This window comes from Pseudopodoces humilis, chromosome 3, assembly GCF_049639895.1.
Source record: "Pseudopodoces humilis isolate 2021_Gansu_Grassland_sample_001 chromosome 3, ASM4963989v1, whole genome shotgun sequence".
Taxonomy (NCBI): Eukaryota; Metazoa; Chordata; class Aves; order Passeriformes; family Paridae; genus Pseudopodoces; species Pseudopodoces humilis.
The window spans coordinates 58,971,915-59,096,097 of record NC_142202.1 but is presented as its reverse complement, the minus strand read 5'-3'; the positions used below and the strand labels follow the sequence as shown (position 1 = coordinate 59,096,097).

Genomic DNA, 124,183 nt, shown 5'->3' with positions numbered 1-124,183 from the left:
GGTCCATTTTTCCCTGCTGAAGAATTAGTTAATAACAGGTGTTAAAAGTAATCACTGAACTGCACAAGAGTTGTGCAGGTTCAACCAATACAGCCCTTCTCCAGAGTTCCAAATTCCCTTTGCTGTTGTTTGTGGTGAGCAAAACACAAGTCAGTTGGGAATAATCTGACCAAAACAAACAAGGTGTTAACAGGACTTGTTAATTCATATTTCAAAAGAAAAATTAGAAATTTAAGCTATTTTAAGCTGACAGAAAAGGAAGGGAGAGGGGAGGGTAAGGTGCTGTGTTTCACAGCACTGGCAGAACAAATGAATGAAGAATTGTTATACTGAAATGCAAGCCATCAAGTAGTCCAGCCTGTGGGAATCACCAAATGGCTTTCAGCTGCCTGGGTACGGCCCATGCAAAGCTGCCTTTTTACACTGAGCAATATTTTAATGGTAGAAAAAAGGCTGAGGTGGCTGAACTGGCCTGGGCAAGGGGTAGGAGAAAGCAAGGCAGGTTGAAGCAGAGCCCTCCATCCCTCATATTCTGCTGTCTCCAGGCACCTGTGCAGCCCTGACCTGAAGCCAGACCACTGGTCTCAGGCTGTGCAGATATCACTTGCTCCCTGCAATTTCCACCAAAGAAAGCAGAAATGGCCAATGTAATTGCCTGCAATTACTCCTTTGCTTGTCCTGTGGTGAATCTGCAGGATTAAAGGTGATGTTCTGGTCCTGGGTTGCTTCATAGACTTTAAATATAATTTTCAAACTCTGTAGAATGACATTTTCTTCCTCCCTGAGTGGACCATGTTGCACTGCTGGTCATGTTGATTTCTGCTGAATTGTCACAGTGAGAAATAAAAATCACTCTCACTATTATTATGGGCTGATAAAAAAATGATCAGCCCATAATATTAGAAAAGCCAGATGCACCAGAATGTCTTGCATCACCAAATAGGGTCATCTTCCTTCTGTACTCACATGCTGAAATAGCCATCACTTTGGTGTCCTGTCTGTGGGAAAGGGATGCAGTGCAGTAACCACTGGGGAGACAGAGCTGAAGCTTAGCCCATGTAACCTTTGACAAATATTATAGGGGTTTTATTTATATTTTATTAACCTTTAATTTCTCTGAGGTAATGTAACAACCTTCCTAAATGATAACTTATTTTTCATAAGGAATGAAATGCAGCACATGGAAAGGCAGGCAGTTTTTCCAAAAGTAGACCATCATACCATAAATCAACCCACATTTAAAATATTTTTCAGCTACAGGATGAAAAATTACATTTATAAAAGCAGGCAGACACTGGTTTACCATGTCTGTAGTCCTGTGAGTAGGTAAAGATGATGGGAGTGTTACACCTGGAAAAAGTTTTGGCTCCATTCTCATCCCCTAGCTCATTTGGAAAGATTGGTGTAACTAGGGTGCTAATTTTCAGTCAGTGATATCTAAATAACTACCTCCTGTGCTTTAAGCATGAGTGCTTCCACTGACTCATGGATACAATGGTTGTTCAGTGTCTTGGCCATGTAACTTGTGAGGGTATTACACACAGCAGAAAATCTGGATAATGTATCAAATGTACACATTTTAGTGTGCTGGGTCATTTCCTAGAATCCAGCACAACATTTCTTAGGTTATTGTATTATCTTGCTGTATCTAAGCCCACTCACATGTTACCGGTTACTATATGTAACAGTAAATGCAAATACTGAGAAGATAAAGGAGCCTGTATAAATATTTGCAAAGTTTTCTGAAAGGAATTCCAGGAGTTTCTAATTGATTTATAAAGAATATGACAGGAAGGCAGCAGAGTACACTGAAAATAGTAGTCTGAATATTGCAACTGCAATGACTTTATTTTCATAGTGTTTTTTAGTCAAATAATAAAGCATAAATTATAGACCTACAGGCAGAGCTGAAATAATCCATGTAGAAGGTGTCATTGCACAAATCCTTAGGTCCTGAGAAAGTAAAAATATCAACTATTGGAGAAAGGTGGTCAAGAACAACAAAAAGCCAACCAATGGACCACTAGCAGCAAAAAAACCAAACCAAAACTATACAAACCAGCTCATATTTAACACTGAGAAAATCAAGCTAAAGGTGAACAAGAATAAAATTGAAAAGCTATCTAAGAAAATTACTTCTTTCACAGGGCTGGTGCTTTTGGTGATCTAAGGAAATGGGTGAAAGATGGTATAATTAGAGTTAAGAGAGAGAAATCCAACAGGAAGTTGAGGTGCTACACACAACTGCATCACAGGAGGTGCAGGGTTCGTAGGAGGGAGCCCCAAGGTACTCTCATGATTTCATGGAGCTGGCTGTGATGTGGGCCATAGCACAACACCAGAGAAATGTCAGTGTTGACCATGGAGCAGACCAGAAACTTGTTGGGAGAGTGGATTTCTGGAAATGTTGGATGGATGGAAGCACTCATGGACATATTTCCCAACATTTTGGACAGGATGGCTCCACACCTGTACGTGCATGTAGCAGAGGGACAAAGCCCATACTTTGCATTTCTAGGCCCTGGAATTTTAACAAAGTCAAACAAATACTACACAAGCTGTGAGATCCAGAGCCTGGATGAAGTCATAATCTGGCAACTCAAGGTATTCAACAAAGTATTGCAACACAGTCCTGATGAAGAAAACCAAATATAAAAATTACTTACACATTGAAGAAAAAGATCAGTTGGGGAAAGTTTTCTAGGGAAAAAGATGTCCTTCAGTACACAATCCCATACTTGAGTCTTTTTTCTCCATCCTGAATTTCGGTGGAAATGGGTAATTAAAAATAAAAGGGAAAACATCCCTCCTTTATTACAGGAAAAACTGGAATGTTTTTGGTTTATATACAGCTGAAAAGATTCACAGCTGTCTTTTGAGAAACTCCACATCCTTTTTAATGTCAGTGTTAGCTGTAATGTTTCATCAATGCTCTGTTGCTGCTTCAGCCATGAAGGCTGACGCACAACTGATCTGGAAGGAATATAATTTGATTAGGTTCTCTAAACAGAAAAAGAAATTACTGTAATGTATTACTGCTATAGCTGTATATGCCCTTTTGTCAGAAATTTCTTGGAACAGTTGCTTTCATTTACCTAATTTTCACTAAAGCTGATTAAAATGTTGAAGGGTTTTCTTGTTAAAAATATTGTAGCTGAAAAATGAATGCTATTAAGCACTAATTTACCTGAACTTATCTGACTTCTTTGGCATATTTTAGTTTTGAATATAAAATTAATGCCTGCAAACCAAGATTTTTAATTTGAATCTTGAAGAATTAATTTTGAAACTTTATGCTAAGTATTTGTTAAGTGCTCTGCCTTAATACTTACACATTAAGTATTAAGGTGTAAAATAAATATCAGCACAGAGCTTTCAAAAGTAAACCCATCTGCTTCTTGAGGTTTTCAGATGGTGTGTTTGCAACTCAAGGATTTAACTTAATTTTTTTTTTTACACCCCTGTCTTAATATAAGGTGCTGCTGACGCTTTTTTGTTAAAGCTGCTTTTGCCTGTGGACTCCGCAAGAGGGTAGGAAATCCTTCCTCAATGTTTAGGCTATGACAGAAAAGATTAAAAGAATAAAAGAGAGTTTAACTATCGTGACCACAAGCAGGCACCGCAGAAATACCTGTGAGTTCCTGAGCTGCAAATCATTTGAGGCTAAAAATAGAACATTTTTTTGAATAAAAATCACTGTTTTTGAAGAGAACTCTGAATGTTGCTGTTGGAGGCAGTGCAAGAGGGAGGCTGAGTGCAGATTTCCTGGGTGGGATAGTCTTAACCACATCTAGTTCTCCTGCATGTTCACACTGGGATGGACCAAAATGGAAAAGGACCATGGAAGCTCTCAGACTGGGGGCCTTGTCTGGATGTGGAAGCTTGAACTTCCTCCTGAAACCAGAATTGTCCTTCCTCTGAGGGCAATGTCAACTCCTGCTGGAATCGAGACATCCTAACCCTTCTGGCTGATTTCCTGAGGAATAAGAACACTGTCTGGATTTGATATAGACCAGAATTTGTGCTAAATCAGTCCACTGTGTAGTGTGGAAAAATAGGTTAGTGAATGATAATGTTTTTCAGGAAAAAAAACCCAACTCCTCAAAAAAGCCCACCAAAACAAAACAAAAAAACCAACGAAGACACTTCCATTCTCCTGTGTACCAGCAGGTGTGGTCTGCAGAAAAAGCAGAAAAAAAAAGAAATCCCTTTTATTCTTATGCGCTAGGTTTTGTACCAAGCTGTGGGGTATTTTTTAGCAGCAAGTTTAGCATCAGCATCAAGCTTAACAGCAGGGAGAACAGCATGGCATGCCACAAAGTCACTCAGGAGCCAAATTACACCATCTGACAGATCTGCAAGAGCCCTTGGCCAGAAGAACTACTAAAGACCCACTGACAAGTTGCAAGTCATTTAGCAAAACTAAAGTTGATACTCATTTAACATCCAGGGCACACATTGAACACACGGAAGGACATGACACACTGAAACCTCACAGACAGGTCAATATTGTTCCATGAAGATGTGCTGTCTAAGACAAAAGTTGTCACTGTAGGAGATGTAATGCACTGGTTTGACTCTAAATTATTTATGCTGTATGTTAATGAAGTAATTTAATCATTACTTAAATGTTTCCAATTGCACTGTGTGTCACCAGCTAGACATTTAATACTTAGAAGACCCTTCAGAAATATTTAAATATGTATTTTGAGATGTAGACACCTAACATTAATGCAGCACATTCTTGTGCACCTAACAGAAGGGATTTAAACTCTGCAAAATGGCTGAGTACTGCTATTCTACTGAGTGGAAAATACTGCTGGCAGCGAACATTGTGAAGACACTTAAAAAGGATCTGTAGTTGTCTGAGACTAGTGTTACAGATAATTTTTTATGATCCATCATTTGACTCATGGTCTCACTGCTAGGAGGATATCAGGGACCATAAATAATTTGTTAACTTTCAATAAAATCCCATCATGGACTAGTTTTAACACAAAGACAAATCTGGCATGCAAATTTCTCTGAAGAAGCCAGGTTGAGCTGCATGCAGACAATAACTGTCTGCAACACCATCTCTGCTGCAGGGAGCTCAGCTCTCCCTGCCATTGCTGACACACTACAGGCCCTGTGTATCACACCCCAAACACTGTGTATTTCACATGTCTCAGCTCCAAAAGGAGAACCAGAAAGTTCTTGGTGACATCCCAGATGTCACCATGGCAGAGATGTCACCGTGTCACTAAGGTGTTGCGTGAAAGGTGTTGTATGCAAAGGTTGCCCTCTGCTTCCCTAGAGAGCTGGTCCCCAGGAACACACTGCAGGAGCAAAACCAGATTAAGATGAGGTTAGGAAAACCTGAGTCAACAGCACAGGCTCTGAAAGTCAGAGCTAGGCTGGAGATCCAGCTTTCCAGAACTGAGTCACTGGCTGCAATCAACCTGCTGCTCAGTTTTCTTGCTCTCCCTAAGCATCACTCCAGCTGCCCTTGTGTTTAATCCAGGGGACTCCCTAGGCATGCATGGAGCAACGGTGTGGGACACCATATTATCCACCTTGAAGGTGCCTAAAGATTTTATTGCATCCGACTATGCTCTGTTCCCTGGTCCGGCTGTTCAGCTAGTGACAACTGTGCACAAAGAATGTACTTGTGTCAACTTAGACTATGGGGTTTATGTTTCTATTGGGAGAGGTGAGAGCCTTTCACACCACTTCAGACAAGTCTATGACCTTTCAGATCCTTGCTGTCTTAAGTGTTACAGGGTTGGCATGAAACTGGAATTCTCCATATCCAAAATAGCAGGTGTTCATGTTATCACAGATCCATTAAAAAATTTGTTTTTAGCAAACAAAACAAGCAGCCATCTCTGGCATGGCATGCTAGTGCAGATGTGATAAGCCAACAAGTGGATAAGTGTGGATGGCTTTTTGGTAGTCACTCTTTAATAAGGGTGGAGTATACACTGTATGGGTAGTGCAAAAGGTAAGTCAGAGGTACAGTTCACAATAAAAACACTGCAGTGCCTGCATTCAGTAAAGACAACTCAGTTACGCTTATTTTAAACATGTAACTGATGTGAATGCTGGCAGTGCCTCTTTCTGACTTCAGAGGGAGCTCAGCATGGCAAGGAGCTAAATTAGAGGTTCCAGTTTGATGTGAAGGTGCAGTGATTGTCAGTAAGCATATTTTATAACATCTGGAGCCTGACATTTAAACAAAGACCAGACACAAAGAGAGATGAGTACAAGCCATGCTCTGATTCCTGAGTACTCCTTCCCAAATATGAAGCACAAGGAGGACAAGGGGTGAAATCCTGATTCTATTGTTTTCAGGGGAAAAGATCAGCTTCAAGCCAAAATTACACTCCCATTCTATTTGCTTGGGAATAGCAGGAGACTATACATCTGCTAATGCCTCCTTCACAAAGGGTGTCAAATTTCTCACTGTATGAGCCTGGGATACATTTAGTTTTGGGTTATTAAGAGTGAACCCTAAGAAAGACTACCTGCATAAGATTAGGCGCAATACTGAGTTTATGTGCTGTATGTAAATAATTTCTGAAATTAAAAGAATTTTGCAGGACTGACTCATAAAATTCCTATTGCACTCATACTGAAACATGAATATTCAGGAGTCCACTGTTTCTTCTTCATTTCTAGAGCTACTGTCACTAGTGGAATCTATTACTCTGACAGATCTTCAGACAAAATTTTTACTGTATGAAAACATGGATTAAATATTTTGCTTTTCAAGATACATTTAAATGATTTCTGAAACCATGGATACAGAAATTCATAGATAAATGGATTTCAGAAAGAATTTAGATACCCAAGCCAGTTTAGAGAATCAAATAGAGGTAAAGGAATGGAAAAATTAAAAAATGGATCAGTTAGGACTGCAAAAAAACACAGAAAACAACATATTAAGAAACTCAGCATAAAAAGACTCAAAGTCTTAACAGCTTTCCTGTCTTTATACTTAGAAAGCTCATGTTTTGTTTTGTTTTTGTTGTTTGTTTTTTTTTTTGAGAGCCTGTGTGCCTGGCTCGACTCTGATGTGTGCATTTGGGGGACTGTAAAAGTTTTAACAAAAATCCCTGTCATAATTCAAGCAGGACCAAATAAACTGACTGTCAATAAAAAAGCCCCCCCACCCCCTGGTTTGTTGAACACAATTGGGCACAAGCCTGAGCATTTAATCAGCATCTCATAGCCCTCAATCCCAGAAGCAAAAGCTTCTGAGAAAACACACTGAAAGCAAAGGCAGCAGGCACTGACCAGCACACAGCCATGATTTGTTTTATGGCTGCTACAGTCATGGTGCTGCAGTAATGCAGAGGGTGGCAGATTGCACAAAACCCATCCATGGCAATGGAACAAAGATGGAAAATGGAAGCTAAACTGAGCATCAAGTCAAAACTGTAATGAACCTTGCAGAATATAATCCCAAAAACCCAGCACTTCTCTACAGACCTTACCATGCTGTAGGGCATAATAGCAAAGCCCAGCAGAAAATCTGTTACAGCCATGGATAAGATGAGGAAGTTGGTTGGAGAATGGAGCTGCTTGAAATACAAGATGGAAATTATTATGGCCAGATTCCCAAAGACAGTAAGAATGAAGATTGCTGTTATGAATAAATACATTACCCCTCCTGTTTTTGCTGACCTAAAGTTCTCAAGACAGGATCTGTTTTCAAACCCAGAGCAATCAAATCCTTTGAGATATTTGGAGAAAGAATAATCAATCCTTTATTAGATTTTTCTTTTGGAAGTGTAGTTCCATCAGCAGATTTAATTTTCAATTAAATTAGTTCAATTCAGTTAATTAATTCAATTAAGTTTCCAAAATATTCCAAATCCTAATATGAGAATAAAAGGTAAAGTAAGTCAAGAGCATGAACTCCATAACTAAATGAAATACAGTAATTCAGAGGCAAATTTTCTCTTGGTTTAAATAGGGACCAACAACAATCAATTATTCTTCTGAAATGGTACATGGAATTTAGTAACTGGAAGCTATTTTAAAATTAATTACAAATAATATATAAAACAAAGCAGTTGAAAGTTGAAAGAGTTAAGTTGAAAACTTAATTAACTCTCAGATTAACTAAATTATATTAAAATATACATTTTATTTTGTATATGGAGCATTTTGTAAAATACGGTTCTTGTATTTTGTATATGTCATAATAATAGTAAATTTAAAGTGATAGAAGAAAAACATGCATAGACAAAGAAACCCCTCAAGTCACTTCAGTCCATAAATATTATATAGAATTTATAAGTCCCTTAGAATAGCAGTATTTTTTCTATGGGAGAAATGTTATGTGAGCTGGTATACCTCAGCTTTCTTGAAGGTTTCAGTTAATGAACTACTCACCCAGACGCTCATCTTAAGAGTCACAAATCAGTTTCCAAACACCCACTTACCAAATTATTTATGCTGCTAAACTCACCAGCTGTGCATCACAAAGTACCAGCAATGAACACATCTGATGGAAATCAGTTGTAAAATTGGCATGATAAGCAAGATTCTTTTCTTTCCCTACATATAAACCTGTTTCCTATCATTATAATTCCACTGACTAAAAGGATATTGAGGTTTACCTCCCGTAATAGATTGTGGTCCAGCTGCAGTAGTTATAAATGAATACACTAGTGAATAGTTTCAAGGGGAAAAGATTCCTTTCATTTTTTTGGGGAGAACCAGACCCATTTCTTCTACCTCTTTTCCTGAAAATTTGTTTTGGACAAAGAGCAAATTTAGAAACAGAAGCAGAAGAAAAAGCAGAAAAGCAGAAACTGCTCTTCTTCACAGCAGTTTAACCCACTTAAAACAAACATGGGAAGCAGCTCAGACCACTGTTCTTTTTTTTCAATTGGTATCACCTATCACCTGGAATGAAGAAAATACTGAAATTGTGCATCAAAAGATTAAAAACAGATATGGGCAGCCAGCTTTATGGGCTAGTCTTCCCTGTATCTCTTAATAATACCATACATGAACTCTTTAAGTAGATATTTTTTGGTCTTGTTATTGTCCTGCAAAACTGCAATGTGGGTAACAGGCAGATCCCCTCTGTAACCTGGCTTGAATTAATGAAAGATGGGGATTTATTTTTCTTTTATGACATTATACTTAATTCCCAGTAGATTTTGAGATAAATACATGTGTGCAATGTAGGGGTTTACACCAATAAGTGATAGAGAAAGCCAAGTGTCGGTATTCCCAACACCATTATGTTTGTTTGCTCTATTACTCTGTTTACCTTCATGTATAGGGGAAGTCTTTTGGTGACTTAAGGCAGACAAAAAATGTTCCTCATTATTTTCTTGTTGGGCTTAAATGTTGATTGAAGAGAGTTATTTGATTATTTATTACTAACTGCTTTTATTCCACTGGGCCAGCTTCACCAAAGCAACAACAGCAAAAGACAAACTCAGGTTTTCTCAAATAATTGTTTTCCCCTGTTGGTAACTGAGGAAGTCCAAAGGATATGGGACGCACTCTTTTTTCAGTGATCCCTCTCTAACTGACAGATGGCTTTTAGTCTGTACCCTATGAACAGCCAGTGTTTAAGGAAATTGACTTTTCCTATACCTATGGGAAATCAGAAGTCAAGACATCTAGGAGCAGGCTGTGGAGTTCCCACTGTCTAAGTTACTTGTGGATCCAGTCTCTTAAGAAGTAAATTTGTTTTACAAAGGCTGTTGTGTAATCGTTTCATAGAAAAAATTTCAATTACCCATGCAGCTAGCTGGATTTAAAGTGTCAGCATGAAGGTGAAAAGATCCTATTAAAAAGCCTACAAAGTAGGAAATCAAATGTATCTGGTTATGCAAGACCATGTAACATTGTGCAAGACTCAGTAACTATTATAGGAATTGAATTTCACAGAATCACAGAATTTTTGAGGTTGAAAGGGTGCATTCTGCCCCATCATCCATCTCATTAATGAAGATGTTGAACAGGATTGGCCCTAGTGTTAACCCTTAGGGTACATCACTTCTTACTGGTCTTCAACTAAATTTCATACCAGTGATCTGCACCCTCTGGGCCTGGCCAGTTTCCAGTCCACCTCACTGTCTTCTCATCCAGCCCATACTTCATCACCTTCTTGTGAAACTCTTACCCTTGTCAGTGTTGAAAGCCCTCCAGAAGACTAGGTAGATAATAGCAACTCTTCTTCCTTTGTCTTCCAGACTAGTCATGTCACCAAAGAAATTAATAAAATTTAGTCCATGTCTAGTGAAAACAAATTAGTCAAAAAGTGCTTACAGGTAGACATATTCTTTTTCAGCATTAAGTCTTTAAGTGCAGTGTGTGAAAGTAGCAACCAAGACAATGAAGATGATCAGAAAATCTGCTGAAGGAGAGGAATTTAGTAGAACAGTGACTTCATCCAGTATTTTCTCCCTTGTCGAATGCATATTAACGCATTGTAGAGGTCAGAGAGTGCACAGTGTGCATTGCCTAGATGAGTTAACGAGATGAGTTAATGATTTAAGAAAACCCATATGCCTTGTAATATTTACACATTTTGACATCTCAGTTTTCCTGTTTGAACACAGCAATAATGGACTTTTTTATCTAGGAGTTTAAAATACTCCATTTTGGAACGACTCTTTCCTTTGTAAGGTTTCCAGAAGGGTCCTACTTGGGCAGCTGGTGCTCCTTCTCTTTTCCAATCCTCCTGCCTCTGGTATCTGAGAGACCATGAGATTTGGACACAGGTGGCACCACCAAAATGTGAGGCACTAAGGCAGGATACAGGCAGCAGGTCAGGACTCCGAAGGTTGCTGTCAGTTTTGTATAAAGTGTGGGAAGAAGGTGACATTGCAAACGGTCCTCACTGGTGACAAAAGGGACAGACACAAGTCTATTGGTGAAACAGAGCTTTTCATCATGCTGGAGATATTGCTTTGCACAAGTAATCAGGTAAGTTAAAACATCTGAAATCACCCACAGGAGAATAATTTGTTCTGCAAAAGGTAGCCATCTGGGAAGTGTTTAACAAGGTTACTAATTAAATGTGTTGATTAGGAATTTGACAAATACCCTTTGCACTTAATTTGCATTATGACACTTTGAGATTGCAGTAAAGTATATTCTGCTCCACTAGCCCTAACTCATAATCTGATTGGACAAGAGCATGAGGGACTTTTCTTATGCTTTCCTAATTTATCCATGTCTTGGGTTCAAAGAGAGTCCCTGTGGCCTCATTAACACATCTCATTTGCACATCACCCTCACTGGCTGGGAAATAGCTTTATGCTGTCTGTGATTAGAGCTGAGAGGAAGTAACCTGGGACCTCACTACTGTCACTGTGCTAGAGAAGGCCCTCTGTAAATAGAAGGCAAGGAGGCTTTTTGGGAAGGTGCCACCTTTAGGTAACAGGACACCAGAGGAAAAAGTTATTTCTGAAACTTTCTGAGTTGGGCCATGCACAAAGCTGGTTTATATTTTAGTTTATTAAGAACAAGGAAGACAGCCTTCTAGGTGTAGGTGAAGGTCACCAGCAATCTGTATGTGGAAACTCCTTCTTCTGCAGAGAATAAATATTGATGACTCCTTGGCTAGACTGGCTTGCCCAGAGAGTTTTTCATCTGTGCACTGAAAATTTCTTTTACTATTTCCACTTACACTAAATAGATTATGGTGGTCTTATGCAGCCACAATGCTTGGATGCCCCCTCCACTGGTTTTGGCTGGGTTTTGTTTTTTCTTTATAGTAGTTTGTGTGGTGTGGTGTTTTGGACTTGTGATGAAAACAATGTTGATAACATACACACAATCCCCATTTAAGTTAAGATTGAGCAGTGCTTGCACAGTATTTTAAAGGCCTTCTCTTTGAGTAGCCTGGGGGTGCACAGCAGTTTGGGAGGGGACATCTGACCCCAGCTGACCAGAGAGATGCTCCACACCATATGATGTGCTCAGCAATAAAAACCTAGGGGAAGAAGGAGGAACTGGGGTGTTGGGAGTTGCAGTGTTTTTTCCTTAAGTAACCATTATGCTTGGTGGAGCCCTGCTTTCCTTGAAATGTCTGAAGATCAGATTTGCAGATGGGAAGTGGTGATTAATTCCTTGATTTGCTTTATTTGCATGTATGGCTTTTGTTCTACCTAATAGAGTGTCTTTTTCTGTATTTTTTCTTACTTCAGGATCGTGTCTCTGGTTTCCAAGGGTTTATAGGAATTAGTTTTGCAGTAGGGTCCAGGCACTGTCTGCAGGGACATGCTCTATTTGAACTACAGTCTGTCCTGCAAGCAAGTTGGGATCCTACTCATTCACAAACTCCTCCTGCAACCAGGAAACAATGCCTGAGAGATGCCACAATTTATGAAAAGAAAATTACCAGCTGTGAATTCTGGTAGAGCTGGAATTGTCTGGAAACACAGTAGTATTTCCAGATTTTCAGGGAGATAAGAATAAAGGAAAAGAAAAAACTTCATTGACTTCCTGAAGGGACTACATTAATATGTGCTGATCTTACTAAATATACTTCAAAATGCCTTAGATGGATACTATTTGTCATAGAAGATCTATCTCTCATTCAATCTAAAATATGATCAGACAAAAGGAGGTTATCACTTGGCAGCACTTCTGAAATTGTCACTTCAATTGAAATCAAACCGTCCAAGTGATCACACATTTTTATTTCAGAAAGCAACACTGGGAGTGAGAATTTTTACTACAGCAGGGCCAGACTCACTGGAGATGAAGGAAGAAAATAATTACCCATTATTTATCAGAAAGAGATTTTGAAAAATTTTACCTTGCTTTATTTTTGTAAGTGTTAAAGTAGTCATATTGATATTAGCAAGGATCCACAGTAGAAGTGCCAATGTGGTGTATGTTTCATTGTTATTTTTTATGTCATTTTTAGGAGGGCAAATTTTACAAGATGGCAATGGAACAGTAAAATACACAATTTCAGATCCTGATACTTTGCCCTGCTGAAATGTATCGTCATTCAAATTTTAAGCTTTTCAGCACAGAGTGTTTCAGTGCTCTACAAAGCACAGGAAACAAAGACAAGATACAGATATGATGCACTTTTACAAGGAACATGAAGGGAGGACAGACTGCTGAGTATCACTCTTACTTTAGTACAGTCATCAATTTCTCTCCATGGTCTCTCCTCAGATACTGATCATTTCCTGCCCATGCCCAGTACTGTTCCTTCATAATCCAGCTGAGTTCAACCACAAGATTTCTTCAGAATTATCCATGTGCTTTTCTTGAAAGCTCTTACAGCATTTCCAGGAGACAAAATAACAATATGTCAAAGCTAAGAAAAAAGTTCTCTAAGATGGAAAGCAGCAAATGTTTTACATCTGAACACCCATTAGATAGACATAATTTTCTGGCATTGTAAGGTGCAATGCAGCTTTTCTGCAATTGTTTTTCACTTCATACTTCATATTTTTTCTTGTCTTTGATCTTGTTAAACATGCTTTTGATCTCATTAAGTAGCAAAGCTTTTAAGTGACAAACCATAAGTGACATGTACTAGTTGAAATCGAAACAGAAAGAGCAGCACAGCCTTTCTCTGCCCCCCTTCCCTCTGTGGAGTGCACTGGTATGGCTGGTTATTGGCCTGTTTTGAGGTCTGCACACATATGAAAAGGGAAGGACAAAACTTAGAGAGCTTTGGGTTATTAGCCAAAGATGCCAAGAAATCCAAAGGAAAAGATTTTTCTGCTCTTTCTAGAGGAGAACACAAAGGAACACCAATATTGTAATACAAACACACCTTATTCAAGAAATTAATCTGTTGTGTCAGAATATTTTTTTAATTATGAAGATCAGGGATATAAACTGCTGTAAGTTTTTTAAATGGAAGTCTTGCTCTTCTGTGCATTGCAAATAAATAGATACAATCAAAACACAACATGCAAAACCCAGTCTGGAATGAAAGAATACATAAAGCGCAACGGTTGCTTAACAGCTTGAACTACATTTGGTAAATAGACAAACAAATAGGTGTTTCCTTCCTTCACAGCTCTTACATCTGGGAGTTCAGCCTCCAGGCAAAAGTTCAAAGCCATGAATCCAACCATTTAAAGCACGTTAATCTGAAAACAAATGAGTCCTGGAAGAGTCCTGTTGAAAAACTTTTCCAAACAGAATAATTTTCAATGCCCTGCGAAACCACATGTAAAAAAATGCATAAACAATTGGGTTAAATGTAGAATTTAGATAGCCAAACCAAACCAAAGCATCAATGAGAACAGGAGGTATCACGTAATTCATAAACGGATTGGTAGCTGTAAAGAAGAAGAATGGAGTCCAGCAGATGAGAAACACTCCCATTATTATGCCTAAAGTCTTAGCAGCTTTCCTTTCTCTGCAGAATGAAATGTGCTGCTTCATTTCAAATTGCATTTTTTTTCTGCTAATTGCATCGATGGATCTTGCCTGCTTCTTGGCTACAGAGTATATTTTCCTATAGATGTACAGCATAACAAATCCAGGGATGTAAAAAGACACTACAGAGGCCACAATACCTGAAGTTTCACTAAAAATGAGAAAGCATCCTCCTGCACAGTGGACATGATCATAAATCTTTTCTGCCCCTCTCAAGTTTAAGTCTAGAAAGATCATCCCAAAGGCAAAAGCAGCAGGGACCATCCAGCTTATACACACCATGACCACAATGACAAAAGTATTTATCTTTGATTTGTATCTTAAAGGGTCACACACGGCATAGTAGCGGTCGATGGATATGAAGGAAAGATGGAAGATAGAAGCTGTGCTCAGCATAATGTCCGTGCTTGTGTGGATCTTGCAGAAGAATTCCCCAAAATACCAACAGTGCTCAACAGAGCGCACCATACTGCAGGGCATGATGAAGAATCCTAGCAGGAAGTCTACGGTGGCCATTGAAAGGATCAGGAAATTTGTAGGCGTGTGGAGCTGCTTGAAATGTGATATTGAGATGATAACTGTCAAATTTCCGACCACTGTGGCCAGAATAATGCAAGCCATGAAGATGTACATGGAAATACGGATACTGTTTGACCAGCTGCTCCTTATGCAAGAGCCATTTACGGATTCACAGCCCAGTTGCATCCTTACTGGGGTCTCAAATCCACGTAGGTATGCAGCACAGGTACTGGTTTTTCTAGTTCTGAGGAACATTTACGACTGATTTTCCATTTTCTAGATGGGAAGAGCTGCAGAGAGGAAAATAAAAGAGCATTGTAAACACCTTAATTTGGCTGGATGTGTAGGATGTGTAGCAAATTCACATTTAAGCAGGATGAAAGTATTTTGTAATCACATTTAGCAGAATGACACTTTTATCATCTGACTTCCCTGGAAATGAGAACCTCCTTTGATGAAATAAACTCCATAATGGGGTGCACTCGCACCGGGACAGCAGTGACCCTGAGAGGCCTGCACTGGGCGGTGCCTTTTCCAGTGGGCAGATGAGAAGCCCTTTTCAATATTTCCTGTTTCCGTTTTCAGTCCTAGTCTTCTTCATCAATATTGGCCAAAGTCCTGCATCTCCACTTTGCTCTTGAAAATCAGTAATTTTAAATTCTGAAGCTCCCTCAACTTCTTTTTGAACGCATAAGTCTAAAACCTACAAGTCTAAAGCGAAGGCCACAGCTGAGGAGTCCATGTTTGACCTCCCCTCCAGCCCTGTCCTGTTAGTGATGACTGGACAGATCAAGTTTTACTGGAAAATCCTTGCAGGCTCTAGCTGTAAATAGAGATGCAAGGGAGAGATCTAAGAGAATAAAAAAAATGTTTTTGCCCTTTTACTGACAAAATAAAATGGAATAATATGACTAATCTGAACCATTATCTGCTGTACAAGCAAATGGGTTTTTATTCTGTTGAGCTCTATTTTTTTCAGTGCTAGTAGTTTCACATTACTGTGAGAATTGATTATATTAATCTGTTTTTTAGCTAAGGCACAAACATGGAGAGAAACATTTTCAGAACACAGGTTTAGTTTGCATCTAAGGACAAAAATATCCTTGTCCTCGTGTGTAGGCAGTAGCATGTCCCTTTTGCAAGTCACTCTTTTTATGAAAACTTTTAAGGAAAGTACTTAAGCACTTGGCAAGCAATATTTTTGAAAAATCTGTTTTTCTTTTAAACAACAGAAAGATAGTGTTATTGTGAACAATAGATATCATTAGCATATGTTGTTCAGTAGCACTATCATTATGGTATAAAATGGCTGTCAGAAAAATACTGACATGGCAATTCAGCCAGTACTGCTTTAAACCACCTGATTTGGGATTTAGTTGCCTCTGGTTATTCTGGATAGAACACAAAAAAAAAATATATTCTTTCCCATACTAAACCAAATGTTACTACAAGCACACTGGAAGCTGAATGAACATAAACAAAAATCTACAGCTAGCAAAACCTTGACAGCTACAACTAGCAAACAGCCTGTGATATACAGGGGGATTTTGCAAGTAGGGCTGGGCAGTGGCACCCAAATGCCAGCACTTCAAACCAAAGGTTCACCCAAAGGCACTGTCAGGAGTGGGGGACATATGGAGTCTATTTATGTACTGTTTGGGGTGCTTTTCACTTCCCCTTTTTTCTGCCTACTAATATTTAACACCATCTCTAGTATTTTTCACCTCATTTCAATTATCACTTCGTATACCTTTTCCTTCCATTTTTGTCAGCCTCTTCATATTTCTTTTCCTGCCTGTCATTCCTTCTTTCAGCACATTTGCACCCAAGGCAGAAAAAGCACAGCAAGATGAATATTTATTAACTCAAATTTTCAATTTTCAATTTTCATGGTAGAAAGAATTAAACATCAATTTAACTGTTTCTACTAGGCATCATTATAAAGGTTTTAAACCCATTAAGAATGTAAATATGTCAGATTTTTTGAACTTCATTTGTTCTGTATAAAAATATAAATAAATTAAACAATTGTGGTAAAACAGTCTATGAAACCAATCAAAAGGGATTAACATGCTATCTTTAGTTTTCCTTAATATTTTAAAGATTAATAATTTCTCTGTTGTTTTCTGATAGATAAACTGTTTAGCCTAAAGAAATATGATCTGCCCTGAAAACAGGTTTTCTTAAAAAAAAAAAAAACAGGGAATTTTTTTATTTTTTATTTTTTAATAAAAATAAGTAGAAACCCAAACCAAAGGATGAAGAAAACTGAGATCAAGTGTGTGGTTTTGCATTACATTGAAATTAAATAAATCAAAGCAAATGTGAAAACTGTTCAAGTGAGCTGAACTCTGAAGAAGTTTTCAAGAAGAAAGCAGAATGATTTCCTTCCATGTATAGTTACAAATGTTAAAATGTAATAAAATGAAAATATTAAGAAGCATACTCTTAAAAAACCTCTTCTCTTACCTTTGTCACTTCATGCTGGGTAGAAGTCTGCTCTTGGCACTCATTTGTTTTCTGCTGGTTGAATGACACTTCTTCCTTTTAAAGACCATCTCAAAAGGCTGCTGATTCTCTTCAGCACCGTTACAGCTCTGGGCAACACAAATTTTGAGAGAACATATTTTTAATCCACAGCTGGAGGAGCCTCCAGAAACCCCTGTGTATTACTGGGGAATGCTGGTGTGCTGAACTGATTCTGGGCTGCTTGACTCAATAGCAGCTGTTGATGTGAATAGTAGCTTGGACTGTTTATTTTGTCACACTTGTAGAGAACAAAATCATGGCTTGTGCTTGTTTAATGGGCCTTATTTATAGGTGAATTGAATTGATTTGAAGTAAATTCACTTGTTTGATTAAATGTTGCAGTCATATTGTGAGCGGCCCAGTATTATCTAAGGAAAGAACAAAAGACACTATGTAGTCTACCTCCTGTAAGCTTTTAAAATACAGCAAAATACATAAGTATAGCTTGGTTACAGCAGCATGTAAGATTTCCTTGAAAAGGTGTAATGTAGACAGAGTGACACATTGTGTATTTACCAGCCTAGTTATGATTACTGAGCAAACAGATTTAATCTAGAAGATCACCAGTTAACAGCTATTTGCAAGATACAACTGTTGAAAAAGTGTTTTAAATAAACACCTATTACTGGCTGTACCAGAGTCATGGATGAGGAGCATCAATTTTTTGCTCCACAAAGGACCATGCAGCCTTTTAAAATGGTGATACTGCTGAATGTAAAAGAGCATTATTGTGATGACCATCAGCTAAAGCCCAGCTAAGATGGGTGCCTCAAAGGCATATGTGACAAATTGGGTTAAGATAATACTTCTTGCAAAGGATGACCTGGGTTAGCCAATTTACTATGTTATGTGCACAAAAATCAAAATGGGTGCATACAACTCTGTTCTTTAATTTTTTTTTGGTGGCTGCTCTCACAGACAGACTGGGGTTTTGCACAACAACTTCTCTTTGCTATAGTAAGACAGTTTGACAACTAAAAAAAGTGCAGAAACAATGATCAGGCTGAGAGAGAAACCACTGGAGAGTGTCAAGAGGATGTGAGGATGTGTTGAGGAGAGGAGTCAGGTCTGATTCTTCAGAGCTGGGGAAAAGTGAAAAAGACATATTAGGTCCCAAATACTGGTCTGTGAAAGAGGCGTTCACCCTTCTGAGATGCTGTGTGCTTCCTCGGAGCCAGGCACTTCTCTGTGAGGAGTGAAGGTTTAGAGCTTGGTAATTACTGTCTTGACACATATACATTTTATAGGAAGGTAAAATTTAGGGGAACAAACCCATGTTGCATTACTCTGTACAACTCGTTGTTACAAAGAAGTCTGGCAGGCAGCTCATTTTGGGCACTCAGTCCAAGGCCACCCAGGCATGCACACAGTGCTCTCCCACCACGCTCCATCCTCTCTCCCTTGACTAACACAGGGCCAAAACTCAAGGGCATTTTCTGGAATGGCAGCTCTGCTTCAAGTGTTTGTTCCAGAGGCACCTCCCTGGCAGCAACTTGCAAACCTCTGGGGGAACCCCTGGGGCTGGGAAGCCTTCCCCTGCCCTGAGCAGGTCTGCCCTGCTGCAGAGGGACAGGCAGCAACCAGCCACGGAGTGGGGGCTTTGCTTTGCCTCCTCTTGTGCCCAGGCTGTGCATCTGGTCAGGGAGTGCTTCCCTCCATCTCCTGGCTTGCAATAAAATTTTGCTGCAAGACCCACACACACCGGAACAGAGTGAGCCACAGGTCTAGGGGGAGATGTAAGCATGGGAATGATGGTATTTAACAGTGTGTTGGCTGAAAGTAAAGCAGGAGGTTTTGATAGATGAAGATAATTAAATAATTAAGCAGGCCAAATTGTCAACTAATTTAGAGTGAGAAAGAACACTGTGGTAGCAAGTTTTCACTCTGTTGGTGCAGATGCTTCAAACAGGCATTTTCTTGTGCCTTCATGCTGATGTGGATCATGAGAATATTCTCAGACTCTCTACTTAAAATATCAAAGAGAAACATGTTTTTCTGAGAACTCAAAGCACTCATAAACTGTCAGTGTTTAGAAGTCTTTTGAATCTGTAGTATATTAAAGCAGTTATACGTCAAAATTTAAAGTAAAAATGTTTCTACAAAATTGTTGCCATGGGTTTTTTTCTAAAAAAAAAAATAGATTTCTGCAGTAAGTAGTTTTCAGGGTTTTGGAAAACCAAGAAAGAGAGACATCACAATGTCTAGGATACTGTGGGTCATCTACTCTCCTTGTTTGTTTGTCTTTAATACATAAAGTAATTTAAATGGAAAACAGCACAGGAGGGAATGGAAATAGCACTTTTTTCAGACATCAAACCTATTTGAAAAATGTGTTGAAAAGTTCTCCTGTCCTTCTTACACAAAACTGTGGAAGGGACACTGGAAGTGGGAAAGAACAGAAAAACACTTGAGAATGAGAACTTTTACTGTGAGAAAAAAGTCAGGAAAGCACTGATTTCTACTGTGGTACATTTAGCTTACTTTTCTGTGGGTACTGTTTGGTCAATCAGCAGAAAGTTTCTCTTTTTCCAACAGTTCACTTTAAAAACCATTTCTCTGTTAGGGGAACCATGGATTTATAAATGCTGGAGGCTGTAAGGTGACCTTATGGCTGAAGACAAGTTTTGAAAGTGTGTAACTCCACTCATCTTTTATGCAGTTCTCAGGAGAAAAAAAAAAAAAGAAAAAGAGCACAATATTAAAAAAAAAAAAATCTTCCTAAGTTTCCATTCATATGTTTGAAATCTAGGGGGAAATGTCCAAGTTCCCAACAAGCTATTAGTACAAAATAATGATTTGTTTATAGGGGTTAAACAAGAAGGTCTGGCAACTACCAATCTGAATGCTACTTCTGCAAACCTGATACAATTCCACTGAAGACTGTCTGAAATTAGCCCAGATTTGTACCAGAGGAATTTGGAGAATAGATGAGATGACTGAGCTGTAGGCCTTTTCCCATGGTTTCTATTCTTAGTTTTGAGTGAAAGACATCTCTTTTCATTGCCAAGTAAAGCCAGCTGTTTATACAGAGTAATGAAATGTTTGTGCTCTTTCTGCAAGTATAATCCTTAGGATAAGGACTATAAATCCAAACTCCAATGAACATGCAAATCTCTGAAATATACAGAGGGGTAAGAGATTCCAAGAAAATAATGTTTTAATAGCAAAGCAAAACACATCCACCCAAAGCCAAGAAATTATCTCAGCAAGGGGTGAGGGATTCTACAATATTTGGTAGGCTCGGTAAGCAATGCCATAACAGAGTCCATTGCCTTCACTCTGCAGCAAAAGCTTCTCTCAGGGCTCCCGAGGGCAGCAGCAGCCCCTTGCCTCTCGCTCCAGCAGGGCAAGTGAATCCTTGCAGCCACAGCACAGAGCAGAGGCACAGTGGGGCAGGTCCCTTGTGCCTTGCCAGTGCTTCTCAGCACCCATCAATCCAACAGGAGCAAACTGTGCTTACTGATTCTAACTGCTTTGTTGATATTTGCTGGCCTCTGAACAACACCTCCAAAAAGAAAGCAAACACAGAGGAGGGAGGTGCTGAAGAGTGAAAAGATCCCATTCTGCATCCTTATGGCCCTCTAATAACTTCACAGAAAGGAAAGAACCTTACTCTGAGTTCACAGCTGTCTGTGAAAAGAGCTTTGCCCCCTTAACTATGTTTCTCTTTCAGCCATTGGGAATGAATGGCTTTTTAAATCATACTTTAAATCATACTTACTGCTGTTGATGCTATTGCTGTTTACTACAGAAAGAACAGTGCAGAACAACAGCTATTATCTTCAGTGCTAACCATCAGAGATTCATCTTTGTAAGAAAATTATATCCCAGACTAGCATATTAGCAGCTCACCATATTCCGGACTGCATGTCTCGGGGATGATACGGCACAGGAGTCACTTCCTCATCACCAGCCGGCGCAGGCTGCAGATACAGCGTAGCACTGACTCATTCCACACCAATTCTCCCAACTAAGTGGCTGTATGCTTTGTCTGACTGGTCCACAGCCTGCTGGGAAAATCTCATCAACTGGGTGACATAAATCTTAAATATCCAGAAAAGATAAACATGCAATAAATCTATTCTGACACAAGCCACTAGCATATGCAAAGATGAATCAACTTGATAAAGCCAGGTTTCTTTCATGAAAAGAAGTATGCAAAGTGAAGGAAGTATTTGTTATGGTCAAGGAACAGACAGAGCTAAAAGCACCGAACTGTTTTGAAGATTGCCCAATATTTCACTTCCTCCTTTCAGTTTTGTTTAATGTTGACAAACCTTAACACTTTCAGTTATCTTTAAAAATTTGATTTGCCTATCTCAGGCTGGATATTTTCCAAAAACTCTAAGCACAATACTTTGACAGTATCTGACAAGAAGACTGATTAAAAGCTATTGCTTCCTTCTAATGAAAAATTTTGCTAGCTGTTTATTTATGATGCTCAGGTATTTATATGATATGCTTTGGAGCAGGGACTTAAGAGCTGTTGCTTTCTTATTAATATACTTTTACCATGCCAGAGAACTATACCTGCAGCTCAATGACAGCATCTCTCATCTTCAAACAATAGTTTGAGTATTGCTGTGGAATTCAAGAAGGATCATCCTTCCAGGAAAACGTAACCCCAGAGAAAAGCTGAAAAAAGTGGGTCAGAGAAAACTGACCCACTTCGGGTCAGTTTGTGTGTGCCAATTGGTGGGCTGCATAGGTGGAGAGCCAGGCCTTTCAGCTCCTGCTCCCCAGAGGTTTCTCTGAGCCTGCAGTGGGACCTATGAGGTTCAGGCCACAACTTCTCCCCTGGGTTTTGGGGTTGGGATAAGCTTAGGACTTAGGAAAGTATGGCACAGGCAAAGTGGAAGAAAGGACATAAGGCTGAACTCAGAAGCACAGCTCATGGTGAAATGAAAGTCTTGAAATATCACATTGTGGTCTAGAAGTGTGACTACTCTACTGGAAACCACTGAGAGCTAAAATTGCTAATAAAGGCTTATATGTCAATAAATTATGTCCTCTAGCTTGCCTTCTCACAGACTGTTCCCTGTTCCTATGACAAATGCTGGATTTGACTACAGTAGACATATGCTATTTTCCCAGAACTATTGAATCTGACTGTTTCTAGTAGTCCACTTGCAAGCCCAATAGGCTGCAGATGCCAGTGCTAATGCACTGTGGGCTATTTTCAAGGGGGCAACCTGCCCTCTTTTGCTTCTGCAGTCATTTCTTGCTGCAGGAAGCAGCGATGCTGTGTGTGAACATCAGTGGTATCACGGCACTGCAGAAACAGCAACACAACTAGTGCAGAAATTACCAGTGCCAGAGGCTGTACCCGTTCTTGCTGACCCTCTTCTCAGGAAGCCATGCCCGGGCAGCCCATTTTTTTTTCCACCAGAAAAGCTTTATTTATCTTGCCAGTAGGTGCTGTATATCAATTGCTTATCAGGTCACTGAAGAAGAGGTAAGGGTGCACTGAAGTTGACTTGAACTTGATTTATGAATTGTTATTGGGTTCTCACTGACTAGGTAGCTCCTGCCAATACCCATAACACTGAGAGGAAACAGATGGCAACAGGAGGTTCAGATGTTTAAATGTTCCCCTACCAGCTTGCATAACTTTTTGTTCATGCACGTGAGGACTGGGGAAGAGAAAGCATCTCTCTTTTCTCCTCTCTCCCTTTTTTACCCCCTGTAGTCAATTTTGTTCTTGTCTGCAATTGTTATCAATTCTCTCTTCCATTTGCAAATGTTTGTAAGTCATCAAGATCTAATGATGAGCCTTGGCCAGACAGGAATACAGGTCACATCCTTGGTGACAGAACGGACAACGATCTATAAGAAAAGGCTCAGCAGGAAACAACTGGCAGTGTAATAATCCCTTGGCAAAATACAGGAGTGGTTACATTAAGTCTTACACAATCCTTAAGTACAAGAGGTTTCTGTTTTTGATTAGTCTAATGCTGAATTTGGAAGAATTCCTCCAAACAGAGGTTAATGTTAACATGAATAAACAACTAAAAGGCCTAATGTAACATTAAAGACAGTCTCATAAACTCTTCAACAAACAAATGTTTAAGCCTGTTGCTAGGTAATGATGATTGATTAAACTTAAGCTTTTATGTATACGCAATCTTCATACATACAGCCATTTGATACTCCTAAGATACAGCTAATTGACACTAGTTATAAAAAGACCACATATATTTTTTTACTCACACCTGCCAAAAGCTTTCTGTCTTTCAGTAGCTACCAGGAAGTACCTCATTATCTATTGATGGCCATGTTTTCAGAGCTTGCTCTTCCCTCCTGTATCTCAGTGTCAGATATACTCGATTTCTTCTTAGGCAAGAATAATTCTTCTCTTTTAAAAAAGTGTTCCCATGAATTAATTACAATGTGTTTTCACCATTTGTTTATGGTAGTGACTGCAGCCAACTTGGCATAAGAACATCTCTGAGAAAATTGGAGAAGGCAACCACATAATGAGAAGGGGATGGGAAAAAAATAAAGGCTTGTACATATTTTTGATCAATTTTTGTACACTTTGTCAGCTGGGTGACAAAGTACTGAGAATTTCAAGGATCAGTGCACCTAACCTTTGTCAGGATGCGAGCTATTTCGGTCACTATCTCTGAACTCGTCAGGTCAGAGTTAAGGACTTCCAACCACAACTAAACGCAGTCAGGTTGTGTGAGACTCTCCCTGCTTTGTATACCCCTTCCTAATCTTGCATCCCAACACTATCACAGCTCCCAGACTATGAGGCCATCATTTAAATTTAACAGTAGAATCAGCAAATGAAGATGAATAGACAAAGTTAAAATCATGCAGTTACAATGCATTTCCTACATTGTACATATTTGTAGTAGAAATTCCCTGCTGTCATGAGAATATCTGAACAGAAAATGGATTATTTCCCTTGAAACTTTGTAGTAATGAGTTACAAGAAATATTTTAATACTTTCACAGCTGTTAATTATTTTTTTCCAGACTGAAAGAGAAAATAACATAGTGCTATCAGTATGCAAAGTTTGTTTCACCAATCAGCTGTGTCTGATTCACAGGTAGACTACACTTAGTAATGCTGTCAGGCTCATCTGTGGCTTCAGTCAGAGGTACTGTTTGTCTACAGTATTAAAAGTTAATTTTTAGAAGGTGTACTATAATTACTTCTCTTTTGGGGCTCTATGACATCTCATGGTCCATCGCAAGCCACAGAGAAGCATTCCTGTATTAGCTGTGGTAAATATTTTCATAACTGCTGCTCTCTTTATTAACCTACACAAGTTATTTCTCTTTTTCAACTTTGTTGCCCTGATGGTGGACAGTGGCATTGCAAACACTGGATGAAGTGGGGTTATAATTCAATTGTTGGTTAATTAGAAATTCTGCAGTTCAAATTCAGGTCATTGTCATTCTCTCTGTCACTCACTACACCTGCACAGATTCATTGTACCTAGGAATGGTGTCCCATACTGTCAGTAATTCACCCATAACATGAGTTTTTCATAAACATTTAGCTTTGAATTACTTGGTCTAAAAGTCGCATGGCCTCTTCTTGTACCTCATTTAATGAATAGTTTGAGGTCATGATGACTTAAATATATGTGCAAGGACATGGCTGAAGAGTCCTCTCTTTAAAACTCCAGGTTATTAAGATTTTGTTTCTCTATTTTTTCCCAAGGCCTCCCTATATTAATTCAACATGTAAAATAAAGTATTCAGTAAAATAAGATACATTCGATTTTACTCAATGCTTCCCCAAAATTGTTACCAGTTTTACGTAAGTTAGCTGCAAAGTTTGGATCATATTTGTTTAAATGGAATATTTCTCTAACTTCATCTGAAGTCTTGCAACAATAAAACCCATTATGAATTTGTTTTTTCTTTCTGTGTAGTTAGAAACACTGTGGACAGGTGGGTCTTGTTTGCTTTGGCCAGCATCAAGTTGTAAGGAAGAAATATTGATATATGAAGAGCATGCTTTTCCAGCTCAGAGAGGAATAGGTCTCATTATGATACCATCTGTAGCAGCTTTTGGGGTGGAGTCATTGATGTGAATTACTTATAAATTAATTTGACATTTCTACTCTGGCACATCTGTCCTGGAGTCAGTTAATACTGCTGCTGTTAAAGACAAATGCCATTTGTTGCATCAGGCATTCATTACCTCTCTGCTTCTCTATTCTGAATGTTTCTGTAATTTGCATCATTTGAAATTTCCTTTTATTAACTGAACTTTGTCTATTCACTTGTGAGCACCAGTCACTCAGGTGAAGATCTGGTTGGTTTCTCCAACCCCTTCAGGGAATCCTCTCCCAAAAGTGGGGTTCATGGTTCTTGTGTATTGAAATGATGGAGCTATTCTGCAACAGTCCATGCAACTTCATCCTCTGCTTGTCCAGAATCTTTCTTTGACATCAGAAATGGGAAAGGGCTTAATAAACTCCTCAGTAGTTTGTTGTATGAAACCTTTGGAACCCTCTTAGGGAAAGAAAAGTTGTGCAGCACATCTCAAAAACTGCAGGTCAGCTGTTCTTCAGTGTAATTTTAGTGTAATTTTCAAAGAATCCTGGACTTGTGCACTGCTAATGGATGAGATACGAGAGTCCTTTCCTGATATCTTATATTTAACTAGCAATATTAATTGTATCCTACCTGTGTCCAGCTCTGACAACTCGAGACAGTCAGCTCTGCACGTACCTGGGAAGTACCCAGAACTTCAGAAATGACAGCAAGCAATGTGTGAGAGATTTTTGTGTTCTGTTGTGAGGTGCTGAACAAGGAACCAACAAGCACAACTTAGAATCCCTGTCTGTTCCAAGAAACTGCTCACAAGTGGTACAGTTCTCCCACTGAGTGCAAGTTCAGCTTTTTTATTTCCAGGATGAAAAAAACTCACAGAAGGAGCCCCTGAAGTTGCACACTGAGAAGCTGCAGCACGGGGGGAAATCAGGAATCATGTGATTCCAACAACTTCTGGATAACATACATAGGTGTGCACGATGCAAGCCACAGAGTGTTTCTTACATGCCACATTTATCACAGCTCAGTGCTAACCTTGGTGCAGGCTGTAAGAATGGCAGTAGATGCAAAATACTATGGGATAAGCGTGGGGGTAGGGACCACTCCACGGCATATTTGATGCAAACAAAGCTCTTTTTGCTCCATATCAAGACAGACAGACATGAGGCCCAGGGCTGCTAAATTGGATACATCATTGCTAGAAATCCAAAATAAGGCCCATTTTTCACACTACAGGGTGAAATGTGTTTCAGGTGCTAAAAGACTGCCTATTTCATATATCCTAACAGTTTTGAAGAAATTACTCATGTAACCAGAAGGTATTGGAGTACTGTGTTTATATTGTAAGTTGGATGTGAAGTGCACTGGACCCAACACCCATCTGCCATGTACAAAGAGGTACAAGACCAGAGGAACTGCAGAACTGGATGTGCTTTATGACCTTAGCCAGACCCAACACCTGGGTGGGCTGTGGAGGACCACCTTCTCTCTCCATGATTGCACCTAAGATAATTTTAAATCTGATTTTCTCTTTATTGCAAAGTACCTTGGTCAGAATGGCGCCAAGGCTCATTGAGTGTTAAGTAGGCCCTGTTGATTGGGCTGTAAGGCTGAAAAATGCAGAAACCTAATGATTATACATTAGTCTGAAAAACAGGAAGGGGCAATATGGACAGAAAGGCTTTCTTGGAGCAAATTTATTCTCCAGTAAAATGACAAACCCCATTTCATAGATTTTGGTATGTTTTCTTTCTACTGTAATCTTAGTAATCTGTATGCTATCTTGGGGAAACAAAATTTCTGATTAAAAGTTTCATGTGACAGATCATGCATACTAAAAAATGATTGCACTGGCTCAAGCACTGTTAAAAAGGCATGCAGAGCAGAGTGAACACACCATTTTCTCCCAGATAAGCCCAACTGCCACAGCTGCTGAGCAGAAATGCAGTATTGCAGAACAGGAATCATACAGGGTAACTGCTGCAGTTCAGGAGGAAATTCCCCTCCTGCCTCTGGTTAGTGTGTAACTCCTAAGGAGATACTTTATGGGGAAATACGCAGAGGATGTGGCTGGTCCTTCTCATAAAGTCTTCCAAAAAGTGTCGCTGTTAGGAGCGGTTTCGATGTGCCGTGCTTGCTGTTCAAACGCCCGTCACGTAGCACCTGGTAGGAAAGAGAAACAACAGCACAAACAGTCAACTAACAGAGCAGCAACATTGCATAGTACAGAAAGAATAGACCTTAGATGTTGAATATTTTGATGCAACATTTTTAAAAACAGTCACATGTTTGTGAAAGAAAAGAGAATTCTCTCTGGCTCTGCCATAGCCTCCCATTATATTCTTCCCACATTTCCTTGGACCCAGAAGTCCTTAAACCTTCCTCTGTCTTCGGAAAAAAGCATCATTTTCTCCACCTTATAAGAAGGTGAGACTGAGAGTAACTAATTTGTTAGGTTCTCTTTAGTTACTCATACAAGGCAGCTAAGGTTATATACATATCTAGGACATATTTGAAACATTTTTTGATTTGTAGAACCCAAAACAATTTTCAGATGGAAATAGAGAATTTCAAGCTACTGGCTATATGTCGCTTATCTTGGATGCTTTTTACATATCACTTTGAAATCACTGTTCACCAGCTGTGAACACCTACAACAAATTTTTTTGCCTCTATGGCAAAACATAAGCATGTATTTGCTAAGAAAATGGAATCTATTGTTTTAAAATTAGGCCATGATCATATTTTTAGCATACCAATAAATTCTTTGATGTGCCTATTTTTAAAGAAGTCTCATTCAAAAACATGTATGAAGGGTGAACAATGTTTTTCAATTTCCTTTTTTAAAAAATCACCCTTTGTTTCCCCTAAAAATTTCAGGTCTTCCTCACTGTCTTCATTGTCTCTTGTAAGCTCTTAAATGCTTCTTCCAAATCAATTAGGATTTCATCTAGCCTATTGCATAAAACTAACCAAAGGTTTATGAATGAAAACATCTTTTGGCAAAAAAAAACCCAAAAAAACCAGATTAACTGCCAAATAAAAAAAATGAACCCCACAAACCCCTCAAAAATCACTTTTAACATTCTTAACTGTATAGAATCTCTACTCTTACACATGATACTCCTAATTGATTTTTCTTGTTTGGATAATTTCTCAGAGTATTTTATTTCTTTTTCTCCTAAAATGCCCATCATGAGAAACATGTAGAAAACAGCTCCTTGAAAGCTGCGGTTTATTCATTTGTGATCTGAAGTGGGAAGGCAGATTTGCTAAAGAAAGCACTGAAGAGATTTTCAGCTCCAGGACTGTATGTTCTCATCAGTAAGGATTGATTCAATCCACCTGTTTCAGTTTGTCTCCTTGGGTTACAGTCTGTAGGACCAAAGAAAGCGGTTCTTGGATGGGACCTTGCTGCCAGATCAGTTTTCAGCTCCATAGCATGAAAAACCTTGCAACAAACAGCTCCAGGGTGTCCCATTACCTGGAACTCCCCGGGGGCCAGCTGCACCCCGCTGTACAGCACTTCTGGGAAGACGTAGCTGGTGCCAAATGTGCCGCTGAGGGAGAACATCTCAAACTTGGTCTGAGCTGTCTCCATGGGCTGCCCACATGTGCTCAGGTTTGTGCTGGGGCACTTTAGCAGACTGCAGATCTGTGGGGAGGAGACACAAAGGCAAAACATCACTAAACTTTCAGCAATCATAAGCTGGATTTGATAGCAAGTTCCCAGGATGCAGTAATGGACAAATGTTTTTAGGTGGTTGGCATGTGGCCACACACTCACCTCTAAAAATGCAATTACCTGCCAATGGTACTTTATGACAGAACCGTGAAGCCCATCAAATGCACCCAGGACATAAACTTCATCTTTCCTCTTGTTTGACATCTGGTAAACCAGATGACAGCAAAGGTCTCCTTGGCAAACAGTGTAATTTCCATCCTTGTGCTTGAGTTCACTGAAAGTGAATATATCCTTCCGGACAGCTCCAGAGAAAGTGTCATTTTCTCCAGGAAATTTCTTGATGCTGGTGGCATACAAACTCCAGTTGATGGCAGGAGGGTAGGTGGGGGAAAGACGGGGGTGTGCACTCATCTCTGCTAGCAGGAGCTGTCCCTCCTCCGTGACACTGTCATAGTGGTAGGCAGCAGGTCCTTCGGGCGTGAACAGCCCGCTGCCTGCCAAGGACACCACCAGCCCTCTGTTAGCCAGCACCACACAGCACGGCTTGGCAGGGGCGCCAGTCACCCCCACACCACACTGGCACTGTTTTTCAGTGATACTCTTTTCATTCAGTATGTTACTGAGAGTTTTGGAATCATTTTAAAGCACAGAACAGCTAAAATACCCATCCTAGTGTTAAAATGTTGGTTCATTTAAAAATAAATCATAGCTCTCAGAGTGGGATATTTGACAAAGGAGACAATCATGGGGGAAGTTTTGTTTCACTGAAGGAAATACAGGGCTGTGGCCTAAACTCATCCCAGTCCATTCAGGGCAGGAAAAATGTTTTTTAGTAGTTTTCACTTCACTTCAAGGGAGGGCAACAGGTGCAGTTACACCTTTTTCTCAGTTACTAGAGGAAAAAAAAGGCAGCAAATATATAGTCAAAGAAAAGCAAAACATAGTATCTCTAAATCTTCAGCAGCCACAAAAAAAAAGAGAACGTTTTATTCAGTACACAAGAGGAATCTTCCTTTCGGTTTTACACTATTAGGTTCTGATTAAAAGGTTTTTTCCCTCCGTTAACTGTTCATTGAATTTTAAACAGAAAATGCTGCCTCTAGATAAGAGACTGAAAATTTAAGTGAAACTTTGTGTGCTTTTTGAAAAAAAAATTCACTTTTAAGTTATCAAAACTTAATGTCATGGGCTTTCTATTTTTACCCTTTTTAGAACATTCAATATTTTCTTACCTCAAGTTGTTTGCTACATTCAGTACCAAATCATAAATATCTTTACTCCAATTAAAACACTGCTTTTCAGAGACTTCACTATGTCTAAAACAGTTCTGCCTGCTTCTGAATCTGGGAACAATTTCCCTGTTCCTGAATGCAACTCACCTGTCATTGCCATGCTGGTGTTGTGAGTATTTGCTGAAAGTAAATTAACACGCATGCCCATAGCCCAAGCAGAGTGAAACTCAATTGCAGTCAGAAAGGGCAGGACATTCATCCAAGCTGTTGGGAAGAGCACGGTGTCCACCTGCATCTTGCTCACCAGAACCACGGCAGGCTCATAGAAAAGGATGTCAAAGCAAGTGAAAATGCCAAACTTCCCAAAAGGAGTCTCAAAGATGACAGCTTCTGGCTCTTTTGGGTAATTAAACTGAGTTTCACCTCTAAACAGATTGTACTGCAGGTAAAGAAAATGGCATATTAGAAACTGAAAATAAGGCAAGGTTATGAACAGCTTTTAAATCTGAGATAGGCTTTAATGCAAAAGTGGGAGTTGAGCTACCTGAGCTGGCTGGCATGGCTGGTTTGTATCCATCCAGCTGGCCCTCCCCCCCAAAAATGGGGTGGCTGTTCCCCATCTACCCTCCTGAAAGCAATGCCCAGTATTGAGCATTATATTTAGCAGTATTAGCTGCTAAAATCCAAGACCAAGGGCCAAGATGTTCCGTGCAAATGCACTGTCTACATTGGCTATGAATGTACCAAGGAAAAGCTAATGTTCATTGAGTATGGAAGATTCTGTCACTGATTCTTTGCCATTTACTGTCATAAACTTAGCCCTCAAGTGTTTGGCAGCTGGCATGCACTCTGCAGCTACAGTGCTCCTGGGAATAATTTGCCTGACTGGTCAAGAAATTGCTTGGTTTTCTTTCTGGCCATAAGATCATCAAATCATCCTGGATTAGTTGTCACTTTATAATAATGTAAAATTCTTGTATAAACCATCTGAAATTGGTGCCAGAGGGCTGAAAAATATATTGATAATAAATTAGAGGTTGATGCTGAAGCACGTCCTTACCTTATGGTAACGAGCCACCAGCTTCCCCTGTGTGTCAAACACGACATCCGTATTGTACTGGTAGCGACCGTCCCTGGGGCAGTCGGGATCACTGGAGTCACACGGCTTCTTGTCCCCAATATTTGCAACCACATAGATGGAGTTATTTCTGGCCATGCAGCTGAGTCGTTCCTGCACTGGTGCTGGACCAAATCTAAAGTATTTTAGGGAAGGAGGAAAAAAAAATTTTTAGAAGTTTAAGTGCCCATGTAGAAGTAATGTGTTCAGTACTCCATTAACTGCACATCCCCAGATGCTGGAAAAGTAATAGATCAAATCATAGTTTCTGTTCATTTTCTTCCCTGTTCATAGTATCATTTTAAACTACCAGTCTCTTTTATCTTTAAAATATGGTCTCCCTGTGTTCTTCTTTCCTGTACCCTTTACAATATTATCTTCTGTGTGGATAGAATTCCCAGCCAACATGCATACAAAGATGTGGAGAGCTTCACAAAGCAAGGGCAAGAATAAATCAGTACACAGGTACAAATCTTAAATAGCTTAAAAGCAAATTATCAAGCGGCTCTAAGCCCTGATTCAGAAGACAATTATAGCCTTTTTTTAAAAATCATTATCTGTAAGCCTTTAGTAAAAAGCGGGCCAAGCATTTACAGAGCTGAGGACTCCTGAAATCTAGCTTCATAAGGCCTCAGAAGAGAGTATAAAAGCTTAGCTAAGACATGAACTTGGTCTTTTTGGTGTCCCCAGCTGACACACATTGAGGCCACCTCTGTGTGTAACACAGCAGACTGAAAGTGGCTTTATTTCCAAAAGATATTTCTTTCAGATCTGGATTAGTATTTTGTACAACTGGGTTTAGAAATCAATCAGCCACCTGAACTGAGGACTGAATCAGTTTGTCTGATCTATGCATCTAACATGATAATAAATTAGATTCTACTTAGAGAAGGTTTTCACCAATGATCTGAATTGATAAAGTTGTGCATATTTTTAAAATAATTATTTTGCCTAAAACATCCTCATTTTTGTCCCTTTTCAAGTAAAGCTGTCTCAGTGCTTTTTAGCTGACATATTCCCATTACCATTTAATTAAGACCTCTTTTTGATGCATCTCAATTCTACGGTACTTGTGATTTTATATAGATTAAAGAATTAGCAGTTCTTAGTCATTTAGAGAGCTGCTCAAGACTTCATGAGATACAGGTTGAAATCACCTAAAACCACAGAAGGAATCACCTTGAGGGGTCAGTGCAGGGAATCCAATTCACCACTGGATCTGGGATATCCTCCAGGTAGGGGTAGATGGATTCTCTTGTCAATCGCCAGCCATAGATGCCATCTTCAGGAGTCACGATGATGTGGGCACCCTGTCACAACAGGCTCCGTTTAAAGGTCACCCACCAACAGACAACCAGGAGGGCCAGCAGGAGCAGAAAACACTGATGGAGGACCCTGACGGTACCCCTTGTACCTGCTGGGCAGCTTCCTTGATGGCCCCTTCCAGGACATCCATGTTTTTATTCATCAGGGCCAAAGCACTGTCGGGAGAAACGGGCTCCTCGGTGGGACCTGGCAGGATGACGGCGTGCTCATAGACAGCTGCCATGAAGGTGTCAGAGGCAAGGGCCTGAAGGGCTGCGAGTGCAAACACCACTGCGGGCAGGAGAGCCTGGGAAGGGAGCATGGCTGCAGCCTCCCAGCTCCTGGATTAACATGAGGAATATAAATCAGAGAGAAAGAGGAGGAGTGAAGACTAATACATTTACTTTGGAAGTAAACTTCTGTTAAGTAATCTCAGAAGCTACAGTGTATTTCTGCCAAAAAGTCAAAGAAGCTTTTCTAGGAATTTGATCTTGTTTCCAATATTAAATGTTTTAAACAAAAGTAGAACAAAAGGCTAAGAGAGCTTGTCAGAAGCCATGTTAATCTACAGGGGGTCCACTGGAAGGAGCACTTGCACATTTCATTCGCACATCCCTCTCCAGGCTTTTAAATCCATCTCGGGGCAAGCCTAGACTCCCATTTAGGATACACTACTCCATACCTCCGTACTGCACAAGGCTTCCATCAGTAAAACTTCAGCCAGTGCTGAAGGCAGACCACCTGTGTGGGGTTCAGCCCTCCTGCTTCAGAGTGCAGATAATTCAGTGATGTTTATGAGACGTGTGGTCCCACCACACCTCCTGCTTTTGGCTAATGACTTATTATAGTTCAAGTGGGTGCCTTGAGAGTGTCCTCCCCACTGGGCTCACACTGCAGTATAAACTGTCCCTTTGCTGACCTCTCTGCCTAGAGCTAAAAGACTAGCTTTTTTTGTGAGAAAGAATTCAAAACCACAATTTTTTCTTTATTATGGTCCTTCCAAAAGGAAGTTTTTGTACAATAAGCAACTTGAAACTTCTTATGGAAAGCGGCATTTTTTACTCATGGAAATAAATTTTTAACATAGTATTTTCTACAGTTTCAGATGAACCCTAGAAAGGACCTGTGGTATATCAGTGAGGGTAAAAGAATGTAACCTGACTCGTCACTTACCACTTAGCAAGAAATCAAAAACATCCTTCTTTCTCCTCACAAAATCTTCCTCTTCACTATGTAGTGTCACCCAAAAGAATGATTCTTCTCCATCAGCACCAAGGCCTCCTCAGGAGAAGCCAACACTTTGTCTAGCCTATGATTCTAAAACACCATTGTGCTTACAGATGGTTGCAACATCTGTGTCCAGGGCACAGGTCTCCAGAGCAGCCAGCACAAAAAGCACAGCAGAGGCACAAGTTTTAGGAAGCCCCATGTCTGGAGCCTGGAAGTCACCCAAGAGGAAGTCACAGGAAGGCAAAGGCAGGGGACTTTAAAAAGGAAATCTTGTACAAAAGCCGGGAATTCCCCAGGGTGGCTGAAAGCTGACACCCAGTAATCACCCTATCCGGAAAGACTCAGTATCAAAGGCAAGAGAGCTGCCAGCATTGTGCAATTCTGCCTCACAGCAACAGCAGGGAAGTCACTGAGAAGTCACCACTGTGCTGCAGCTGAAGAAACATGTTATCTACCAGATATACAAAAAAATCAGGCATAGTATTGTTGTAGTAGCACCGTTCAAGGTAAGCCTGGGTCCCAGAAGGAAATTAACTTTGGGAAATCTCAGCAGAGACCAACATGGACACATTCCTGCCCAGACTCAAGGGCATGAGGTGCAGGCATGGCTGGAGGAGGCAGGTGGCCAGGCCCCAGCATAGGGAGTACATGTGCCACCCCAGCTCAGCACAGCTCAGAGTCGCAGGGACTTTGGGGCTGCTGCATATCCTGCTGGGGGAGCTCCCAGGCAGGCTGGTTGTCTGAGCAAAACCATCAGCACACCCACCACTCAATAACCAAGCTCTGAAGATCTCTGGTCCCCAAAGGTCTCTGTAGGAAGACCGTGGTGAATAGGACACACAATTTCTTGATTTTGCCTACTGCAATGTGCTTTCCTATATCCACAGGTCACTCCAGCAGAAATCTTGAAGCTAAAGCTGCATGTGCACAAAAATCTTGTATCTAGCACCCGTTTCTTACCTTCTTTGGTTCTGACTCAGCAGTCAGGTAACAAAAGGGTTTTTTCTGCACTGCCCTCGAAGAAGTGTTTACTGTTATCAGTGGTTACACACAGCCTTGTCTTTATACAGAGTGAGTTGGTATGTGGGCAAGGGGTGGATTTGCATAGGATTACTTTCTGTATGCTTGACTCACTTCTCACAATAACACATTTCACAATGGTAAGTGTTACACAATCTCTGTAGCGAAAAGAATTCAGTGTCATTATGGCTTCTGCCAGTCTTCTGTAGGAAAATACTCAACATCCAAATATACCTCAAGCACACCACAATGGCCTTGAACCAAATCCTGAATTCAAGATACTCACCATATTTAGGGCTGGGATTCTACACTACCTGCACACACATTCCATTATCCAGAGGACTGGCATCAGCAGTGAACAAACTTGAAGAAGCCACCTCTTAGCTTTGAGACTTGCCACACACTCCTGCTGAATCCTTTCTGCAAGATGAGACCTTCTCAGGTGCCATAACTTCCCTTAAATCCAGATCCTTTCCTTGGGAGAGGGTTGTAGTATCACCCACCAGCTTGCCTGGGGACAAGTACAGTGTCTGCACTGAGTTTGTACCCATGGGAAGAGGACTACGCTGGATAATCTCTTGCTGGACTGAGATCAGTCCGTGGTGGTCACACAGTAACTGACTCAAACAGCGAACAAGGTTTTAAGACAATGTGGCTTTAGCAGCAATAATGTTGAGCTTCCATGACTCAGAGCACATTGTCTGGGGCTTTTGATAAACATGTCATTATGTGAGACATGTCACTGTTATGTCTCATGTGAATATCTATTTACATTTGGAAACAAAAAAAGTCATATGGCGCACAGCAGCCATAATCAGGTAATCAGTGCTGGAGTTTGGAGAGTATTTGCACTCCCAGTGTCTCACCAGCTCCAGAACAGAAGTACAGGGGAGTGAGGATTGAGGACCTTAAGAGCATCATGGTAAAAAACTTTGATGAGTAAAAAAATGGCTAGAAGACAGAAAGGTAGGTGGAAGTGTTGATCTACGTGAGGGTAGGGTCAACAGAGAGGCCTGGACAGACTCGACCGGTGGACTAAGGGCAATTGCAGGAGGTTCAAGAAGGTGAGCTGCTGGGTCCTGCACTTGGGGCACAGCAACCCTAGGCAGTGCTACAGGCTGGGGAAGGAGTGGCTCGAGAGCTGTTTGGCAGAAATGGACTTGGGAGTGCTGGCTGACAGCTTGCTCAGTCTGAGCCAGCTGTGTGCCCAGGTAGTCAAGAAGGTCAATGGCATCTGGCCTGTATCAAGAACAGTGTGGCCAGCAGGACTAGGGAAGTGATCATCCACTGTACTCAGCACTGGTGAGGCTTGAGTTCTGTGCTCCATTCTGGAACTATCAATTTAATAAGGGCATTGAGGTGCTGGAGCCTGTCCAGAGAAGGGCAACAAGAGTCCTGAAAGGTCTAGAAAACATGGATTATGAGGAACAGCTGAGGGAGCTGGATTTGTTTAGTCTGGAGAACAGGAAGCTCACGAGAGACCTCATCACTCTCTACAGCTCCCTGAAAGGAGTTTGCAGTGAGGTGAAGGCTGGTCTCTCCTGCTGTGCCTGCAGTGAGAGGACTAGAGGTAATGGCCTTAAACTGGGACAGAGGAGATTCAGATTAGATATTAGAAATTTTTTTTTTTCACTGTTCAGGTGGTCAGGCATTGGAACAGGTTGTGCAGGGAGGTGGTGGAGTCTCAGAGATGTTTAAGAGGGGTCTGGATCTGGCACAGCATGATGGTTTAGCAGCTACAGTGGCAATGCCAAGTTTACAGCTGGACTGGATGCCCTCAGAGGTCTCTTCCAACCCTGAAGATTCTATGATTCTATGGTGAAACCAGGAACAGTAGCAGTGTGGGGAAAAGGAAGGAGAAATTACACAAACAGAGGTCTCTGACCACTCTTAAGGACACAGACATGGAACATGCACATGTTTATGCACTGATGTGTTGAAAGAAAGTCACTAAGGTCCGGCAGCACCAACAAAACACATGTCACTGGGGAGAAGAGAAAGCAAAAATGTGATCAGTTCCATCTCACCAGGACTAGGTGGTCTGAAATAGAATTCTAAATCCCCAAATTCCTACAGGAAATTCATCTGCAGGGCAGCACCACCCAGCATTAATAAGAAGGAGCAAAGGGCAAGGCTTATTTCACATACATTGGTGTTACATGACTAGAAAGAAACAGAGAAGATGGGAGGGAGGAGCTGCTATGAGATACCAGGTCACTCAGTGACTTGTTGCAGTAAAAATTATGTCACTGAATAGCATCCAGTGCAGTCAGGAGGTGTCATCAAATTGTTTTTCAGAACTGACAACCAGAATAATTTGAGGTTTCTATTCCAAGTTTTGTTTCAACAGAGGTTTCATATAAAGAATGATTCAAATCATGTTCTGACCAAAAAGTGGTGGCATGTTTTCTTTCAGGAGGGGCTTTTTGACTGGAGTCCTTGTTCAGCTTCCATGATGCACTGTGTTCCCATTTCCTAGATGATATGCACCAATGGCATAAAGGATATAAAACCAAAGTAACACAGATAAGGAAAAAAAAGGTCTAATTGTGGTAAAAGAGCAGACTGGCATTGGTCAGGCACAAGCCGTATTCCAGAGACAAAGAAAAATTGAACATGTGTATAGACCTGCCACAAATCACATCTTTCACTGCTTTATTTATGGTCCCATAATAACCTGCAATAGAAAAATATGCAATGCTGTATTAATAAGAATGTATACTCTGGACTACAGTTCAGGTTTTATGAGCTTCAGAAAAATAAAGATCCAGCAAAAAGAGAAAGCTGCTGTTTTGCACTAATAAAATATCAGTAATCTTATGACATAGAAAAACATTCTTCTCAATAAATGGTAATAATATTGCCACATTATTATTAAACCAAACAGATTGATGAGTTTTTGCAACTGAAAATGAGAAACATAGTTGGAATTGTTGTAGATGACGCTGTATCTCATTTGGACATAAGAATAACAGTGTAGAGCTTCATTTATGGAAATATCATGGGGAGGCATGTTGGCTGTGGGTCTTGTTTCAGATGATCCCTTTAATACAACCATCCAAAAAAGCATCACAGTAATGACTGGTTTTGTTGGTTTTTTCTTACTTATCAAGCGTCCATCATTCAAGACCTGATTGAGAAACATGAAACAAGGAGTTTAATAGAGTACCCATATGAACACACTAAGAGCTCAGGATAATGTGATAAAACAGGAAGAAGGTACGTCAGACCATATCTCTCACTGAAACGAGATTTCATTAAAATGCATTTAATAGGTCTGATTAATAATTGTTAATCACAATAAGCAGGCTCAATTTGGCTGCATTAAGACAGTTTATTCCATTGCTATCCTGTAGAGGCCTAGCAGGACACAGCTCCAAGGTGTCTTAAACACTTCTTTATTCTAGTATCTTTGTTGCCCGATCCGAAGAAAACACAAACAACCGAAGTCGTTTATGCGGTGCTTTATTGAGGGCCCGGGAGCCTGTGGACTAGCGTCCAAAGACAGAGCCCCCTTTCACAGAAAAATCACAGGGTTTTTATATGTTTTCTACACGATTTCTTCATCATCATAATTTCTTAATTCTCTTTCACTACCTGGTACGATTATCTCTCTGACATTTAAATTTTGCCAAAAGTACATTCCTAGATTATCTCCTAGTTACACTGCTTACATTGCAATATCTGCCGTATAGTTCATCTGCAGGTTACATGTGGCCTACCAAGCCTTAGCATAACTACTACTAATGTCAAACTAATGCTAACTAATACAGTTTATTGAACCAAATGGCAACAATTCTCCCCCCTTTTGAGCATTCTTCAATCTTCTGCAAGAATGCTCAACTCTTAGTTATCGTTGGTTCTTTCAAATGCTGGATTATCCTGCCCAACGACATCTTCATACTTCGGAGGAGGTCGGCGTCTTTCATTGAGGCGTATCTCATTGGTTCTTGTCAAGGCTTTTATCACTCTTCTGGTGCGTCTTGTTTCTTTTTCGATGACTCCTAGAACACACTTATAGGCTAACCAAACGATTAATAACAAAACTGCAAATAACAGAATGTACTGTACTATTGACGAAACCTATCCAGAAACCTGAAGTCCTAAGGACTCAAATATAGCTCCGATCCAATTATGTTGTGCTTCTTTTTCAATTTCTCTTGTTTTGGATTCAATCGTTTCCAATTGAGAAATATCTTTTTCTACTTCAATGGTCACATTTGGAATATGGATGCAGCAATGGTCAATTTTCGTTTTTAGATATTGACACACACCACGCTCTTTTAACAATAGCATATCTAGTGCCATCCTGTTCTGTAAAGTCATTCGGGATGTGGCTTGTAATTGCAAATTCATGTCTTTAAATCCTTTAATTGTTTGATTCATCCGCTCCACTTGACCACTCGATTGAGGTCGCCAAGGGGTGTGTAAGTCCCAAGATATGTCTAACATCCTGGCCACCTCTTGTACTATTCCTGCTGTAAAGTGTGGGCCTCTATCTGATGACAGTCCTAACGGTACCTCAAATCTTGGAATAATTTCCTTCAACAGTGTTTTGACCACTTCCTTTGCCTGATTGGTGCGACAAGGAAAGGCCTCAGGTCATCCTGAAAAAGTGCATACATACACTAAAAGATACTTAAAGTTCTGTGCTTTCGGTAATTCTGAAAAATCTACTTGCCAGTAATCTCCTGGTTCTGGTCTCACTTGTAATTTCTCTAACTGAATCTGTTTCTTAACTATTGGGTTATTCTTCAAACAAGTTGAACACATGGCATTCACCCGTTTTGCCAATGTTAACATCTGGTTAGAAATTACTTCTCTTTTTAGAAATGTTACCAATGCCTCTGCTCCCCAATGGCATTTATTATGTTCCGTCTCTAAGATGGCTTTCATAATTCAGGTGGGAACTACAATTTGTCCCATGATTGTTACATACCATCCAGTTGCATTCTTTTGCGCTTTCAGCAGCGATGCTAGTTTTTCATCATCCGGGGAATACTTCGGTTCCTGAATTAAATGTGGAGTTACAGGACTCACCTTAGTGGGTATCAGGGCCATTTGGGTCCACACTTCTCTGGCCGCTTCTCGTGCTGTGACATCAGCTAATTTGTTTCCTCGATATATTTTTCCTTCCTCCTTCTGGTGACCTCTCACATGCATTATTGCAACCTTTTCAGGTTGGTGTACTGCATCTAGCAAGGCTAGAATTTCAGTTCTATATTTGATAGTAGTTCCTTGGGAGTTCAATAACCCTCGTTCTTTCCACAAGGCGCCATGAATGTGCACAACCCCAAAAGCATATTTAGAATCAGTCCATATATTCACTTTCTTTCCAGAACTTAACATTAGGGCTCTAGTGAGTCCAATGATCTCAGCTCGCTGAGCTGATGTTCCAGGAGCCAAAGCTTTTGCTTCCACTACAGTGGTAACTGTTACCACTGCATATCCCGCATACCTGGTACCGTGTTCTACAAAGCTGGACCTGTCGGTGAACAGTTCCCAATCCGGATCTTCCATTGGAACATCTTTCAAATCCATTCGGCTGGCATACACTTGTTCAATCACCTCCATGCAGTCATGTGCTAATTCTCCTTCTTCTTGCCCACTGCGGAGAAATTCTGCTGGGTTAACATGATTAGTCATTTTTAGATCTACATCATCCTGTTCTCTCAGAATTGCTTGGTATTGCAGCATTCTGCTGGATGAAAGCCAGTGACCCCCCTTTTGTTCCAAGACTGCCAGTACCATGTGAGGCACAAATACCTCTTTTTTTCCTTCCCAAAGTCAATTTCCTGGCTTCCTGGATGAGGATCACTGTGGCCGTAACTGCCCGCAAGCATGACAGCCAACCAGCACTTACTGTATCCAGTCGCTTCGAGAAATACCCTACCAGGCATTTCTATGAACCAAGTCTCTGAGCTAGCACTCCCAGTGCAAATTTCTGTCTCTCATTCACATACAACTGAAAGTCCTTGTTTAAATCTGGAAGGCCTAATGCCGGAGCTTCTTTTAACGCTTGTTTCAAGTCTTCAAAGGCCTTTTTCCTCTGTCGATTCCAGCTCAACTGCGGTTCTTTCAATGCTTCATATAATGGTTTAGCTAGAAGTCCAAAATTTAGAATCCACAGCCTGCACCACCCTACCATTCCCAGAAAGGACCTTAGTTCTTGATGGTTCCTGGGAAGGGGAATAGCACAAATAGCTTCCACTCGATTGACTCCCAACCGTCTCTGGCCTTGGGTGATTTCACATCCCAAATATATTACACTTTCTTTTATCAGCTGTGCTTTTTCTTTTGACACTCGGTAGCCAGCTTGGCCCAGCATATTCAACAGAGCAATAGTCAATTTCAGACACATTCCTTTTTCTGCTGTCGCTAAAAAGATATCATCCACATACTGGAGAATGACATAAGAGGAAGGTAACTCTCTTACCTCAGCAGTCTTCCATTCTTCCAATTCCTTTGCCAGTTGATTTCCAAATATTGTAGGGCTGTTTTTGAATCTTTGCGGCAGTCGAGACCAGGTGAGCTGTCTCTTTCTTCCAGTATCAGGACTCTCCCATTCAAAGGCAAAATATTTCCTGCTTTCCAATGCCAGAGGGATGCAGAAGAAAGCATCTTTCAAATCAATAACAGAGAACCATTTAAATGTTTCTGACACAGATGTTAATAAAGTATACGGATTGGCAACCACTGGGTGAATGTCTTTAGTAATGTTATTAATTGCCCTCAAATCCTGCACTAGCCGATACTTACCATTGGGTTTTCTAACTGGAAAAATAGGAGTGTTAAAGTCTGATTCACATTCTTGCAAAATTCCTTGTGCTAAAAGCTGAGTTATCAAAGGAGCGACACCCTGTTTAGCTTCTAACTTGATTGGGTATTGTTTTATTCTCACTGGCTGAGCTCCTTCTTTTAATTCTACTACCACTGGCTGAGCAGCTTTTGATTTTCCTGGATTCCCAGTCTCCCATACCCAAGGTACTACAGCTTGATCTACTTCAATAGGAATAGGAGAGGGATCAATTTCTTTTATTACAAACAATTTAGCAATTTCTTCTCTCGGAACTTCTAATTTCACTCTCTCATTCTCGAATATGATTCTGACATTTAATGATGACAACAAATCTCTGCCAAGCAATGGCTTGGGGCAATTAGGCATGTACGAAAACTGATGATCTAATTCTTTTCCTCCAAATCTCAAATTTAATGGTTGTAAAAAAAAAAAGGGCCTTTCTTCTAATTGTCCCGTTGCCCCCACTACCTGTATGGTAGTATCGCTGATAGGTCTTAACCTTTTGTTTAAAACTGAATGCGTTGCCCCCGTATCCACGATAAACTCTTGTTCTTTCTCATCAATATCAATCCTGACCCTCAAGTCCTGTTCTAGTCAGCTTTGATTCTGATAATTTCTCAATACAAATGCTTGGGCGCTACCTACTGGATTCACGGGGTAACCTGTTGGTCCATTTACTGGCATTCTTCCCAGTCCAGCTTTCACTGGGCACTCATTCTTCCAGTGTCCTAACTGACGACAGAACGCGCATTGATTGGGAGCAATCCCTCCTTGCTGGGGACTAGGAGGGGCCATTCCCCGTCCTCCAAATTTAACATTCTGGAATCTTGCCCTGCCACGTCCAGAACCATGACCGCGCCCAAAACCACCTCTGCCTCCCCCCCCTTTCACTGGCTTGCTGCATTATAGCTAGTATGTTCGCCTGCTGTTTCTTGGCCGTTTCTTTTTCTCTGTTATTATAAACTTTCCAAGCCACCTCTAGCATTTTATCCAGATCACGAGTATCTTGTCCTTCTAATTTCTGCAGTTTTTTGGGTTTTTTTTTCTTTTTTTTTTTTTTTTTTTTGCGGATATCTTCCTGTGTCTGACCCAAAAAGTTTAAAGCAAGCTGCAATTTTCCTGTTTCACTGTCGATCTCCAAATCAGTGAAGCGTCTAGCAGTTTCTTTAAGTCTTTCTAAAAACGCCGAGGGAGATTCATTTTTATCCTGCTTGACAGAATACAGTTTTGACCAATTTATCGTCTTAGGCATCTCAGTCCTAATTCCCTCTACTAACAACTCCTGGTACACCTTGATAGATTCCATTTCTCCGACCCTGTTTGGATCCCACCCCGGATCATCGCTCGGAACTAAGTCATTTACTGTTTTTACTGTACAACGCAGCCTAATTACCTCTCGAGCACGCTCTTTCATTGCCTGTAACACCATCTCCTTTTCGGTAAAATCCATCAAAGTGTCTAACAAAACCTGCATGTCATTTCAATCTGGATTCTGGGTTTTAATTATCATTTTGACCACCTGGGCCACCCTCTCCGGATTCTCTCGGTAACAGCCTGCTGACTGCTTCCAAATCACCAGATCTCCTGGGGAGAAAGGCACTTTCACAAGCACTTTCTCTCCTTGGGGTCCCATAGCTTCCCTTAAAGGGGCAATAAGCTGGGATTCCCCGTAATTTTTACGTCCCTGTCTAGTTCGTGCCGCAAGCGGAGTATTTCGCCGATTCTGGGGAGTAACAGGGGAAGGGGTTTTAGGTCGGATAACAACTTTCTTAACATTCCCCGGTACTGCCGTTAAATTTGCTACCTTTTCCTCCTCATCCTCATCCTCAGTGCTGGTTTCTGGTAACGGTGGATACAAAGAGGAATGGGGTGAGACAGAGGGAAGAGGCGAAACAGCAGGAGGGGTTGAGACAGCAGGAGGGGGGGGGGGGGTGAAGCAGGAAGCGCACCGGGTAACACCATAAAAGACAAATCCTCCTCTGGTCGAGAGGTTAAGGCTAAGCACTGAACACATTTAGATCCTTCTTTACAACCCCCGCACTTAAATTCTTTTATCTTTAATACCATTATTCCACACTCAGTCTGCCATTCCTTTTTATGGTGCAGTAAATGAGACAAGTCTAAATACTGTATTTCATCCCATTTTTCATTTTCCTCCAGATAGCGCATTAACGAATTTATGGTGTCAAAATCCACAGTACCATTCTCTGGCCATGACGGTCCTTCTCGCTTATATTTGGGCTACCAATGATTACAATAGTCAATCATTTTATCCTTACTCATCTCCTGGAAAAACCCTTCACTTTTCCACCTCTTCAGTAAACATCCCAGCGGGGTATTTTCTGGGATACCTTTATTAGACTGAACCATAAACTTAAGTGCCTTGAATGGCATTTTGAACTTTACTCACAGCCGTACAAAAACTCGGTAACCAATAGCAGCAACCAATATATAACAATATATGAAACAATAAAAACCACTATCAATTTTGACAGTCCAACAAAATCAATCATACCACACACTCACACAACAATCACTTCAATATTGAGGTAGTTTCATTTTTAGCAGCAACAACTTACAAACACCTAAACAATAATTCAACTAGCAATTATATTAATACAATAAGCAGCAATATACAAAACCACAATCCAGAATTAAGCAAACTACATACAACAAACAAAAAGGACTAAATACCAGATAAATACCAGATAAATACCAGACCAATCCAACTTGCCGCTTCTCGACGCCGCGAGGGGCAAGTGCCGGACCTGCGCAGCTTTCGCCGCGTCTGACAGCCGGCGCCTAGGCTTCCCAGACCAACCAGACGTCTTAGCCCAACCCTGCGAGGATTGCCGCCTCGTCTTATGAGCAGGCACCCAAACCAGAAAAAAAATAAAGCACCTTCGGGCTTACCTTTTGCAGTCGTCCGTCAGGTGCGGGGGTCGGGCACGAACCGATGACTCCCCGAGAATCACTCGGTGCCGGCGTGGAGTGGATCAGAACGCGAACCGCCCCAGGCACCTTCGGAGTCCTGCCGCGGTCGCCAGAAAACTGTTGCCCGATCCGAAGAAAACACAAACAACCAAAGTCGTTTATGCGGTGCTTTATTGAGGGCCCGGGAGCCTGTGGACTAGCGTCCAAAGACAGAGCCCCATTTCACAGAAAAATCACAGGGTTTTTATATGTTTTCTACACGATTTCTTCATCATCATAATTTCTTAATTCTCTTTCACTACCTGGTACGATTATCTCTCTGACATTTAAATTTTGCCAAAAGTACATTCCTAGATTATCTCTTAGTTACACTGCTTACATTGCAATATCTGCCGTATAGTTCATCTGCAGGTTACATGTGGCCTACCAAGCCTTAGCATAACTACTACTAATGTCAAACTAATGCTAACTAATACAGTTTATTGAACCAAATGGCAACATCTTGATATTCCTTAGTTCCTGTACTATGTGTTAGTATGTGCAGCTTACTTCAGAGTTTCTTTAGACCAAAGAAATTGCATTAGCATCTCACTATACTTAGATGTCATGCACCCAACATGCCAGCAACAGAACTTCCTTTGAGTTTCTCCCAGTGTATCTCTCAGTCACTTCTGTTTAGCTGGGCATCAATTCCCAACAGCTTTCCATCAGAAAATACAAATCTGGAGAGAATTTTTCCACTGAAATAAGGCATGTAATAAGACCTCATTGCCTGACTCTTGCTAGCCTGATGCAAAAGAGCAGGCTATTTCACCAGCTGCAGGAGCATCCCTGATCCTCTGCACACCTTTCTGTCCCCACAAACCTGCTGTGGATTGAGAGGCCTTCTCTTTTAATCTTCAACTCATTCCAAATTCATCTGTTGCTATGACATTTCCCAGTTTTTGACTTTCTAGTATTTGCAGTATTCCCATTTGAAAAAGGCTGTCTGAGCAGTAGGAGGCAGAACAGGCTGTCTGCTTCCAGCTACAAGAGACTGTCACTGTAGAGCTGGTTCAGAAAAGACAGACCTGTGGATGAATGCAGATACCACAGAGCTCTCTCAGAGGGTACAGCTGACTCAGAGTTTCAATCATTAGGAACTTTGATTTTTATCTGGTCATGTTCATCCCTAAGTACTTCTCTACACATCTACTTACATCACTTTATCCAGCATGTTCATTCAGGAACCTTAAATACACTTTCTAGGGTATTTAAGAATAAAAGACTTTTAAAGGCTGCAGTAGAGATGTTGGTGATACTTGGACTAATGAACCTTTGAAGCCTTCCTCCCTCTCTGCCTCACTTTTTTACCAAATGAAATATAGGTTGAGGCACATTAAGCACATCAGACATCAGTGTCCAGGAGGAAGTAGCAAATGCTCCCTTGTTGAGCAGTAATGAGGACATCGGCCAGAAAGGTGACTGCCCTGCCAGCGAGGAGCAGAAATATTTACCAGTGCAATGCTAGGGGAATGCCCCACAGAATTCAAGTCTCACTGCCGGGACAAGGTGCAAGTTATCCCTGTTTGCCTCTGAACCAGCAGGCACGGCGCCCTATTTCCTGCGGAGCTGGGAGCTCGCCCAGGACCAAGGAACTGACACCAGTTAAACAAACGAATCCACAGCCCCAAGTGAAGAAAACTGCAGTGGTGCGGGCTGCACTTGGCTCTGGACAGTGTAAGGGAAAACTTATCTAGAGGTCCGCCTACTTTCCACTCCTCTCCCCTCCCAATCTACTCTTCCCAACCCTGTGCTGCTCCCGGCCCCATCTCTGCTATTGTCTGATGGTGGGGGATACCTGAGGACTTACTTTGGGAAGCAGGATGCAATTTGGTGCTAAATCAGCTTAGCTGTACAGGGAGTCTGTGATCAGACTGTGGTCCGGCTTCTCTTCTTGTGCTTAGCGAGAGCGTGAGGAAGGCACTGCACATTCCAAGGGTTAAACTCGCCTGGAGCAGGCTGTGTGAGAGGTCACTCCGGCAGCCACGCAATCACTGCTGAGCACCGAGTACACGTGAACAGGAGTCAGGAAGTCAGAGGGCGCTCACTTCTGGCAGCAGCACATAGTTATGTCACTTATGCCGTAATAGGACACCTTTTCCTAGGGCGCAGATATAAAGATACGGCACTTTTCCTTCCAAACAGAAGAATGTTTTCCATTACTTCTACTCTATGAATTGCATAGGGTTTCAGTTTGATACTTTCATAGACTACAATCTTATTTTTAAAACACTCCCTTTGTTAAAAAAAAAATAAAAAAGGTATTTTGCCTCTTTTCAAGTCTTTTTTTAAAATGATGTTGGTCCGATTAAATGTAAACAATGTTTGTGCTTCAAAACAAACAACAGAATTATGCACAGATAGAAATCCTAGCTGGGATTTGCCTAAGGAGTGCAGCCTGCAGGGCCCACATCTGCACAAGTGCCAGCATGTCCCACCTACTCCAGCTGTTCACTCCCCTTACCCAACACCTGCCCAACAGTCCCGACTCTCCCGCTCACTGGTTGGAGCAACCATTCCATGGGTAGACAGACATGCTCCTGAGAAATGGCTTGCTTTGAGCATTTGGGATACAAACAGTTATCAACAATTCTGTCCTAGGGAGATTTTCCACATCCTAAAAATGTAGTCAGAAGATTAAAGTAGACTCCTCCCTCATGAAGTGCCTATCATAGTCTGGTAACACATTACAGTGTGCTGAGCTGAATAACTGGTTTTTGAAGGTACAGGTTTTCAAGGCTTGCTTTCCTTTTCAGTGGAAATTAGAATCTTCAAAGGTTCTGGTCATCTCTTGTTTACAGAAGTGCCTGTTCAGAAATGGGGTGGCAACAGGGTTGTGGAAATGGCTGCTAATACTCCACCAAAATTTTCCAATAATTGAAAAGTGCTTTTCATTGGGGCACAACCCACTGAATCCTACACCATTAAAGTCAGAGGAATTTATTTTTTATTGTTCCCAGTGTTAAGGCCAAGCCTCTGCCAACCAAATCTATCATATAGAAATGAAAAACAGTCCAGCAGAGTATTGACTTTTGCTGCAAAATCAAGTCAATAAATGAAAGTGCAGTGACTATGCTGTTAGATAAAGCAACTTGAGAAATAGAATGCCACTTTAATTGTGAATATTAGAATTATTTACCATTATTTGTGATTAATTGACATTACAGAAACAAGGAGATGAAAGGTTGAAGGATCTGCAGTGAAATCATGGTGAAGCTTAATCTGTGCGTGGAGGATCCTTTTCGTACCACCTCCCAAAGAGTGTTACACTCAAAACTGCCTGTGATGTAGCATTCTGACTTATCAGACGTCCATCAGTTAGCACCTGTTTATGAAAAAGGAAAATAAGCAGGAGCATCATTAAAGCACTACTCTCGTATGGCAAACACAAAATAATATATTCACTAATGCTGATCTAGTGGAGAGAGCTCCAGTCTCAACTGGAGCTAGCCGGAAGTCTGAGAAAAACTACATTTCTATCTTAAAAGAGATCTTGTTCTAGAGGATTTGGGGAAACGGCAAAATAAATTGGCAAGGTAGACTTACTGTATGAATACAACCAGGAAAATCAAGGCAGAAATAAAGCTGCCTTGAACTCAAGGCAGAGGATAGAGGACACTGATAATAACTAAGTTGCTTTTTGACCACAGATGTCGGACAAATCACAAGGGTGTCCCATTACCTGGAACTCCCCGGGGGCCAGCTGCACCCCGCTGTACAGCACTTCTGGGAAGACGTAGCTGGTGCCAAACGTGCCGCTGAGGGAGAACATCTCAAACTTGGTCTGAGCCATCTCCACAGGCTGCCCACATGTGCTCAGGTTTGTGCTGGGGCACTTTAGCAGACTGCAGATCTGTGGGGAGGATGAGATAACAATGTGTTTAGCAAGACCATAACAGTGCTAGGAAAGCCTTGTGTCATCAAGGCTATTGCGTGTCAGTGCAGGTGAGAGTAACAGGATCTTTTTCATAATTCTTGGGTGACTTCTTTTCAGTTGTAGCTTATCTTTTTACCGCTTGATCTGACTAGGAGTATTCCAGACATGTGTTGTCTTAGTCTTATAATTTTATAAATAGATTGTCTCTGACATAAATGCAGCCAGAGCACCTTATTTCATCTCTGAAGCACGATCCTGTCTCTTCCACTAATTCTTTCAATCACCAACTGTCTTATTTGAAGTTTTCTTTCCCACATGTTTTAGTAAGATGAGTTTGTGAATGGAAATTTTAGGCAAACCAAACAAAGCCCTCCACATAGGTACATTGCACAAGTGCACATCCAGGTCCTCTTACTGCTAATTGTACATGTTGCTAATGGTACTTCATTAGATGGCCTGGTAGTCCCATGCAAAGTCTGAATTTGATGTTCCCTGTTCAAATCCTAGGTAATATAGGCCAAGGAGATGAAGTCAGCATCTTTTGTTCTAGTTTTGTGTTAGTAGTTGCAACACATAGAGGAAAGTAGGAATCACAATGTTGTTTCCCTTTTGTCATGAGAGTTAATTATCCAGCTGACAAATGTTTATGGTCTTCATGAGGAAATATGAAATAGGGCTAGCACTCCTCTGATTCAGGAATGATTTGAAGGATGTTGTCTGGTTTTGCTGATAGGTGATGGACCTTTTCTACATGTCTGGTATTAGGTGATAGAAGCATATTTGCAAAAAATCAAAAGTATTATCCATCAGCAAATATGGTTTTGTGTTCAAATGTAAATAAGCAGAGAAATAAGGAATATGTTCTGAGGAAATGAAAAAATACTGAGGGAAAAAGGAAGAATAGAAATTTCTGTATACTCTAGAACTTTCAATACTGGCAGAGACTATCTGGAAACTTCCACAAACACTGAAATTAATTTTACAATCAAGCTCACTACCTTCCTAAAAGTATTAGATGAGCTGTTTGCTGGATAACACCTCCCCTCAGTGTTATCTGGAGTCTGTACCAGCTGGCACAAAAAGGCCATGCTGACAGAAAGAAGTAACTAAAAAAAGTATAATCTGCTGGCATAATAACTTAATTAAGAAGGGAAAGGATGTTTACGAATATGGCTCTAAGCAAATTCAACCAGGATGTAACTCACTATCTTCCCAAGTGTTTGGTTAAAAGAGAGGAAGAGAGGATTTTCCCACTAAAAGTCATTTTAGTAAGCTTCATTGCTATGATTTGGACAATGACAAAAAATTAACATCTCTGTGACCCTAACTTATCAGAGCATCTCATAAAAATAGCTATCATCAACTGATTTTTAACAGCAACTCTTAGATGTAAATACAATGAGACCACATGTGGAGTACAGTGCCCAGGCTCCTCAGCACAAGAAAGAAAGGAGCTAATAGAGAGTGTCCAGCTGAAGTCATAAAGATAATGAGGAGTCTGGAGCATCTCTTATGAGGAGAGACTGCAGGAGCTTGGCCTGTTAAGTCTAGAGAAGACTGAGAGGGGACTCATCAATACATACAAATATCTCAAAGGTGCACCAAGAAGATGGTGCTAGACTCTTTTCAATGGTGCCCAGCAACAGGACAAGAAGCAATGGCCATAAAAACACAAGTTTCCCTTCAACATGAGGAAGAACTTTTTCACATTTAGTGTGGCAGAGCATCACAACAGGCTGCCCAGTAAAGTCTTGGATTCTCCCTCTCTGGAGATACTCAAAACCCACCCAGATACATGTCTGTGTAATCTGCTCTAGGTGACCTTGTCTTGGCAGGGGCATTGGACTATCTGATCTTCAGATGTCGCTTTCAACCCTATCTATTCTGTGATTCTGTGATACTGAGGAGATTCAGAACACTTACTGCAGATATTCAAAGAAGAAAATGTAAATTTAGTCAATACTGCACACCCCCAAAAGTTGTGTATGTGCTTGGGGCATTTAAAAATGGTTTAGAGACCTCTCTACTGCATTTTAGGTTTGGAAGGCAAAATAGGATTGGAAGTTTTAGCAACTCCTTTCCGTTACTAATGAACAGGGCACTAGGACTCCAGCATAGAAGACAGTCATTGTCTTCTCTTTTTCTCCACAGAGCTGAAGGTTTCTCCCTGTAAATAAGCTTCTGAAAGTAAGCAACGACCTCCAAAGACTTACCTGCAGATAGTACTGTCCTTCAATAACATGAAGGCCATCAAAAGCACCCAGCACATAAACTTCATCATCTCTTTTCTCTGCCATCTTGTATGTCAGGTGACAACAGAGGTCTTTTTGGCAGACGGTGAGATTCCCCCCAGGCTTAGTGAGCTCCGTGAAGGTAAAGGGGTCTTCAAAGATTATTCCAGTGAATTCATGGTCATTCTGTGAGAATCTTTCAACACTCAAAGCATATGAGTTCCAGCTGACAGCAGGTGGGGAGGCAGGAGAAAGACGAGGGTGTGCATCTAGTTCAGCAATGAGGAGGTGACCATCTTCAGTTTTCATGTTGTAGGAGTATGTTCTGGCTCCACTTGGTGCATAAATGCCACTCCCTGTGGAGAGCACAATAGTCAGTCCAAGAAGAATTTAAAAAATGGTGTCCTAAGTGTCTCTACTGATACCTTATCCACTGTTCCCCACAGATTACCATCATTTTAGTCTCATCAAAGGTGATCATACAGAGCTCATGCTTTGGCAGAGAATAACATTCGTTCTCTCAGATGAGGTCTGCTCAGAGTAACTGAAGGCAGAGGATGTTTGTTTTTTTATGTTATGATTATATTTATGGTCTTCTCAGTTCTCTTTTCTCCTGTATGCACTAGGGTTGATAATTCCTTTTTTCTCAGCTGACTGATGTGAAAGGACTATCTGTTGATTGAGACGATCCAAAACACAACACAGGCAAGTTAGGGTCACAGAGATGTTAATTTTTTTGTCATTATCCAAATCATAGGCCTATCCTCATGAACAGAAGGAGACAACAATTGTCCAGCCCCCTTTACACTGGCTGAGAACTCCACCCTTCATGCGGAGGAGATTCACATCTAATCAGCACCAAGCAACAGAGGGAAGTCAAGGTCTGTCATACCTATCACTACAGAAGCCCGTCAGGTATTTCAAATGAAAAGTTCCAAAACAATACTGTGGTTGCACAGCTCAGTGAAGATACTGGTCTATTAATGAAATACTGGTCTATGTGAAATATACTATTCCATAAGCTGAGCACTGAAAAAATCAATGCTACATTCTAAAATGAAGATGTGGACTTCTTAGCAGAGTTACAACAACAGGCCTGAACATGTGTTTTTAACAGTTTTCCATAACAGTGTTAAATACAGGCATATAAATAAGTCTCTCATTTGGCAGAATAAATATAGCCACATATATGGTTTATGAGTATATTTGCAGCTCAGCATTCAATCATAGACTTAGAAGTGGAGAGGAAAATAGCCTTAAAAACCTCAAAAATTTCTATTCGGTGATAGTAACCTACGACTTGTTTAGAGCCATTAAAAGAAAAGTTAATCTTAAGAAGCTAGGGAAAAGAAAACACTACAAGTTTTGTTGTGTATTGTATGATACCAATAGGAACAGGATCTATCAGTTTTAAAATTTGGTGACTAGATTCTTCACCTTCCAGAAAAATACATTATATTCCTCTGCAAAATCACTTTGTAGAACAGGGAATAAGAGAGTCATGGTTATAAAGATTTTTGCACAGACTGAAAATAAAGTTACCTGTCATTGCCATGCTGGTGTTGTGAGTATTGGCAGCTAAGACATTGACACGCATGCCCATAGCCCAAGCAGAGTGAAACTCAATTGCAGTCAGAAAGGGCAGGACATTCATCCAAGCTGTTGGGAAGAGCACGGTGTCCACCTGCATCTTGCTCACCAGAACCACGGCAGGCTCATAGAAAAGGATGTCAAAGCAAGTGAAAATGCCAAACTTCCCAAAAGGAGTCTCAAAGATGACAGCTTCTGGCTCTTTTGGATAATTAAATTGACTTTCTCCTTGAAAGAGATTATACTGTAGGGGAAGGAAAATAGAGAAACCAGGTAGAGGCGTAGTTACTAACTATGCATCCTGGAGTCATTCCCTAAAGCTGTTCAGCATGACTAGAGAAAATTTGTGACCTGTGTTGGAAGCCCGCACAGGTAGGAGGCAATCAGGCTAAAATTGTATGATCATTCTACCCAAAATATGGAACATATATTAAAAGTTGCCCTGGCATCTAGCTAAGAAAGCAGCCAGCTGCCTTCAGGTCTGTTGGTGTCATCTGCATAAGAATAATCTCTCCACTCTCCCCACCTAGTTTATATTCTGGTAACCCAAATGCAACCAGAAGAGAAATAGCAACGTAAGAGAGGCATGGGGGATCTGGTGCCAAGAGATAAAATTGGTGACCTTGGTGTGGAGATACCCAAAAGCACTGGAAGTACATAGCACCAGCATGAAGCACAGGACAGTATTTGGGACACTGCAGAGTAGAAAACAAAGGCTGTGCTGATGGTGGAAAGGCAGATGATCTCAGGCAACAGAAAATCAAAAGTTTGTGACATTTTCAGCTTTCCAACATTTTCCTTCTTCCTTCACATATATATTTAATAAGAGTCCTTTATTAATGTCCAGGTGGTCTGAAAGTAAATATGGACAACAAGCCATAAAAGAAGTTCAAGTTTACTTAACTTGTAATTCAGCACCTGGGCCATGGCAGGCCGGGGGACAGGCTTGCACTATTAGCATTTCACTCACCCAGTTTGCTCACAAATAGATATCTTGGCATTGTCTCTAAACAAGCAGATGAAAATACTGGGCCCAAAGTGCATTAAATAAACTGACTTCACTCTACACACATTGGCATGATATCTGGCACACGATTCATAAATGGCTTTGATGGAACTTGCAGGTAGGCACATAATACTGACAGAGAAACTTCCATTGGGTGCAAATATTGCAATATCCTTATCTCTTTTTATACCCATCTTAGGGCCACAGTTTTGTCAAAAAAATTGCCATTGTGTAAAAACTGTGCCAAATCAGCATTAGAAAAAAGGTCCCGCTTCTCTGAAATCAGACTACTAATCTATAATGAAATAGAGATGAACATTGAAATCCTGGAACATGAAGTGGTAGTCTGGTAAAAAGCTGGCACTGGAAACTGCTCAAGCAGCAGAATTTACGGTAGTAGTGATCTAATGAAATGAGGAAGTCAACCAAAACCATATGCCACTAGATTGCACAAGAGCAATCATTTTTCATTCTAGTCTATTTTGAGAAACCTGACAGCAAATGAAAATTTGGCATTGATGCTTCATAGCAAGAGAAATATTCTTTTAAATTATAAAGAAAAGAAAAGCTCTGCCAGTGGACAATGACCGGCATCTAATTCTCTTCCCCGACTGAGACATTTTGGAAGAAGTGGAAAATTAGTTCCTGTCTCTCCAAGGCCACTTTACCTTATGGTAACGAGCCACCAGCTTCCCCTGTGTGTCAAACACGACATCCGTATTGTACTGGTAGCGACCGTCCCTGGGGCAGTCGGGATCACTGGAGTCACACGGCTTCTTGTCCCCAATATTTGCAACCACATAGATGGAGTTATTTCTGGCCATGCAGCTGAGTCGTTCCTGCACTGGTGCTGGACCAAATCTAAAGTATTTTAGGGAAAGAAAAAAAATTAACAAAACCTGTGGTGTCAGTGGTGTCCATTTCCAGAGTGCTTGAGGTCACATCAGCAGTATCTCCAATCCTACAGCCATGGCAGGGTAAGCAGACACACAGAACCACTGCAGTGCTTGCTCAGATTGCTTCCTGTACCTTGGGGTAGGCCTTGGGGACCTCCCATTGGCCCCTGCAGGGATGTGCCTGCCAGTCCCCTTCAGCACCTGGAACATGCTCTGCAGTAAACAGATAATCCTTGGGCTGGAAAAGGGCAGGAGAGCAATCTCTGGGCAGAGGAAGACACTAGCTTGGTGTCACACAAGCAAATATTTTAGCATCAGGCATACTGGCACCTGAGGACTGCAGCTCTGGGCCCTTAACATGCTAAGCAGAGTTGAGCTGTGGGATAGTGCAGATGATATGGTCCAGGCAATTCATCAATTCATTTCCTCCTACAGACAGGAGCTCACAGACCTGTAACCATGGCATGAAGAGCAGTGTACTATTAATTTCACGATGCAACAGGGTCCATGAGACAGAAACTGGCAGCACCTCTGAAGTACCCATACCAGGCCATAAAGACAGCAGCCATCCCCCTTTGTAGTGTGGCAATGCCTATGGCTTTGCAAGGTGTGCCTGGGCCACACAAGAAGGACCTCCATGCAGTATACACATACATCACCAGGAAAAAGGCATGCCAGATGCTAATGGCACTAATGGCAAGCGTTATATTCCCAAAAGCCACTAGTCCCTGATTTGAAACAGTGAGGAGGCACTCAGATCACCTCTGCTAAACCTGTGTGATACACTAAAGACCTACTTATACACATTGCCACCCCACACTCCACCTTCAATGAAAGAATGTAAATTTTAGCTTCTTATATCTCAGAAAAAAATATCACATCCTGTGCTGCTCCCCATTGTGACTCTTCTTCTTGGAAACATTGAGTTATTATATCCTCACAGATAAAATAACCTGCTCCTCATCAAGCAGGTGCAGAAAGCTGTGGTGAAAAGGGCAGACTACGGCTATAATTCCATGGTTGAACACTTATTGCTTGCTGTAGGAGTCTAAAGTCCACTGCTCAGCTATAGCTTAGTTTGTCACTGCTGGAACATGCTGCTTGAATGATAGATCATGTTCTACAGCACAGACACTAGCAATTCAGACTTTATCTTACCTTAATTGTGGAAAACCAAGATTAAAAGTTGCTGAGTTTTTCAAATTTATCATTTTATCATTTGTAATTTTTTATCATTTAGAAGTCTGGACTTTAACTACTGACCTCATCACCTCTTATTATCTACTCAGAGACTACTTCTTGGGTGTCCACAAAAATGGTTTGTGTGCTTTTGTTTCAACATGTCATTTGTAAAAGACAAACCCAAAAATCAAAGAAATACTAGTATTAATAATTTACAGTTAGTTCTATTCAAAATAGTGTGGAAAATTGAAAGCAAAATGAGAACCAGGATATTCTGACATCAAAAAAAGCCATGTCCTCAACTGCCAGTAACCCAAACCCTGTAAGTTGTTTGAATTTCTTTGAAGTGTCTAATTTTTTAAAAACTAATGTTTCTCTCATCAATTAGTCATGGACATGCTATATATTTAACCATTTAACTACCTTCACACTTAATTTTAATTAAAACTTATGTCAGTCATTAGCAGTTCTCAGTAATTTAGTGTGAGCTGCTCAAGACTCCATGAGATACAGGTTGAAATCACCTAAAACCACAGAAGAAATCACCTTGAGGGGTCAGTGCAGGGAATCCAATTCACCACTGGATCTGGGATATCCTCCAGGTAGGGGTAGATGGATTCTCTTGTCAATCGCCAGCCATAGATGCCATCTTCAGGAGTCACGATGATGTGGGCACCCTGTCACAACAGGCTCCGTTTAAAGGTCACCCACCAACAGACAACCAGGAGGGCCAGCAGGAGCAGAAAACACTGATGGAGGACCCTGACGGTACCCCTTGTACCTGCTGGGCAGCTTCCTTGATGGCCCCTTCCAGGACATCCATGTTTTTATTCATCAGGGCCAAAGCACTGTCGGGAGAAACGGGCTCCTCGGTGGGACCTGGCAGGATGACGGCGTGCTCATAGACAGCTGCCATGAAGGTGTCGGAGGCAAGGGCCTGAAGGGCTGCGAGTGCAAACACCACTGCGGGCAGGAGAGCCTGGGAAGGGAGCATGGCTGCAGCCTCCCAGCAGGTAGAGTGCTCTGGACAAACAGTGCTAAAAGAATATGCACAGAGAAGAGAAGGGGAGCAAAGTTTACTTTGAAAGGGGGAGGAACGAACTGCAGGTCTGTAAAAGCATTACCTTGGAACCATGTGTGCCATGTAAGTACTGCTGTACACAGTAAGGATGTCACAACTGAACAAACCTGAAATGCTGGGCAATGCCAGGACTAATGGAACCAATAAAAGATAAGTCATTAAAAACATACCTAGAAAGAACAGACCAATTTTTTTTGTTTATACTTAACTCTGTTACTGATTACAGCGAGACTTTTTCTATCTGTGTGGGCTCAGCTCTGATTCGCAGGTGGATATTGTAACCCATGGAGCTAGTCTTCTGTGAATTTTGAGTGGCAAAAATCAGGGTGTCTTAAACACTTCTTTATTCTAGTATCTTGATATTCCTTAGTTCCTGTACTATGTGTTAGTATGTGCAGCTTGCTTCAGAGTTTCTTTAGACCAAAGAAATTGCATTAGCATCTCACTATACTTAGATGTCATGCACCCAACATGCCAGCAACAGAACTTCCTTTGAGTTTCTCCCAGTGTATCTCTCAGTCACTTCTGTTTAGCTGGGCATCAATTCCCAACAGCTTTCCATCAGAAAATACAAATCTGGAGAGAATTTTTCCACTGAAATAAGGCATGCAATAAGACCTCATTGCCTGACTCTTGCTAGCCTGAAGCAAAAGAGCAGGCTATTTCACCAGCTGCAGGAGCATCCCTGATCCTCTGCACACCTTTCTGTCCCCACAAACCTGCTGTGGATTGAGAGGCCTTCTCTTTTAATCTTCAACTCATTCCAAATTCATCTGTTGCTATGACATTTCCCAGTTTTTGACTTCCTAGTATTTGCAGTATTCCCATTTGAAAAAGGCTGTCTGAGCAGTAGGAGGCAGAACAGGCTGTCTGCTTCCAGCTACAAGAGACTGTCACTGTAGAGCTGGTTCAGAAAAGACAGACCTGTGGATGAATGCAGATACCACAGAGCTCTCTCAGAGGGTACAGCTGACTCAGAGTTTCAATCATTAGGAACTTTGATTTTTATCTGGTCATGTTCATCCCTAAGTACTTCTCTACACATCTACTTACATCACTTGATCCAGCATGTTCATTCAGGAACCTTAAATACACTTTCTAGGGTATTTAAGAATAAAAGACTTTTAAAGGCTGCAGTAGAGATGTTGGTGATACTTGGACTAATGAACGTTTGAAGCCTTCCTCCCTCTCTGCCTCACTTTTTTTACCAAATGAAATATAGGTTGAGGCACATTAAGCACATCAGACATCAGTGTCCAGGAGGAAGTAGCAAATGCTCCCTTGTTGAGCAGTAATGAGGACATCGGCCAGAAAGGTGACTGCCCTGCCAGCGAGGAGCAGAAATATTTACCAGTGCAATGCTAGGGGAATGCCCCACAGAATTCAAGTCTCACTGCCGGGACAAGGTGCAAGTTATCCCTGTTTGCCTCTGAACCAGCAGGCACGGCGCCCTATTTCCTGCGGAGCTGGGAGCTCGCCCAGGACCAAGGAACTGACACCAGTTAAACAAACGAATCCACAGCCCCAAGTGAAGAAAACTGCAGTGGTGCGGGCTGCACTTGGCTCTGGACAGTGTAAGGGAAAACTTTATCTAGAGGTCCGCCTACTTTCCACTCCTCTCCCCTCCCAATCTACTCTTCCCAACCCTGTGCTGCTCCCGGCCCCATCTCTGCTATTGTCTGATGGTGGGGGATACCTGAGGACTTACTTTGGGAAGCAGGATGCAATTTGGTGCTAAATCAGCTTAGCTGTACAGGGAGTCTGTGATCAGACTGTGGTCCGGCTTCTCTTCTTGTGCTTAGCGAGAGCGTGAGGAAGGCACTGCACATTCCAAGGGTTAAACTCGCCTGGAGCAGGCTGTGTGAGAGGTCACTCCGGCAGCCACGCAATCACTGCTGAGCACCGAGTACACGTGAACAGGAGTCAGGAAGTCAGAGGGCGCTCACTTCTGGCAGCAGCACATAGTTATGTCACTTATGCCGTAATAGGACACCTTTTCCTAGGGCGCAGATATAAAGATACGGCACTTTTCCTTCCAAACAGAAGAATGTTTTCCATTACTTCTACTCTATGAATTGCATAGGGTTTCAGTTTGATACTTTCATAGACTACAATCTTATTTTTAAAACACTCCCTTTGTTAAAAAAAAAAAAAAAAAGGTATTTTGCCTCTTTTCAAGTCTTTTTTTAAAATGATGTTGGTCCGATTAAATGTAAACAATGTTTGTGCTTCAAAACAAACAACAGAATTATGCACAGATAGAAATCCTAGCTGGGAAACACAACTTAATCCAGTCCACTTGCCTAAGGAGTGCAGCCTGCAGGGCCCACATCTGCACAAGTGCCAGCATGTCCCACCTGCTCCAGCTGTTCACTCCCCTTACCCAACACCTGCCCAACAGTCCCGACTCTCCCGCTCACTGGTTGGAGCAACCATTCCATGGGTAGACAGACATGCTCCTGAGAAATTGCTTGCTTTGAGCATTTGGGATACAAACAGTTATCAACAATTCTGTCCTAGGGAGATTTTCCACATCCTAAAAATGCAGTCAGAAGATTAAAGTAGACTCCTCCCTCATGAAGTGCCTATCATAGTCTGGTAACATATTACAGTGTGCTGAGCTGAATAACTGGTTTTTGAAGGTACATGTTTTCAAGGCTTGCTTTCCTTTTCAGTGGAAATTAGAATCTTCAAAGGTTCTGGTCATCTCTTGTTTACAGAAGTGCCTGTTCAGAAATGGGGTGGCAACAGGGTTGTGGAAATGGCTGCTAATACTCCACCAAAATTTTCCAATAATTGAAAAGTGCTTTTCATTGGGGCACAACCCACTGAATCCTACACCATTAAAGTCAGAGGAATTTATTTTTTATTGTTCCCAGTGTTAAGGCCAAGCCTCTGCCAACCAAATCTGTGATATAGAAATAAAATCAGTACAGCAGAGTATTGACTTTTGCTGCAAAATCAAGTCAATAAATGAAAGTGCAGTGACTATGCTGTTAGATAAGGAATAGTTGAGGAATAGAATGCCATTATATTTTAAAATATTAGTATTAATTACCATTCTTCATATTAATTACCCTTATATGTGATTGTCATTACAGAAACAAGAAGGATCTGCAGTGAAATCATGGTGAAGCTTGATCTGTGCGTGGAGGATCCTTTTCATACCACCTCCCAAAGAGTGTTACACTCAAAACTGCCTGTGATGTAGCATTCTGACTTATCAGACGTCCATCAGTTAGCACCTGTTTATGAAAAAGGAAAATAAGCAGGAGCATCATTAAAGCACTACTCTCGTATGGCAAACACAAAATAATATATTCACTAATGCTGATCTAGTGGAGAGAGCTCCAGTCTCAACTGGAGCTAGCCGGAAGTCTGAGAAAAACTACATTTCTATCCTAAAAGAGATCTTGTTCTAGAGGATTTGGGGAAACGGCAAAATAAATTGGCAAGGTGGACTTACTGTATGAATACAACCAGGAAAATCAAGGCAGAAATAAAGCTGCCTTGAGCTCAAGGCAGAGGATAGAGGACACTGATAATAACTAAGTTGCTTTTTGACCACAGATATCTGACAAATCACAAGGGTGTCCCATTACCTGGAACTCCCCGGGGTCCAGCTGCACCCCGCTGTACAGCACTTCTGGGAAGATGTAGCTGGTGCCAAATGTGCCGCTGGGGGAGAACATCTCAAACTTGGTCTGAGCTGTCTCCATGGGCTGCCCACATGTGCTCAGATCTGTGGGGAGGAGGAGACAGAAAGGCAAAACACCACTAAGTTTTCAGCAACCACGAGCTGGATTTGACAGCCAGAAAAGTTGTCATGATGAAAAAATGATCCAGTACATCTATGCATTTATTTATTGTACACTCTGAATAGTTCCCTATATATTTCTATGTATGTAGAAATGATTTGTAGCACAAAAAAAAAGAGTCTAGCAGTAAAATTTTAAAGAATCAACACACTTGCAAGCCAAGTAAATACAAATGGTATATCCATATTTAGTTTCCTTATTTTGTTAGATAACCAGATGGTAGATAATCACATCAGCACAATGTGAGCACAATGTGCACAACTGAGCAGAAAACAGCTCTCTTGTGACAAAAGCACCCCTATGAAGACAGAGGGAGATGCACATTCTTCTGTCCTTTTCGTACACATATACAGAAACCTGCTTAGAATTATAAAATGAATTAGGTTAGAAAAGACCTTCATGATCATCAATTCCACCATAACCCAAGACTGCTAAACCAATCACTAAACCATGTCCCTAAGCACCACATCTATACATTCTTCAAATACTTTCAGGGATCATAACTGAACCACTTCCCTGAGCAGCCTGTTCCAATGCTTGACAATCTTTTCAGTGAAGATATTTTTCTTAGTAGCCAATCTAAACGTCCCCTGGCACAACCTGAGGCCACTTCCATATGTCCTGTCATCTGGGAGAAATGATCGATCCAACCTCCACCTCACCACAACCTCCTTTCAGGTAGTTGCAGGGAGCAATAAGGTCTCCCCTCAGCAATAAATCCTGACAAACCTACAACCTGCAAAAGCTGAAAAGCAACTTCTGCAAGATGTGTTGTAGATGTACAATCAGCACAGAGAAACATATGTGCCTGTCCTGTCCTTGCCAAAACTGCTGGGTGACCTCACCTTCAAGGGTGTTACAACACCATAGGATCAACCCAAGTCCTACACTTCCATCATTTATAACACAGAAAAGCAGATTAACACCCCTAATGAAGTCAAAGTTGGGGGGGGGGGGGGGGTGGGCTAATAAATGTCTTGCCCCATTAAAAAAAACAAAAGCAGACAGACAGCAAAGAGAGTATTACAGCCTTCCTACTGTTCAAATAAGGGCAGAAAACTCTTACCTGCAAATAATACCATCCTTCAACAACATGTAGCCCATCAAAGGCACCCAGGACATAAATTTCATCTTGCTGCTTCTCTACCATCTTGTGATTCAGCTGGCAAGAGACGTCCTGCTGGCAAATGGCTTGGTTTCCCTCAGATTCAGTGAGTTCTGTGAAGGAGATCATGGTAAACAACCCCACTGAAAGAGTGTTTGATGGAAGCTGTTTGATCTGGACCGCATACAGTGTCCAGCTAACAGCAGCAGAATAGTCAGGAGAGAGACATGGGTGTTAACTCAGTTCTGTCAACAAAAGGTGACCATTATCCATTTCAGTATTGTAGTAATATGCTCTGGACCATCTGGGGCGTAAATACCACCCCCTGCAAACACATAACACCAGAATTTTTCTAATCTGAAAGCAAATATTTGGGACAGGCAAGCAGTAGTCAGTAATTATATATGTGCAAAATTTAATTCTAACATTTATCAGACTGATTACCTGATTTACCAGAAACTAAATTGAGCCTTCACAGACTACAATCTTAACCTAGTGGTCTTTGCCATCAGTGGAAATTATATCAAACTTTGATGCTTCATGTATTGTAAATGACAAGGTTAGTGTCCTGATTACATATGATTTAAGTGGCTGAAGTTTTGTGTTCTTCTTTGAGTTTAACTGCACTAGAAATCAGGAATTCTGATTAAAGTGGGTGGTAACACTGTCCAATCAAAAAGCTCTGTAAGGAAAAGATATTACCAAAACTTCCATCTTTATGCAAGTACTTTACATAAATAGAGAAATCTTTAAAGTCCAGAGTAAAACCTACTCATAAAGAATATCAGTTGTATGACATAAGGTCATTCAACAACTGAGAACTAAAGGAATGGCTCACATCTACTTTCATTTGGATGGCAAAGGTTAGAGCTACATTTTAGCAGTAAGTTTCTCTCAATTCTGCAAACACACGCACACAAAATCTGTGCTTTACTTCTAGCATCTGTTCATGTTTGTTTCAAAACAAAGCCTATAAAGAAAATGTGACACACAGTGGCTCCAGCCCAGAAGTACTAGTTGCAGAACTTACAAGAACATTTCTCAGAGTTAGGGTTCCATCTAGTGGAGAAAATTAAGTTTGGGTCTTTACTTGGCGAAAACGCCAATAAAACACCAGGGTCAGAAGATGAAAAATAACACTCATAAACTCCCAAGACTAATTATTTAACAAAGACTAGAGGTGTTGTAGTCAACTTAAGAATTTCCAAGTTCTTACATAGCACATTTTTTATTTCCTTTATATCAAGAACTTTACAAGTTCTCATGTTCTAGTCCTGTTGACATGAGTATGCATGCTTAGAGCTGATGGGAATTTCTGCTCAGATCAGCTGCACTACACAGATACAAACGCTGCCCATGAGAAGGAGGATCAATTAGAGCAGTCTCACATTAACTGTCATATCTAAAGTGGAGTAGTGTTTATTTCCTGAAAGGAAGCTGACCTCCAGTTATATGGCCCACGCTGTGACACTGGACCATTAAAGAGCTGACAATAGTGCAAGGTCGTTCACCCAAGCACTTGGGAACAGAAGGATGTCAACCTGAAATCTACTTGCCAGGACCACAGCTGGGATGTGGTAGAGTATGTCTGCGCAAGTGAAAATGCCAAAGTAGCCAAAGGATGTATTGGAAGTCACAAATCCTGGATCCTTGGGGTAATTTAACTGTTTCTCTGCCACAAAAAGGTTGTACTGCTCATGGAAAAGAAAAAAAAGAATGAAAAAAATAAAATATGAGAAAATAAATCAAACCATTCAAGTTAAATGAACATTGAATCATTCACATAAATACAAGTAATGGAGAATATATTTTATGAGTGTGCTATACATTAATTTCAAAAAGGAGAACTCATACCACTACAAGAGAAGTCAGCCACAAATATCTGTTCCTTCTGATTTATACCAGTAAAGTGGACTTGTATTTAGTCAGTAAGTTTATTTAGGATGTTAATGTTTAAATATCTTGTGTGTTACTTCCTACTGAGATGCAGTAAAAACAGAGGGTTTATTGAGCTTTACTTCTCATTTAAAGACTTGTTTTTAAATTCAGAATAGTGGCAGTGGTTTTCACCTGCCCTCTGACAATAGGTCTATTATGACTCTACGTAGAAATACATTTAAGCCCAGGAAGAAGCTTCTCTTTCATATCTTTAATCTCCTGAGAATCGTGCACTTCCTGAACATTGTAAAATTCTCTCGCCTCATGATAACAAGCCACCAGTTTCCCTTCTGAGTCAAAGACTACATTGGTATTGTACTGGTAGCAGTCATCACTTGGGCACCTCAGGTCACCGAAATTACACGGTTTCTTGCCTCCCATATTTGCAACCACATAGATGGAGTTATTCCTTGCCAGACAACTCAGTCTTTCAAGCATGGATGAAGGAGCAAACCTAATTAGGAGGGAAAAAAGAAAGAAATAAAACATCAAAACCATTTAATAAAAAAACCTTTCTGTGTTAAGACTACAGATCATCAGACTGACAGATCTAAGTTAGTTGTATCTACAAGAAGATTGCTGTTTTCTGTTACTTGACAGAAAACAACAGATTTGTGCTTCAGAGTTTAGCAGCTGAAATGCTCCCACCAACTCACATTAACTGAGGAATGCAGGAGCTTCCTGACAGTAGAAGCAAATCTTCACACCTTCAAATCTCCATTCTGCTGCTGGTGTGTGGCACAGGGCTGAAGTTACACCCAACACAGGGGCTACTCTCTTCTGCTCCAGCTCTCCATGTGGCTGGTGTGCTGAGGTAGCTTAGGATTTGTTTCTTCTATGGTGTGTTTTGTTACCTGTCTGCTTACTGCAGCTTCAATAAATGGTGCCATTTATTAAGGAAAATAACAGAATGAAAAGGCTACCACACAATGATTCAAAAATCTGAGTTTTATATTGTGCAGTATATTCTTTCAGTAGTAGCTGTTATTTTATTCACAAATATTCCTAATAATTCTGTATCTTAAACATTTCTACAATATGCATAGAATTCCTTACTAAAACATAGATTCTATGTACTTGTTTTTCTATTAAATAAATCTCAACCTTCCTGGTATACTAACTGAAATAGAACAAAATTACACTGAGAAAAAATGGCAAAGAAAAATTATGAAGAAAGTTGTCTGAAGCTATTTATGACAACTACATGATGTCTTAACTTGGCTTCATTTCACAGAACTTGTTCCAAGACATTTAAAACTAACAACTGCCCCTAACTGTCTTTCCCTTCAGACTGTTCCCCCATATATAACAGGCATGATACCTTCCAGGATGAGCACAAGGAATACAGTCCACCTGTGGGTCTGGGATATCCTCAAGATAAAGTTATATTGTTTTCCTTATGAAGACCCATCCATAAATGCTGTCTTCAGGAGTCACAATGATATGGGCACCCTGCTACTAACATACAAACACCATTAAGACAATAATCAATGGTCAGTGTTTACTCAAACAAATGTCTCTAATGAGTCTGGCTGCTTCCTTGATGGCTGCTTCCAAAATTGCAATATTTTTCTCCATCAGCATCAAGACCTCCTCAGGAGAAACTGGCACTTCAGTGTCCTCTGACAACACCATGTTGTGCTCATAGACAGCTGCAACATCTGTCCAGGGCACAGGCCCCAGAGCAGACAACACCAAAAGCACAGCAGAGGCACAAGTTTTAGGAAGCCCCATGTCTGGAGCCTGGAAGTCGCCTTGGGAAGTCACCCAAGAGGAGGCTGAAGGCAGGCAAAGGCAGTGGGGTTTAAAAAGAGGAAGTCTTGCACAAAAGCTGCAAATTCCCCAGGGTGGCTGAAAGCTGACACCCAGAGAGGCAATCACCCTGCCTGGAAAGTCTCACAATATCAAAGGCAAGAGAGCTGCCAACAATAAGCAATTCTGCCTTACACCTGGCAGGGAAGTCAGCACTGTGCTGCAGCCGAAGAAATCCATCACCTGCCAGACTTGCGAGTCAGCCAGGCTGTGGTGACAGACCTTAAGGCAAGCCTGGGTCCCAGCAGGAAAACAGCTTTGGGAAATCTCAGCAGAGACCAGCACTGCCCAAACCCAAGGGTGCAGGCATGGCTGTGGAAGGTAGGCAGGCAGACGATCCCGAGCTCAGTGCTGCTACATGGGCTCCTGCTCAGGGCTGCCCCGGTCCAGCCAAGTGCAGTCTGGCTACACCTGGCACAGTCTCTGCTCATCACAGCTTCTACAGATGTGTCAGTAGTGGCAGGTTGGTACTTAGACCTGCCACTGCATGAGACAAGCACAGCACTAACCATAGTGGGGGGCTTAGCTTCCCATAGAAACCCTGACAGCTCTGTTAGAGGGGTTGATTAAGCCTGTTTAGTTTCTACTGGTGGTCTCATAAAGTTCACACCTTGCAGGGCAGCTTAGTAATTTCAGTGTCATTTGTGCTCTTTTTGGTCTTCTGGCCCCTCTCAAGTCCTAACAACACACATCAGGTAAGTGAACAAATTGCACAAAATGAGCCAGTTAAGTCTCATGTCTACAGATCTGTATCTTCCATCCAGCTGTAGCCTTCTCAGCTCCTTCTCACCTGGCTCATCATCAGTGCTTCCATGGTCAGTGCTTCCTAATAAGTTGAGGTATACATTCCTGGTTTCAGTGAAGTCTAACATCTGATACAGAAAGGAAAGGAAGCTATTAACAAGATGTTCCATGGGGAAGCCTGCCCTTTGGTACCCTGAAGTTTCACAGCTCATTTGGCTACGACAGCAGTTGTTCTTTCTAAGGAAAAGAAGTTCAAAATAGTTAAAGTTCAAAAGTTCAAGTTCAAAAGAGCTCTGGCAGAGAAAGAAATATTTCTTTTGTAAAATCCAGGACCTATTCACAAAAGAAACTGACTGGGAAGTTGCTAGGACAGAACACTTATTTGGGGGAAAAAAGCCACCACAGAGAACCCCTTCTATAAACCAGTATCAATTAAAACCAGCTAAATAAATAAAGATAAATTAAACCAGCTCAATGATAAATTAAAATACTTTTGCCACAACCGAGGTCAAAAAATCTAGTGTGAGTTTGTCAGGAGTGTCCTTGCCTCAGTTACCGTTGGATATCTTTAGCTGAGCATCTGGAAGAGGTGAGGAAATGTTTTTTGTTTTTTCCTATAGGAACCCTAGACTGCTGATAGATTTGCTGTTGCAGAAGCAATTAGTGAAAACATTCCAAGTAGCATTTATTAGCAAAATAAATCTCACAATCACCAAGCTGAATCTTCATATATAATACAAACATGCATTTATCTTTTGTGTATGTATATCAATGTATACACCAGATGCCAAATCTCCCCCAGGACTGAAGATCAGGTTTTTCTGTGCAGACATGGCAAATTTTCATTATTTTTGCATCTCATTTTCAGGCACTCACAAGACAACAAAAGTGCTAGTAGACAAAAAGTATTTCAGACCCTTGTTGTCTAAGAAAATTTAAAAAAATTTAGGAAAAAAGTTGCTTTATTGATAACAATATTGTGCTTAGTCCTTTATAATTTCAAATTCTGTTTTTACAAGATAATGAACTTCCTTTAAAAAAGTACAGAAAACCACGGTAGCAAAATAGTAGCTTTACCCAAGAATAATGCACAGCACACACAAGTATGGAACAGACATTTGAAAGCAACATCTTTTCACATACAGCGGTGCACTGTACATGGAACACAATTAAACAGGCTGACAGCTGTGGGTTACTCATCATTTAGGAGAACTTTCAGAAGAAAGGCAGTCAGTGTTTAGTGTTTCAAAATAGTAATGCCTCTACAATTAAACCATAACTGGTTGGTCACTAAGGGATCATGCCTCAGCTCCAGAATAATGAAGCACTGTTAAGGCCAGTCACCTCAATACTAGGTTAAACCACAACAGCAAACAGAGAATTGAAAGTATGTCTGGCTATGTTTCATTGCCCATTAGATGAGTTCTTTCTTCGTTATCACCAGGAGGATTTTGCAGGCTGGATCTGGAACTGTTTGCATAAGAAAGAGAAGAGAGATAACACAATTTTATATTCTCTAGATACTTCTATATGATACCAACATAACAGGCAAAAAAGCACATTACATGCAAAGAGCTACAAGGATCACTGGGTTTGGTTCCCTGCTACTGCACAGAACCATGCACTGTTCATTCCCATGATCATGCAATGGTTCAGATTGAAAGGGACCTTTAAAGGTCAGCTAGTCCTGCTACCCTACCATGGATAGGAACATCTTAAACTACATCAAGTTACTCAGAGTCATCTTCACACTGGGCCTGAATGTTTCCATTCACTACCCTCATGGTAAAATTTTTTTCCTCATATCTAGTCTGAATCTATCTTTTAGTTGTTGGTGAGGATACTAAACAGCATGAGTCCCAAGTCAGACCCCTGAGGCACACCACTCGTCACTAGTCTATGTCTGGACATTGAGCCATTGACCACTGCTCTCTGCAAGTGACCATCCAACCAATTCCAGCTCACAGGGAAAACCCTCCTAGGGTTTTCTCATTAATGCTATGGTCCTGCTGCTTGTATAGAATAGACATTGCCTGGTTTAGCTCATAGTTTAGGTCAGTAGAGATTTAGGAAACCATACAGACAAATTATTTAAGCAATGTTTTCGTGCTCATCATTCATTATTAGGTCGGTAGAGAAGAAATAATGCAAGCACAGATTTCAAAGGTTTGCTTTATATGATTGTAAGGAAAGTAAAGAATAAATACCTCATATAAATAGCTTACCTTTTCCTTGTTGCCTCAATGATGTAAAATATTCCAGTTGCAAGACCCTTTGAAGAAACAGCCAGTTACAATTGTAGTAATTATAACAACCTTTTGCAATAGCTCATAACTGCAATAGATTTTTTTTAAAAAAAGTGTAATTACTTACACTTAACAGTGGCCATCCTCCTTGGATGGCTGCAGCCCATTCAAAACCCAGCTCTTCATTTAGAAATCCTCCCAGAATTGGACCTACAAATGCCCTGCATCAAATCAAGATCAGGCATTGGCATCCCAAACATAAAGAACAAAACATTCTCAGAGAACTGTTTTATTGCGTTTTGTGGCCTTCTTTCATAGACTGTCACCTTTGACAACAGAGATTTTCTTCCACAGACCTAACTTTCCTAAAATCCACAAAAAGTATGAATTTGTTGTTTGCCAAGGCCCCAGTAAATCTAATTACCTCCTCATCTGGAAATAGGATCCGCATCAGAAAGCTGAATGCGGTCTTTTTTAGTAGAGAGATCCCATTAAGGACCATGCTCTAAGAAAACATCTACACTGATCAATTCTGTCGTAAGAGAAATTCAAAGTCACATCCCTCAAAACACGAAGTTTCTAAACTTCAAGACAAAGGTCTGATAAATATAAGCAAGTGGGGAAGCATAATGTGACAGACATGGTCACTGCAAGGTTGAGCTGTGTGTAACTGCCCTGCACCTTTATGCCTGTTTAAAAATGCAGATTATAAAGGTTATGCACCTTCTGTCTCTTTACGAAAGGTCTTACATTATATGGTCTCTCACAACAGAAAGGGACAAAACTGCGTAGAACTAGAGAAGTTACATTATAAAACCAGGCTTCATAGCAGCATAAACCTGTGGTTGGCAAACTTTATACTACCTGTGTCTGTACTGAACCCAAATAAATAGGACTGCTAGACAGCTGTATCTTTGAAAAAAATGGTGCAGATCTGCACCACTGAAACATACCTGCAGCAACTGAGGACTACAAGGTAAAATATCCTGTAAGTGGCTGCCAGGAGGGGTGCTCTGTCACTTCCCACTGAGTGACAGCTCTGAAGTCACTCAGCCAGTAGCACCTTTCACTTATTTCTGGAATGATGACCCTGAGTTATAAACACACTATATAGAGTTATAGACACACTCTGCTAAGGTATGCAAACATAGACCTTGAAGAATTGCTGTGGCTTAAAAAGATGATTCTATCTTAAGCTATCCCAGACAAAAGGAAGAAATGTGGAAAATGGAAAAAGGAAAATAGAATTAGTCAGGACCAGACATCTAGCTCACTCCATCTGAATGGACTTAGCTTTGTAAAGAATTACGGTCCACATCTGTCTGTATTGAGCATTAGATATTTCAGTGAAAAGAAAAATGACCACACAAAAGTGCAAGCTAACATTCACTTTAATCACAGTTGCAGTTTTTTGATATGCAGAGCAATATGTTTCAAGAAAGTTCAGAGCATTGTCAAAAGAAAAGTTTTACCTTTTCTTGGGTAAAAAGCTTTGTTTTAACATGCCTACCAGGCACCTGTCAAGCAAGAAACTTTTGAATCAAGGTCAACACATTAACAGCCAGGTTTCCATGTGTCAGTAGTGTGGAACAGCTGAACTCTCATAGCTCACAAATAAGGGGTACACTTACCCAAGGGACCACATAGCATTGAAGAGCCCAGACACCAGTCCCAGAAGACTCAGACCTTCTTCAAATCCATTCTCACTGCAGAAAGACAGACCAGTTAGAGTAGTACAATACGTACTGTATCTTAAGTCTTTAGCCTTTCCCTATAGACCTTTTCTACTCCTTTTAATTTTCACACCCCATAAATAGTTAACAAGCAAAAGTGTACAGCAGAATGTCTGTTTACCCAGTACTTTCTTCTTTGCAGCCTCTCTGGAGGACTGCAGTGCTACTCCTCATCTCTGATTTCTCCCTAGTAGGATTACACCATTGCAGCAATTCCCCATGTTTCATACGGCAAACGTGAAACTGTGACAGGTGGCTTTTTAGAAGCAAACACCTTGTTCCAAAATGAACATACTAATAAGAGTAAGTCAAGACCCATTTAGGTCATTACTGAGGTACACATTTACAAAGTTATACTGGGAGGATAATGACTGGGGTGCTCAGTCAGAAAAAACTAAGACAATAGCGTAGTGGAAGCATTTAAGTGTTACTATATACCTTTGCCTCAAAAAGTGGCAAAAAAGCCACACTTCATATTCACCCATGAAAAACAGTTGCAGGTTCCTAGTGTCAGTAACATGAAAAAAGGGTTGGACTGAGTTACTTACTATGCACATTGCAGGACCTCTGGAAACACTGGGATAGCACTCATGCCAAGGGAAAAGCCAACCAAAACCAACACTAGAACAAACATCCACAGCTGACTGAAAGAGAAGCATTTACAAGAAATTAGCTGCTCTTTCCAATAGGGACTCCATTTGACTGAAGGCTGTTTTATCAGCTCTCCCTGTCTGATCAGCAAACTATGTGTCTTGAAGCCAATACTAAAACTTGAAAAATCCAGTTCTATGCTTGAGAAAAAAGACTTTGTAAAAGAATATGAAAAAGTTGTGCTCAAATTATATATTTTCTTACCAAATGCAGTTAATTTTATGAGGTGCATTTCGGGAAGAAGTAGACAGGTGAAGTTAACTGAGCAATGCCTATGTGCAAGCACCAGACACGGTTTGTTGCAGAAGTGAAGGATTTCGAAATTAAAATTTTGTAGCCTAATATATTACAACCAAATAGACTTAGCTAAAGAATTTTGAAGACTTTACTAATTTATTTTTCTCCACAGCTCAAATCTATAATCTAAATTTGAAACTGCAACAGTTTAAAATCTATGATCTTTAAAAATTAGCAACCTTGGAGGACCTTGGAGGAGTTCTAGGATTAACAAGCCTATTATTTTAAGAGAGCATCTAACCTAGGACAAAAGGACTGTGGAGTTGTTTTGTAAATGTAGCAGAGTGTTTTGCTGTGAATTAACTTGAGAAATATGACATCACAGCATTCAGGTGCAACAGACATTGTCATTACTTTGCTAGTGACAACAAAGCTATAATCTGTCACTTTTCTCAGTAGGCTATATACAGAGAGAAGTAAAATCAGTACAGCTGCACAGCCATGCAAATAAACCCCATAGTTTAAAAACACCGGTGAAATAGAAAAATTTGGAAAATAAGACAAAATGAGAACTTTGTTTTGTTGAACTGGAAATGGCACAAAATGTGAGTGAAGGAAAATAAAATGCAACATTCTTCCTACCATACATATTAATATGAACACAGTAGCAGCAAAAAGCAAAGGATCTATTTTATGAAGCTGTAAAATCTCCATTTTCAGATGCTTTCACTGCTTTACATTCACAGTCTCATACTACACATCAAAAAAACCCCATGTTTCATGGTCAAATGTGGAAGTTAAAAAGCAAATCCTTTTCATGGTCAGAGCTGCTAATTACAGACTTACGGACATACATGACTATGGTTGAAAACATCGTATGACTGGACAGGCTTAGGTAGAGGCAGTACCTTTCAATGTGCAGTACAGGAGCAGGTCCTAGCATGAAAAAGCACACTGCTGTCATTAAGCCTCCAAATATCAGCAGCCACTTCCTGATGTACTGTTTAAGAAATGGAAAAGCAGTGCAATTTAAAATTTGGAATTTGTCATATACATCAAAAAACAATAAATTATTGTTTCCTCACCCCAGATGCAATCACTGGCAGCAGTGGCTTAGTACAGAGATTTCAGGATACTGAGCAATGGTCCTTCTCAGTTAGCAAAATATTTTAGGTCTTAGTCTTCCTTAGTATTAGAAGCACCCTGTAGCATTTCATGATGATCTTTAAGTTTCCTCCAACCCATTCTATGATTCTACGTAATTCTCATGTACAAATGACATTACTTGTTTGTGTCAGGAAAAAAGTGTCAGAAAACTGTCACTGTCCTTCAGGCAAAGCATTCATAGCATAGGTTTCCTTGACCAATTAGCACTGGCTGTCAAACAGGCAGTTTTAGGTGTACCACTGTCAAAGTCTCTTCCCATGGTGCTTTTAAGAGCTAAAGGATCAGGCTAAAAAATAGGCAGCCCACTATGCTGATCTAATCTGGATATTACACTTTTTAAGAGATGAAGTCAATACAGCTAATCAGAACATCATTACTCCTCAAAAGCTAGTAAAATTAGATGTGGTTAAAAGCATGGATAACTGGGACATATTTTCCCACTCTCTATTCCATATTGCTTGGAAAAAGATTGTGTTTAGTCCACTAGAAAAGTTCAGCACACTTCAGCCGCTCGTCCAATTTCCTTTACTGACTTGGACATTCTTAAATTACCCTGGACCTTGCAAAAGCAATCTCCCATGTGGCAGCAATGGGTGCATTTACAAGGTCTTGAAAGACAGATCCCTTTACAAGACCAGGGCTACATCCTTTGCTTCATCCATTGTCCCCACCTCTAAGCAAATGAATGGAGTGCTTTAATAACCCTGGACACACACACACCATGGTAGGACTCACCGGCAGTTTGTCGCTTAGGAGTCCAAGGAGGGGAGAAGACAGGGAGTATGAGAGTGCCAAACCAAGGAACACCAAACCCACGTAACCAGCTGAGAGCTTGAACTATGGAAAGGAAGACAAATAAAACAAAAAGACAAACCATATATGCTACATACATTGAAGGACAATCCAAGAATTATATATTAAGTTAAAATACCAAAATGCGCAATTTTATGTATTTTGCTGATACCATACAGAGGTCTTTTCAAGTATTTGAAATCATCCACTAATGACGGATTATTTCAGTTCATCAGTGCATGATTTCAAATACTTGAAGAAGAGCTTCAGTTTCATTGCTTCCACCAACATTGTTTAAGTACAGAGTGATGAAAGCACCTGACACAATTGTACTCGTATGAAGCCTAAATAAGGTCAAGAGGAAACATAATGCTATGTCCCCTACACCGCACACTGGATTCTAGCATTACAATCTGACACACTTGAAACAAACACCTCAGACACTAGAATTTCAATGGATTTAGTCTCTACCTCTTTAATATTTAGTTTTATTTGCATTAGAAAAGCCTAAGTACTGTATTCATCCATTGTTAATCTGCACATCTTAAAAGTAAGTAGTGCCATAAAACTCAACTCCAACTTGTCAACCAAAGGATGATTTTTAGAAGGAATAAGAGGTTTTTTGCTAACACCCCGAGGCCCACATTTTCCTAATACAGATACATGTTTCTGCATTGAAACAAAATGTGTAATGAATCCAAAGCATCTTAGTTTCTCAAATAAGTGCCCTAACTAAGCGAAGGTATTCTAAGATGTTTCATGTGGTATAGGCTATATAAACATTCACTATTTCCTTGTCATATGCAAATACATGATAATAACTCTAATTTAGTGGTTAGAATACCTGCTAATAGGGCAACAGCCCTTTCACAGCAAGTATCTGCCAGCACAGAGCAGAGGGAAAGCAGAAAAGCCATAGAAACACACAGATTCTACAGGGGGATAATTTTAGATCCCTCCTGGGAGATGGAAGATGTACATTCACATCTCCACCAATGAAAGAGGTTAGCAACAATTCCCCTCCATCCTGGACAAGTGCTCAAAAAGTACAGGCAGACAAAAAGTAACATAGCCATCTGTGAAACACTACCCCTTGGAAAAACAGTTCATAAATAAACCCCTCAAAGACCATTGCTTAATTTCACCTAGGAACAGAATCTTAAAGGGGTTCACATCAAGAGATATAACACTGTCAGTGACTCCAGCAGCTTTCAAGAATTTGATTTCAGGAAGGAAGAAAAAGTCCCTTTTTTACAAAAGCAGTTTCCATGCCCTATTCAGAGACAGTATTAGCAGCTGAAAGACATTTCAGTGGAGAAAGCCCATTTTGAAAGGCCTTACATTTCTTCATTCTCAAAGTTATCAAGACCCATCAGGAAGAGATGGTGCAATGGATACTGACTTACCAGTACTGTTGAAATCAAGGTATTTGGAATTCATACAACTGACAATTAAAGCAGTGTTAATTGGACAAAGCTCAATTTTGTTACAGATATTTGCATTTATAAGCAGTAACTTACTATTTATTAAGTCAAGACTTCACTGCATGTTAGCAGGACTTACCTTCTTTAGGATAAATAGAGACATTGTGGGATCCAAAAAGCCCAAGCACGCACTTAGAGAAAATATAGTGAGACAGAGTATTATGACTTTTGGCAGAAGAATGAGCTTCCAAAAGGACTCCTTCCTAGGAGTTGAATCTGTTTCAATAGAAGAGAGGTGGGGAAACTGCATTATTTTCAGCAGCATAAGCTCATGATTTATCTTCTTGCTTTAAAAAAGAAATGGTATTTCCCATTCTTTAGTCCTCTTACTCCTGGTTGCACAACAGATGAAAGTCAATAGTTGATTATTATGTGCTATACCATATTTATAGTGAAAAACAAAATTTGATAAGTGAAGAAGAAAAGTGTACAATTTAGATTCCAACACTGCAAGTCCCCAACTTGAAAAGAACTACAGCATGTATTACTCCAACTATGCGAAAAAAGCATTTGCTTCTTTGCTAGCAGTTATACAATGACATCCTCATAGATATGTCTCAGCTTGATACATGAACATGAACAATTCATAGCAAATAAAAAAAACATGCTTTGAGAGTAAGATAAAAAGATTGCTATTTATTGATTGAGATCTATCCAGGTTTTTAAGCAACTAATTGAATTCCAACACGTTCAATTTGTACTCCAGGAAACTTCTTTCAGATGTCACGGTTACGTGGGAATTTTAAGTCAGGCCCACTTCCTGATGGTGTTTCCCCTGTAATACCTGAATGTGGTCTCCAAGTATACAAAGAACTATAAGTTCAAGCATTAGCATCCACCAGCTCAGAGTTAACATTTATGTAACATTCTTCCAAACTGGCAGCAATATCATGACAATTTCAGAGCTTGGGGAGGTCAGGGGGAAAGTCAGCAGTAGCAACACATGGTTTATCATTGTAAGTTTCTTCTAAAAGCCAATACACTTGAAGTTATTCTCCGTGGTTTTCATATTAAAGGATAAAAAAAAAAAAATATTAAAGAAGCCTTTCAAAGTTACTAGCTTTTTTTTCCTCTAGAAAAGAATAACAGAATTGTAACCTTACAACTACGGTCTTGCATGAGAATTTATCTTCAAGCTAGTTTTTGTCCAAGCAGGATCATCTAAAATTTAATAATTTTATATGACCTCCATCACTTCTTTAAACCCCTCTTTTGTTAACATTCTTTCATGTTAATCAGATCCTGCATTATTCAGTACAAATAAACACTTGTTTTTTTCCCTATAATTAGTTTTCCCCTCCACTGTTAACTCCTCAAACATGTTGAGTTCTCCTGTTTTAGGCAAAATCTGCCTCCAGCTTTTCTTCAACTAGCGGCAATGACAAACCTCTAGGAAGCAGATACAACTGGTCCTTTACAAGCCCTGAATCTAAGACAAAAGAAAACAAAAACATACCCCAGTTCACTTCCATACAGAGTTCCTAGTGTTTGCAGAAATGGGCATGAGGAATTGTATTAAATTCCAGGCCATCTCATGAATTTAGGGTATCATTAAATATGGGCCTGATCAAGATGACCAGTTAATTCAACTGGAGTTTTGCCCTCTGACTTGGATCAGACTCCAGAAGGTGACACTTTTTTAAGTACATAAGAAGTTAAGGGGAGTGAAGGAAGAAGGTAGAAGGATGCTTACCATATTTTGGCAATATGCACATATTCACAGGCACCAAAGCCAACACTATGCATCCCAGCGTGATGAAAGGGACCTCATAACCAAATGATTGATACAAAAAGCCACCCAAAGGTGGGCCCAGCACCAGTCCAAGTCCTGTAAAAATTTCAAGGCTGCCCTAAAGGATGAAAAAGCAAGCAGAAAGGAAGTCAGTATGTTAAGAAAATACAATGCAACAATACAAAGCAAGCCATGTGTCTGACAAGCAACACAACATATCCAGAGTAGTCAAAAGCAAGACACTGCATCACTAGAACAAGAGCTAGCAGTGACCTTCATAGGGTGGGATAGCAAAAGGAATTCCACATTTATGTGTCTGACAGTTATGACCTCTTTTGTGTCACTACAGAGAACCACCTGTACAGCAACATTCACAACTCTGCTGGCACCCAACAGATCACAGTCTTGAGGCAAGACAAATACTCCAGTGGCAGAAAGCATCCACAGGACAACTCAGGCTGAAGGGATCACCTTTCCCACCTACCATTACACTGAGGGAAAGGCTCTAAACAAACCTATTCAGATGGGTCATTATCTCATGGGATAAAGCACATGTGCCAAATTAAAGCTTTCTCTCCATAAACACCTGTTGGACCCACTCCCTAGGGGTAGGAAAAAATAATGGAACTGCAATGGGGACGACTCAGATTTTTTTGGATATAAATTAATAATCTGGTATCTTTTATAAGATACTAATTTGTAAAAGGACAGTAATACAGTTACATCCTGTGCTACAACATCTGCCTCAACACTTGATTAATCAATGCTTAGACCACCAGTAAGAGCTGGTGGCAATAACTGCTTATAGATAAAAGTTTTGATACTTCCAGAACCCAGAAAGATACGCCAGGGAATCATCCCCATCTTTAATTATCAGTCAGAGTAGTCAAATGACCTGAAAACAGGCAGAGTCAGCAAAAGCCAAGTTCTTTACCCTAGGTCAGTCTGGAGTTGCAACCTTTTTCTTTCCTAGCAAAGAAAGTAACTAGTAACAACATGCAACTAGTAAGTTAAAAATTTTTCAGATAAACTTGAGACATTCTGAAAAACTATGACTATGTGGAATGGTCATTAACAGCACTGCATCCAGATGATGCTTTCACTTTTGTTGCTCACCAACCATAAAAAATATTTGTTTTGTGAGACATTGGTTCAAATAATTCACGTGATTTGGGGCTGTACATAATTTAACCCTTCTAAGTTAATGAAGTGGGGACACTGTAAGAGAAGTGAGGTTGCTTATGTTCTGAAGTCCATACCTCCTCCCACAGAGGGATCACATTGACATATGCTCAAATTCCCACTCCAACAAGGCTAATGTGTCTATATTTAATAACTTCCCCGTATACCCTCGAGGGTACCCAACAAGTAAAATGAAGGCTGAAAACTGGTACCAAAGTGATAAGTTTTCAGCATCTATCACTATCAAGAAGGAAAATACAGAGCAAGGCTAAAAAAGCCTCATCCACTCCTTCAGGCTTCAATTTTACCCTGGGATGCACCTTGCTCAAACAATCAGCTTTCTTCTGCCACCTGCCTCAGAGCTCACAGTAACAAGAAGTCTCCATCATGTCCATTTAAGGACACTAAACCTACATGAATAAATACAAAGAGGTTTTATTCTCATGCAGAACAATACACCAGCATACACAGTATGGTAAAAAAGACAAACATTTAGAAGTCATCTGTCTTTTTACAGCAACCTTTCTAGATTTTAAACAAAGGTAGGTACCAAGCCACAGCTGTGTAGCATTTCTGGTTCTGGTCTTGAGATGACCTTCACCACCATATAGTGCTTTCAGCCATGCATTGTGGTTACTGTGCTGCCATAACAGAATTTCTTTTCTTTTCAATTCTGAATATAAAATGGGTAACTAAGTCCCTTTAAGTCAACTTTACTTTACTTACCTATTTAAGTTATGCTTTGAAATTTACAAACAGGAAACCTTAACCTTATTGACTAAATAAATGCAATACATAATTACAATATATAAGTTGCTCTCCAGTGAAAAGGTCAGCTAATCACTGCTGATACAACTTAGTAGGTTTCTTCTAGTTAGAAAGACATATAGGTATATGTTTATCTACAGAAGTAATGAAACAGCTTAACAGAAATATTAATAAAAGCAGCAACTTTTCTGATTTTATTTAATGATCTTAAATAAGTTCTCAATATTTGTTCACTTATTAAAATTTAACCCAGCTATTTCTAACAGAATATATTTGAACTGGAAACCAGAATGTATTGACAAATAGATAGAGAAAGCATCATTTTATTAAACACAAAACTTTTCTTTAACACCTTAAAACCCCAGCTGAAAATGGGTAATATCTCTGGTTGAGATGAATTGTTGATGATCAGAAATACTGCCCTCGAGATTTCTAGAAATTCTAGCGCTTATCTTTTATACATAACTTTTATCAACAGATTGGAAAAAATTAAGCCAAAATTGTTTCAGTTTTGCATCTTTCAGTCATTTAAATCAACACCATTTGAATTAATTTACCATTTTGTTAATCAATTCACATGGGTCCTTACTATCCAGGTAGAAGTAATCACTAAAAGCTATATTAGTATTTTATTAGTATTTTGTTTTGATTTTCACTGAAGTGACAACTACTGCCACTAATGTTCAGTTGTCTTCAAAGGACAAGCAACTAATACACACTGCTTAATTTATATCTAACCTGAATTATGCTAGGTCTAAACTAATTCTATGATTGTGATTCTAGACTACAAACAAAACATTATGTGATGATTTCAAATAAGCCTGCATATGAGACAACATATTTCTCCTCCTGATTTTAGGCTGCCCACTGGCAATTTGTCATTTTGCCGCTACTCAGCTGTAAAACTGCTTTCTGAACTTACCAGGACAGTAGCTATATTAGTGGGAAATGCGTTTGCAAGGATTGAGAACGATGCTGTAATTGCTGCTGCAAAGCTTATTGCATCCATTGCTCTTACTAAAAAGCAGAAACTGATGAACATTGGTCCACTTGGCACCTTGTCAAGCATTCTGGAAAAGAAAAATCCCAACTGTAAACTGGACCTCTCTCAGGATGGAAGAAGCCATCCACTAAAGGCCCTTGAGCGTAATTTCTTGCTCATTAAAAGACACAGTTACAAGACACTCAATGCTTTCTATTACCACTTATCTTTGAACCATATCTGTGAAATCATTCAAACTCTACCAAACTATTTCTGACAGCTTTCTTCTTTTCCCCATTGCTTGGCAGTGAAAATAGCATGAAAACTGTAACCTGTGAAAAACTCCAATGCAACTTTGTTGTATTTCATAGCTTTTCCAAACACCTGTGCAAGGAGTCTGATGAAATGTGTTAGAACTAACTAATAAAAGATTCCTTCATTGTTAATAAAGCATTTATTTTGCTAAAATTAATGACTTAGCCTCTCCACCTGCCAGCCCAATATTTTAAAGGAAACAATAATTAAAACATTATGCAGAAATAGTTTTCTTATTGCTGTGCTTTGACAGACTTCTCACTGTACACCAGCTACTACTGAAATAGACAGAACCTACCTCCTCTGCTTTCAAAGTAGTAAACAGACTCTGAAACCTAGTGAAAGGGAGAAATGTTCATTCTGCTTTACAAGAGGTAGATAAAGATACAAGTTAGATGACCTAACCAACACACAAAAGATGCCCAAGAGTTTCTACTTTTGTCTTGTGTCTATCTTTTCATATGGATGAAAATGGTCAGAAGACAAATGCAACAAAACCAAGCCACAGAAATTACTTACCCAAACAGAATCGTCACACATCCTGAAACAAACATCCCTGCCACAAACATGAATTTTGCTCCAATTTGTGAAAGCTGTAAATTAAATACCATTTTTACATGTTAGTATTTCAAGGAAAGATCAAAATTTTTCAATGTAAGGTACTGCTAAGAAATAAAAAAATTATGAGAAATTTATAGCACCTGTAGCTAAAAGATTGGGAAACACTACTTCTGCTGGTGTGCCTTCATTCAATAATGAACCTAAAAATACTCTGAACAGTTAAGTGACTTAACCCAGATTTAGAAAGGTAAGACAATGCTGCAGCTTCTGCAGAGCAGCAGGTTACAGCAGCGTTACTCATTATAAACAAGCAGAAAGTTTGTTTCCAAACCTCCCCTCCAGCATTATCACTGAGACAAGGCCAGCAATACCCATCATGTATAGCTAGTGAGAGTCAATGCAAGCTGATTTTTAAGCATATTTATGACAACCCTGAACAGCAAAAAGCTTTGGCATGGGAAGCATGATACTTTCAGGCTGCCCCATTCATCGCCAGGGAAGGATCCCACCTTACTTCGTTTCAGACTCTCTCACCAGAATGAAGGATGACAGGAGGCATGCCATAAAGCAAACTCAATCCCACAACAAAGTACAGCTGAGCTTCTAATTCCATGCTGCAACTTCCCCTAAGGACAGTAGGTATTTCAGGCTCCTTTTTTGTTCAGGCCTGAACAAAGTCCCTGCCTTTCAGCCATTATTACTAAAGCCCATATTTTTTTGAGTTTCACTGAAACCCTCAGGATCTCTGATTGCTGCACTGTCCAAGCCTATTGATGCTCACTTCAGCTGTCTGCAGTGAGGATGGCACACTCACTCTCTCCCCCATAAACCACTTGGTGAGGCTTGTGCCATAGTTGGATGCCACTACAGGCACCAAGACATGGACTTAGTAATGCCACTTGTGTGACATTTTATGAACCATCTCAGCACAAGAGAAAAGCACTCACCACAGCGTCAGCAAAGAGGCTGCCCAGCCAAAGACAGAGACGACTCTGACTCTGCAGCAGCCCCAGCCTAGGGAATGATCCTGAGCAGCTCTAGCAAATAATGCATAGACAGAAGTGCTCCAGCACATAAACAAACATTTATATCATTTAATTGTGATATCTTCAAAATGAGAAAAATCCTGAATCTGTGGGAAAGCTCAAGCTACAAGAACTGGAGACATTTCACTCATATTGCTATAGAAAAGGGGAAATGGAGTTAAGCAGCAGAGACTCGTAACAGGAGCAAATGTTAAAAAAAAGAAGACAACATACCAGAAAAGAAGGAGAGTGCAACTAACTAAAGAAAAAACAAAATAAAAACAAAACACCTTAAGAATGTCGCCAAAGGCAAACTGAATATATAAGTGCAACAAATAAAATGGGGGGGTAGGAGAAAGGAGGTCATAGAAAGCAGAATTGATCACAGATTAAAGCAAACAGAGCAGTTAACCAGAGAATCAAAACAGTTAGATGTCCATTGCCCTATGCTGCTCTCAGGAACAACGGAAGAGTACTGACAAGACTTAGACCACATTCAGACTGACTGATCAGACTCCAGTTACTGCAGACAGAAAATTGCAGAAGCACTACTGAAGAGACATCTCTTTTCTCAGGCTTGCAGAACTGTATTCATGTACCAACCTGTGTCATCACAGAAAAAAAGTTGCAGCTTCAATTATACTCACATAATTTCCCAATATTAAAGAAGCCAAGAAATTGAACAAGGCAAAACACCCAAATATTAGGCCAACAATTGTATTACTGGCACCTTTTTTCTCTGCCTGCAAAAAAGATCACAAAGACATATGTAAAGACATAGTCAAATTCTTGAGGTGAATAACATTCATGCCTTGTGCATTTAAATATTTTTAATTGTCTATTCATGGAGTTAAAAAGCAATTTCTTTTCTCAAAGGGAGTATGGGCTAATAAAGCAACAACAAAATTTAAAGACACGTTGCACTTCTAATACGTCATCAAGGGAAGAGCAATGTTAATTTGTCAGTGAAAGGAAATTTGTGTTAGCAGCTGAACAGGCAGCCAGACTGTACAAAGGTGGCTTTGACTGGTGTGCCACAGCAAGGGCACTAGCTACAAAACTTTGATCCCTTGCATAGTGAGAGGGCAGGAAAAGGGAGATATCTGTTATGTTCACTGTGGCACACCACCCCACAACAAGCACCAGACAATTTTTTACTTATTTAGCTGGTCAAACACACTCACTTGGGCACAAGCAGTATATAGGAATATTTAGACAAAAAGAATAATTCTTTTAAAGTACTTATACAAAAAGAATATTTATTTGAAAATACTTGGTAACAATTTGGTCATAAGAGAAATGGACTTCTGCTGCAAAGGCACCATGACCATCTTTTTCATCCTATAATTAAGCATTGTATTCATTCAAGATGAGCAGAGACTTTATTTCCCCCTCCCCCCACCTTTCTAGGTCAGGAAGTTAGTACAGTTGATGATGGCCCAGAATAAGTTAACAGAGGAAGCTACAAATAAAAAGTCACTGAGTCACTAGGGCACAGAAATGCAAGTCAGGACATTGACAGAGTTTAATCTTAGCTTTACAAAACTACAATGCAATATTTAGCAAAAAATTATTTCACTTCTCCAAGAATTCACTTTGACTTAGTTTGCTGTCTCCTCTGCAGTGGTAGGGAAGACTAGTCCACGGACAAGATCCAGGTCACCATTTTATGCACTGTAGCTACATCAGCATCAGTAGCTATCAGCATCAGCTATCACTGAACTCCCACAATTGAAAAGTCTTAACTCAGAGCTTACATCCAGCCATAAACATCCCACGGAGTTCAAGATATTTCTGAAGGTTTCAACATGCAAAAAAGTAATGAAGAGATTAAGTAACTAAGTTGTTTGTTTACCTCTGAAGGGAAAAAGGGTCCCAGGATTGAGTAGCATATCATTGAACTGAAATTTATAGAAGCTGCTGCAACTATTGTACAAAGCTGTTCTCTGGTAAGCCGTCTTGATTCTTCACCAACTGATTCTGACACACTGTCATCTAAAAGCAGCAAATAAAAATAATAACAAAGTATTACAAGGGGAGGGAGAACAATTTACAAACCAGGTTGGAAAGTTAAAATCCACACAAAACTTGTGCCCTCCCGGCTCTGAGAACGGAGTCCAGCCGTGCTGCCTTTTGCCCCGTGCACGAGCGCAGACCTGGCCGCGGTGCAGCCGCTCCTCAGCCCGCCCCGGAGGCGCTGGGGCTGCAGCCGGAGCTCCCGGCCGCGCTCCTTCTCACCCCGCTCCCTGCGGGCTGCACCTCAGGGGCACAGCTCGCCCAGAGACCTGTCCGGCTCCCTGCACCTCAGCGGCACAGCCCGGCCAGAAACCCGTCCTGCTCCCTGCACCTCAGCGGCACAGCCCGATCAGAGACCCGTCCGGCTCCCTGCGGGCTGCACCACAGCGGCACAGCCCGGACAGAGACCCCTCCTGCTCCCTGCTCCCTTCACCTCAGCGGCACAGCCCGACCAGAGACCCGTCCCGCTCCCTGCGCTCCCGCTCCCGGCCCGGCCGCCGCCCGCGGGGAAGCCGCTGCCCCCAGCCCGGGCCGTGCCGGCGGAGGAACGCGGGGCGCTCCCGCCTCACACCTGGGGGCTGCTCGCCGCCCTCGCCGCCCACCGCCCGGCTGCCCATGGGGCCGAAGCGGCGCCTCCCGCCGCCCGTGTGGCAGCGGCCGCGGGCTCTGCGAGCAGCGGGGCCAGTGCCAGCCCCGCTGCCGGCACTGAGCATGCCCGGCCTGGGGAGCGGCCGCCGCGCCCCGGGCCCGGAGCCGCCGCCGGGACTGCCCGCACGGGCCGGGAGAGCGCCGCGCTTGCCGCAGTCCGATGGCAACCTGCCGGCTGCCGGCGTGCGCTGCACACCTGGCCCAGGGCATGCACACCTGGCTCACGGCCAGTATTCACGATACTTTGTTAAGATTGGTAGACCAAGCAAGATCTGCGATTATTACACAGCCTCCGGCAAGTTGCGGGATTCATGACACAGGGGCTTCACGACAACGTTGCCGCAAGAATAAATTAATACCTGTGAACCCTCCAGGAGTAAATTCAAACTGGAGATGAAGAAGAGGTGGTATAATCAGTGTGTTTGGCACAAGGTCCTATCTGCAGGGCAGGAAAGTGAGGAAGGAGATGGGGTGTGAGCTAAGGATAATTTCCAAACATAATAAGAGACAGACCACCTGTTGCTTGGAGAGAAAAAACAGTGATTACATCCTAAAAGCACTATTTTAACTAAGCTATCAGTATTCCATCTAGTCACCAGTTACAATATTAAGACTCTTAAAAAGGACATTTCAGGACAAATGTTGCCATGTACCTCACTTCTCACATTCTACATGACAGGAAAAAGCAGAACGACTTTCTTACCACAAGATTAGAAGACTTAAATTTAGCAGCCACAAAGAAAAGCAGCAACATGTTCTTTTGCTGAAGCCTACTTTGAGAATATATTTTGTGTGGCATGTATTATGGCTGTTGAAAAGTCCCTAAGAGAACTACCTTGAACTTTTCCTGTCTGCCTCCAGAAAAAGACATAATCCTTTCCATAGATATTGCCTCTTGAGCAGCCTTACTCCCTCCACAAAAAAGAAAAAAAAAAAAAAGGAAAAAGGAAAAATAGGAAGAGCATTTGCAAGTCATAGTGAGTTCACAAAAGGATAATAACAAAAACATGATATATTCAAAGTACGACACAAATTGAGTGAATAAGAGAAATGTATAGAGAAAGAATAAAATTGTGGCAAGATAATAAAGCATTCATTTTTGTGGCTGAAGATGAAGTAAATTATCTTCAGGAGATGAAACAGTTCTTATTCCAACTGCTCCTTCCAGTCCAGACTCCTAACTCCACATCTTCCAACTACTTTCAAACCTCAGTCCTCCTTTCATTAATAATTACATATGAGTAACCCAACAAAGCCCAACAGTCAGTGTGCACAGAAGTCTGAAGTGTGCAAAGTATCAGGGATACATGACTCCAATAATGAAACATGGCTGTGAACTTCCTTGTTTATGCATTGCTCATTATTGTCAAAAGAAACTTGTTGATATAACATGTTGGTTAATTCTTCACATATTCTTAGTAAGCTATCACTGTGGTTTAATACCAGCCAGCAACTCGGCCCCACACATCCTCTCATTCACTCCCTCCCAGTGGGATCTGGCAAAGAATCAGAAGAGCAGAAGTTAGAGAACCTATGCATTGAGATCAAGACAGTTAAACTGGTGAAGGAAGAGCTATGCATGCAAGCAAAGCAAAACAAGGAAATTCTTCACCAGTTCCCATGGGCAGGCAGGTGTTCAGCAATTTCCAGAAAAGCAGGGCTCCATCACATGTAACCATTACTTGGGAAGACAAATGCCATCACTCCAAATGTCCCCCATTTCTTCTTATCCCAGCTCTATATATGGTGAGCATGACACCATACACTATGGGATATCCCTGTTGTCTGCTGGGGTCAGCTGTCTCAGCTGAATCCCCTCCCAGGTCCTTGTGCATCCCCAGCTTCCTCACTGTTGCAGTGGGCTGAGAAGCAGAAAAGGCCTTGGCTCTGTGCAAACACTGCTCAGCAGAAACTAAAACATCCCTGCGTTATCAACACTGTTTACAGCACAAATCCAAAACACAACCCCATACCAGCTACTGTGAGGACAAATAACACTACCCCAGCTGAAACCAGTACAGCTACAAATTCTTGCTAACCTTTGAACCAGGACCTGTTACCAGCCTTATTACAACAGTTTATCAAGTATAATAATAAAAATAAAAAAAAAAAAAAATTAAAGGCATACAAGCCTTTCTTGCCTATGTCACACATGCAACAACTTTAATAACATGTATTTTTTATGTATTTTTTCTTTCAGATCCCCAGTTGTACGTAGAATTCAAGGCTTAGAGCACTGGTTCTCTATAAATACTAGACATAGAGTCAAATTCATGGCTTATGTCCACAAGGTAACAACATATGAAGGACAATTGTTTTAAGAGCAGCTACCTTTAAGAGCAGCTCTGTCTAGTTGTAGAGATCTTAGAAAGACTTGCATTGGAATCAAGAAAATCCTTAGTGCATATTTACATAATTTTTTTTTTTTTTTGTCAGCAGATGCACAATGCTATTGGGAAATAGTTTAAAATTACTCTAATGTGACCACATGATAACCACATCCTTTTAGCGTCTTGTGCAAAATCTGTGGAAGGCAACAGAAACCAGCAAACTGTTTTGTTCAGTTATTAAGAATCAAGGCCTTAGTTAATTTCAAATTGATATTGAAATACCATAGATTTTTCTCTCTCTGAAACTCCGGAACAATCTCTCCATAATTTCTCCAAGCACTTGAAATTTGACATGGGCATCTCTTGCACATGGGTGGCTGTTCTTTTTTACATCTGGAGGCACTTGGAAATACACATCTCTCCCCTCTGAGCTGGTGAGCAGAACTTCTGTGGACATAGAACAAGAAGGCTTCCAGCCTGATTTTCTGCAAGACTGAGAAATCATTTCTGTTTCGCAAGGAAAGTGAGATAATTCTATCCTATGACATTTATTTATTGCACATGCCCGTGTTTTGTATTTCTAGAGACAGAAATACAGAGATGAAAGTAAGTTTTTGCAAGGATTGTTCAGAACTGAAATTCAGAACTTATTGTTCAGAGTTTAGTAGTGCCATGGACCTCTTTTGGGAGTTTGCAATACCTGATACTTTCATCTGCCTATGTGGCTGCCTCACCACACTGTGCCACTGTCTAAACTGCTCATTACTCAGTTCCTGAGTCTCCACAGTTTACAATATGGCACTTTAAGCTACCCCTGAAGTCTGGCATTTTGAATAATATATGAGTTGTTTCCAGGGTGAATACAAGGGGAAGATAAATGTTGCCAGAGCAGTAGACAGGGAGAGATAAAGGGGAAAAGGAGCTGGAAGAGGATGGCTGAGACAAGAGTGAACCATTATAGCCTCATTGTGGTACTGCTCTTCTGAAAAAAGTCCCTAAGTTCAGTTCCCATTTTCATCAGAGTAGAAAAAAAAAGGAAGGCTGCTAGCCTGGAAAGGGAGACAGTCAGGGAGAGTCAAGGAACTGAATGGCAAGCACAAAGGCTAGTAGCTATAACCAAAGGATTTTTAAATATATGCAGCAAAATGGTGAGTCCAAATGGATCACTCAGAACAGCAGGCTGGAGAGAATCAAAATTCTTGAATGCCGTGTGACAGCAGCTTGTCTTCCTCTCCCCAGATTCAAGTCTATAGGTAGCATGTTGTGCTGTTTTTAATATAACCAAATTTTGAGAGTTCCTCTGCTGGGGCTGGCTGCTCAGTGAAGCTTCAGGTAAGTGTCTGCACTGACACCACCTCAGCCCTTTAGAATCCAGGCAGGCTCTTGCCCTGCATCTGGCAGCTCCTCATTTTCTAGCACTCCCATTACACCACTCACCCAGCCTCAAGTGCACTAGAAGTACTTTTAGCACAGGACTACAATCCTTGGCTTAAACATTTCATTCCCCATGGCTGTATGCCAGCATTTGAACTGCAGGGTGCTCAATGAAAATAGCTTCAAGGGAAAATGCAGAGTTTAAGAAACTATCTACTGCTTCTAGGAATATGGACAGAAAGGTGGAGCAGGTGGAGTAGCACCAACAGCATGCAGAACATCCACATGAATGCTAAGCTCACACTGTGCAATGAAGCAGACCTTCCAACAGGATCACACATTTTCATTACTTATTAGACAAAAATAACAGACTCCTATCAGGCTATTCCACACAGAGTTCAGTGCTAGTGAAAATCTCCTCTCTACACATACATAACTTTTATCTCAGCACAGTTTTGTTTTCTTGCAACTGTTCTAGGAAAACTGCTTTTAGGTGCTCTGCTGCTAGAATATTAGACTATACTTTGACTGTTATTATAATTTTTGCTGTAATATAAAGCTTTCAGATGTGCATACTTCCATCTCCAGGGCTGAATGTATATAGCACTTCCTGGAGATAGATACTGATATGTCTTAGGCTGCATACACACTTCTTATCCTTTCAAGAACTTTAGGGGAGATAGTGGTATACTGTTCCATTCAGTACAAAAGCTACTCTATAGATTAGGTGCCTTTGGAGCTTTCAAGGGCACAAGAAGATTAAGTGATGGGTGGATATAGGGAAAAACATTCTCCCCTGAAGAGATGGGAAACAAGTGGGCAGTATTATTTGCGTGTGCTTGCACACTTTCTGAGCAGTACAAAGAAATTACATGTTCCCAGTTCTTGTGGAAGAAGGAGGGAAGAAGTCAGGACCACAAGTCTCACAGGAGCTGCTACATTAGAATATCAGTGTTGGGACTGAAGTGGATGCAACACACTTGGGGTATTGTTGGGATATTGCAACAGGAGTAGCAGTTCAGAGTTTCAAGCAATATATGCCATCAGAGGTGCCAAATGCATCTCAGAGGCTGCCTATGTTAGCAGTGGGCACTGTCATTCCTACCCACTTTGTCCTTGGTAGCTCAGCTTGCAGGGAGAGGACAGTCCCCATACTATACTTCTCTCTCCATGACTTGCTCAGAGGTTGGTTTCTGACCTTTCTAGATCTATGTAGTGTAAATGCACGTGACTGCCTCAGACTTGACATGAGCTGTGTCTCACAGCTGGAACCTGGAAGTGCTGCAGCCCCCAGCCAGGCCTTTCCCCCAGGCAGGCTCTGAAAGACTGTGCTGCCAGAGCTGGGAGCATGTGGGGCAGCTCCAAGACAGCTGAGCAGGTTCCACTTCTCTGTCCTCCTCTGCCCTGGCCAGCTCCAGTGAGTTGCTTTGTGCACAGTGTCTCTTCCCTAGCTGTATTTAGCCTACATCCTGCTGTTTGGCAACACCAGGAAGATCAAGGAAGAGCGTATGATGAAAAAGGTGTCCGACAATGCTGGTGACCAATGTGTTTGATTGCACTAGCCATAAACCATGGCTATCAATATTCGTTACCTATTTCTCTTATATTTTGTCACTATGTACTTTTTATAAAGATGACATGCAGAGTACCCAACAGTCAAGTCATCCAGTCTGAAGCAGCTGGGATGGACAAAGCCCAATGTCAGACTGACAGCACACGAGCAAGGAACACGTTTCAGTGCGGTGGCTGTGCTGCACTCGCTATCAGCGGAATCACCTGTGCGTGTGTAAAGGGAACTGGGGTGAGCAGTCGCACTTTTGAGGTTTCCAGTCTACAGCTCAGTGTTGTGACCCGCTGGCAGAGAGGGGAATTAGGGTGTTTCCCCCATGCTCCCCATCTCTTGGCTGCCAGTGACAGAGAGACAGTGCAGGATGAAGCCAGGCAGCACCAGGTGCACTTCCTGCCCTAGGGAAGCAGCCCAGGTGACGCCTGGCTGGTGATCCACCCCTAGGACTGGACTCTGTCCAGCTGCCACAGTTGGTTTTCCCCCCAGAGGCTGCTCCCCAAAATCAGATGGATACTTTAAGCACTTAGAAGTGGTTTTGCCATTAGAACAGTGTTCCTTTTTACGGAGCCTCTTGGGTGATAGTTTTCCTTCGGAGACTTAATTTGCACCATTCTTTCACTGGAAAATAGCAAACCGACTTTCTTGCGAGGCTTTATTTAAGCCTCGTTGAGGAAAGGCCTCTCCTGTGGCTGTTGGGGTCAGTCATCGGAAACAGCAGAGGTATCTCCCGTGGAGTGTTTGACAAAGCAAGTTTGCAGTTATGGCTTACAGCCATTCAGTTTCATCCTTTAATTTCTCTTTCAAACCACTTCCCGGCTCTCGGCTTCAAATCCGAGCAAAACTCCCTCTCCCGCGTACACGGCCCGGACGAACCGAAGCTCAGGCATCGCGGCGGGCAGCCCCGGCACGCGCGCACGCGCGCGCAGGCCGGGGTCCTGCGTCGTTATAAAAGCGCGCGGCGGCAGTCCCGCCCCCTCTCTGTGCAGCGGCGCGCGGCGGTGCCGGGTGAGTGTCCGCGATGGCGCCGGGGCCCGGCCGGGCGGGATCCCCCCGGCCCTCGGGACATCGCGGCGGGAGCGGGCCGGGCGGGGGCCCCGGGGCGGTCGGCGCCGCTCACCGGGGCGGCCTGTGTCTGTATTTGCAGTAGGAACCCAGGCGGGGACCGCACCCACCGAGAGCGCCATGGCCGAGGAAGGGTGAGCAGGGCCGGGGCCGTCGGGGGCGGCGGGCGGAGGGGCCGGGTCGCTCCGGTGCGCGTCCGGCTCGGGAGCTCTGGCTGTGCCGTGTGTGCAGGCCTCGGCGCGGTGCTGCTGCGTGCTTCCTGCAGGCCGGGAGACGGGAGCGGGGTCCGCCGGGCAGGGCCGCTGTGCACATGGCGTCCTCTCTTCTCCAAAGGAGCATGGAGGCAGCATGGCCCGGTGGCTCGCCTGGAGGATTTAATGCTTTTGCTTCTTTCAAGTTCGCCCTTTGTCAGTCCTTTGGCTTAGTGCTTTAACTTGATTTTGTTCTGTACTTCTTTAATGGCCGGATGCTTGCAGGTGAACGGGAAGCTTTTGTTTTTAGTTGAAAGTTGCTGGCACGATCAGAACATTATGTGTCTTCTCTTTAGCATTACTGCTGGAGGTGTAATGGATGTTAACACCGCTCTGCAAGAAGTGCTGAAGACCGCACTTATCCACGATGGCCTTGCTCGCGGTATCCGTGAAGCAGCCAAAGCCTTGGACAAGTAAGTGTGGTGTCACCAGTTTCTGTACTGTGAATTGCAAAACTGGGTGAGACCTTGAGATGAGGTATGTTGAACACCTGCAGTGGCCACTTTGTCGAGGCGTTAAGTTTAAACCTTTGCCAAGACTACAGTATAGTTTTCTGCCAGTGTTTTTTGTCTTTTCTAACTTCTGGTTTGGGGCCTTAAAGTGGAGTCTTAAAATATAGAAGCTAAACTTGATGATTCAAGAAGAGCAGTATCTGGTGTCTTAGGTTCTGTCATTTTGTGACCCCAGGGCCATCCAGTGTTCATGTTGGGTGTATGGGTTTTGTGAAAGAAACTGAGTGGTGCTTGCTGTATGTAGCTATGAAGATCTGGGTCTCAAGAACCCTATGTTTTAGGAAGTAATAAAATACTTACAAAACTTTATAAGCTTTTAGTCGGGTTAATATGTATTTCAGATTTTTCCCAGAAGAGTTAATTTCCTTTTATTTAAAAAGCCTTAAATTCATAGTTTCCTTACACTTTTTTGCTGTCATTTTTTTTTATGTTGCAACAGTAAATAAATTTTCAATTGTGCAATATCGAAACAATATTGAACTTACATGACAGTCATTCGGTAACTAGTGATGGTCTTTTGTAGGGCAAAGTGTATATATATATGGGTATACATACACACCTGTGTGTGTTTATATTCAATTCATACTTGTCTTGCAAGAAAAATCTGCTTAAATATAAAGCTACAGCGTTTGGATGATGACTTATAACTTTAATGTTAGTCGGATACCCCTTCACTCGTCCTGTGAGTGAGAACTGCTGTCTGACAAACCTGTATGTGGAAGCATCTGGGACAAAGCACTAAACAAGGGCAGAGAAACACAACTCAGGTGACTGACAGCCAGCTTGTATGAGTTCTGCTGAGTTCAGCTACAGCTCTATAAGCTGTGTGTTAAAAGGATGATGTGTGTGTGAGGTTTGTACACATTTGTGTGTGATGGTTCTTGCTTGGAATTGTTTCTGGCGTTCTGGTGGCACTCCTGATGTAGAAGGTTTTTTTAGGGGAAACTGGCTTTGTTTGCAGAGGTCACATTGCATTAGGTTAAGCATAGAAGACCTACTCAGCTCTCTCTGTTGTCAGGTATCCCTTTGGTATCTTAACATTGTACCACAGTATACAAAGATCCTAATTAGAATTGGGGCCCTGTCATAAGAGCTTCTCTGAACGTAAGTAGAAAAGATTGTTCTGAAGAACTTGCAACAACTTGACATGGAAATTCAAGCTTTTAGTAATTACAATTCTAATGTTAAATTACTGTAATTTGAAAAAGTGACTTGTAACTTGGTTGCTTTGTAACAGTGACAGGCCTGTAGGGGACCTGGTGTTTATCCACTCATCAGACCTTTTTCCAGTGGCTGAGAATTTCTTTAGTGGGATTTTTAGAAGCTTTCAAAACAGGAAATAGACTCTGAGGATAAAGATAAAAATGTATGAAAAGCCTGTAATGTATACATGAAGAATATAAAAATGTGACAAATCACATCAAAAGTATATTTAGTATTTCAAAAGCTTATGGTGTCTCATAACCAAAACTTAAAACTTAGGAAATGGTTCTCTAGAAATGCATGTGCTGAATTCAGTTATATTTTTATTATCAAGAAATTTCAATTAGTGTCTGAAGTAACATTTGTCAGTTCTCATTTTTTTTTAGACGCCAAGCCCATCTCTGTGTTCTGGCTTCAAACTGTGATGAGCCCACATATGTAAAATTAGTTGAAGCACTCTGTGCAGAACATCAGATCAACTTAATAAAGGTGAGTGTCAACTTGAGACAAAAATTTGGAACAGTTACATAATGTTGAAACAGTTGTTTCATAATGTAGAGAGCTAGACCTTTATCTGTGTGTGGCTTACCTAGGCAGAACTTCCTTTAGCAGCAGATTGTTCTAGTTCTGTGTGATTGCCATTTTTCCACAGTACAAAAGCTGTGGATGTAAATGGCAAGGGGTGTGGATTGGTTATTTTGCGCAGTTAAAGTGAATTCTGGTGTCCTGTATTATAAGAAATGAAATTACTGTTGGGAGTGGAGGGCAGGAGGAGCATTCCTGTGACTCCAGGGAGGCTCAAGCTGTACGATGATGATACTTTGGCTCCCTCTGCTGATGCCTGTGAGGAAAACAGCCATCCGTTACCCAATGCTTCTGACAGTACAGCAGCTTCTGTGCTGGAGCCAGGGGTGCCAGAAATGGCAAGTTCTAATGTCATGTGATGCTCTGCACAGGTTGATGACAACAAGAAGCTGGGTGAATGGGTGGGTCTCTGCAAGATCGACAGAGAAGGAAAACCTCGCAAAGTGGTGGGCTGCAGTTGTGTGGTTGTCAAAGTAAGATTGCCAATTATGTGTTATTTATCTTCTGAAAATAAGTAGTAAACTTGAGGGAGGCTTCAGATAAGGAGCCTTTAAATACAGCTCTGAAATTTTAATTTTTTTTAACAGTTCTATATTGCTGGTAGTGAACATAAGCTAGTTTCCTGTGTCATAGTCCATATTCACTCATGTGTATTTTGTGAGTTAATGGTTGTGTCCTCAAAGTATCTATGCCTACCTGACAGTAATAATTAAAAGGAAGGGCCTGCCTAGAAGATAGAAAGCTTTACTTCAGAAAAAAAAAGCCAGTTCAGTGTATCCGCTCAACTTGAAAATGTTTTGCGGAGTTTATTTCACAGTAACACTGGCAAAGTAAAGCCACAGTACGAGCCTTGAAGACTTTGTGGTCTCAGGTCCCAAGAGATGGCTACATCTTCACAGTCAACACTAGTGCCTTCTGCATGCATTTTCATAGTTATGCTGCTTTTTTCACATACTTGGATTTCTTTAAGCAGAAAAGATTTTGTTTGCATCCTTGTCTTAATGAATGTTACATTTGAATGAAATACAACAGTACTTTATTATAATAGTCTTATTAAAAAGAACAAGGGGAAAACTGGCAAATTGCTCAAGCTTACTTGTATGGAGTTTTGGCATTTCCTTGTGGAAAACTCTCAGAATCCCATTTGTCCTTGTAAAAAAGTTGGTAAAATCTAGGGTCTGTATGCGAATAATGGGTTATTTTGTGTTACAGGACTATGGCAAGGAATCTCAGGCCAAAGATGTCATCGAAGAGTACTTCAAGTGCAAGAAATGAATGACAAATAAATTTTGAACCAGTCTAGTGTATGTGTGATTGATTTGGTATCTGTGGAACAGTTGTTTGAGTTGCCAAGGATGGCATCAGAACTGCGAAAAATTCTCAAATGTTGGTGCAGTTTATTAGTATTTTAACTGTCAGTTTGCAAAAAAGATTGTGGGGATCCCTGCATTCCTGTTTCAGGGTAGGTCTGTTTCCTGTTCCTATCCCAGAAGTCACCAGCTAGAATGTGGCACAGATTCAAGTTGCAATAATGCAGACAGTTCTATCAACTACTGTCCTTTCTTGGTAGTGCTTTGGTCTGTATTTCAAGGATTCTGAGTAACTTGTCTGGCTGCCTCTGTGATAAAAATTTGGGTCCCTCTGCTGAGACAAGGAGTGGCCTTAGCTGCTTCCCAAGTTTTCAGAGATGTTGCAGAATTTCTATATGCTTTCTTAATTTATCCAGGGAGCTTAATGGACACAAGATGTGTTTTACTTGTTCCTCTGCCTCAAATTGTGGGGTGATAGCATCTTCTAAATAGTATTGTCAATGCTCTTGTAGATCTGATTCTGTAGTTTTCAGTAGGTAGGGTAGTCAAGTAGTGTTCTCACTTGCTCAGATGAGGCAGTGGTTTGGTTTCTGTAGTAAATTGATGTTCAGAACTTAAGGTTTTTGTGTGTTTTTTGGAAGTAAGTGATTTGGACTGGAAGGTATGATTTGTTTCTTTCCCTCCTGCAAATTGCTTTATCTGTCTTAAATTTCCTGCAGAGTAGCTCTTAAGAGGAGTGAGTCATAAGGAATTACACTATTATGCTAATGTGTAAGATATGAATGTGAATATGTGAGCACCTGCGGCTGAGGAGATGGGAATGTTTTCCATTTTCAGGCTCTTCAATTTGCATTTTCATTATAGTTTGTAACCCCTCTTGATATCCCTAGTCATAAGCATAAGAGTGAAGGCAGGCATCTTCTCCAGCTGGCTCAGATGCACTTTTGTTATAGCTCTTTATAAAGCTCTTGAAGGGTCTCCGTTTTGGCTTATCCAAGCTTTGTAGTAGATCTAGTTAACTTCGGTTGTTGAAATGTTTCTGTTGTAACATTTTCAGGTGTACTCAATAGAGTCACCTGTTTAAATCTGTGAGGTCTGTATCCTTTTGGTAAACTTTATGCATGTTCTCAGAAAACAGGCCTTAAGGTACTGGAGTTTGTCTAAAGGAGGATGGCAAATCTTGTGAAAGGTCTGGAGCCAGTTAGGAGGCTGGGGTTATTTGGCCTGGAGGAGGTTTTGAAGATACCATGCCACTACAGCCATCTGAAAGGAGGTGATGAGGTGGGGGTCTCAGAAGTAGCAAGTTACAGGTTAAGAGAAAGTGGCATGGGGAGCTTTAGACTGGGTATTGGAAAATATGGTGAGGCATTGGAGCAGGCTCCCCAGCGAATTGGTGGAATCAGTCCTGGAGGCAATTAAAAGACTGTACATGGGACACTTAAGAACGTGGTTTAGTGGTGGGCTTGGCAGTGTTTGGTTAGCAGTTGGACTCCATGATCTTTTCCAACATGATTTATTCCATTATTTAATTCATACATGTTAAGCCTGCAACCAAGTCAAGAAGAGTCCAGCTAACACAAACTATTTAGGTTTACGAAATATTAATTTGACACTTTTTAATTTGGTGTGAGAGAAATGACATCAAAATGTTTTTTGTGTTTGATTTATACCAATATGTGTTATGATATATGTGTTTTGATTTATGGCAACATTAGCAGTAGCTGGGTTATTATGTTTTCTCTGAATTGCTATGAAGGGATTCAAGTAAGGGGAGCTGTAGTTTACAAGCAAGTTTATTAGGTGGTGTTTCTTTAGCTGCAGTGGAATGACACCTCAGTAAACGTTGAGGAATGTTTCTTATTTTTAGTGTCACCTTACTATTTTACATAGCAATGAATTAATACTAGGGAATGACATCTTTTCATGCCAAGTTTTTTTTTTATTGGAATGGAATCAACACTTCCTAAATGTTTTTTGAAGGAAGGAACTACTAGGTTGAAATCATAATTTTCTTATCAAAATGTTTAGGTGTCAAATTAGGGCTTTTCCAGGAAACGAAATACATGAAGTGACCTTGGGGCCTATGCAGGGTATGCATTGGAGAGCTGATTAAGTTTGCTTTATGCTTTTTACTTAAGATTATCTCTAGGATTTGGTTTATTTTCAAAAATCTCTGGAGAGCCAGATCCCACCCAAGGTTTTTGATTCATCTTGATATTTAGTGAAAGTTCGTTTTATTTTTCTAAATTGGCTGAGCCAAAGAAGTTGTTACTAGTCTTTCATACTGCAGCACCTACTAAATGCTTCTCTGAGACCTCTGCTTTGTAGGGTAAGAGAGCCAGTATCTTCATACTTTCTTGATCAGTTGTTTTTTTGTTTTTTTGGTTTTTTGGTTTTTTTTTTTTTTTTTTTTTTTTTGTTTAACTGCAGAAGATGTACTGATTTTGATATGCCCTGCAGGATTTCAGGTAAGATTTTGGAGGAGTAGGCTTTGGGATTCTACTTGAGGTTGCAGCCCCCCCTGCCCAAAGGGGTACATTACTGGTCTCCAGAGTGGATGTGGTTAGCACTAAACATAGGAATGGAAATTAAAGACTTCAGAGTTACGGCTCCAGGAGTGACCCTGACTTCCTCTTTTCATCATATTTAATGTCACTTGCATGTTTTCCTTATGGAACTGGGATAACACAGAATGGTTTGCTTCATAATGTATGTTTTGTGCCTTTTGGTTGGCAAAAGCATCAGAATTTTTTTCTGAACTAAAATAGAGGATTTGGGTGGTTTTGTATGGAAGGGTAGGTGCTTTCAAGCCTAAATTATGTTTCACTGTCAATTAGAAAGCCAATTAAGTGCTTTGACAAAATTCTGGTGAGTCATTGTGAAGGTGTCAAGAATAGACTTCCAGACAGGATGGGAGAACGTTCTATGTGATAATTTTGAAAAAAATCTTGAAACCAGGTAAGCTCATTTTCTTGTAGAACCACCTGGGTGTCATCTGGGCCACTACTCTTTTTCCGTCATGTGTTTTACTGTAGGTCACAAAAGCTCAAGTATCTGCACAGCAGCAGCACCACCACATTAGCATGGTTCCTGCTTCGATGGAGTCATGGGCCTGCCCGTGGCTCCTGTAGGAGAATTTGTTGTACCTGACCCCTTTCTCCCATGACTGTGCGTATTTCGCTGTTTCAGCCCCTTGGAGTCTGGGATAGTGGCACAGCTACTCTGCTACTTCTGGTTAAAAGTGGGTGGTATGTGTGCTTCTAATGTGTGAGCCAGAGAAGATTATCACTTGAAGGTAATCTAGTTTTAGGACAGCTCACTCACAGCAGGGTCCTGTTGTAATCCTTGGTGTGCTCTTTGCAGTAGCACAAGGGATGGGGCATCAGGGCTTGTCAGCAGCAAATCTGCTGCTGCGCAAGCAATTTTGTGGGCTTCAGCCAGTGGTTTGGAAAATACTGTTTACTTGGCCTGCTTTGCAAGAAGAGTGTATGTTCCTGTCTTATTTAATGCAAAGAGTACTTTATAAAGGATGAGAACTAAGCCCACATATAGAAAAAATATAACCAATAATAAACCACAAAACAGCCTGTCAAAAATTAGGCATAGGCCCCAATATTTTCTGTTTAAAAACATTTCTGGTTTAGAATTGCCTCTACCTGTCTTTGTTCCTTGTTTGTCTTGGAAAACCATCTGCAAGCCAGTGTTCCTGATGTGTCTGTGTTCCTGAAGCTTGCAAGCATTGTCCCCAAAACCTGCTCCCTTTCCTGGAGACTTTACAAAGGTCTCTCATCCAAGGATATGAAGGAACTTTGAACATGCATCTACGTGTCAGCCTTGAAAAATCTCTTGGAGAGGATATGTTTGGGAAGTGAAGCCTTAGTAGGATTTGTCATTTGTGTTAGGCAGTTGCCTGGAAAATAGATCTTCCCAAACAACATTAGTGATAACATAAAAGCAAACCTTTGCTTGAAAACTTTCAAGTACGCAATATTGCAAAAAATGCACATGGTACAGTAATTCTACAGTTCTTATAAGGTTAATTGATTAGTATACCTATCACATATTGTCCAATTAAAAGGTTGATTGGTTAAGTAATAATTCCCAGGGTTCTGCCCCACTGGAAGCACACAAGGGCTTCTTTGCCCCAATTCTGTTATTGCTAGTCCACTATCTCTAAATTCTGATTGGAAAACAGAACATTCTTGTACTTGGTTCTCTTCTTGGAATAAGACTAAATGGTATTTTAGGAGGTTAGCTTATTGTTCCTAAATGTTGGGAAAGAGGACAGGAACATTACTAGGAGCTACATCTGTGTAGCATTAGTGATCTACAAAGCTACAAATATATGAAAAATATAAAAAGCTCAAAATCTTGGGCATCAAGACCATTGAACCAGGTAGCAGATGTTAAGTAAGCATAGATGTGGTTTGTACTTTTCAGCCTTAAGGAAAGCAGAAGTAATGACAAATTATTTTTTCAATGGTTTTAGACAGTTAAGTAAATACACAGAAATGTTTTCAGCTATTGGTCAGCAAGTAAATGTTTGGTTTGAGATTCTCTTTAATAAATTGGGCAGATGGAGTGGTTAGTATGTGTTGTGCATAATGACCCCACATGCATTCATAATTTCTTGGTTCACTGGCATTATTTTTCTATGACAGTCCACCACAAAAAGCCCTAAGTGCACATCAACTGCTTCATGTACCTGATCTACTCTAAATTATGATACAATCTTTTACAGAAGTAAATCACTATACAAATATCTAAACTTTTAGCTATTAGTTACCATGCTTCCTCCATTAAGTGTTCAAGTCACGTTATAATATATGAACTAATGGAAACTAATCAGAAAATCACTTTGTTTTAAGGAGCTTTTCCCCTCCGATTCAAAAGCAATTGGGAGGACTTTTTATACTATGTAAGCAAAATATTTAAAATATTTTTGCTGTGACCTCTGAGCAATGTAATATTACACAAAATGGGGATATGTTAAGTAACAAGTACGCTTTAAAAAAATTTACAAACACAATTTGGATTGTACTTGGTGGGTTTGTTTTAAAAAAGATATTTTATTGATATCTAATATTTCATACTGCCAGAAGATTAATAGGCGCAAAACAGACATATATCTACAAGGGAGAAAATGTTTAGGTACAAATTAACCTATCTTGTCCTATAGCTCAGTCAGCGTCAGGAATCTGTTCATTTTTGCTATAGTCTACTAAGAGAAGGTAAGTTTTACGCTTTGAAGCAGAAGAGTAGGGTTAGTATGTTGATGTTCTAAAATACACTAATGTGTAAGCAGACAGATAATATTTTCCAAATGTGATGAAAAAGGCATTTATGTCAGTGCCTGGCATGCCAGGTTCCTGCCCTATAAAATTTACAATCAAGTTGTGAAACTGAAAAAAATGTATTTTATGTGGATGTGCAGAAAAATGTTTATTAAATTACATGTTTTAATATTGAAAAAAAACAACCTGTACTTCCAGTATGCTTTTTTTTCCCTTCTCACCTGAGTGGTTCTAAGACATTTTCTGCAGTGAAAGAGTTCAAATCCCTGTTAAAATAAGCTTTGCATTTTGAGAACAGAAAAAAACCCATGACCCCTAAATAACCTTCTGTATTGATTGTATTGTTAGCAGCCAGTGTGTTGGATAACATAATACAGATGCTTAGGACAGGTTTAGGAAGGCAAATGGGGGAAAAAAACAAAAGGTTTCTAGTTTTAAGACTACGTGTTTAAGGGAATTGAGGTCATGTTTTGTGGAACCCCTCCACAAAAAAATGAAACACCCTTAGATATCCATATATATAAAAGTGTTCATATGTCAATAGAGCTATGGTATACATTCCTTTTAATCCATTTATTTGAATGGACAAAATTCAAGTAACACCCTTCAGCTTTGCTATTTTCAGATCAGCAAAATAGAATGTTTGTCAGAATGTGTACAAGAAGTGCCTTTACAAGTGCAGAACTTAGCAAGCTACTGTACTTGAAAAAACCATGTAAATTCAAATCCTGTTTCTGAAGAGGCAGAATCCCTCCAAATAAAAATCTCAGCTGGTTCTGACTCTTCCCTCACGGCTATCTACCAGTTGTTTTTCAGCATGACAGCTTTTATACTTTCTTTTGAAACAAGTATGTCTTCATCCTTTTTTGATTATTGTGAGCAGCATCATCATTCTATCTGACCCCCAAGCCCATATATATATGTCCTTTTCAGATGAAAATTATTGGAAATATATGTGCCTCTTCTACTTGTAACTGTGTGAAAGCACCCCTAAAGCTACTGTTTGGACATGATTTTTCTTACATGAAGAGGAGAAGAGGCAGACCGGTCAACATGGTTAGTAGCAGGTGGAGGTAGAGCAACAACTCCAAGAGGCTGAGTCAATAGAACAGAATCTGGCAGTGAGCCTCAAGATGACCCTCTCTCACCCTTGATTTCTTGCCAATAAAAATCCATGAAATGAGTGGCAAAATATAGGGAGAACAGCCGTCAAGGGACAGAAGAGTGGATGAATAGAGATGCATGCATGCAGATGCACGTGTGTACCATTTTAAAGGTAGATTACAAAGCTCAAGATAGTATTGGGAGGGAAAGAAAGGTTGTGTGTGCCATCCTGTTCAAGTCTCTTGGCATGTATGCATTATTTAAACGTGCAGTTATGTGCTTTTGTTTCTACAGCTGTCTCAGGAAATTTGAAGGCAATCCTGCAGACCCTAAGAATTATCCAAGGTTGTACTGGCATGAAGGTTCCAGTACATAAAATAAACCAAAGAACCACCCCCCACCCACCAAACAAGCACCAACAAACCAAAATGAAGACTGTGGTTTTATGGTTTTAAATGGTGTTGAATATTTGTCTGTGCCACCAAGCTCCTATGTGGAGGTTGGCAACTCACTTGGAAATGTTCATTGACCGTGTGTTTTTCAGTCCTTGGATGCACCAGCTTGCTTGCGCCTTGTTCTTTAGGAATGAAAATGCTCACACATACGGACATTTTGTTTTAAGCATGGAAAGCTACCGAGCTTGCTTTATTCTAATAGAGTTTAGAAGAGTCTCAGACGGCGAGGTCTGCATGGACGGGTGCCTGTAGCTTATGAGTTGTAAATTTCCCAAAGTGTAGAATGGGAAAGTAGTCCCGTTTGGGAGGACGGGGACCCCCAGAGCCGGTTGCGCTTGTCCCGTGTGCCCGTGCTGGGGCTGCCCGGTGTGCGGGGTGCGGGCACATTCCCGGGAGCCGGCAGGAGGTGGCAGCCGAGCGCCGGCCGGGAGCCCGGGGCGGCGGGAGCAGGTGCCGCAGTGGTCCCGGCGGGCTCGCAGCGCAGGAAGCAAATGTGGAATGTGACTCTTTAATGCCTTCGAATGCTGTCGGTTTCTATGCCCGCTTTCCAGCCTTCCAGCCTTGTAAAACCCCAGCACGTCAGATGCTAGAGCTTTTACGGTGTGTAGAAATGTGTTTGCTAAACCCAAGGACTTTGTTGTACAGCTGTGACGCCTTTAATCCGTTTTTGTGGGAGCTGTACCACACAGAGCAAACACTCTCGTCTGCTTTCCTGCACAGAGATACTTAATGAACAAGCTAACACGTTTGGGGGATGTGGTCAAGGATCCAGTTGTTTGGAAGCTCTCTTTATACCTTGTAATTAGCACCATCCATCAGACCAAAGAACACCGTTGTCAAATACATAAAGGAACAGCACAGACTTGAGATAAGAGCCAAGATAGGTGAGGGCTTTTTTTTTTTTTTTCCCCTCCCTGACTCAAGTGTCTGATGTATTACAGAGTTCAAAGCATTTCAGTACGCTTATATTGTATTCACACATATGCAATGTATTTGAAACATTCCTACCGAGGAGATTGTGGTAAAAACTGTAACGTGCAGCTTGCTGGGTTTCATTGTAAAGTAATATAATCTCCACATGTGCGAAGGCCAATGCAATATTTTATTTTTTGCTTACCCCAGGGAATATGATATTAAATTTATCAGCTGAAGTATTCGAATGAGAACTCATAAATATTTTCTGAGGTGCATCAGTGGCATACATAGGGAGGGAGCAGACGTGGAGCACTGGGTGAAGAGGAAGTTGTTCATACTTTCCATCCTCCACTGTCACATAATAGCTATGCCTTGCCCTTTAGATGGGATACTGGTAAAGTTCCTCGGTTTCTGAAAACAAGTCTTAAATTGTGGAGAATTTGTTAGTCAGTGATTTTTTCTGGTAATTGTTAGCTCGGTAGTACATGAAATGCAGATGTTGTTCACATTGGATATAGAGCTTGGGGAGAGAGGGGAGGGCTCCCAAAAAGAGAGGTACTTTTCTGAAGACATTTCAAATGCACAGGAGGGCTGTTGGCCTGCCCACTTCACCTGATGCGGTGATTGTAGGCATCCTAGATGGACAAGCTGCTACCAAATCAACCACAAATCTACACACTGCCTTCGTAGTTGTGAAACTTCCAGGGCTTACGCAAGCATCTCTGTATGGCGTTTTCTTGTGTTGCTCTGTGATCTAGCCTCTTGTTTGGAGTTAATTTGAGCATCTCCAAAACAATTCTGTGATGCTTTAGAACAGCCCAAGCCATGATGAGTTAGCAGTTCTCTATCAGCATTGACTGTGTGTGCACCCGCAGCTAAAATTACCCGTATCAGGAATGGTACTGAGAACATGACCAAAGATGACATTTTGCCAATGTAGAAAATCTTTGTGCCTCCACACCTCAAGTATCACATACAATTGGTCTCTGTATTTCAAGAAGAACATATTCTTTCTCAAAAATAAAATAAAAAAAAAATATGGAAAAGGACATCCAAATTTGCTGCAAAAAAGTAATAGCAGGCTTATGGTTTCACTTCAGTTTGGAGAGAAAGCTGAAGAGGGATGAAGCTGATTTATGGCATCAAGAAGGCAGTGCAGAAGATGAGTGCTAAACTTGTTTACCAAATCCTACAGTACTGAATCAGAGAACATGTATTGAAACTGATTGGATATAATTTAAAACAGGTTTTTAAAAGTGCCTTTCTTCAAAGCCTGTAATAAATTTCTAAAACTGGCTGTGGCAAGAAAGTGTGAAATCAGAGCTCATAAAGACTTTCAAAATAGATTAGACAAATTAATGGATAAAAGGTGTAAACCAGATCCTATTGGGAAGGCAGTGATATTCCTTCTAACATCTGAAATCTAACAGCAGGATGCAGAAGGAGCATGAGGATTAGTTTTCAGATAGTGGCTTTTTTAGATAGTAGTGTGCTCTCCTTAAGCCTCCTCTGCAACTGTGGGAGACAGAAGCCTGGGTGATGGACATTGCCCTCACCACATGGGGCACTTCTGATAGAAAAAGTTTAGATGGGCATGTCCTCAGGAGTGCTAAAAGAGCTCAAATTGCTTCCTATATCTTCTTGTTTCAAGGTCACAGACTTAAAAACATACAAAAGAAATCAACACTTGCAGAGCAAGCAAATCAAGAGGAGGTAGCTGCTTCAATCCTTCGGAAGTCAGGAAACAAGACTTTTTAGGAATTTGTTTGATTAGCAGCCAGCTTAAAGGTGAAGACTAGTAGGCTGAGGATGGCTCAGAAATGGAAGTAAAAAATCTTTTTTTATTGTCATTTGAGTTGAGAATATGAGAACCATGAACATCCAGTTAGCTTTCTAGGTTTACTTGTGGGAAATTGTATTAAAATGTCCTTGAGGTGCTTTCTTTCTGAGCTTGCTCTGGTTTTGCAGTGGATATATCTTCTGTGCAAATGTCATCCTGGGAACTACATGGCTCTTGGATCTACTTATCTACTACTGGCTGAAGTTGGTCCAGGGCTGAAGCTGGCATGAGCTCCCTATTGCCCTCCAAGTATGTCACCTTTGTGCACCAGGATGGGCTATTTCCAAGAGAAGTTGAAAGCTGTATTTGTCCAGCCCATAGCATCTTTGGTCACCCAGCTCTGCCCTCATTAGATACACTCTCTCTCCATAATATTTAATCCATTAGAAGAGATGAACTGGTGAACACTTTTTTTTGGTATAACAGCGACTCTTGGCACTTCAGAAGGCATGTCTCCCTTTGATCTAAAATAGCCTGTATGCACTGACTTCTCTGGCACACTGCAATGCTCACCAGCTCTCTTAAGTTTTCCTGAGAGGAACAGAATTGTGAAGGTGGTGAAAGGGTGAACGGGGCAAGAATTTATTTGTTTTTTTTCTTTTAGCTGTTGTTGGCCTGAGATCTGAGGAATGAATCTAAATTTGTAAGGACTGTATTTTAAAATATTTGCCAGTTGTTCCAGATAATAAAATAGGGATTTGTGTCCAGAGAAGAAGAAATGAAAATAAATAAACATGGATCTTTTTCACCTAATTTATGACCTGCAAATAGGGTTCCTCCTCAGCCCAAGTGATTAAATCTCTCCAGTCAAAAGGGACCATTTTTCTTACCTCTTCTATCAATAAAAAAATATGAAAACTTTTTCTTATAAGAGAAAAGGGTTCCAAAAATATCAGGTGGCTGTGGTCTAGATTGTTCTGCCATTTTTACCAGGAATTTACATATTCTACCAGGAATATTTACATATTCCTGGACCATATTGCGGGCAATATATAAATTTTAGTTCCTCACCTTTAACATCGCTGTCAAATTTAGTTTAATGGACATTGCCTTTACTCATACTAACTTTATACATGGTAGAGATGGAAAGGTTTTTTGTATAGGCATGATATTATTTGTTTTTACTGATGCTGGTTATGGTACAGCTTTGGTTTTTTACCTTGTAGATGTGTCAAGAGGGATTAGAAAGATTTGTTTAAAATGTTGCATTTGATTAACATTTTTGAAGCCCAGTGTTAGAAGTACTTTGAGGCATAAGTGCTTTTGGAGGATAGGTGATTCCCAAAGGAAAAGGTGCATCAGTTCTGTGTTAAGATCACTGTTCAGACTTATTGCCCCAGCCTCAGAAATATGTTTTCACTAACCTTAAAGTGTGATAAGCTGAAGGAGAAGGTGCACAGCTTAGGCATTTGGCAGTGCTTCCAGTGGAGCTGCTGTGCAGGGGTAGTGATGGAGGATCATGAAGTGAGGTGTTCTTTCAAGTCTTATCATGTCTCAGCTACTTTACAATCTCTGGAGGGTCCCAGGCAGAGTTTCTACAAGCTGTGCCTTAGTGTTCACCAAACAGTACATGTGCTGCAGATGTTTCAGGCTATCACCTGAAGTTTCTGATAGCTACAACACATGCCGTTTTGGATGATCTCAATAGGGCATCTAGTATCTTATTTCTGAGGCATTTTTGCTGCAAGAAGTAGTAAATTCAATTCTGTCATCATTAGGCAGGTGTTTATATGTATTGCAAGACTTTAATCTCTCTCCAGGGAGAAAAATACTTCAGAGACCCATTCTACAACTTGGCATTTGCTTTGCATCTCTGGCATGTTCCTGTTTCTATGTCTATGCCAGGAGAGCAAGCAAGGTTTTACAGCTAGGACACAGGTCTTGAATCGTTTCCCAGCTTTGCCAGTGACTGCTATGAAGTGTAGAGAAAATTTGATTTTTTTTAACAAATATTATTTGCTCCTCAAATCTCCATCTACAAAGAGTGAGGGTAGTGTGCCTTTTAATTCTGTGGTGTGTTTCTTCTACATAGCTGTAGGACACAGATTGTGTTGCATTAGATCTATGTATCATGGGTCCAAAATTTGTACACAAATTCACCATCTACTGCTAATAATAGAGAAGAAGTTTATTCTAATTTAATCAGAATATTTAATAAATCTACCTCCAAATTACGTTGCCATCATGCTATACTTTCATAGTCATATGATGTGCCAACAAGAGATTCATGGTGATATGACTACTGCAGTGTTTGGGTTTGGGAGAGAGTCAGTGTGTACCAGCTCTGGTTTCCTAAAGCAGGTTTATGTAGACGGTGAGCTAATTTATAACTGGATCATGAATTCATGTTCTTCAGACCTACTAAAGTTCATCCATGCAATGTCTCCCTGGTCCCTATAGGAAGCCCTGTGGTCTCTCATGTCCTCCATCTCAAAGGAGCCAGTTTTTTTTCTGGCTGCAGTGGTTCCTGGATCTGAAGGCACTGTGCATCATCTGAGAGGCTTGGAAAATCTGAAGTCCACTCACTGATAGCTGTTGAGTAGTCACTGGTGAAACTTCGTGCTGAAACTTTTTGAAATTTTTTTGGGTAGTTATGAGAAAACTCATAAAAAAGAGAACACAGTGAAAGAAAATGTCTTGAAGAAGCTTTGAATAGATTGCATAGAAGCCCAGTAGCTCTCATTGCTGGAAAATTACCTCAGGGAAGAAAAGAATAGCATTTGTAAAGTTTTGGGCCCCGGGAGAAAAGTCACAAAGAAATTCAACAGGTTCTCTCAAGAAAATTTTGATGTGCCACATTGACTTGGAACAGCCCACCCATAAAGGCAATGTTAAAAACAATTATCTCAAGAAATTGTGGTGAACTGAAAAAAAATAAACATTTCCAAGTGAACTTCCCATATTTAGAAGAATATGCTAGAATAACATTAAAGCAAACAGGAAGACTATGAGAAATACAAACAAATCCTTAAAGCTTTAAATATGAGCTAATTTGATGTATGCATAAAGTCATGACAACTGCTGCCATTTGCATCAATCAGCTATTTGCTTTTAGCTGTAGTTTAATTTTTTTCCGTTAAATTAAGATAATATTCTTTGTTTTAATCATGAAAACATTTACAAATTCATCATAATATAAACTATAGCCTATAGTTAACTTTCAGAAATCTGTGCTGATGCAAAGAAGAAATTACTGCATTGTTATTTTACAGCTTTTAATTTGTTTACTTCAGGAAAAATACACTATAATCTATTCTTGATTTTTCCTGGTGAGTCTAGGAAAATTAAATTGTTCCTTTCCTTACTCCCCCACTGCATATTTTTGCACACATATAAGTGCAGATGTGCATACACGTTTCCCTCTCATGAGAAGGTAACGTACTTGCAAAAATTCATGTTATTTCTACCCACTTCTTTTTTGACTTTAAAAAGAATGGTATCAGAGTTTCACATTCTCTTGTTCTTAAAAATCTGAAGTCCTTAAGTGCTTCTAAATGTGCAGTACAATAATTTGGTATATTTTTATTCCAGCAAACAAATATCCATTCTATTATTTTTTTTCTGTGTTAGAAAATTTCTGTAATAGTGATTGTAACTGGTTTATCTTCTGAACTAGCCCAGACTTTTCTGTCCATCTGTGTAGGTTGTGTTTCCCCAGTCCTGCTGAAGTTGGGCCTGTGCAGGATAAATGTTGAAATCTTGAAGCAAGAAGGAGGGCTGGCATGGAGATCTGTAGTGTGAACAGTCCTGGACTGGGAACAGGGAGAAAGAAGTTTGGTCCTTTATGTCCAAGTAATTTCTTGAGTCTTTGCATTTTTTTTTCCCAATAACTCTCTAAAGTAAAATGCAGAAGCAATCCATGGGACAAAATAACAGGAAGGCTATTGAGTTTCTTCTGGGAAGGTCCCTCCTCTCTCCCTTGGTGTCTCTGTTTATGACTTCAAGACTGGTTTGTCAAACCTATGTATCTACAAGGTACAGTAAGCACCCCGACTCTCCTTATGGCCAATGAAAAACACAATTGAAGTCACTTTATCTTACCTTAAAGCAGATATTTAAACAACGAGTGAAATTAACATCTACTGCTCCAGAACTGCGAAGAGAGTCTTTGAAGACTGGTCCAGGTGCCTGCATACCTCTGATGCCTGGACCCTCATGATACTGTTAACATAGACACCTCAGGCCAGTGCTGAGTCAGAGTACACCAGCTAAGTAGGCCTGACTTAATATTTTACAGGAAAAGCCTGAGCTGAACAACCTTTTGTTTTCTTGCTCCACAGTTTTGTCTGCTGGAATGTGACTAGCAGCCACTAGTAATTGTCTGTTCTCCAAATTTGGTAAGAATGGGGAGAATCTCCCTTCCAAAAAAAAACCTCCAAAAAACCCAACAAACCAGCAACAGAACCTCAGGAGATGCCCCATATAAAGAAGTGGATTGTGCTTGGTTAGTGAGCTGTATGTGGGGGAAGGCATTGGAAGTAAATCAAAGGCAAGATCAGTGTTAAAAATAGTGTGTACACACTACCACATGGCTGCTTTACCTTTAGCACAGCCACCTAAAAACTGCCCAAAGCTGCAGTTCTGCTCTTAGGGTGCAAGCTGAATATATCCCAAAGCTCAAATTGCAATCCATAAGACTGCAAACCCACGTGGCCAGTTGGTAATGCTGAAAGTCTGTTAAAGAAATGTCAGTAAACCTGAACACACTATAGCTGCCTCTACTTTTAAAGGAAGAGTTAGCAAGTACACACTTGGGCCCTTTGTTCTTATTGGCTTCAGTGGAAAGTGATATGGAAACTCTTAAATCAGGTCTGGAGATTATTAAGTCACAGAAATAAAATTATTTGGAATGGAAACATCTAACACAAGAGAAGATCCTTGCTGTATTTTCCATGGCATGTCCATTCAGAATAGCACATTTTAAAAAGTTATTGTTAATGTGTTTCCTTCCCTCTAAATAGCTCTGAAAGATATAGACACTTATTTCTTCCCTCCTTCATAATAAGGAGTCAGAATCACATACCCATCCTTTGTACAAACCATCTCCTTCTGTCAAGTAGCGAGGACAGGCAATGATTGTGAAGGGTTGGTGAGGAAGAAGGAGTGGGTGATGATGGGTCTTGGGTGGAAAATCTGAGGGTCCTCTATTCTTCTGCTGCGACACACAGGAGCACTGCCAAATGTATCCTGAACACCTGGACCCCAAACGAAGGATGATTCCAACTTAAATACACTAGCTCTGAAATTTCTAGAAACATTCTAACCAGTTATGAATGACAATGTAACCCACATTAACACAGTAACTCCCATGATCCAACAACAAACTCTCCCTAACTTGAAACAATGTCCCCAAATTTCAGGTGTTGTTTTCCATGGCATGGGGCTGGTCCCAGCTATGGGTTACCTACCAGACCACCGTGCCTCCACATGCTGGAATTTGGCATTGTATCTAGACATAACAATATTCAATACGGTCAAACCCACTAATGTGTCTAACCCTAAGAAAGATGCAAAATTTTGCTTTCACAAAATGTAGGAAACAAAGTGATTCTGCAGAATGTGAAACAGAAAAGCTCTAAACTCTTTTCCCTCCAGATCAGTGCCAAGATCAGCACAGTATGGGGAAGATGCAGCTCTGATCATGAAGAAGGAGGAAGGACCTAAAGGGGGTTTGCTGCATGGCTGTACCCCTTCCAGGGGACACCACCTTCTAGTGTTCTTGGCAGCTCCAGCTGCAAATTTCCCAAAAATTCTGATAGGTGTACTATGCCTGCCCTGGGATCTCAGTTACCCTGTCTTAGCTTTCTACTTCTTGATTAATCTTTTCTGGATTATTTAATTTGTGACTCCTGAAGTAAAGAAATTATTAGTAACTGCTTTTACCCATAGTGATGGGAATTGGCAAATTCCTGGTTCAGCTTTTGTAAACATGCTTAGGCTTCCTCATCCTAGAATAGAACTAAGCTTCAAAAACAAATATCAAAAATCTTCTCTATGGCCTTTTCTCCAAACTCAGGGAAATTAACTGCAGGGCCATGTTTCCCCTTAGAGCAGAAAACCACTCAGCTAAAAGTATTATGAAACATTACATAATTATCAAATGTTTTTCCAGAACTTTTCAGTACTCATCAGAAAAAAATATCATAACCTATATACACTAATTTTCACTCTTTTACTTGTGTATGTAGTATAACTTCCATTAATGTGTGTCATGTTTTAACTCCAGCTGCCAACAAAGTACCCCACAGCTGCTCCCTGACTTAGAGTGAGCAGTACACAGCAACAACTCAAACATCAGTGTGTTACCAACATTGTTCTCATCCTAAATCCAAAACACAGCTACTGAGAAGAAAATTAACTCTATCCTATCCTCACCTAAGGGCAAAGTGCCCTTACATTTACAAAAAAGATTCTGTAAAAATGATCACCCAAATTTTTCTTTCAATGGTTTCAGATCAAATTTGCCTACTTTAATGATTATTATTTTTAAAAACCTGATGGTGTCATTCACTGATCCCAGCTTGAATCTCATTGTGTTCTTTCTCTGTTGCATTTATTATGAGGATGACTTATTTATTTCACTGACAATATTATTAATGATGTGCAAGAGGATACTGGCCCTTGAAGCCTTCCTCCCTTTCTGTCTTGCCCTCACAGGAATTGTTGTAATTATAGACTGTTAGCAGAGAAAAAATCTTTATTTTTTGGTCAAATGGAGAGATATATCTGGATGAGAAAGAGCCTGGTGGAAAGGAACTATATACTAAGCTTTTCTGATCATTGTCGTAATTTAAGATTAATGAGAATTTAGTACACATGTTGTATGAAAGGATTTAGGCATCTTAAATCACTGCAAAACTAGATACATTGGTGGTCGTCTTCTGTTTCCTTCACCTTCTCTCAAGAGAGCTTCTGTAGGAGCAACCTGCAACCCTAAATCCCACCCCAGATATTTGTGTGTTGCTGTTGGATGTTGCCCAGGATCCGTGAGAAGGCTGCTTCACCGCATGTCACACCATGGCTGTATTGCTTCAGCCCCCTTCACTCCCCCACCAGTGCTGGAACCATTTGCTGGTCATTGTGTGTCTTTCCCAGAAGTAGTAGGTTTGTCTGCATTCAAACATTTTGCATATACAGCTTTGTCAGCTAAGAGCATCAGAAGAGAAGAAAGGAAACATGCCACTAATTAAATCATCAGTTCTGCTCAATGTTCTTATAGAATAAAAAAGCTCTGTTGAGAGGTATAACTTCTGTCATGTGGGTAGCTGGTTTAAACAGTGCTAGCAAACATCTCTTGCCAGTATGAACCACATCTGCACCAATCAGTTTGTTGTGAAATCTATGCCTGAAAGGATCTTGTACTATGGAGGAGGTTCTAGCCACAGGGTGGAAGCCATTATACTGAAAGTGAAATTTCAGTTTTCCTAGTCTGTAGTGGAGTCTGAAACTGCATGAAATGGGGATAAACAGGTAAATGTACCCCAGTATCTCCTAACGCTTTAAACGGTAGCTTGGCCTTTAGAGCAGATGCTTTCTAAATATTGCCTCTGCCTGGAAGCTTCTCATCACCTGCAGAGCCTCCAGACAATGATCCAGTGTGCAGGCTTCAGCAGAATAACTTCCACTGACTCTTTGGGTAGTTTTATTTTCTAGTTTCTTTCCCTAATGTAGCTGGCTGGAGATGGTGTGAGTGTGTCTACTCCCCTGCAGTGTTCAAGAGCTCCTGTGTGTGAACAGGGTGAATATATGGGAGCAGCAGCAAGGCACCTGAGGCTGATGTGTGGGTGCTGGGTGAACAGCAGCTCAGTAAAGCCAGCAGTAGGAAGGGGAAGAATTATAGAATTGTTTGTGTTGGAAGGGACTTTTAAAGTTCATCTAGTCCAATAAATGTAGCTGCAATCCATCCTGTGAGCCCTGTGCCTGTGGGCTACTGTGACCCATCCTTGTGATTTTCCTGCTGGTGGTGCTTCATGTAAAAAGTGGAATCTGAAAATCTAGTGCAGGGAGTGTTACAGGTAATAACCTCTCCACAGAGAACAGTGGGCAGAAACAGCAGGACACCAGCTGTGACAGTGCCTCCAGTCATCTGTCAGGCAGTGTTGGCCATTCCAGTGGCTTGTATAAGCGGAAGAATTAGTATCAGAAATATTTCCTTTCCATCCAGCCTAGAACATCTGGGCTTTGCTGAAGTCATTAAGTGCAGTTATTTCATTGAGAGCTAAATGCCAATTAGCAGAGTGAATCCGTGCTAGAAACAGGCTGCATGACTGAAATTTTGAAAACCCATGGTGATCCAGACAAACTGGGAGTAAAGTGCAGAAGAATGAAAGCTCCTGTTCACACAGGTTTAACACATTTACTTGAGGACAAGAGGGAAATGTGTCTTAATATAGGCTTAATTTTCAGGGACACTCATACATGGATTCACTGATCTATTAATTACAGTAGAATTAAAGGAAAATGTTACTTTTCCCAGGAGTTGTTAACTACCCTTAGCACTGCCACTGCTATCACTGCTAGTGACTGGGAATTATAAAAAAACAGTAAACCTGCAGTTTTCTCTATTTGTATCTGTTTGGCTTGGTTTAGACAATGAAATTACTAGACTTGTCTGGTTCACTTTTCTTCATGGGCAGTGCAATACTCTGGCTTTCATATCCTATTAAAGTAGTGATGCCACAAAATTGCAAGGGAAATGCTTTGGTCCCGCAGCATAGATATAATTAAATCCAACTAAATTATTTTCATTGCCTGAGATGAGGAATCTTAAAAAAAACCAAGTAGATCAGCCACTCAGATAATAACATGAATATAATTTTTAATACTATATTATCAGACTGTTGATGAAAATTTTCAATTGAACTTTTAAATACTTTCTTTAATAAAACATACAATCATTATCATAGGTTACGCCTATAACCAGCTATACCTAACAGGATTGTAATCCCGTTGAGCTGCTGTAATGGCATGAACCACAAAAGCAAAATCCAAGCGGTTTATCAATGTCAACAAACTCCCAGATGGAATTACAGTCTTATACGCACCATTTAGCTGTATGCTATTCATTACAACATATGACAAAAATTATGCTTCTATTAAAACTGCACAGATGAGAATATGTGTTGTTGAAGAGGGAATGTTTAAAGAGCAGAAGGCATCTTTTGCTGCAAAGCAGTCTCATTTTCCATGCAATGCCTTTTCAGGCGTATTTGCAGAATGATGAGGAATTAGGTTCAAGTCCTGAAAGAAATGTGGTGCCTTAGGCTCAGTAGAATATTTCTGCTTTTGTCTTTTCATAAGAACTTTTCTTGTGCTGTCCACGTTTGGTGAAATCTGGCCACCCTCAGAGAAAGCATGAGCTGAGCATGGCAGTGAGAATCTTTGAGAAATAAACCACGAGGTGCTGGCCTTGGAAGTCCTTTGGAACCCATTGGGACTTCGTAGCAAAGCAGAGGCAGCCCTTGGATGTTGTAAGGACCATTGTTTTGTAAAATTTCAAAACTACTCAAACAGTGTGGATTCCAAAGTTCAATGTATGGTTTGTGCAGTCATGTTTGTCATTTTTGTAGAAAAGCCCCAGTGTAAAAAAAAAATCCCAGCTTAAAATTAAATTGCAGTGGAAAGCAGTGCCATGAGACCAACATGAAGCTAAATTGTACCAAGTAAAAGTGTTTTCTGGCTTGGAGCTATTTTGGGAACCCCCAAAGTGTTCCAAGAGATCCTCAGTGCTTCAAGCAGCTCTGATCTATTGTAGTAGATGGACTCTCCAGTATTTACCACTATAATGGCTGCATGGGCAAAGAGGAGAGGTAGAGGTAGAAAAGGCTGAAGGGGGAAAGTGGTTTGCTCTGCCCTATGACCCTCCCAGGATATGTCAATTCTGTGGATGACCAATCCACCAAGAGGGATGGTAGCTCTGGGTCTGACCGGGAGAGTTCAGCAGTTCACTCCAGGGAAGCAGTAAGGCAGGTTCTGTGAGAACAGTGTGCAGGTTTAATTCCCTGCTGCAATATCAGAAATAAGGTGATAGCCTTGTAGGATAGTGCTTTCAGTAGCTCTGAGTTATTTAATTCCCCTGTCCTAGGGAAGTGAGACATGCTTGCATGGGGTTGGCTTCTCCAGGTGTGCTTGATGCAGGAACAACAATGGTGGAAACAAACAGAATACATGTGCAGGCTGAAGAAGGAAAACACTGCTTTAAATTCCATGCCTCAGCTAGCAGATGCGTGGTGCAGATTTCTGTGGCATGCTCAGTGCAGAGGACGTGTGTCTGGGGACATAAATCCTGTCCCCACGGCCCATGTTTAAACCCAGATGACAACTAGACATCACTTAGCTCACTCAGTCCCCCACCAGCAGAATGGGGGAGAGTAAAAGTGAGAAAACTTGTGGGTTGAGATAAAGACAGTTAAATAAGAGAAAAAAAGGAAGAAATTAATAAAAATAATAACAAAAAATACAAAGAAAGTGACGCACAATGCAATTGCTTACCACTCACCAACAGATGCCAAGCCAGTCCCTGAGCAGCGGCCCCTGCCCAGCTTTCCCTCCAGTTTATGTACCAGGTATAATGCCATATGGTATGGGATACCCCTCTGGCCAGCTGGGGTCAGCTGTCCTGTCTGTGCCCCCTCACACCTTCCTGTGCCCCTCCAGCATTCTTGCTGGCAGAGCATAGGAAGCTGGAAAGTCCTTGACTTAGTAAAAACAATACTTAGAAACAACTGAAAATATTAATCTATTATCATCATTATTCTCATGCTAAATCCATAACACATCACTGTACCAGCTACTGTGAAAAAATTAACTCTATCCCAGCCAAAACCAGGATAATGCACATTCCCAGCTGGCCACAAGTATATGTTCACAAATGCAAGGAGCTGCCATTATTGGCCAGGGCAGCTTTTCTGAATTGTTGACAGAGCATCAGTCTCATAATTTACTTTTCTTCTGAGCTGGGCATCCATGGAGGTTTCTTTCAAACATACTGAACCTAGCTTAGCAGAGAGAAAGCAGGGAATGCCTCGGGTTGTCACTGATGGGTGACAGTAGCTGGGTGGCATCTACTACATGAAGGAGAAGCTCCAGTTGCCTATAAATGGACAGAGTGGAAATTAAGTTCATTTACAAGACAGAAAGAGATTTTAAGGGCAAAGACTAGGAATTTAGATTGAGCTGGGCAGAAATATTTTCTTTATGTTAACCTTGGGTTTTCTTTGTTTTAGTAAAGCAGATTTCTTCCCAGTGTCTCCACAGGCTGAGACCCCTCTATCCTTCATGTTTTCCTCATGTACAAATCCAAATTCAAAGCTTTGTTTTCAGAAAAAAAAATTATAAGTGAGAAGGTTTTCCTGTATGGCTTATGTTTTTTATTTTTCATTGTTGTTTGTATTCTGTAATTCCATGAGATGTCAGTAGTAACATGTTTCAAGACAGTAGAAATACCACCACAACACATAATTTTTGGAATTTCATACTCTGTTTTTATAATAGAAAGCTTTTTACAGGAACAAGCACGAAAATATAAAACAAATGAAATTTAAAATGAAACAACATAACCTGTTTTTCAGGACAAATGCCAGAAAAGCAGAGCATTTTTACAAAATTGTTGTTATTAAATTCAGAAACCAATTGGTTGAAAAAAGAGAACCTTAAAATCTTTGTGCAAACTTCATTTTGCTGTCCTCAACAATTTTCACTAGGGGACTAAAAGCAAGAAAAACCAGGCATGACATTACCCCCGATCCGTTCCCAAATCTCTCGGTGCTGTTCCTCTCTGTCTGAAATTGGGTGGTGGGGTGAGCTAGAAGTAGCAGGTGAGAGGGTTAAATAAGCTCCTTAAACTATTTCCATCCTGCCAATGCTCTGTCTTAAAATCCCTGAATTACTCACCAGCACAACTGTTTATTTCATTATTAAAATTAGGCTACAGGGCTCTCCCTTCTCCCACCCACACATGATGTTCACGGAAGGAGAACTACTCCCACATGATTACAAGGTCTACTATTAAGTGTGAACTTCATATTTAATTGTAATTGCTAGCAAAATATAATTTAACAGCAAAGTATGCTGAATTTGTAACAAAGTACCCCTTTTATTTGAGCAGGAATATGGATGCTGCCCAAATGTGTCCGCATGGTTCCAATTAAGCGAAGGAATGTTTAATGTAAAACTCAACTTGATGAAAATAACTAAAGTTTCTGACAAACCAATAAATTTGAGTATAGAAAGCTCTGCATATACAGTACAGTCAGGGAGGGGCAACACCCACTGGGTCATCAATTTTTGTACAATCTTCCTGTTCGTTTATGCTAAAATAATACTATGTAGTTAATTCAATTTCTTCCCAGCTGTAAACATAGAGAGGAATGCTGGATGCAGATCTAGCTGAGGATGGAGTGGGGGGCCTGGACTGCTTCATTAGTCCCTGTGCAATTACCAGGCTGAAATGCTAAGAAATTTAAACCCAGCATTGCTTTCCTTCTTTTTCTTCTTTTTATCCTTTTTCTTCTTTTCCTCCTTTTTCCTTCTTGTTCTTTCTTTCTTCTTTCTTCTTCTTCTCCTCCTTGTTCTTCTTTTATTTTTATTTTTATTTTGGGTGGCCAGCACACCAACAGTTTAGAAAATCAGAGTGTTTGTTGATGGAGACCTGAACACGTGGTTACCTGTAGGGACTACCAAGGATGCAGGGTATGCTGCAGGAAGATTTTCAGCACATCTCTCAGTCAGTTGTTCTCAGCCCTCTTATTTCTGGCAGGTCCCACCTCAAGGTTTTGTTGAAGCTCATGGAAATGTTGGGATCACAGTTTGCTCTTGGGCACAGGCATGTAAAACCAGCTGAGTTCAGAGTGTGACCTTCTATCTAATACAGGTCTTGGGTTGGGTTGGTGGTTTGTTTTTTCTTAGTGGAAGTTCTGAATTATAAAAATGAAGCTGTTGTGGTTAGTGAGCTTGCATACACACAGGAAGAAATTGATGGCGGTCTGCTTTATCAATGTAGATGTTGTGAATAAAACATGCAGTTCTTGAGAGTCCTGCCTTCTGAACGGGGAGAGCTTCAGGACTATAAAAGCAGCAAAAATCCATAGAGAACCAGAGTCAAGGGATGCTGGTTATACCCCTGCAATGAGAGCTGTTGTGTGTAGCAAACTAAATAACCATCAGTTTTTTAGCTATCACATACACATCTTCCTCTAGAACCAGGGAAGATCTTTTAGCTGGGGTGAGTTCAAAAAGAAGGCAATAGATAAGAAATGTCTACCTTTTCACTGCTGCTGTTACCAGGCTGTATCTCACTTTTCTCCATGGGTGCATCTGCAGACAGCCCAGGCTCAGGTTTCCAGAGGTGGCTGCATGCCTAGAAGTGACTAGAACAGGGTCTGTAGAAAGGATCAGCTCTGGGCTACCCCAGGTGACCCCATTGTGCCCAGAGTGCAAGAGGAAAATGTACTGGGAAACCACATGTGCTGGTGGGGATTTCCTCATCATCCTCTGAACCACCCATCTCTGTTCTGCCTAATACTCTATTTTTCATTACAAAATTCATCTTATATACTCATTTCCCTCCTCATGCTCTTTCTACTGAAACTCTGACCTCCTCAGCATTGTTTTCCATGCCTACCAGGATAATGCCTGTTCCATGTTCTAAGCCAGGCCATGACAAGCTCCTCTGAAATGCATTAAAAATTATCTCAGTTAACATGAATTGCTCTCTAATTCTGCTCAGTGTTTGTGTGCAGACTACATCTCTGAATTCATCTGGCAGCTTTTTTTTTTTCAAGTGTATTTCTAAAGGAACTTATGTAAGGGGAGTTTTGTTTCTCCAGCCCTTTCTTCCTCCCCACCAACTTTGTAAGACAAAAGAAAAGCTGGCTAATTAATTTAAACTTTCCTCTCTACCTACTGAGAGATCTGTTTACACTTTAAATGGGTAGGGGGCAGGTTGCTCTTGCCCTCCCAATGACAAAATAAGAGCAGACTTTAAAAGAAGACTTTGTAAATACCTGTGTTTGCTAGAAATATTTAGCTTCTGAGTCTTGTGACCAAAACAAATCGTTCATTTGAGCAGAGTACAGTAGACTTTGTTTTCCCATTATGAGAAATACAATCTCTGAGATCCTGAGAGCATCATTTGGTAGCTGAGGCTTGAGGGTCAGTTCAAAGTTGTTGCTATCTGTCTCCTGCTCCTGCTTTCTCTTTTCTGCCTGGTCTCCTGACAAGAGACTGCTTCAGTCAGCATTTAAGTGCCCTTTTAGAGGCTAAGAAAGTTATTTTTTTTCAATTTTTCTCCTAACTTCACAAATTCAGAATGCTCCCTCTAAGGTAATTTTGAAATACAGTGACAGAAATATGTGCTACATAATCAACTGAGACTCAGAGGATCTAATATGTATTTAAAACTATCAAGATATATTGTTCTATTTCCCCAGAAGTGTAATAATGAATAACCATAAACCCAGCATGCTTATATTAATCTCTATAGGATATTACAGCTTGCACTCAAGACCTGAAGTATTTTTTCAGTGACAGGACTATTTGGTTTTCATCTTTTCCATTTCTTCCATGCTACACTGGTCCATGCATAAGCCATGTGCTATTTTTTTATTGTACAAAGACAACAACTTTCTACAACAATAAATAATGCAGAGGGAGAATAAACCACATTTTTATTTTCTACTTTGCAAGTACTAGCAAAAATTTCTATTTGCATAAGATATTTCTACACTTTGGAAGATACTTTTTGTTGATATGGCAGAACTTGAAATTGATAATTAAGGAATAGCTTGATATTTTTGTCTGTCTTTATCTCAGAATATAAACTTGCTCATGACATTGAGCAAAGGGGATTTTGACAACAAGGAGCAACTTCACACTTCAACATCTGTGCTTAAACACTTCTATAAAGACACTGAAGGGGAATGGGTGTGTTGGGACTTGTGGGTCTTTAGGTGGTGGGACAGGGACTTTAACTCCCTGTGGGTAGTTAACTTCATTGTGGGCACCTGATCCAGGTTATGACATTATCATTTATGTGTCTGCAGCAAGCAGGCAGTGTTTTGTTTTCTTCAGGGTTTCCAAATGTCTGGAATATTGGGGCAGGAGAAACCATATCTTTCTAGAGCTTATTTTTATGGAATGTATTATGAAAAGGGATATTTAGGAAATGGCGAGTCACCAGAATGCTTATTAAAATGACCTTAAGGTCAGATTCTGCCATTGCTAATCAGAAGAGTTGTACCTTACCCCTTGAGCTTTTCTATTGGATTCTGTGGGATTACTTAAGGAATTCAGGTACTACCTGATGGGACCAAAGTGGCAGAGAGGCTGGCTCCTAATAAGCAAGCAGCTGTAATGCAACATGCCTTTGTTTTTACCTTCTGTTTTAGCTAAGTAAAAATATTTCATGCGCAAGTTATTTTCTTTTGAAAATCCCTACTTCACAGAAATTAAATTTTACATAGCAATTATTTGTTTATTTTTGATCAATATTTTAATATATTTATTTTTGTAATGCGAAGTAATCTTTCTTGAAAATGTATTTCTAGATTAGAAGCTCTCCAGTTTATTATTTTCAAAAAATCTGCAATAAAAATAAAATAATTTTGTTGTGGCGTCTCCTTGAAATCCTGAAAGTTTCACAAAGATATTTTCCAGGATTTTTTTGTGTTTCTTTTTATTTTACTTTTATCAGGTCAAATAGCTTGATTCTAGAAGAACTGGGCAGTACTTCATGGTATTTCTGAACTGACAATTAATGAATAATGACCTCATTCAATACTGTAATATTGTAATAGCTTCATGAAATGGAATGGAGCCATGCTGTGGTTTAGGAATGGTACTCCCCAATTTAGTGTTCCCACTGATTGTCCCCAAACCATGTACCCCCTCCTTCCTCTGCAGCAGGACTGAGAGAAGGATTGGAGGTACAAAACCTGAATATCACAGGCTGAGATAACAACAACTGGAAACAGCAATGAGATAAGAAAACGATCAGTAACAGCAACAATACTAAAGACAGAGGGTACATGAGTGAGGAGAATGATTCACACAGAAAACCCTTGACAATACCTGGCTGCTCCCTCCACCATGCTATGCCAGCTCAGAAGAGAGCATTTCTCCCACCCCCAAAAAATTACATCAAGTAGTAAAGAATAACTTCTGAGTCCAGGCCATGTCCCCTCCTGCCTACTGCAAAAATTACCCCTGATCTGGCCCAAAACTGAATTCTATACAATTCTGAACATAAATGGGAAACTCACCTATGAAGAATTATTTGTACTTCTGCAAAATGAAGTGATGAGAACTTATTTGCACACTTTTGTACACTGAGGAAAAGGAATGCCAGAATTAATTTTTTCTTCTTGCTGGAGAAGAAAACAAATCTGGCTAAGGTTTCACTCTAATAAATAGGTTCTTTTCAGCCAGACACAAGCCACTTCTTTGGACATTTGCAAAAACATTCTTAGCTTTGAGTGTTAGTTCAGGTTGTTGGACTTGAACTCAAGGACTTGAGTACTGCAAGAAGGTATTTTTCTAATAAAAGCTTTCATTTTTCAAAGTAATAAAGGGTCGTTGTTTGTGGGGCTTTGGGGGTTTTTGTTTGGTTTTTTTGTTGTTTTCTTTTTAATAAGCCAGCAAATTTAAAAATGCTCAGATACAAGGAAATTCTATGATACAGAGCTTGCAGTGCAGATGTGTAGCCCTTTCAGAGTATTTCAGAGCCTGGAAAGGATTTATGCCCTGTGCTAGGCCTGTGCTCACAAGCAAACTTAATGCTGTCTAGTCTAATGGTGAAATTCACATGAAACACCAAAACTAGATTTCAAAATGAGCTTAATAATGACTTAACTGCCCGGAGATGTGCAAATGCAAATGTAATTCAGAGGAATCAAATGTCACAATTTAAGTCAGAAAATTGATTAAATGCATTTTCCTGTGTCCTGTTTTCCTGTGATCTGTTGTTGTGACTGCAGTTTCTGAGATGTTTCTTTCTAACTTCTCTGTGATGAAAGCAGTAGTGATTATAGAAAATAAAACTTAGAACTTAAAATAAATATAGGTCTGAATGATATCTTAAGAAAAGACAGGACTTTTGCTCCTTTCCTTGGGCCAAATTCTGCCTTAAGGGTATGAATGTAAATGCCAGTGATTTTTGCAAGTTTCATGGATATAAGGGTAAAAAAATCTGGTGGACTGTTTAGGTAACCAAAAATAATTTCTTATTAAAGGATAAATATTATTTATTTTTTTAACTAAATGCAAAATATTTTCCTCAAATAGAAGTAGAGACAAAGAAATTTGTTATTAGGTTTTTGAGCATAGTCAATGTGAGTCATTAACATGGCAACATTAATGCTGAAAATATATCTGGACTCTTTAGACAATATTTGTGAATAATTGGTACATTCAAAGGAGGGTGAGATTCATATCATGTTACATGTAAAAGGAAAAAGATGTAGCTGTTTACATTTAAGAAATGCTGAGGAAAATTCTACATAATCTATTTTTTTTTTGACAGTAAAAAATTGTTTGTTATTGTGTATGTAGAAATAGTTTTGTCCAACAAAAGATGAACATTGTAGTGAAGGCAATGTAATTTCCCTAGGAAAGAATTTTTTACAGTAATAACTCAGCCTCTTGAGATGTATTTTTTCTCCAGTTTTGACTCCTGGTGTTTCACTTTCTGATACGCTGGTACAATGTTATGCATCTTTTATGTAATTTCTATTGCAGGCATGGCAGATCTTTTAAATGCTTATAATTTATGTTTTCCTCTGAAATTGCCATTATTTGAGTTATACTGGTTTTGTTCTTTGTGTTCCTTGGCTAAACATGGTGATAACAATACTACACCTGCAGACTTTACTTTCCAATCTTAAGACAACATCTGGAGATCGCGGTGACAGGCTGTGGTCCTGAAGCGCCAGTGTGATGCCAACATAAACCAAGATGCTGCGGAGACTCTGCAGACAAAGCACAAAATGGTGAGACAGACACTAATGGAGGGAATATCAGAAGAGCAGGAGAAATACAGATCAGCTCAGTATCAGCTTAGGGCTTAAAAAGTGAGGCTTAAGAGTTTAGGGGGCTTAGGAAAGGCCCCTCCTGGGTCAAGTGTTGAGCAGCAGTTTTCTGGGTTGTCTGAGGGTGTGCTTTCCTTCACTTGGGTCAGCTGTGATGGGCTTCTGAACAAGGGTACAAAGAATGATTGCTTTGAACCAATAGCAAAAAGCTTTTCCTGATGTAAGGGGTTAAGCATCAAGACATTCTCCAGAATGGAGAAATCCCTTACTTCCATTTTGTCTAAGTGCACATAATCTTTTTTTCCTCAGGCAGATTGTCCCTGAGTTTCTCTTTTCATAGTTTGTATTGGCTGGAAGTAAGAGGAGTCTGTTATATTTAAATTTATTTACATTATACTTGTGGCTATTATATTTCTTAATTTTTAAAATGTCATAAACTTTTCCAGTCACATCAGCACATAAGACCACACTAGCCTGCTGTCCTAGTGAGACATGGTAACAGTTTGGGACTGTCTTCTGCTCCCTATCCCCTTGTACCTCCTGGCTTGGTGGCTTCACACTCTCATTTGCTTTTTTAATTGCCATGCTATCCTTCATCCCCATATTTATCCCTTTTGCTATAAAATCAGCCTGAGCCCTGTGTCTCCAAGGGCCACACAGAGCTGTGTTCAGAGTTGCAATTGCACTGGAAAGAATAACATCATTTTAAAATACAGAAGAAAATTATTTGTTTTGCTTTTTCAGCACTTTCTTTTTTTTCATATTCTAAGCTCTGCCATCTCATTCTGCATTGTTTGCTTTTGTGCTTATTAAGTTTTTTTTTGTTTTTTTTTTATTTCTAGCTAAATCAGGTGACCTTTGGCTTTATCACTTTTCTGCACTTCGTAGTGTGTATTGCTTCTTGTGTCTCTGTCTTGGACTTGTTACTTGTGACTCTGTTTCTGTGTTTTTCCTCTTCTCTTTGCTACAGAGTCAAAAATGCATTTGCAGCCTTGTTGTCATTCTTGGTTGTACAATAGTGTCTTGAGCCTTTTCTCATAAAATAATAAACTATTTTTAGGAAGCACTTCCAGGTTTTATGGTCTAATCTTTTCCTCATGATTTTTCTTACAACATTCCTTACTTGTGAAAACTTATTTTTTTTCCAATTGATCAGTCTTATTTGTAAAATGTAAACTTATTTTGAGATGACTTCTCGTTTTTAGTTTGGTAACCAATTTATTCACCAGAACACAAAGTTGAGGTTTACACTGTTGCAGAGCTTTAAGGCTGTATATAAACATTAAAATAACCCTATTTCTTCACAGAAAAATTTTTCTTACAAGGGAAAGAAAGAAAAATTTTGCACCTTGGGATTCCAGAACAATTTACATAGATACTGATTTTCCTTTTTAGGCCTGATAGCAGGTGCAATGGTTCTTTCTCCTCACCAACCAAGAGAGTGATGCTTCTGGAGAGGAATTCAAACCCCAAATTAATTTATTCATTTAACATGCTTTGGTGAGGGTTTGGATATTTCAAGGAATGTGTATGAAGTTTGATGAGCACATCGTCTGTCGGTGAAATCCATTGTTTTGCTCACATTTCTTCTACCCATTGCTGAAGGAATGAAGACAAAGGTGACGTTATGCTAGTGTCAAATCCCAACTGCCCTTGGCTTTGACTCTCCTAACATTTGTTACCAATCAAATATGGGTTTTTTTAGGATATGATTAGCTGTACAGTATTAAACAATATGGCATTGTGATGATTATAACTTTAATAAACTAGGAACATAAGAGGTTATGAATTTGTTTTTCTGTCTGGTAACTGGGTGCTTAAGCTCAAATTCAGGACAGAATTTCTATGGAAAAGCAAGCTTACACCATGCTTAATGTCAGTCACAGGTCTGCACAACATTAAGGCACATTTCAAAGAAAAAAAATTACACATGCCCATAGGTGTTTTTAAAAATCAGGACTTCAAATAAAAATATGTGGGGAGGATTTTGCAAGATTCTAGGAAAAGATCTGTGTGCTGGCATAGGAGTGCACCCAGGATATGTCTTTGGTGAAGGGCAATTCCCTTGTTTTCCCAGGATTTTCACTGTGCAGTCCCACAGATACCGCTCAGGCAGCACCGTCATGAGAAAGTCAACTAGGAATGTGGCAAGCAAAAGGGAAGAAACATAAATCAAAAATTTTTCTTACCAGTCAGCTGGGGTATGCTTGACAGAATGTAACACAGTTGTTCAAACTGCTAACTACATCAGAGATGTAGTCTCTTGTTTTCTAAAAAAAAGTGTTTTCACTTTTTAATTTTTTTTTCAATTGAGTTGTCATTGAGAACGTTTTGATTAGTTTGTCACCAAACTTATTTACAGTGTTCTATGTCTGCAGTTAATTTATGAGTAGTTCTTGGCACACTTCAAACAGATGTAATGGCTGTGCTGTGTATATGGTGTATTTCTGTTTCCTGACTGAATGAGAGGAATGAGATTTCCACTGCAAATATTTTTTGTAGGGCTTCAAAATTTGCTTTTCCTGAGTATTTAAAAATATTTTTCATACTGTTTCCATGAGCATTCCTGTTTCTGTGAACACAAAGTCAACATGGTCAAAATGAAGAGTTTAAAATTTTAAAGGAAAAATAAAGTGCTTCTTTTTTAGTGCAATCATCCAGCTTGACCTGAAAGTCACTTTAATCCTAGTTCTAAGGTTTCATAGGGAAGTACACAGCCACAGGCACGTTCA

General features: G+C 40.5%; 7 protein-coding genes, 1 long non-coding RNA gene and 3 other non-coding genes across 13 annotated transcripts; 4 read left to right on the top strand and 7 right to left on the bottom strand.

Moving 5' to 3' along the window:
• Nucleotides 1-6,684: 6,684 nt before the first annotated feature.
• LOC102102003 (trace amine-associated receptor 2) lies at nucleotides 6,685-7,789 on the bottom strand. The gene is given in 2 exon segments (XM_005534670.3): nucleotides 6,685-7,250; nucleotides 7,253-7,789. Coding segments are annotated over 2 exon segments (960 nt in total). The 5' UTR covers nucleotides 7,647-7,789.
• Nucleotides 7,790-13,784: 5,995 nt separating this feature from the next.
• TAAR1 (trace amine associated receptor 1) lies at nucleotides 13,785-21,560 on the bottom strand. The gene is made up of 3 exons (XM_005518354.3): nucleotides 21,277-21,560; nucleotides 17,365-17,492; nucleotides 13,785-15,185 (listed from the first exon to the last, which is right to left on the bottom strand). The coding sequence occupies exon 3, from the start codon at nucleotides 15,148-15,150 to the stop codon at nucleotides 14,080-14,082; it is 1,071 nt and encodes a 356-aa protein (XP_005518411.2). The 5' UTR covers nucleotides 15,151-15,185; nucleotides 17,365-17,492; nucleotides 21,277-21,560; the 3' UTR covers nucleotides 13,785-14,079.
• Nucleotides 21,561-27,122: 5,562 nt separating this feature from the next.
• LOC102102180 (pantetheine hydrolase VNN2-like) lies at nucleotides 27,123-35,084 on the bottom strand. The gene is made up of 8 exons (XM_005518637.3): nucleotides 34,973-35,084; nucleotides 32,892-33,123; nucleotides 32,657-32,787; nucleotides 31,421-31,613; nucleotides 30,508-30,799; nucleotides 29,249-29,622; nucleotides 28,928-29,098; nucleotides 27,123-27,606 (listed from the first exon to the last, which is right to left on the bottom strand). Exons 2-8 carry the CDS (start codon nucleotides 33,102-33,104, stop codon nucleotides 27,487-27,489), a joined length of 1,494 nt encoding a protein of 497 aa, XP_005518694.2. The 5' UTR covers nucleotides 33,105-33,123; nucleotides 34,973-35,084; the 3' UTR covers nucleotides 27,123-27,486.
• A 3,397-nt stretch (nucleotides 35,085-38,481) lies between these two features.
• Nucleotides 38,482-47,217, bottom strand: LOC148184662 (uncharacterized). Its single transcript, XR_015772150.1, has 2 exons — nucleotides 46,618-47,217; nucleotides 38,482-39,036 (listed from the first exon to the last, which is right to left on the bottom strand). It is a non-coding gene; the product is annotated as an uncharacterized LOC148184662 (long non-coding RNA).
• A 682-nt stretch (nucleotides 47,218-47,899) lies between these two features.
• LOC102100467 (pantetheinase-like) lies at nucleotides 47,900-58,581 on the bottom strand. Its single transcript, XM_014263612.2, has 8 exons — nucleotides 58,379-58,581; nucleotides 56,371-56,626; nucleotides 56,136-56,266; nucleotides 54,180-54,372; nucleotides 52,458-52,749; nucleotides 50,898-51,271; nucleotides 48,490-48,660; nucleotides 47,900-48,132 (listed from the first exon to the last, which is right to left on the bottom strand). Exons 2-8 carry the CDS (start codon nucleotides 56,581-56,583, stop codon nucleotides 48,025-48,027), a joined length of 1,482 nt encoding a protein of 493 aa, XP_014119087.2. The 5' UTR covers nucleotides 56,584-56,626; nucleotides 58,379-58,581; the 3' UTR covers nucleotides 47,900-48,024.
• Nucleotides 58,582-59,795: 1,214 nt separating this feature from the next.
• Nucleotides 59,796-65,265, bottom strand: LOC102102361 (vascular non-inflammatory molecule 3-like). The gene is given in 5 exon segments (XM_088052620.1): nucleotides 59,796-59,915; nucleotides 60,273-60,433; nucleotides 63,792-63,985; nucleotides 64,853-64,988; nucleotides 65,061-65,265. Coding segments are annotated over 5 exon segments (816 nt in total).
• A 1,482-nt stretch (nucleotides 65,266-66,747) lies between these two features.
• Nucleotides 66,748-83,664, bottom strand: SLC18B1 (solute carrier family 18 member B1). Of its 3 annotated transcripts, none has more exons than XM_005518356.3 (14): nucleotides 83,550-83,664; nucleotides 82,818-82,957; nucleotides 81,610-81,705; nucleotides 79,896-79,969; nucleotides 79,002-79,149; nucleotides 76,091-76,247; nucleotides 74,477-74,613; nucleotides 72,857-72,958; nucleotides 71,863-71,954; nucleotides 70,615-70,710; nucleotides 69,965-70,039; nucleotides 68,461-68,554; nucleotides 68,313-68,359; nucleotides 66,748-67,557 (listed from the first exon to the last, which is right to left on the bottom strand). In XM_005518356.3, exons 1-14 carry the CDS (start codon nucleotides 83,593-83,595, stop codon nucleotides 67,485-67,487), a joined length of 1,377 nt encoding a protein of 458 aa, XP_005518413.1. In that variant the 5' UTR covers nucleotides 83,596-83,664; the 3' UTR covers nucleotides 66,748-67,484. The 3 variants fall into 3 exon arrangements, 1 of the variants encoding a protein (XP_005518413.1); XR_015772322.1 differs by lacking the exon at nucleotides 66,748-67,557 and adding an exon at nucleotides 69,287-69,423 and having other exon boundaries at nucleotides 68,322-68,359; XR_015772323.1 differs by lacking the exons at nucleotides 66,748-67,557; nucleotides 68,313-68,359 and adding an exon at nucleotides 69,287-69,439 and having other exon boundaries at nucleotides 68,469-68,554.
• A 6,185-nt stretch (nucleotides 83,665-89,849) lies between these two features.
• On the top strand, nucleotides 89,850-93,812 carry RPS12 (ribosomal protein S12). Its single transcript, XM_005518357.3, has 6 exons — nucleotides 89,850-89,902; nucleotides 90,042-90,093; nucleotides 90,507-90,623; nucleotides 92,312-92,414; nucleotides 92,882-92,983; nucleotides 93,723-93,812. The coding sequence occupies exons 2-6, from the start codon at nucleotides 90,080-90,082 to the stop codon at nucleotides 93,783-93,785; spliced, it is 399 nt and encodes a 132-aa protein (XP_005518414.1). The 5' UTR covers nucleotides 89,850-89,902; nucleotides 90,042-90,079; the 3' UTR covers nucleotides 93,786-93,812.
• On the top strand, nucleotides 91,350-91,431 carry LOC148184661 (small nucleolar RNA SNORD101). Its single transcript, XR_015772341.1, has one exon. It is a non-coding gene; the product is annotated as a small nucleolar RNA SNORD101 (small nucleolar RNA).
• Nucleotides 92,728-92,814, top strand: LOC148184660 (small nucleolar RNA SNORD100). Its single transcript, XR_015772350.1, has one exon. It is a non-coding gene; the product is annotated as a small nucleolar RNA SNORD100 (small nucleolar RNA).
• LOC148184659 (small nucleolar RNA SNORA33) lies at nucleotides 93,271-93,403 on the top strand. Its single transcript, XR_015772349.1, has one exon. It is a non-coding gene; the product is annotated as a small nucleolar RNA SNORA33 (small nucleolar RNA).
• Nucleotides 93,813-124,183: the final 30,371 nt, after the last annotated feature.

What these genes read in the sequence shown, in the direction of transcription:
- TAAR1 (XM_005518354.3), bottom strand. Translation starts at nt 15,150, where the DNA reads ATGTTCCTCAGAACTAGAAAAACCAGTACCTGTGCTGCATACCTACGT.
- LOC102102180 (XM_005518637.3), bottom strand. Translation starts at nt 33,104, where the DNA reads ATGCTCCCTTCCCAGGCTCTCCTGCCCGCAGTGGTGTTTGCACTCGCA. An exon ending in TCAAGGAAGCTGCCCAGCAG is followed by an intron (nt 32,788 to 32,891) that starts GTACAAGGGGTA and finishes CTGTTGTGACAG; the next exon opens with GGTGCCCACATCATCGTGAC. An exon ending in CACCAGCATGGCAATGACAG is followed by an intron (nt 29,623 to 30,507) that starts GTGAGTTGCATT and finishes TGTCCTTGGCAG; the next exon opens with GCAGCGGGCTGTTCACGCCC.
- LOC102100467 (XM_014263612.2), bottom strand. Translation starts at nt 56,583, where the DNA reads ATGCTCCCTTCCCAGGCTCTCCTGCCCGCAGTGGTGTTTGCACTCGCA. An exon ending in CACCAGCATGGCAATGACAG is followed by an intron (nt 51,272 to 52,457) that starts GTAACTTTATTT and finishes TGCTCTCCACAG; the next exon opens with GGAGTGGCATTTATGCACCA. An exon ending in AAGGACAGTACTATCTGCAG is followed by an intron (nt 48,661 to 50,897) that starts GTAAGTCTTTGG and finishes TCCTCCCCACAG; the next exon opens with ATCTGCAGTCTGCTAAAGTG.
- SLC18B1 (XM_005518356.3), bottom strand. Translation starts at nt 83,595, where the DNA reads ATGGGCAGCCGGGCGGTGGGCGGCGAGGGCGGCGAGCAGCCCCCAG. An exon ending in TCCTAAGCGACAAACTGCCG is followed by an intron (nt 71,955 to 72,856) that starts GTGAGTCCTACC and finishes TTTCTTAAACAG; the next exon opens with TACATCAGGAAGTGGCTGCT. An exon ending in AATGCTATGTGGTCCCTTGG is followed by an intron (nt 68,555 to 69,964) that starts GTAAGTGTACCC and finishes GATTTGATGCAG; the next exon opens with GGCATTTGTAGGTCCAATTC.
- RPS12 (XM_005518357.3), top strand. An exon ending in ATCAGATCAACTTAATAAAG is followed by an intron (nt 92,415 to 92,881) that starts GTGAGTGTCAAC and finishes TGCTCTGCACAG; the next exon opens with GTTGATGACAACAAGAAGCT. An exon ending in GCAGTTGTGTGGTTGTCAAA is followed by an intron (nt 92,984 to 93,722) that starts GTAAGATTGCCA and finishes TTTGTGTTACAG; the next exon opens with GACTATGGCAAGGAATCTCA.